Here is a 144,179-nt window from a genome sequence, read left to right on the forward strand (position 1 = left end):
GCAAATGATGCACCTGTTAGTGTGTCAAAATACACATAGGAATGTATTAAAGGGTATTTTTATGAGATGAAGTTCCGTGTGATGCATTAAAATACATTAATTTGGAAGATCAGACAAGATAATTTCGAAGATAACAAAATTACACATTTAGCTGTGTCAATTGATGCATTAAAAGTGTTGAGTTTTTCATATTTATTAAAGTATGGATCACATAAATGATACATCATAAACAATAAATTAAATAATATCTCCCATTGCCAAAATGTATTAATTATTATAATCGCGGTATAACTTACATAACGTTTCTCGTCCTTTCTGATCAACCTTTATGCTGAAGTTTAGTAATGCCAGAAGTATTTAGCAGGAAAAACTAATCCTCTTGAGAGCAGCTTTTTTCTTCATCAATCGTTCATTAATCTTTGAGTTTGTGTCAAAACGACGGAAATTTAAATTGTTGCAATTCCGTAAAGAAACTGCATGCTTATTTACTGCTCTACAAATAACGCAACACATAAAAAAACCCAACAATACATCCTTTTTAGCATGAATTGTCTCAAATTTAGACTTGGTTTTCAAGATAAATTTCCTGGACTTTTATAAAACGGGACAAATAGTGGATTTTTAATAACATGGACGCTTTCAAAAAGAGTCTGTCCCGGTCAAAACGGGACGTATGGCCACCCTATAATAATGATACCATCAAAATATTTCAAAGCAACGGATGTCTCATAGATATTTATGCGTCTAGGTGGAACCTGTGGTTGGCTATTCTGATTTTGTCATTGATTCAATACGTCAGAGGAGACATGTGGGAAAGGTTTCGAAATCAAATCGTGTACGTGGACGGCCTTATCACGATCAAATATAACTTTTTGTGGTTGTACGGAATGTGCTTGCGTTAGGTACAGTACACTACAATTAAATGCGTAGCGTGAGTGTACTGGATTTTCAAACTTTATTTTTGAACTTGACTTGTTGTTTTCCCCAAATCGGTCCACCGTTATTGACCTAGTGTTAATTGGTCAGTGTGTCCTTCATCAAGCCCCTGCCACGCCCCTTTTTGACTTTTACTAAATATAGAAGCATCAAGGTCATGAGGGTCTCTTGTGAGAGGTCGAGGATTGTCGAGACGAGACCGAGAACTATATTTTATCTCGGGAATCTCTGGAGCAAGGTCGCGCATAACGAGAGAGAAGGGGGAAAGATAGTGGGCGGAGCAAAGCACGCTGCTGCCAACAACTGATAACTGAAGTCGCCTTCTCCCCCTAAACGCAATCCCGTTCCCTCTCGGGCGTTCATTGGTCAAGCCCTCTCGAGTCACAACTTCCGCAGAGACTTGTTTTCGTTTGCCTGCTCTAGAGATTCATGGGACAGAGTATAGTGACTCCAGCGGACTCGTCTAATGAACGGGTGCTAGGGAACGGGATTGCGAGGAGGGGGAAGAGCGGCTGCAGTAACCAGTCTTTCCAGCAGCGTGTACTGCTTCGCTCCGCAAGTTCCCAGGAGAAGATATACAGGCGATTGATTGATTGATTGATTTGATATATCTATATATAAAAAATGGATGTGTGGGGGGGGGGGTTGTATATTTGTTTGTTCCGGCATAACTCTCGAACGCCTGGAGCACTTTCAACCAAACTTGGTACACGTATCACTTGCAATCTGGAAAGAAATACTGTGGGGGTAAGATACCCCTGGCACACTTAGGGGTAGTGTGGGAAGGGGTGACGTGTAAAAATAATCGAGAACCACCGATATTAAATTCCGCACAAACAGACATCCGTGACTCTACGCAATCCGCACAACGATAGCGTTTCTCAGGTTGTCTAACATTCAGGCTGTGTTGCGAATGGATAGCTTTCGTGGCACTCCCAATGCGGTTCAACTCCAAGTTCATCACCTAACGGCATGGGGGTGAGAGGGGGTGAAAAATAAAATGCCACAAATTACCTAGATTAGTGTCGAATCCATAGTTTTCGGAGTCGCTAAGCTAATTGGTGACATTCACGATCATACAAGTATTTAAAATTAGTTACATTTTACGCAATAGTTAGAATTCATTATTTTCTTGTCTAATACGTGATTGGGATAATCAGCTAGTTGTACATATATTTGGTTTGACAATTTACTTTCTTTTGATAGATAAGGCGTAGCATAGTGCGGGGGCAACTTCCCCCTCACTCTCCTCTATTCGCCGGCACTGGTATCGTATAATGAACATTCACATAAACTGTATTCCACAAGAGCGATGGTGCCTAACATGTAGACACCATTACAACACATTGCAGTGTGTAATCAACTTTGGTCTGGGGGTAAGTTTCACCGAAACCCCTCTGGCAGTGAAAGTATTAAGTTGAAAATAAGAGCATTCCAAGGGTAATTGCTGTACGAAGCACTCGTGTGTATCAGGACGTTATCTTGTGGTTAAGGAAACCAATACTTTTACTGCAATTACGTAGCGAAATTGTCTTTGTGTTTTTTTATGTGTTCTCGTAATATATCATCCCGAAAACAAATATATTAGTAAATTCTTCTGCGTGGTCTTCCGTAAGACAGTATTAGTGTGAGTGAATAAGAAACAACCTAATCCATCAAAAATGTACAGTCACCGGCAAAAACATTGGAACACCTAGATCCTGAAATACAAGCTTCCGTACAATGCATTAGGTGAGTTTAGTTGCCCAACTCTATGCCAAGACCAGAACTTGCCATTAAAAGTTCCTGTTGAAGTTTGCTCATCTTTAGACACATGTAGGTGTCCCACTTTTTCAATCATGTTTTTTAGTCATAAATTACAGAGAACCAAGCATAAAACTATTAATTATCCTATATTTTGCCTAAATTACCTTAACACTATTGTTTGAGTGTAGCAAACTATCTTCGTCAAGATTCAATACCCGCAAGGAGTTCTGATAGTCACCGCTCGGAGACGCCACTGGCACATTTTGCCCTGGATATATGAATTTGACGTCCAGTCATGCATTCAGGGATTCTTTAGCAAAAGTGCCAGTGGCGCCTCTGAGCGGTGACTATAAGAACGTCTTGCTGGCATTAAATCTTGGCGAAGATAGTTTCTTACCTGGGATAAATATCTGCTTATAATAACTTATCTGTGAATATATCTACATACACAGTGGTGTATATAATGGGGATCGATCCACGAAATGTTATGCACTACGAATATTATTGTAGTTGTCAATGGTTATCTGCAGGGCTCGAAAAATCCCGGTCGCCAGGTCGTGATGGCGACTAAAAATTTCAGCCTGGCGACTGATCTTTTGCTGTAATATTTCCATTTTTCAAGTTTGCATGTACGAAATTCTGAAAACTCCAAGTTAAAATTGCAGTACAGCGTAAGTTAGCAATTGTTTTTTTTTATCAACGTTGTGAACATTTCGTAGAATAAATAACAATTTCTTACTCTTTGTCCCCCCCCCCCATTTTCTAGCTTTCTCACATGATTTAGCGATGTTTTGAATACAGTGATGCTCAGCTTCTTATAGATTGATTGATTTGCTTTATTTTACTTTGCTTTCTTTTTGCCACTTTTGACTTATTTGTGAAGATGGGGATGAGTGATGATATGATGAATGAACACTCACAAACATCCATGCTCAGGCCGGGATTCAAACCTGGGACCTCTGGCATCGTAGCGCGATGTGCTAACCACTCTGCCACTAGGGTCGGCTCACCTTCTTATAGTATGCACAATTGCTAGTAGGCGGTTACCTGGCGCTTGATTTTCAGAGCTGGCGCCTAGCTCTGAAGAAGATTCTTCGAGCACTGGTTATCTGTATTATCTGTAAATAATTTCGTGAATACTGTCATTCAGCACTTTATTTTGTTCCTAAGGAAGTGCATTGAGTTACAGCCTTCGAAGTGAAATCTTAGAGAGTATATGAAGTTTACTTCCCACTACTGTAAACTATCAAAATATAGTGCGAATATACGGGGGATGGACAAAAATATGAAAACACCACGACATCGGAACAGTTGATATCGATGCAATTTTTCCAGTTGAAATCGGACGCGGTGCGACATTCTTTTGTTTTGCGCCGTGAGATAGGACCCTGATGGACTGGTAGGAGTCGACAGTTGCGCTGTAGGTACCGTGCAGTGCAGTTGATAATGAATCATGTCCGAGCTGACAGTGTTTCAAAGAGGGCAAATTGTTGGTGTCCGCCTTGCAAGTGCCTCTGTTACCAAAGTAGCCATGTTATTTGCAGTATCTAGAGGGACTCTATCCAAGATCATGATGACATCATGGTGTGTCCGGAAAGACATCATTGGATAAAACACTTGCGTGGACGAAAATGTACACTGAGTGACAGAGACAGGAGGATTGTGACCAAGTTTTGCATGAAGAATGGTGGATGAGCCCATTATCCACCATCCAGGACTTGTATTTGTCCATTCCTCAGAGACTGCAGGCCGTTTTGGAAGCTAAAGGCGGTCCTGCACCTTATTAACTACAGCATTCTGGCTTTTCTTCACAGGTGTTTCCATATTTTTGTCCATCCCCTGTAGTTCCTGTTCATGTTAACTACGAATTACACCGGGGCCTCCCCCATGGCGCAGTGGTAGCGTCATTGCCTTGTAATCAAGGGGTCCCGGGTTCGATACCCGGTGGAGGCACAAGTGGTTCGGATCCCACTTTAAACTGTAGGTCCAGTCCCGATTAGCCTTACTGTGCATAAAGTGGACTTAAAACACCAACTCAAACCAAACCAAACGAATTACACGGATAGAAAAAATAGTTTTTTTTGGCCCTTCCGAATTAGCAACACTTTTTTTTTTTTGGGTGGAGGGTCTTGTATAAACTGATATTGTCTTTCACACTTTCTCTCCACACTATAAAAAAAAAACAAGAAAAATTACAATCTCAACCGCTAGGTGGCACTAGTTAAGCAAACGGTAGCAGAGTGTATTGAAAAGCGAAGATGGAGTATCAGGTCTTCTCCCTGCGTTCACTCTGCACAGTGGTTTTGTTTGTTAGTGATGCCAACACTGCATGTAATGGAAACTGTTTCCTTCATAGGCACTCGTTCTGTGAATTGGCGTCCTCTCTTTTTCGCAGGTACGTTGTCCAGTAGAAAGCTGCACATATGACGAAGGTAACTGGAAACAAGACAATGGATGCGGAATCTTCCCTGGACCAGTTGCTTCCATTGTATTTCCGAACACGCATTCCTGATATAATCTTCCTTGCCCAGAACTTCAGTTTCCCCACTCTCATGTGAAACTGTAACGAAACAAAAAGTCAACTTTGTTATGCTTGACTTGCTAAGCTTATTCGAACTACTTACGTGCACCGTTCAACGATTGTAACTTTATTGTATGAGCGTGAGAAATATCAACACCATGAGTGTGTGTGTGTAACAACTTAAAATATCCTATTCATAGAGCCAATGGCGGCGATTAGAAGGGGCCGGGGGGGCGCAGTTGTCACCCCACTTCTTGCCACTTTTGCCCCAGAACTATGCTAAACCTTATATACCAATTGAAAGTAAACTGTTCTTGCCCACCCCCTAGTTTTGACATCTTGCCCCCTAGTTTTGGAACCCAATCGCCGCCACTGCATAGAGCTCTTTTATGGATATTACAAACATTTTATTCCAATATATGGAAATTAAATTCGACAAAAATGTAGGCTATTTTGAGAACAATTACGTATGTCTTGACTTTTATATACGTATATTCTTTTTAATTCTGATGTATGTATTGAATGCATATTATTGCAACCCTCTTTTATGTATTCTAACCTTATTTTGTAAAATAATTTTATGCATGTGTGTTAAATCACAAAGTTGTATAAAGGCTAAACTGTTATACCACTTAAATAAATACATTTCAATTCAATTCAATTCAATTAGATAGAACTGAATTCCTGTTATTGTAAAGTAGAAATCGTACATGGATTCCATAAAGTAATCGAAGTAGTCTAATATTGATTATTATTATTATTATTGGTAATTTGGGCAGCATATACAGGGTGTACAGAAATAATATTTACACTCTTTGAACCTTAATAGTAGAGAAACTATTGAAATTACTTGAATTGACTTTCCGTATTTAATGCTGCAATGTATACATTGAATGTGTGTGAGCGCGTGTAGGCAATATGTTATTTTTAGTTCCCTTACAGCCCACCAGGCGGTAGTCATTAGTACACAAAATGGCAGAGGTGAGCAGTTTTTCTTTCGATAAACGTAAGAAGTGTCGAACATCCACCTAGATCTGATTTAACACAGATTTCTACCTGTGGGGAAGTGTGAAGAATGATGTATACACCACAAAGGCACGGACACTACAAGACATGCGATTGAAGCTATTGTGCTTCCCTTCCCGTGGATACCATATCTGCTGTTTGTCGACCTGTTCTACAGCATTGCAGTAGCTGTATTGCTACCAATGGCGGCTATTTTGAAATTCTAAGACATGTGACACCATTGCTCTTATTAGTGTTCCTCTTATTAACGTTTAAAGAGTGTAAACATTATTTTGGGACACCCTATATATAAAGGGCCCAAATTACAAATGAAATTTAGCTGACATCGAAATTTGTTACACAAATGCTAATGCACCATGTCGGCTAAATCTTCCGTTGACTTATAGCACATGCAATAATGTACACTAATTCCATAACCTTTGTAACACCATTAAGCCTTGTTTCCATGATTATGAAAAACTAAATATGCTGACCAAGGCAGTAATTTATTTTATTAAAAACATAAACTAAACGTAACGTTTCAACCTTCTAGCAAGGTCTTCTTCAGACTCTGTATCAAGTACAAATCTAAATCGCCTGTCAGGTGAAAGTACAGTTGACTAGGGAAGGCCACTTGCGGGAATGTTCCAGAAAAAACAACTTTCTACTAATCTTGTGTCTGGAGGGGAGTGATTTTTATGTATATATATATATATTCCTGTTTTGTACCTTGTTCATTTGCACTTGATACAGAGTCTGAAGAAGACCTTGCTAGAAGGTTGAAACGTTATGTATAGTTTATGTTTTTAATAAAATAAATTACTGCCTTGGTCAGCATATTTAGTTTTTCATAACCTTTGATACTCACTGTTGGTCGGCTAGAGTCAATATCTTGTACAGTTGTGGTGCTAGATCTGGAGCTCGAACTAATGTCCCTCTTCCATTTCAAGGCGAAAAGAATAATGGCGTACTCGACTAACGAGCCAAATACAAAGAATATACAAATTATAATCCACACTACTAAAGCATGTAGATGTACCGATGGTGGTATCTCCGATCTGCGGGGAGAAAGAAAACATTTTTAAGATTCAAATTTCAGTTTCGGAACATTGCTATCTGAATAAAGTCATGGTAGATTGCTAAATGCATGTATCCGACAATCTGGGTTTTTACGATGCGTTCCTGAAATGTACGGTCACCGGCAATAGAAATGGGACACCTACATCCTGAAAGTCTCGCTTCGCTGCAAAGCGTTACGTGTGTTCCCTAACTCTATGGCGATACGCGAATAGGAACTTCGATAGGAAGTGTTTTGAACGAACGCTTTCCGGGAAGATGGATTTGACTTGGTGGTCCTATTCGTTGGCCCCGAAGGTCACCAGGCACAATCCCATTGGATTTTTTCTCTCTGGGGATATGCGGCAGACATTGTTTTTAGGCAAAAGCCGACAAAAGGAGAACATACAGAAGTGTACTGACACAGGACACAAAACTATTTGAGTTTATCTATCTATCATTGCGTGATGTAAAAGAGAAAGAAAATGAACTGAAGTTTTATGAAGAAGATCCAACGTCCATAAACAGAAGACGGTATTATATTACATCTCTAAAGGATCGTGCGAGACCCTCATGATCCTAATCTCCCTGGCTTTGGAGGACAAGTAAAACTTGTCGGAAACCTGTGATAGTGCAAAATGAGATGTAATTCTATCTGAACTTATAAGGATACATCACACAAAGGATACAGTGTTGAGTGAGTATATTTAGTGAAAGAAGAAGAAGCCATAAGAAGATATTGAGTAGGACTGAATGCCCATTGAATGTGGAGAGTGACCAAGGATCTTACCCAAGATGAGAAGAAAGCAACTGGGATCATTTCATGTCTGATACAAGACAAAGAAGAAGATGATAGGTCCCAGCTCCAGTTCCGATTCTACGGTAAGAAGAAGAAACTAAGGAACTGATGTCCTGCTCTTAAAAAGATTCCCCTTTTATTTTGGAAACAACTGGTCTAAGGACTGTCTCACTAAAATAATCTCGCTTCATCTAAAAGCGATTCTCAATACTTCTTACTCAATGTACATTTGTGAAATTCATATCTACATCAATAATTGTACTGTACATCAGTTAACCTGCTGGTTTCAGAAAATTCGTGGTCTAAGGACCTTAAAACATATAAATATATTCTCTTTTTCTTTCTTCTTTTACTCTATTATATTATATCCTATTCTTATTCTTATAATTTTTCTTTTATGTTATTCTTGTATTTTATAATTTTAAATTCTATGTCATGTATATCATTTATTATTATCAAGGATATCTCCTCAAGTTCTCATGTCTGAATAGAAACACGCCTTGGGTTTAATATTAGGAACCAAGGTTACTGAACCTTTCCTCAATCCTCAGTACATCCTTATCCTCTCGAGGGGCACGACCACTAAAATAATAATCTATCATTGCCACCACTTTATTTGTATCTTCATTAGTTTCTAATTTATTAATAATTGAAATGTGTCAGACACTTTGTGTACACCCTATATTTTAAGACGTACCGCTACGACCAATATATTCCAGTGGCTTTCTCGGAGTGTAGAAAGAATTGAAAAATGCGTTCAATTACATTCACACGTATTGCTTGTGCTATCCTTTGCATTTAGAATGTTAGGTGCAGGCCCATGCTCAAGGCACGGCAAGGGGCCCTTGCTCCGCATTGAACTATGAAATATTTAAATGTGAACCTATAAAAAAGCGATGAAAATAACATTGACGATATTTCAGATTTAGCATGAATGTCCATCCCCCCCCTTTCCTCCCCGTCGTCGTGTGGATTGACGCTAACAAGAAGTGCTGCTTAAACTTCGAGATTATGCTAAATGTTTCTAAATTGTGCTAGGATTTATTATTAATTATTTTTTTGGATAATTGTAATTCTGCATGTACTTTTTTAGAGTTTTGAACTTGCGTTACTTATTCTTAACAGTTGTGCAAATTTTCTCCCAAAATTGTTTAAAATGCTGCAACAAACGTCATGGGTTCAACATAGAACTTAAAAAGGTTTGAGAAATTTGCTGACCCCCAACCAAACTTTCTGCCGATTTCCTACCATCAAATTTCCTGACGAACTAAATCGGGCAGAATGAGGAAAATATAGAGGATGGATCGCGGCATGGTTGTAAAAGAGCTTGCCACTGAATCTGCATACTCCCATACATGTCCGCTGGTGAAGTAGAAATAAGATTTGGACATAATTTTAGTTCTATTTCCTGAAAACATATTTCTTTTAATTCGATTTCCCTCTCCCAGGGACTGGCGTTTGCAGATTATGCTAGATTTTACCATTATGGCAAAAGCAGGGTGCTAAGTGTCGACAAAGATCAAACTGAGCTTGGTTTGGTGCCATTTTTCTGGGATTGGCAACGGTGGTTGAGGAACAACTTTCTGGTTCCTCAGCCCTCGCCGACCTTCGCAACCTCCTACCCCCTTCCTTCACTAACCCTTCCACCCCTCACCCATCTGTCTGTAGGATGACGCCGATATTCCTCAGCGAGCGGCAGCAAGCCTGTAACCATACTCTTTGGGCTGCTGCTGGAGCAGGCGAGAGCAGTCAACTCTTGACAGTAGCTAACCTAGACAATCGTACATAGACAAGATACATTTCCCAATTAGTGTGGGACGAATTTACATAGTTGTTGAGAATCTGTTGCAAACTGCAATGTCCTTTCTCCTGAATACCCAAGGAATTATGACACGCCGTGGGCGCGAACTTGAGGGTTACTCCTAGCTTTTCATTCAACTCCTGAAAAAGCTTAGAGGTAAATGCGCTTCCTTTATCGGTATGGATGGTCTCTGGGATCCCAAACCGGAGTATAATCTCTTCATACAGAAAGTCGGCCGCCGTTTGAGCCGACACGTCGGGAGTCGAACGTGGGACCATATACCGGGTTGAAAAGTCGGTCGCCACGAGTATGTATTTATGTCTGAGCGGTCCTGAAGCGGGATAAGGGCCACTGAAGTCAATCGCGATGGATTGGAATGGTTTTTGCGGCGGATAAGTTAATAACTCGCCGGCCGGATAACCGGGCGGCTTCTTATTCGCTTGGCACACTGCGCATTCCCTGATTTTCCGCTGTATGAAGTTCTTCATAAAGGGAAAACAAATTTCTTTGAGGGCTCGATTGTAAGTTTTGGAAAAACCCATGTGGCCGCCTCCGGTCGGCAATGAATGGAGAGATTCAATCACCGTGTCACGGAGGGCGGTCGGTATGCACAGAAGCTTCTGTGCGCCCGAGGCCATTCGATGGAGCCGATAGAGCAACCCATTTTCGATGGAATGGTAACACGCCTGCCGTTGGAGGGAGGCGGGGGCTCGGCTGCCCTCCCCCTGTGGATCCTCCAAAATGCGAATGATACTGCCGAGGGTTTCATCCGCGCGCTGATGAGAGGCAATATCAATGGTTTTATCCTGCATGAATAAAACCTTGGTCTCTTCCAGTTGTCCGCCGGATTTTGAGTACCGCGGCAATGGGAAACCGTAAAAAAATATTCATCTATCGATAAGGACCAACGTAAGAGTTTAGGGGAGAGAGATTTAGCGGTGCGCAGATACGTTATACTTTTGTTATCGGTGAACAAAAAGAAGTGGCGTCCTAAAAGATAGAACCTGAAGCTCTTTAACGTATAAAGAATGGCCAACAGTTCAAGTTCAATGATCCCGAGCCTAGTCTCGTGATCTTTCAATTTTCGTGAGCAATACGCACAAGGGAGCCACGCCCCTTCAGAGTTTTGTTGCGTCAATATCCCGGAAATCGCGGTAGTCGATGCATCAGTATAAACCCGAACTTCTTTGTCAGGCTTATACGGCAAGAGAACGGGGGCCGTAATAAGAGCCTTTTTTAATGCTTCAAAGGCATCTTGTTGTTCCTTTTCCCATTGAAAACGCTTATTCTTTCCTACCAAACCTGAAGCGGTGCTGCAATGTCCGAGTAGTTTTTAATATACCGCCGGACGTAGGAAGCAAGACCCAAAAAGCGGCGCACCTGACGCACGGTTTTGGGCTGGATGTAGTGCGTAATAGAGTCGATAATCTTATCCGAGATAGAATAACCGAAACGGCCAACTCGGTTCCCGAGGGCGATGATCTGGCTATAACCGAAGGAACATTTAGAAGGGGTAAGTTTCAAACCGGCCGACTCTAAACACGTGAACAGTTGTTCGAGGTGGTCAATAAAACCGAGAACTCGTCGGCAAAACAGTACAGATCATCCATGTAGGAGGCGAACGTGGAAGGATCCATTTGTGCACAAGCCAAGTGAATCGATCTTGTTAATCCTGCAGGACTTGTGCTTGCGCCCATTGCCGCAAAATTAAGTTCAAAATGGCCTTTTCCTGGCACTGTGAATGCCGTATACGGCTTGCTGTCTTCCGACAGGGGTAACTGAAAATGCGACTGGTGCAAATCAAGATTACAATAGAAACGTTTGCCGCCCATTTGATATAGAGTCTCCTTGAGATCGTTCATACCAATCGCATCAAAGATGGTGTTCGAGTTCAGTGCACGAAGATCCTGCACCATGCGGTATTTCCCGTTATTTTTGCGCACGAGAAACACAGGCGAGTTGTAAGGGGACGTAGATTCCCGGATGACCCCTTGCCGTAACAGGGAGTCGATTTCCTCATTCATTTCTTTTCTCAAATGAATGGGCACCGGGTACGGCCTTGATCGGAAAACAGCATCGTCTTTTAGGCGAATGCGGTTTACGTAATTTGTAGCTCGACCCACGTCAGTTTCGGACCAAGAAAAAACGTGGGAATAGTTATTCAAGAGATGCAATAATTGTTGTTTTTGGATGGGCGTAAGGTCCGGATTAATGTCGAACTGCTTGTCAACCGGAGATGCGTGACTTGCATCTTCAGTTTCTGTCGTGACAATCACTTGAGCCGGGATGGGAAATATGCCGGCGGTGTCACTCGCACATTCCCCGGTCGGGGCGACCGGTGCCCCGGTGTGGGTAACCGGGACGGGGAGTTCCCAAGCTTGAGCAGCGCCGATACGCTGACCTTTGGGAATTGTAACTCTATGTGTCAATGGATTGCTAATCCAGAGAAGGTTGGTCTGAGTATTTAAAAATTTTATAACATGCATTAAACTCCTAAACGGTAGAGAACTCGAAATAAGTACAAATGAACTGTAGGAAGTTCCTCACTTCCTACATGAAGGAATCGCCCCATATATTCATTACTTACACCAGAACTACAGCGCCTTGAATAACGTAGTGTGGAAAACGACCCAAGAAACTGGTTCCCGAGACGATGACAACATAGATGGCAGTGCGATCCGTACAGGTGCTAATTTTGTTATGAAAGTAATGCGGCTTAGTTAGTTTTTGGAATATATTGTGTAGATTTGTTTGTCTTGAAAGGCGGTACGTGAATTGATGGAAACAGTTACATTTGTGGAGTGATTTGCAGTCACGAAATGGCATTAATTTACACAGAAAAGTAACATAAATATGTTTTATGTGCAACGCAATACGAGCAGCAACATCGCAATGTGAGGGACGTCAAACGTTGGATTGTGTACACAATTTTATTTTTGTATGCTAATAAAATCGAAATAGTGTCATTATGAAATCATTTTCCCGAAATGTAGATATTCGAAATAATTTATTCACATTCCATCTAGTTCAAGTAGCCGATTAGGATGTACCTTGTAATCTCTATCAACAAATTGCTTACATTCATGTCGATTGGTAAGTAGAACATTGCATTTTTATTCGTGATTGTCATATTACGAGTTACGAGTAACAATTCATACCTATGTTTTCTTCCGTATTGCTAATAAAAACTGAAGGACAGGTCATGATCGACGGTTCAGAATGTTCTTTAATATTTTCGCGACTACTGTACCAAATATCATAACAATTTTCTGATACAAATAAATGTTACAAAAAAAAGTATCAGACGTTGCAGGGAAAACTCCATTTACTTCCATTATAAGCAGAAGAATGCCATGCACCTGTACCGACACCAGCGGTATCATTCTGAATGAAACCTGCCAGAGAGGCCAGAACCGTCCGTTTTCCACACTACATTATTCAAGGCACTGTACCAGAACTAACATAAGAAAGGAACTATTTATCACAAGTCACGTGGTTTTGTTAACATTAACTTCGTTCTTGGAGTGGATGGGAATTAGTACAGAAATTCACCATGTGGTTATAAGCATAACTTACGTGTTCGTTTGTAGCATTGTGATCAGCGACAGAAGGCTTGTCACTATCATCACAGCCCTCCCGGGCACCATATCTGGAGACACCATGAAGCTGCACCACGACACCAGCACAAAGAGGGAACTTGGGATGTATACCGATAAGATGTATTTGTGGAGATCCCTCGTGAGAACGATGTGTGTCACAAGACGCGAAAAATTGCCTGCAATGAGAGAAAATTGTGCTGTGTGTAATGTTGCATACTTAGGCTAACTCACCCTATGCCTTGTATATAGGTATGAGCAATTCCATTATAACTGGTGTGATATTCAGACAAATTTACATGAATTTTATAATTATTTTCTTAGCACCTTCAAATATGTAACTCTATCAATTCATTTTTCTTGATGAAAGTTATTTAATTTCTGAATATTCCTTCCCAATCTCAATTTTCAGTTACAGAAAACACACTTTTTTGTAATTGTGATGGGTGTGACACTTCTGAGACTTGACTTTGGGGCCTTCCTCGGTCTTTCAGAAAACTCTGTGAAATATATGGGTTTACTGAAACAATTTTATTTTATTTTCACAAAGCGAACTTTTCTCGACATTTAGATGCTTTTTAGTTTCTAAAAATAGTACTACAGTAAAACCTGTCTATCCCGGAACATGATGGTTCCGAGCAAAATGTTCCGTCTTAACAGTTTTCCTTCTGATACAGGGTTGACTTTAAATACAGTATAGAACGCTGCAGGAAATAATGGAAAGACAGATTTACATTTCGCATTACTTATAATGTAGAGTACTAATGCATTTACGTACATGAATAAAAATGCGATACAGTCGCAATAAGCATAGCAGAGATTACAATTATGTAACTACGCAACATGTTGGTTCACTTTTTACAGTATTGTAAGAACGTGCAGTACGTACTTATGTATCTTTTCGAACCCGGGACCCCTGGCGTCGTAGCGCGATGTGCATAGAGGGAAAGAGAAAGATTCAAAGATGGAATAAGAGAGGTGAAGAAAGATTAAGATAAAAGTGAAGAAAAAGGAAACAAACAGAGAGATAACAAGAAAAATAGAAAGATGACGAAAGAACAGGAGAAATAGACAAACAAAGGTGGAGAAAGAGGGTAAGAGATGAAAGAAAGAAACGGAATCCTAACAGCTATGAGTATTGTAGCGCATTCTTTCATATCGACAATGTTACCGATAAGCGAGTGGCAACAGAGGCGTGTTCCACTTACAGTATTGCATTGTTTTCTTGCGAGCGAAAAAAATAAAGGAAGAAATTTCCGTCTTACTGAGAATAAAAACATCTCGTTGGTCTTTAAATGTGTTCCGTTTCCGCGTTAAGCAGGTCATTTTCAGGTAAAAAATCGGTCCGTTCTGGGGACTTTTTTTTTCCGTATTTACAGGTTTCCTTCTTATAGAGGTTCCGGGATATGCAGTTTTTACTGTACATACTTGTTTATAAACATTTTTTACCTGTGGCCGAGGTGGCTCAGTCGGTAACGCGTCTGACTACCATGCTCAAGGTCCCGGGTTCGATCCCCGGCCGGTTCAAATCCGGGAACTTTTCTAACATGAGTACCTGGGGGAAACCCTGGGGGGTAAAGGCGGTCAGGGGCGTGATGCTGATCACATCACCCCCACTCACGACCGGATCAAGAAAGTGTGGGGCGTTACCCCCACACCCCCTATATGCCTTCATGGCGTGGTGCTATGCACAGGGGAACACTTTACCTTTACCTGTGACGGGTGTGACGCCATCCACATCATTTACTTTGTAGGATTGTGGAATAATGCAAATGCTATAAAAATTATCATAAATAGATTCTTAAAACTAAGGTTTGTTTCGGAAATGAAGTATGATACTTCAGAGCTTAAGATACAGAAATAATCAATGAGACAATTAGAACGAGATTTGAATTAATTTAATTTTCTTATGGTAATAAAACTAAGTTATGGGGGAGACACCACACATAAAAACACGCTTCTAGTTTTAAAAAGTAATAGGTTTGGAACAATATGTTATTTAAAACACATGAAACTAATATTTGTATTAATAATTCCAAATTCTTCATAGTTTTCCCTTTAATTCCATGTATAATAAGTAGAGGCACATATTTTTGGTAAATAAGAAAGCAAAATTTCGGTACAAAAACGGAGTTAATTTCGGGTTCAAAAGCGGTAAATAATATAAAATATCGGTGTTATAGCGGTGAAAAAATGGATGAAAAGTGGTATATAAAAAGACATATTCGTTTTAAAATTGTGAATATAATCCTAAATTTGATTTAAAAACATTTATTCCACAGAATTAACATTTCACTTCTAATAACACATTTATGTAGTTATCAGACTATTAAGTTTATTTCTGTGTAAAGGAGTCCATTTTTGCTTCTCCAATATTAACAGCAAAAATAATAATTTTTCCGGGAATTGCATAACTCTCAGGATAATTCAGACCTCGGAAGGTGTCGCGTCGGTGAATAAACCCTGAATTTCGTGTTTAAGAGTAAATTTCGCTTTTTGCAGTTCATTTCGCATTATTTCGTGACAAAATATGGTCACAAAATGCATCTCACACCTTTCAAAAACATAAAAAATTAACACTACAATGTGTTTTTTCAAATTTCGTTTTTTCGTCAAAAACGAAATATGCACGCCCCTAATAATAAGTGATACTTTGAATAAAAATAAAATTAGGTAATAAAGATGTGTCACTTTCACATGGAATGACTCATATGCAAGGCAGGATTCAGCACTTGTCCTAATTGCGAACAGTCCTAGTTCCGAACAATCCTAATTGCGAACACTTGCTTCCTGAACAGGAATAACACTGAATTATCTGTGTCCTAATTGCGAACACATTTCTCTGCCTTGGGACTTACACATTTCTCTCGCACTACCTGGGCCTTTTTAGTGATTTTTTAAAACAGGGATTCAGTTCCACACTTGAGACTGGTCAGTGCCTTGTGGGTCTCAGTTGGAGCAGAAAATTCGACATGGTTAAAATCGTCGCCGAAGCATACAACTTGCATATAACTTAATAATAAAAGTGTGGCCTGCATTTGTACACGACTGCACAATTCCTAACTGATATAAGCTTCGTCAATTAACTTTTACCTAAATTTCACTGTTCTAAAAAAATTAGGAATATCACCAACCTCCTGGTACGTACCTTGTTAGTGCTCCTTGCCATCCTTTCATCCAAATATATATATATATATATATATATGTGTGTGTGTGTGTGTGTGTGTGTGTGTGTGCGTGTAAATATACTTTTCTTCCCTTTTCCAACTTCCAGGTTCATTTCTATTCTAAGAAATAGAAACATGTCGTTAGACTTTTCTGCCTTGCCCTTTAAGCTCTTTATGAGCACTTCCGCTCTTGGATGTTGTTTATCTAGCTCACGTTTATTTTGTGGTTCCAACCTTTCACAGCATTTCTTGTCCGGTATCTCCTGTTGAAGCAGTTCCACATTTCATTTGTCACTAAGGGGTTTTCGAGACATAAAAGAAGAGGTAAAGTGCTCCCCTGTGCTTTGCACCACGCCACGAAGGTGTATAGGGGGTGTGGGGTTAGGGCCCCATACTTTCTTGATCTCGGCCGCGCTGGGGATGATGTGATCAGCACCACGTCCCTGGCCGCCTTTACCCCATACAGTTTCCTCCAGGTACCCACTTTATACGACGCTGGGTGGGCGCCGGAGTCGCTTAAACAGGTTGAAAAAGTGCCGGTTCTCCCCCGCCGGGGATCGAACCGGGGTCTCTCGCATGGTAGTCAGACGCCCTAACGACTTATATATATATATATATATATATATATATATATATATATATATATATATATATATATATGGAATTCATCTACCTATACCAGCCGATACTTTCGCGCCATATTGGTCTTTCACGGGGTCTGCAAAAATGCCGCGCGATACTTTCGCTGAGTCTAATTATTCTGGAAATCATGCAAAATTCAAACTTTATTTTTATTTTACACCAATTTTGAACGAAAAACTGTATTTTGTCATTACATATATTTTTTAATATTCTGAGGTTCCGTGGAAGCCTTCAGAGAGAGCAGACGCGGAAACTAGTTGCTCCGTGAAGGTCAGTGAAAAGTTGCCTTCAGGAAACAACGAGCGGGAGTGCCGTGTGCGTGTTGCTTGTGGTGTTTGGTGCAGTTGGCTGGCGAGTAAGTAGAATTGGAAAAGTACTTTAGAATAGTAAAAAGATGAATATTATTAGACAAAATACCATCCAGATACGTTTTCCGTTCGGGGCACCGAGGCCGTCGGCGCGAGAAATTCATGACTTTATTCATGGACAATTTCAACTCCACGTAGATGAGATCTTGGGAATACAAATACCTACGCATTTTCGATGTGTTTTCGTAAAATGTATCAGAGAAGTTATAATGACGCGAATATTAGAGAAATGTGGTCCGGAAACAAACTTTTGTTATGATAATGGTGAAACTGTAAAAGTGCTTTTGAGTGATGCGGGGAGGGAAAGAAAAGCGGTAAGAGTGTTTAACTTACCACTAGAACTAGATGATGACTGTGTGAAAGAAAAAATGACGGAATTTGGGAAGGTGGAATGTATAGACAAAGAAACGTGGTCTGAAAACTTTAAATATCAAGTTTACAACGGGGTGAGAATAGTAAAAATGGAACTGAAAAAACCGATTCCGTCGTTCATTACAGTAAAATCTCATCAATGCCATGTGATATACGACGGACAGCCGAGAACGTGCAGGGTGTGTGGAAAAGAAGGACACGATAGCTGGCAATGTGATAGTCGTCAGATAACAACGCTTCGTGTGAATAAAAACCGAGAGAGAAATTATAGTGATATAGTAGTGGAAAGGGGGAGTTCCTCGAACGTGAAAAATCAGTTCCAACCAGATAATAATCAAAACAGGTCGGAAGGTCTACAAAATGTGATAAAAGAACAAATGAAAGATAAGGGGATAAAGAATGTGCCAAGTGACACCCGCCCGGTGGAAATGTTCCCACCGGTAAATACGGAGACCACAAAGGAAGAACACAACCAGAAAATATTACCGATGGACACAAAACAACCGGGAACTTCCCACCTAGACAAACAAGAGGAAAAAGGAAGTGAAGAAATGCAGGATGACCAGATGCAGGACGAAGGAAACTCAGTTGATCTTCCTCCCATCCCAGCTGCAAAGGACAACGTCCCAAAAGAGGAGGACAAGGGACCATCAAAAGACTGTGAGCTGGAAAGTGAATTGAATACAGAAGAAGAAAGTGACGAAAGTGTCACTTCAGTGTCAAAGTGGAAAAAATCTCAGCAGGTGGGTGCAAAAAAACGGACGAAAAATACTTCGAAAGGTAGCGAGAACACAGTAGCGAAGAGGAGATCAGTGAGAGAGGTAGGAGGTATGAATAGAGTAATGAACAGAAGAAGTAAACCCTAAAAAGGGAAATTTAATTTGATATTTCATTTGTTGTGTGCATTTTTTTTTCAACGTTATGAGGGACGATCGGAAAGTACTATTAACTGTGTGCTATATTATTCATTTATTAATGGTATATACCACTAGAATATGTACTATTAATATTAATGGAATCTTTTCGCCTGTGAAATGTAAAATGTTAGAAGAATTTGTACGGGTACACTCCATAGACGTATTGTTTTTGCAGGAAGTTTGTATGTGTGACTTTCCATCAATATATGGTTACGAAGCTGTAGTTAATACTGGTATCAATGGCCGTGGGACAGCAACACTTGTTAGAAACGGCCTAACCATTACTAATGTAAAAAAGTTAGTAGATGGGAGAGGCATTAGCTTTCAAAGTAAGAACTATACTTTTGTGAATATTTATGCCCCATCAGGCAATCAAAATAGACAGTTACGTGAACAATTTTATAATCAGGACATTTTATATTTGCTACCGTTAAATGAATCTAAAATAATATTTGGGGGTGATTTTAATCAGGTATTAAATCCCAGCGATTGTTTAGGAGCTTATCAAAAGAGTCCAGCCCTTGCAACATTAATTGAAGAATTGCATTTGAAAGATATTTGGTTACAGAAGAGACAGGATATAATATTTACATATTTTAATAATAAATCTGGATCGAGAATCGATAGGTTATATACAAATACAGATCAAATAAAAAATATAACATCCATAGAAGCATTGCCAGTGCCCTTTACTGATCATATGGCAGTAAAAATGGCAATTAACCTGGAAGAAACAAAACTAGTCAGGGGTCCTTCATATTGGAAGCTAAATATAGGGTAAAATCGGGTAGCCCCGGACATCGGGTACCATCGGACAGTGTGAGTTCCGAAACTGCGGTATGAGCTAGCAATACTGTATCAGCAGAAAAAGAAGGGACTTTGTTCTACCCTGCACGTGCAAGTAGTAGGAGTTGGTCGGTGAAGAATAGCGGACGTACTGCAAGCCGTTCTGTTTCTGCGTATGCGGTGTTCGTCCCGAAGTAACTTAAGGAAGGTCATTGCTATTATAAAGGTAAGTAAATGAAACACAAATAGTTGTCAGTGTACTGGTTAGGGTTTGAACAAATCGTGTGTGAAACCGCAAGTATATATTTGACTGTGTGATAGTATGAGGCATGTTATTGTCGAATGGTACGTGTCGGGTAGCGCCGGACAGGCAATTGGAGGGTAACACCGGACAAAATGTAGCAGTTCTTGATACTGTGTGATAGCGTTCCAGTTCTGCTACTTGTTGACGGACATTGCAGTCATAAGGATTTCAAAGTGATCCAATATGGGAGGGATCACAGTATTCATATGCTCAGTACTCCTCCACATACCACGCACAAGACTCAGCCCCCTGACAGGTCTTTTATGAAACCGTTTAAAGGAGCATACAATGAAGTTTGTTCGATGTGGATGCGCAAGAATGCTGGAGTAAAGATAACCGTTTATGATGTAGCACACCCTGTTGCAGAGGCATACCGTAAGGTGTGTCGCATGGACATTGCTCTCAATAGATTTGCGTGCACTGAAATATATCCATTCAACCGTAATATATTCACAGACATTGACCACCTGCCCGCAAACGTGACTCGCGTTGAAATATGTTACACTCCGCAAACCTGTGAAGACCCAGAACCTTCAACTTCAGCAGCGGTGGAGGCAACGGGGGCTGCTTCTTCTCCGTCGTCTGCAGTGGATCCACGTTCTCTACATGTCACCGAGGAACCTGAATCTCCTCGCTCGTCCATCAACTAGCAAAGGGCTCTCCATTATTGAAAAGTTATCACCATTACCAGAAAATCGTAAGGGACGTTTAGCGTCACGAACAAGAAGAACTGCAGTGAGTGAGATACTAACATCTTCACCATATAAGAAGCAACTTGAAAGAAAGGAGACCTCAACACATGTACTAGCAAAGAAAGGACACAAGAAGCTAATGGGCCACGATCAGCTTGCTTGTGACAATAACAAAGAGGACATACGACCAGACGAACAGGATAGCACAACGGAATGCATCATTTGCGGTGAAACGTTCAATGAAGGCTGGATTCAGTGTCGATCCTGCGATGGCTGGGCCCATGACAACTGCACCGATATCGAATCAACTGATATCCATTACACATGTGATCACTGTAAACTTCCTGGGTATGTGTTCATATTGTTCCTTCCAAGTGTAGAATATGATTTTTTTCAATTATCTTAAGTGTCCGGTGGTACCCGCCAATATGTGAAAATATGTAAAATGTAGCGATCTGTATTGTCATTTGTTTATGTACTTCTTTTTGCATTTCCTTCGATAACTTTGCTTTGTCAATAAAGATAACATTCCAAATAAATATTTCAGGCTTGTTTTAAAACAATTTTGCATCTTCTTACCAAGAAGCACATCACTGTGTGAACATGTCCGGGGCTACCCCATTTTCCCCTACAGTTATTAGAGCTTCCACATATCAATGAAATATTTGCACAAAAATGGGCCGACTGGTGTAAACAACAAAAGTATTACAGTAATCATAATGACTGGTGGGTTCGATATGTAAAACCAAAATTAAAAACATTTTTCTGCTGGTATGGAAAAGAAAATGCAAAAGACAGAAATGGATTGATCAACTTTTATTACCAGTGTTTACACGAGGCATGTCAAGGGAGAGATGTCACCAAAAATTACCAAGCCATACAGCAGTATAAAGCCAAAATCTTAACACTCCAGAGGCAACAAATGGAAGGCATAACAATAAGAACCAATTCCAAGAATTTAATTCAAGATGAAAGAACTTCGATGTATCACTATGTACAGATGCAAAAACAACAAAAAACACTCATGATCAACAATCTTGTGGATTCAGGTGGAGAATCGCATGTGAGTCAGCCAGGAATCATGCAAACATTTTATGACTATTATGGGGAGCTTTATCAAACCGGGGAGGGGGAAGCAGAAGCAAGAGAGACAATACTGAATTCTTTAACTAATGGTTTGCAAGAAGAGGATAGACAACTTTTAGATACTGAAGTAACAATAGAAGAAGTATATGAAGCGTTACAAACATGCAACCTTAAAGGAGCACCAGGAAAAGATGGTATTGGTTACAAGTTTTATTTGCAGTTTTTTGAGATTATAAAATATGAACTAATCAAAATCATACAAGATGCCTTTAAAAATGGAAAAGTTTTACAAAATGAAGGCATCATCATATTGATACCGAAAAAAACACATGCAAAACAAGTAGACGACTACAGACCAATAACATTACTAAATTGTGACTATAAAATAATGGCAAAGATCTTAGCAAATAGGTTAAAGTTAATTTTACCACGGATACTCAGCGAGAAACAAACATGCATTGGCAAAAAGCATAACATATTCAGTGCAGTTGGAGGGATTCGCGATCTGATATCCTATTATCTGGTGCAGAAACTTGATGCATGTGTGCTTGCTTTTGATTTCAAAAAAGCGTTTGATTTAGTGTCGCATGACTACCTGTTTGAGGTGCTAAAGGCATATAGATTCAGTGACAAATTTATTAATATTTTGAAAGGTTTCTATCAACAGGCAACATCTCGGATAATGGTCAATGGATTCCTGTCGTCCCCAATAAATATAACAAGATCAATTCGGCAAGGATGTCCACTAAGTATGCTCTTGTTTGCTTTAACCCTGGATCCTTTGCTGCAATATATCAGGAAAACTACTCCCGACGCGATACACGCCTTTAAGGAAAACCAAGTGTTTGCTTTTGCAGATGATTTATCCGCTTGTATCACCACAAACGAGCAAATGGAAAAAATGATGGCAGCGATACATATATACTGCCGTGCTAGTGGGGCCAAAATAAATATGGAAAAATCAAAGGCGCTACCCTTTGGCACATGGGATCAAAAATATCCAGATATAGGGATCCCATATGTACAGGAAATTAAAATATTAGGAATAATTTTTCACAGGGACGAGGAACAAATGTTAGAATCCAATTGGCAAAAGATAGCGAGAGACATTCGCATACAATGTTATAAAATGCGAAGCAGACAGTTGAACATGATACAACGAGTGTGGTTTTTGCAAACATATATGTTTAGTAAATTAAACTATACGGCCCAAGTGATCCCAATCAATCAAAAATACCTCAGAATAATGAATTCAGCAATTGGTTGGTTTATGTGGTATGGCCATTTTTTTCGAATACCACTATCCAATCTATGGCAAATGAAACTAAAAGGAGGATTGGAGCTCACAAATATTGAGATCAAATGCAAATCCCTATTCCTGGCAAGATCCTATACGCTCTATGGCATCGAAGATTCCATTACATCATTATGGATACAGTTATGGACGGAGGAATTTCCACCCCAAAATCCGCCAGATCTACGGAGATTGAAAAAAGGACCGTTATATCTCCGAAGTTTGATGCAAGAATTCAGTTATGTGGTGCTTCCGCCAAAAGGTGAAGATGTAAAACTCTCTCAATACTTGTATACACTGTTTCACAAACAGTTGCAGATACCAACTCACCGCATTGAAAAACATTTTCCCAATAACAGCTGGCAAAATATTTGGAAAAATTTAAATAAGAAATTTCTGGATACATCAGTGTATAGTGTTTGGTACAATGTAATACATGATATTATACCAACTAATGAACGCTTACATAATATCAATAGACTAACAACTGATAAATGCAACATATGTGGAGAGATAGACACCATTGAGCATAGAATAGTAACATGTAATGGAGTACAGGAAATTTGGAAATGCCTAACGACATATCTAGGACAAATATGTCGAACATCACCCCAATACTTTCAACCGTCGATGTGTACAAGACCAGATTTCAAATATTTTCCAGAAAAGAAAAACAATGCAGTAATTTGGTTAATAGCTAATACAATATATTATGTATTTTGTAAAAAGTATGAGAGCAATAGCATTTTGTTCACACAGTATTTAAAAAGAACTAGATGGAAAATGTTACAATATCCAAAAATGTATGAGTATTTTGGAAACTACCTCAGTGTTGTTTAGAAAACAATAATTATGTACTTGTGGTGTGAAAGTGTAAACAGGTATTAAATATATGAAGAAATGTATATTTATATTACAGGTACAAATGCATGTTTACGCCAAAAATATTGTATCAGATAGCCAAAATGGGACTCTTACTATAATACTTACTATGTTAAAAATTCTATACAATACTTTAACAGAATTTATGTAAGAAAACAGACATATTTTGTATATATGCTGATACAATAAAATTTTGTTAAAAAAAAAAAAAAAAAAAAAAAAAGTCGGTAACGCGTCTGACTACCATGCTCAAGGTCCCGGGTTCGATCCCCGGCCGGTTCAAATCCGGGAACTTTTCTAACATGAGTACCTGGGGGAAACCCTGGGAGGTAAAGGCGGTCAGGGGCGTGATGCTGATCACATCACCCCCACTCACGACCGGATCAAGAAAGTGTGGGGCGTTACCCCCACACCCCCTATATGCCTTCATGGCGTGGTGCTATGCACAGGGGAACACTTTACCTTTACCTTTTACCTGTGACGGGTGTGACGCCATCCACATCATTTACTTTGTAGGATTGTGGAATAATGCAAATGCTATAAAAATTATCATAAATAGATTCTTAAAACTAAGGTTTGTTTCGGAAATGAAGTATGATACTTCAGAGCTTAAGATACAGAAATAATCAATGAGACAATTAGAACGAGATTTGAATTAATTTAATTTTCTTATGGTAATAAAACTAAGTTATGGGGGAGACACCACACATAAAAACACGCTTCTAGTTTTAAAAAGTAATAGGTTTGGAACAATATGTTATTTAAAACACATGAAACTAATATTTGTATTAATAATTCCAAATTCTTCATAGTTTTCCCTTTAATTCCATGTATAATAAGTAGAGGCACATATTTTTGGTAAATAAAAAAGCAAAATTTCGGTACAAAAACGGAGTTAATTTCGGGTTCAAAAGCGGTAAATAATATAAAATATCGGTGTTATAGCGGTGAAAAAATGGATGAAAAGTGGTATATAAAAAGACATATTCGTTTTAAAATTGTGAATATAATCCTAAATTTGATTTAAAAACATTTATTCCACAGAATTAACATTTCACTTCTAATAACACATTTATGTAGTTATCAGACTATTAAGTTTATTTCTGTGTAAAGGAGTCCATTTTTGCTTCTCCAATATTTCATTCATTCATTGTTTTCTGCCTAATTGGCAGGTTTTTCACTGCAATCTCCAGCTTTCCCTGTTCTCTGCCTTACGCTTCGTAATAGCATACGACCCAGTTAATTTAATATCATCCATAAGCTGATATCTCTTTCTTCCACGGACTTTTCTTCCTTCAACCATTCCCTCCAAGGCATCTCTTAGCAGGCAGTTTCTTCTTAGACAGTGTCCTAACCAGTTTCTTTTCCTCTTCTTGATGGTCTCCAGTATAGATCTTTTTTCACCAACTCTTTTCAGTACGGCTTCGTTTCTTACCTTGTCTGTCCATTTTACACGCTCCATTTTTCGCCATGTCCACATTTCAAAAGCTTCGAGTCGTTTCTCTTCATTTCTTCTCAACGTCCAGGTTTCTGCACCATATAGTGCTACACTCCACACAAAACATTTCACTAATCTCTTCCTTAGACCTATGTCCATGGGTCCACAAAAAACATTTTTTCTTCTATTGAAAGCTTCTTTTGCTATTGCGATTCTCATTTTCACTTCTTGGTTGCAGCTCATGTCACTGCTTATAGTGCATCTGAGGTACTTGAAGCTATCCACTTGCTGGATTCTTTCACTGTTTGCTCTCACATTAATATTCCTTGGTTTCCGTCCTATAACCATTGCCTTTGTCTTCTTTACATTAATCTTCATTCCATACTGCTCACATCTGCTGTTTAACTCTTCTAACATACTAGTAGGGGAGCAAGGCCGGTTGGCAAACCGAAAATGAGGCTCGGTGAGGCTCGCCTTAATGGATTTCTCTCGTAAGGCATGAGCCTCATTTTCTCGCAGTGTTGCCAGCTCCTTACTTGAAAAAATCACCAAGGTTTTTTTTGGGTCTAACCTAACCTAAAGCAAGAAGCAGGCAACACTACTTGAGGCTCGCTTTAATGGTTTGCTCTTGTAAGGCATAAGCTCTATTTTCTCGCAGTGTGACCAATACCTTACTCGAAAAAATCACCAAGGTTTTTTTGGTCTAATGTAACCTAAAGCAAGGAGCTGGCACTTGTGTGCTCGCAGTGTTGCCAACACTTTACTCGAAAAAATCACCAAGGTTTTCTTTTTGGTCTAACCTAACCTAAAGCAAGGAGCTGACAACACTGCTTAAGACTTACCTTACAGTGCATAAAGCAGTGTTGCCAACCTACTGGTATTTTTGCCATAGCTTTTTACAAAAAAAAAGAGGAGAAAAAGAGAGAGGGGGAAAAGTTAAACAACCGACAATGTTGCTAATATTTACCTACAGCTTTTTTTTTACTTGGCAAGAACTTAACCAATTTATATACTGGCGTAACATACATACACTGGGCAAGGAGAACCGGCAACAAACACACACAGCCGTAAAAGAGAAAGAGATGGATGAATAGATGGCAACACAGTATGTGTGTGCGTGTGTGTGTATAATATGTAGCATTATTAACTAGAGTGTGTTGGCAACCCACCTGCAACTAAAAAAGATAGAGATACCAACATTGCTGTAAGATGAAGAGAGAGACCTAGAGCTGGCAACAGTGGTGAGCAAATATGCATTATTTCCAAGTTCTGGGCGCCAATGTATATTGTGATTTTTGTAAACCTCTCTCGCGGAAACGATGTGCTGCACATGCATACGCGCGCGCTGGTGCCTCTTATTTTTCGTATTGTGATGCAAACAAACAAATAAATAATTTTTGTTGTTTTTTAAGATTCCTGGCCCCTAACCCCGCCAGGGTGCGTGGTGCCCAACCCAAAAAGGTTCTAACGGCTGCGGCTCTAGATAACCGCACCTCTGTAGAGTTTCACGTGTTTTTTTTTCCCCCCAAACTTCCATGAAACCCTACAGAGGACCTCCGTAATGCATGCAACGTGTACTAATGACTCTAGTGTTATTTTGATGTTGTAATATTTTTGGATATAGAGTTTTATTGTGAGATATAGATAAAAATAATTATGTTTATTATAATATTTTTTTGATGAAGATGGAGAATGTATGTGTGTGTGTTACAAATAAAGTTGCATGCTTTTTTTTCTAGTGTGTGTGTATGTGTTTTTGATGTTTCGACAGCATCTGAAACGATAAAAAAAAGAATTTTATTGTTAATTTTCTCGTGTAAAAAAAACAACAACAAATTTTTTTGTGCAAATTTTCTGATTTGTCTCTTGTGCTATAGTGCAAAAAAGATATTGTAACTGATAACTGATGAAATTGACATTTGTAACTGATCTAAACTAGTGAAATTCGTATTGTGCTATTGAAACTGATTGTGCTAGTACAAAAATTTCTTATTGTGCAAGAAAAAAATGTAAAAAACTTGTTAAAATTGCTCTGTGACCCTCTCGTTCTTCACGTCGTGGACGAAGGACTTCTCGGCGACCAGGATCACACTGCATACGGTGTCCTCGGGCAACGGACTGTTGAACTCGCAGACGACCTTGATGTTGGTTCGATCGTTGACCACCACCTGCTTCCTCTTCGTGGTATTGATGACGAACATGGGTCTGCGGGTTTTGAATTCGCTGGGCGTGTAGTACATGTCCATGCTTCCCTCGGTCACGCGTTTGAAAGAGGTGTAAGCTTCGTAAAGTTTGAGGTAATCGTCTTTGGTCATGTCGAGGTTGTAATTCTCGCGCGGGAAGACTTCGTTCCTACCGTTCTTGAGATAAACGTTCTTGATCTTGCAGTCGTCGAACTTGCTGGAATCTTTTTCCTGGTTGTTATCGCGCCCGGTCTGAAAGAGCACTACGACGAAATCTGGCATGTCGAACTGTATGTTGTTGAACTGTGTCGTCACGTCAAATTCCATGTGACTTCCCGACGCCATCTTCTGCACGCACTGGTAACCGTGAAAGTGAATCGGTACCTGCGGACTCTTCAAGATCTCCGCTTTGTACTTGAGGGCGTAGTTTGTTTCGTATTCCACGATCGGCATTCTCAATTCCATGCTCCGGATGACGCACTTGGCCGCTTCAGGTAATGTGTTGGCTATCGGCGTGCCGTCGGCGTTCAAATTGGTGTATCGCATCAGTGCGTCGTTGTCGTTGGCTGCTCTTCGAAACGTGATCCTCAGTCCACCCTTCCACATGATCTCCTTGTAGTCCGAGAAGAATCCCGGCAGCAGACGCATGGGAAAAAGCACCGTGTGACTTCTAGTCGATATTTTGGTCCCCGCTTCGAATCCTCCCACCTGGTAGTATGCTGCATCCGTTTTGGATAATTTCAATGTTCCCACTGCCGTCGACGTGATGCCTGGATAATCGATTCTGTCGATGATGGTGTTGTGTTTCCTCACCTCCACCTGCGAGAACAGGTGAGGCACGAAGTTGTCCACGAGTATCAAATTTGCATTGGGCGGAAACGCGTCTCCGCTTTCCTTCTTCACCACGTCGAATTGAAGGTAGAGGTCCGCTCTGTGAGGATGAACGAACCCATCGCCTACGTCCACGTCGTATTCGATCTCCCTGTTCGCTTCGTTGAGATTGGCGAACGTGCGACGGTTGGGAGGGAAAGATTGCAATTCGTAACTTTCGATTTGCTCCATTTTCACTATGCGTGTTATTTATTATACGTTGATCTCCACAATGGCAGTGGTCGTTGCACCTGCGAAATCCACCACGTCTCCTTTCTCGTTTGTCACCACCAACTCTATGTCGTCTATGCGGTTGCGGCATACTGGAAAATAGATCGGCGAAGAGGGTGTGTAGATGATCGGTTCCATGAATTCGGAACTGGGTTTGAACGTAGCTATGATTCCTGTCTGCTTGTGACTTCCTAACAATCCATCCGAGGATTTTGTGATCATGCCTTCCGCCACGTTGCAGTGAACGTTTAGAGTCTCTATGGCTAGAAATTTAGGAATGTTGGTTGCCGTATGTTTGATGCCAGCTTCGAGTTTGGTGTCGTTCTCGAAACCTAAAAGTTCTCGCATGGTGCCCAGGTCCACGGTCTCCGTCGCCGACACGATTTCCACTCTGTGCGTGACCGAATTTTGAGAAAGGTACGTGCCTTTGGGTAACTGAGCTTGCAAAGTGGAAAGATTGTATTGGCCTGGCGTGACGACGATGTGTTCGCTTCCGACACTAATTTTATTATTGTGCTGCGTGACGTTAGGTATGAGGTACATGCTGTAGAATGCACGCAGAGCTACGGATTTAGGATAGACGATGTCGTCGTGCAGCGTGAGTTTCAAGATCGAAGATTCGCTCGTGAGATGGAACACGCCCATCATGTTTAAGATTCCACAATGCTTTCTGAAAATGTTCCACCGACGGGTTATTTATTTTAGACATGTATGCGAGAACGGAAAGGCATAGGTGGCCGCAGTTAACATCGGTGAAACCCTGGATGCGTTTGTCATTGTAGTAGAGGTTGGCAACACTGAGATACTTCACCAACCTGGCAGGTGGTGTGCCACCGAACGAATCGAAAACAAATGCATTGTTATCGTCAATTTTGAGGTAGCATATCCAATGTGTACCAGGATTTTTGTAACTGTCCAGGTTGACCACGCCATACTCCTTTTTCTTCACAGCAGAGGGTAGAGAATCGGACATGAAAACACCCCTGAAGTTCTTTATTCCCAACAGTTCGATCAGAGATTCAATATCGAAGTTGGACAGGGTTTTTTCTTTTTTTTATATTTCTTCAAAGCATCGAGGTTGCTTTTTTGTTTTTTGGTTATACCTTTCCCCTTCTTCTCCATAGCCAGGTTGTGACGTTTCTGTTCTTCCAACTCGGCCTTGTTCTTCTTCGAGTCGATGACGGTTTTCGCGATGGCGGCACTTCCGCCGGCCAAACTTCCAACGGCCCCCAAAGCTGCCAGGATGGCTGGGATGCTGAATATGAAACCTCCAATCTTTTGCTGTTTCCGCGAACGCTGCAAGCGTCTCAATTGAGGTGTGCTGAGAAGTAATTTCATTCCGTGTCCTTTCGTCAAGCAAGAACGTTTCTTCTCGCGTTGTTTCTTGGTGAGTAACCCATCGAGGGCACCTAGATTTTTCAGATTGGAGTATGGTATCTGGTACACGACACCTTTGGGCTTCATGTTGATGCTCTATATGTTATTTTCACGGTATGTTATTTATATATATGCTCTGAGATTTTTTTTGTGTTGTGTAATTTTTTTTCGGTATGTTATTTATATATAAATGTTCTGAGATTTTTTTTGTTCCGTGTAATTTTTTTTTCAAGGATATACTCCGCGTAGAGCCGTTACACAAATTCTATTACGTGCTTTGTTTTCTTACCAAGAAGTTCCTTTGTACCCTTGTACACGATTCGAGTTTTGTTCTCGATTAAAATAGCTAGCTTCTCGTCGGATAACATGTTAGTGTATCGATCTGGTAAAAATAGACTGTATTGTGCGTTGAGCAACAGACGCGCCTTGGGACCATACTGGGTAGAAACAATTGAACCGGAAGTTATCGTGTAAGGTTTGTCCATTTCCAATTCCTGAATTTTTACATATTCGACTGATGAATTTAGCATTTGTTTTAATGCTTGGGCGTCTAGTGATTGTTTACTCATTTTTTTATAAGATGGCAAACACAACTGGAGTTTTTTTTTTTTTACGTAGTGTTATTTATATACCGAAGAAATTTTTTTTCAAGGTTCGAGAATTTTTTTTATTTCTACACACCCATCCAAATTTTTGTTTTGTGTTCATGGCGATGGTGGTGCCCAGTGCTGCAACTCTTTCTCCCAGCGAAGCGTCTCTGCTAACAAATCTTTCGAAAGCTGCGTGCTCTAACTTTCTGTCTGCTTCGTGACGCGCATCCAGATCGGTGCGAGTGGTGTTGTAGGCGATGTCGTGATCTTTGCATGCGGCGTCCAACGGATTCACACCCTTGTCTCCTCTCTCCAATCTTTTCTCGAGTTTGGTACCCGGTCCGCAGTACTGGTAGCCGGGTAAATGCATCTCGAAAGGTAACTTGTTAATGATGTCGTTCACGAGTCCTTTTCCTTCGGCCACGTTCCAGAATCTCGGAGGCAGCGTGTTGATGATTTTGATGAGGTAACCTATGCCCTTGTCTTCGTTCACGATGAAGTTGGAAAGTTTGGTGCTGATCATGTCCACGATGCCAACCTTCTCGTTGTAGAAATTACGATTGCCTGCATTCTCCTCTCCTGCAATAACGAACAATCGGTCTATGAGCTTGCGCACGTCGTCCACCCACACAAACTCTTTGGGCAGGGTGTTGTAGAGTTTGACGCCGCTGCCTGTTTTCACCTGGTTCCAAATCGGTTTGATGAGATTTCTGTACTTCTCGCCGCTGCTCGATTTCACCCTATTCTGCGAGGCGTCGTTGTTCTGGTACAAGGCATCCGTCATGATCAAAATTTCCTTGTAACTCTGGTAATCTTCGTCGGTGTAATCTTTCGGCTGCTTTTTGGCAACGAGTTCCCACAGTCCCACCGTACCCGGATACCTGTTCCAACTATCCTTCTCGCCTAAATTAACTTTAATGTCGTTGCCTTCGAAGCTCACCTTCGATTTTCCAATCTTCCAAACCACACCGCCGCCTTCGTTGCTCTCCATGCTCGGATACAATCCGAACACTTCATCTTTGTCGAATTTCCCCGTGCTCAGGTAGTCTCGTGCCAAAGGTCCCAACTCGATCTTATCCAAAGACGACGACGTGCTACCTATGGCTCGACGTCGTGCCGGTACGTCCTTCAGTTCGAACGGCGTCGAAGGAATGCTCGAAATGGGCGTGGGTACGGTGTAACTTTTAGCTGCAAGTGGTACGAGTTCGTTGATCAAATTTTTATTTTGTTCCGTGACGCCTTTAATTTCTTTACCTAGATCGCTGATGGCGTCGATCACAGGTTGATCTTGACGTTTCTTCTCTTCGTAGAATCCGCGATTCTCGGATTTCCAACCTTTGAAGCGTTTCGCGAGATAATCGCGAAGCTTGAGATTTTCGTCTTCGATTTTTCGTTTCGTCATAACGTTATTTATACACGTCGTTTCTCACAACGTTGCAACGTTTAGAAAGTCGTTGATTTTGTTTCTGTATTTTCCGTCGTTGGGTTTTCTCGTCATGTCGATCGTCGCGAATCCGAAATCGTCACTGTTCCAACAGTGGGAGCAGCAGCGTTCCGAAAATTGATTGTAGTTCATGTCTCCGCCTACGTAGTCATCGTACGCGTGCTTGAGGTTGGTGTGATCTTGACGAAACAAACATATGAAATTAGCGTTGTCGCGTACTAACTGTTTTGGAATTTTGGAAAACGTTTGAGCTAGGAAGAAACAATCTATTCCTTTGTGACGACCTTGCGTGAAAAAATTACGAATTTCATTTTGATTTTCCAGGATGACATCGTCGAACACAACGACTGAATTTTCACGACAATCGTCGAGTGGTTTTATTTCCGAAGAGAACGTTGCAATATCCAAACCATCGTACAGTTTCATCAGTTGCTGGTATTTGGATTGCTCCAAACTTTTCGAGAACACGTACAGGTGCCTGTTCTTCCAATCTAACCAATTCGGTGCGAGGAGAAAATTGTCCACGAGCAGTGTTGTTTTCCCACACCCCGAAGGACCTACGATCAGACAGCGAATGCTGTCGGGAAGCAACTGGCCGTTCTTTTTTTCTGTTTGACTTTCCGAATCCGGTAGACGCTTCACCACGTTCCACGTACTCACAAGATCACTTCGTTCGCGTCGATCCAACTCTTTTCCGGAAGTCCCAGCCATTTGACAAACAGTTTGTCGCCTTTCCTACGCAATACTTTCTCGATGAGGTACGTGTCCGGATGTTTTGTTTTAGAGAGTTCCTCTTCGTAAAATCTTCCTTTCAAAATCTCGCCGCTACTATCTTTTATTATATACGTCTGTCGGTTTCCGGGTAAAACTCGAACCACCATAAAAAGTTCTGTGCTCCAATTTTTTGTGAAACCCTTCTCGAAGGTGCGTTTGAATTTGCTGATCCTCACCTGGTCTCCAATTTTGAATTTTGATTTCTTGATAGTCGTGGGAGTGTACTTTGGACAGTAAACTGTAGAAATTAAACGCTGCTCGTCAGATTTTGTAACGTCAGCTGGCTTCATGCCTATCGTTCTGTGTACCGTATCATTATAGGTGTCGACGAGTTCCGGCAGTATGTCGACCCATTTGTAATTTCCTCGAAGCGTGAATCGTTTCCACATGTGTGTTTTCAAGGTTCGATTAAATCTTTCCACGATGCAGTATGTCGACCCATTTGTAATTTCCTCGAAGCGTGAATCTTTTCCACATGTGTGTTTTCAAGGTTCGATTAAATCTTTCCACGATGCTGGCTTTGATGTGACTGAAGGTTGAATAATGTCGAATGTCATGTTTTTGAATAAACTTTTGGAATACGGCATTGTAAAATTCCTTCCCCTTGTCCGTTTGCAAAAACCGAGGTCGTCTGTCGCTTTCGCGAAAAATTGTCTTGAATGCTTCCGTGACGCATGTCCCCGTTTTGGCTTTCAAAGGTAGAGCCCATGCGAATTTCGAAAACGTGTCTATGACGGTGAGGAGATACTTGTTGCCCTTGTTCAATTTATGCACATTTTTTAGATTGCCGCTACTCATCTCTACGAGGTCACTTTGCCAGAGGTCATCGATTCCCTTGGTTACCACAGCTAAACGTTTGTAGTTGCGGCGTGCAGGTTTATGCAATTCTTCGACGATGGCTTGCCTAGACATTTTTTAGAGATTACGTTTGAAGAGAAGCACCAGCGTGATGGGATTCAAAGAGGGTGGCACCTCACCAGTGTTTTGAATGATCAGCTTATCGCCAGCACTCACGTCGAAAACGGTAAGATCTTCGTCTTCGTGTATTTCATATATGTTGCGCGTTTCGTTCCAACGTGCCAGAGGAATGTTTCCTGCTTTCTGAACACCACGATTCGATATCAAGGTCATGGTGGGAACGCTAGCTTTTCTGCCGTGAGACCAGTACGAAAATTCATTTATCTGAATCGTGCCATCGAGGAGAAACTTGTAGTACGGATGATAAGGATGTAACATGTACAGTTTGTTACCTTCGACGAACGTGGAGATTCTCTGTTGATTGGGTACGCTGTTGATTTCGATGGCTTGCAGAGAATGCAGTTTAGCGAATTTAGTATCGACGCTAACGAGGTTGCTGTGAAGCTGTCCCAGTGTATTTTGTACGGGCAACAAATGTTCGACGATGGTATTTGTTACTGTAGAAAATGACGGTTTGATTTTCACTTCCACGTTCAACTGCTTGAAGTTTTCGTTGAGTTCTTGTAATTTGGCACCGAAAGAGGCCAGCGTCGATTCCTGCGTGGATTCCAGCACTCCAACTTGATCTCTGATGTTGACGACGATACTCTGAAGGTTTTCGACTTGATTCAATTTCGAACTTTTCTCGGTAAGATCGTTCACGATGCTTCGCATCTCGGTAAACTGCGTGTGAAGGTCGGCGACGCTCTGCGAAGTGGGAAGCAAGTTCGTCTCGAATCTGTTCCACGTTCGCCGTTTCCGTTTCTAGTCGTTTCAGCATACGTGATATGCTCCTTTTCAAAGCGTGTAATTCTTTTGAGGTGGGGAGATTGGCCACCCTACTCTCGAGATCGCTCAATGAACTTTTGACGTCGCTCGAATCTGATAGTGCCGTCACAGCCGTTTTCAATTTTTCCAAATCTTCGCTCGAAGGTACGCTCGTCCGTAACGATTCCAAGTCACCCTGTATGTTGTCCAGTACGTGATGAAAATGAGCAAGATTCGTTTCGACGTTCAAATTTTCTAAATATTCGATCTTCTGCTGAACCGTGCTCAACGTGTCTTGTATGCTCGTCAACGCACTTGCTTCAGCGTGAATATTTTTAATTTCTTCGTTGATCAACTCCAGAGACGCCTGAAGCGTAGCGATGGTGGTTTGAATGTGTTCGAAATCTTGATAAGCCTCCAATTGAATTTTTATGTTCGCGACGCTTTTGCCGATGACCTGCAGTTCGTCTGACGATGGTAGGTTCGTCATGGTATCTTCCAAAGTCTGTAACTTGGATTTAATTTCTTCCAACTGGCGAATTCTTCTTGTAATTTGGAAACAACAACATGCAAGCGTTCTACATCAATATCTTTCACGACGGTTTGAAGTTCAGAGAAATTCTTTTCGATTGCCGAAGTTCGTTCTTCGATTTCGAGTTTCAATTTTTCCAAATTTTCATTTTTCGATTGAAATTGCTGCAATTTGAGCAAATCATTTTGAAGCTTATCCACGCTCAACTGTATATTTTGAACGTTGTCGTAAGAAGGTACGTCGACATAATTTTTTATGAGCGTTTTCAGTTCGGAATCGATTTTCAGAATGGGGTCGAGACATTGCGTTTGGAGCGTAGCGATCTCCGACTCTAAACTTTTGTTTAAGGTCTCCTGCAAAACGATCAAATCGCTCCTCAACTTTTTAATTCGGACATCCAACATGAGAATCTCTTCTGCGTGGTCTACACGTTTGGTGTGGCCGAAAATGTCGTTAGGCATTTTGGTTACGGGTTATTTATTAAAGAATAGACGATTCGTAATTCTACGAAGAGAGGAATAAGTTTGTCGTAATCTCCTAGGAGTTCCACGTATAAACAATCTCCTGCAGAAACATCGTACGTAATGTTTGAAAGCATCTTGTCGTGCTTGATTCGAAAAATGTTCTTGCCGGTAGATATTTTGATTTCGCCTACGTTTTCCGGATTCACGGTGTTTTGAAGTTTTCCATCGATCGGAATTTCGTAAAAATGTAAATTGTTGTTGAAGACGTAAAACATCTTGCCCACATCGTCATCCAATTTCGTCCAAATGCTGTTAAGGTGAACAATCAGTAGACCATTGAGTTTAGTTAACATGGAAGGTAGAAATTCATGATCTGTCGTCGCGCGGTGTACAGTCTCCATGTTGGTTTGTTTTCGGAAACCAAAGAGATTCATAGGTATGCTGGTTATTTAAGAATACGATCAAAGTTTTTTGTAATGACAGTCAGTGTTTTTTTTTTTGTTTTTTTTTTTATGAATCTTCTGTTGAAGATGGGCATATGTTGCAGGTTTTGCTTTCTGCTAAGCGATAGTGCCCCCACGGCAGTGTGTGGATTCCGCATTGGAGAACGCACCTCTTGTCGTCGTTGGGATCCAGGGCAATCTTCCTCACTTTGTTGGTGGTCAACACATGGTCGACGCTCTGGATGCGCTGTTCTGCTCTTAGAACCGACGACCTGGTCTTGAGGCAATCCACGAAGTCCTCGAATGTGAGATGCTCCCGAACCACCTGTCTGCCGACACCCTTGGCCTTCTTGGTAACGCTGCCCTCGGCTTTGATGGTATAGGCCTTGGCGCGAAGACCTGCAAACTCAAGAATCACGTCTCCGTCTTTCTCATCTTTGAGTTTGCCAGGCATCTTTTTGTTGCGGGCCAGGATACCATACTGGTTCGGCTGGGGATAGCCCGAGGTGTCGAAGAGGTTAACCAAAGATGGAACTGTGGCTATATCCTCGTATGCGTCGGCTGTGCGAACGTGGTACACCAAGCTGTCCGTGTCCGTGTAGAGAAGCGAGATGTTGTGGCCGTAGTGTGGACGTAATATGTCGTAGTACGTCTCGAACATGTGGAGCTTGCTCAGATCCAGAACCGTGGCTCCAACGTAGATGGGCTTGGTGAGTTTCACCACACCTTGCTTCATGTGAATCAGAGCCAGCTGCTCGTTATAGATTGTTCGAGACTTGAACAATGGACTCGCGACAAGCTGACGACATCGCTCTTTCCTCGTCACCAATTTTATGTCCACGCGATTCCGTATATTCTCCATGGTCTTGCCAAACACCGCATTATTCATGAGTTTGAAGAAATCCTTATCAAACTCGGACGTGGCTGCTGTACGATGTTCGGTGTTGAGCTCGATGTATGGGCGCAACCACGGAGAATGCTCGAACTTGAGGATGCGGTGAACTGCGTGGACCGCGACCCCTCGCTGCATCAACCACCGGAGATTCTGGTAGTGCAGGACGTAATTCTTCTTGGGTTCGAAATCCATGACGAGCTTCGTCTGGTTGGAATCGGGTGGACACTTGAACTCGGGTGCAGGGGGAAGATCGCAGAACAAATCCTGCAGCTTCTCGGAGAACTCAAGGTCCACCTCGGCGAAAAATCCGCATTCCGAATCGTCGAAGCTTTCGATGTCGAATTTGGAAGGATCGGCCCACTCGAACCCTCTAAAGGGGAGTGGCTGCATCATGGAGTGCCCGTACAAGTTATTCACGTCCGTGTGCATGATGTAACTCGTCGGTTGGGTGGAGTCGTAGCCAGTAGCCATGTGATGGTTGTTGGCGCGTGCGTGCCGTTGCGACACCTGGACCATTCCACCCCGCACGGCACGTTCCACAAACAGCACCATGTCTACGTCCGAAAGAAGCTCCAGCTTGATTTTCGTCACTAGAAACATGGCTGACCACGCCAGTCCGGGGAGACTATAGAAGTAGGCGGGATCCAGGTGGTAGATCTTCATTGCGGTCGCCCGGAACGTCTGGAACACGTCGGCGAGGAGCGTCACATCAAGTCTGAGGTAGGCGTCGTGGTAGTCTCCGAGAGTTCGACAACCCAGCTCGCGCCACATGGACTGGGCGTGATGATATTCTTCGTCGGTGATGTTCGAGCCTCGTAGCTGACTGTAGAACTTCGCCTGGGGAGGTAGCGACGTCTCCGCAAACTTGGTAGAGTCGGTGACGTATTCGTAGGGGTAGATCCCCTTACGCCTGAAGAGACCGGCGTCCAAGTTTGGAAAATTTGCAGAGGTAATAAGCATTTGTTCGTTGCTCAGCTTCCCTGCAAGAGCATCGAGGCTGGCCGGGAGGAACCTCAGGGAGTCGAGGAAGCGAAGCTCGATGCTCCTGCTTTTTGAGTTGGGGATCGGCACCCACTTGCTGACGCTAATATAACGCTCCTCGTTTTGTGCCAGGACATTGATTCTTGCATTGTCGTATCCAAGATGCTTGATCAGGTGGTGAAAGTCGTACCCCGAGCCATTGTGAAAAAACACAGGGATGAAGCGCGGGTCCCGGGCCAAGCGGTTGCAGTCGTTGCACCAAGGACCAACGTACCTACTGTTAAAGTGATCGTGGTGATGGACTTTACGGTTGTTGATGCTAAACTCACAGGTGCACACAGGACAGGTAGTAGCCTCCTCGTGTTTATGTTGATCGTCGGGGGACAGTGGGAGCATAGACTTGGGGGCCAACAATACCTTCCCTATCTCGATGGCCTCGTCAACCATCCTCTCGAGGAAGTGTTTGGCTGCGTCGGGACCGCGATACACATAGGGCTCGGGGGCGATGTGTTGATCTCGTCGCACCACAACGTATGCGAAACTGGATGCCTCGTGGAGTTGGTAAGGGGTGGTGGAAGAAACTTCGGGATCGGGATCGCAAGTGGACAGGGGTTTGAGGAAGGCCTCGAAATCCGCGATGATGATAGCTGGGTGCTCCACCATGGCACCGTGCATGTGGAAACGCTCCACGGTGCCAGGTTCGGGCAAGTCTGCCACCCCCGGTTCGTTGGCATTGCAGTAGAGCTTGTGGTTAGCGAGCTTGTCGGCAGCGATGTTGGGACCTCTGATGTGTTGATAATCCTGTTGGTCTCGATTATCAAAAATAGACAAGCACCTGCGACAAACTTCTTTGTGGTGTTCGTGTTTGCTTGTTTGGCTCGAAACAAGCCGAGAGAGCGAGCGAATGAGGGTGTAATGGTGATGGGTCTCGTCCTTGATGAGCAGAAGGTGAATTTCCTGCGCACCGTCGTCGTCTACGTCGCTCACCCGGATGGGGTACACCACATTTTCGTCAGTGAGGCCATAAACATTGATGGCCAACCGAGGGTTGTGTGTACGGGCCTCGAACTTGCGAATGTCCGAGACCTCCACCGGGTAGTCAATCCCAGCAATGGCATCTTCCAGCTCTGGCTCGTAGGGTAGGTAGTGGTTAACTCGGCGTGGTTGTTTTTTCCAGTGAACAGGGTGCAACGCTGCAAGCACCGACCAAACGAAGCACTTGGCGTCACTGTTCTGAATGTTCAGGACGGCCATCTTTGCCGCGATGGCAGATGGTAAGGGGACGTAGCTGGAGGCGGAGAGAGGCACAAACTTGGAAAGTTTGACGCGCAGTTCGTGACGCTCACCACACAGCGAACCCCCCGAGCCCTTAGCTTCATGTTCTTCTTGCTTTGCCAGCAGCTCCTCGACAAACTTGTTGTAGATGACCTCGAGGTTGTCGACATCCGCCAGATGCAGCGTTTTCGCCTTGGTGTTGTGGCAGAACCTGTAAATTTCACCAGACGGCTTCTTGTACCAGCAACGTAGCGATGCGTAGAATTTAGTGGAGGAGTGCGTAGCCAGTGCATTACTAAGAATAGAAACTATCTCTGCTCGCTTCTCCTCTAAAAAGCTACAAACATCGCAAGAGCCATCCGACAATTGGACGTAATCTCCTAATATTCCTCCGAAAGCAGACCGGTCTGCTTTCGGAGGCTTGACGCGTTTAGCGGGTGGTGCATTGATGGAGGCTGCTTCTGCCTTCCTCTTGGTGGAGGTCGAAGGCTGGGCCCCAGATGTATTTTTGCTTAGACAAATAAGCTTATGCTTCTTGACATACGCAATTGTAATGTGTTTATTGCATCCGGAACACAGTTCGGTGGCAGCCAAATGCTTGCCTGGCACGCAGGTGCGACAATGTCTTGCAAAATTTTTGCTTGATATAGTTTTTTTGCACACAGGGCAACTTTTCATGGAGCGCATTTTTTCGGGGTATGTTTATTTATATATGGGTGGTGTTGCCTTCCTCAAATATGTGCTTTAATCAACTCTATAAAAAAATAAAAAAAATATATAAGAAAAATATAATTGTAGATAGAAAAAAACACAATAAATATTGTATGCATGTGTAATTCTATTTAGTTTATTTTTGTTAGACACAAATTTTCTTCAGATTTTATTGCCCATTAGTATATTTTTCCACCAATCTAGTAGAGGTATGAAACTATGAAAATGTACTTGTTTATATATATTCTATTATTTTGGCTGATATAATAGCAAATATATATATATAGCTATTTTGAAATTCTAAAACTTTCAGGTATACTTATTTTTACATGCAAACATACATCATAAAAAAATTACACAATCGTATTTTTTTTCCATACACACATTTTTTATTTTCAGAAAACAAAATTATTTTCGATCTTTATTTTTTTAAATCAAGCAATAAACATTATTTGTGTTTATAGTATTTGTCGGGCAATAGCAGATAAAACAAAAATAGGTTTTCTACGACCCATAGTTTACGAGTTACAAAACAACTTAGAAATTACATCTTGAAATTTAAATTTAAAATAACTCGAAAACAGTAAGCACTAATCATTATGTTTCCAATAAGTTGTAGAGTACATTCAATTTTTTATCAAATATCATTAAAATTTTCGAAATAGGGTAAAAACTAAGCCAGCAAATCAAGTTTCTCAAAAAATAAAAAAATTGTCTATATTTTCGAAACTTGAGGGGGTGGAATCGATTTTATTTGCTAGTCGAATAGTTTTCGTCAAATCCTATCCAACAAACCTAAAATCATCATCCTAGGTCAATTAGGAGACAAGAAAATCAATGTCTTGGAAAACATCTTAAGACAAATGTCTTAAGAAAATTTTCTTGACAGACCGGAAGTAACATCTTGACAGACCGGAAGTCGACTTTCTTAAAGATTAAGACAAATATCTTAAGATGTTTTCCAAGACAATGATTTTCTTGGTTCCTATGGGACCTAGAACCACGCAACTTTGGATTATGTATATACCGTTGTTTTTTCCTACATATTTACTAGGGTTCGATAGTGCTGTGGTTGTGTTGTTGCCTTGTAATCAAGAGGTCCTAGGTTCGAACCCGATAAAAGTATATAGTGGTTCGGATCCTACTTTTAAAAAAACTGTAGGCCTAGTCCCGATTAGCCTTACTGTGCATAAAATAGACTTAAAACAACAAATCCAACCCAGAGTATCAACAAATTCAAAAAATAGAGTTTCCCCCTGTACACTTGTATAATTGTAAACTCCAAGTTCGATACCCGACGGAGGTGGTTCGGATCCCACTGTAGGTCCAGTTTCGATTAGCCTTACTGTGCATAAAATAGACTTAAAAACAACAAAATCCAATCCAGAGTATCAACAAATTCAAAAAAAAATAGAGTTTCCCCTGTACACTTGTATAATTTTAAACTCCAAGTTCGATACCCGGCAGAGGTGGTTCGGATCCCGCTGTAGGCCCAGTTTCAATTAGCCTTACTATGCATAAAATAGACTTAAAACAACAAAATCCAATCGAGAGTATCAACAAATTCAAAAAAAATAAAGTTTCCCCTGTACACTTGTATAATTGTAAACTCCAAGTTCGATACCCAGTGGAAGTGGTTCGGATCCCACTGTAGACCCAGTTTCAATTAGCCTTACTATGCATAAAATAGACTTAAAACAACAAATCCAACCCAGTGTACACGCGTCAATACTATCCACTATAAGTAAACTAACATGATCATAATCATTGCCCCCTCTTCCTCCAATTGTTACCTCGCTTTTATGTTATTTGCGATGAAGAATAGTTTTTTTTTCAAACACATGTTATATATGCTCATATTTTTTTGTTTAGCATAATTTCGTTGTTTAATCAAAACAAAGCTTTCTGTTCACTAACGCCGCTCGCAATTATTATTAACACACACACATGCAAAAAAATAACAAAAAACAAAACTTACCTACAAAAAATTGCTAGCAATTTAACACACACAAAACAGTAGTATAATTGCGTAAATTTTAGTTTTATAGCTGGTCAAGCAACTTGTGTGCGTATAACTTATGCTGATATGGTACTCACCTGACAGACCAAACTAATTCGGTTTCTATTACACTTGATATTACACTTGGTATAGCGTACACTTTTATGCGGCTACCCAGTAGCAATACTCGACTGCAACTGATGTGCGCGGGGTTTCTAATAGAAACTTATACCTGTCGGTAGCTAAAATTCCAAGGTTGGTTCGAGTTACGTGTGCATGGCCTTTGACGATAAATAATAACAAAAAAACAACACACCCGTCCATCATGATTTGGATCGCAGCCTTTGGAGCTTTCTGCATTGTAGTCGTCATAATATGGGTCACCTTGGCGTACTATAGAAAATCCAGCAAGAAGAATGACGAAAAAAGCAGACAAAAGCCCTGGCGTGTATCACGCCCCCGATTCGCCGGATGTCGATCAATACCCGAGCATTCCTGGTGTGCCCGGCGGCGGAACCAACACAATACCGCCGAGGCCACCCATACAAAGACCGACCGGAACTGGGCGGAGCAGACCTTCGGGTGGGAACAATAACGCGGGAGACAATCAGACGCCACCGCATCACGTTCCCACGCTAACTCCTCCAGTTACCAGCAGCACTCTGCCAAATAACCAAAATACTACAACAACAATTAACCCACCCACTATTGCCGGCACCACCACTACCATACAAAAAAAAAACACGTGAAACTCTACAGAGGTGCGGTTATCTAGAGCCGCAGCCGTTAGAACCTTTTTGGGTTGGGCACCACGCACCCTGGCGGGGTTAGGGGCCAGGAATCTTAAAAAACAACAAAAATTATTTATTTGTTTGTTTGCATCACAATACGAAAAATAATAAGAGGCACCAGCGCGCGCGTATGCATGTGCAGCACATCGTTTCCGCGAGAGAGGTTTACAAAAATCACAATATACATTGGCGCCCAGAACTTGGAAATAATACATATTTGCTCACCACTGTTGCCAGCTCTAGGTCTCTCTCTTCATCTTACAGCAATGTTGGTATCTCTATCTTTTTAGTTGCAGGTGGGTTGCCAACACACTCTAGTTAATAATGCTACATATTATACACACACACGCACACACATACTGTGTTGCCATCTATTCATCCATCTCTTTCTCTTTTACGGCTGTGTGTGTTTGTTGCCGGTTCTCCTTGCCCAGTGTATGTATGTTACGCCAGTATATAAATTGGTTAAGTTCTTGCCAAGTAAAAAAAAGCTGTAGGTAAATATTAGCAACATTGTCGGTTGTTTAACTTTTCCCCCTCTCTCTTTTTCTCCTCTTTTTTTTTGTAAAAAGCTATGGCAAAAATACCAGTAGGTTGGCAACACTGCTTTATGCACTGTAAGGTAAGTCTTAAGCAGTGTTGTCAGCTCCTTGCTTTAGGTTAGGTTAGACCAAAAAAAAACCTTGGTGATTTTTTCGAGTAAAGTGTTGGCAACACTGCGAGCACACAAGTGCCAGCTCCTTGCTTTAGGTTAGATTAGACCAAAAAAAACCTTGGTAATTTTTTCGAGTAAGGTATTGGTCACACTGCGAGAAAATAGAGCTTATGCCTTACAAGAGCAAACCATTAAAGCGAGCCTCAAGTAGTGTTGCCAGCTTCTTGCTTTAGGTTAGGTTAGACCCAAAAAAAAACCTTGGTGATTTTTTCAAGTAAGGAGCTGGCAACACTGCGAGAAAATGAGGCTCATGCCTTACGAGAGAAATCCATTAAGGCGAGCCTCACCGAGCCTCATTTTCGGTTTGCCAACCGGCCTTGCTCCCCTACTCATACTATTTATGGTTATTTCATCCTCAGCGAATAATGCCATGTCATCAGCAAATCTTATGCAGTTTATACTTCTTCCTCCCAATTTGACACCTCCTGTGCCCTGGAAACAAGTTTTCACTATATCTTCTAAATAGATATTAAACAAAGTAGGCGATAGGCAGCATCCTTGTCGTACTCCTCTTCCAATTTCACAGCCTTCTGTCATTTCGTCTCCTGTTCTCACTTTAACTCGTTGATTCATGTATAAGTTGCTTAGAAGTCTTCTCTCTTTCCAATCTACGCCAATTTTCTTCAGAATTTCTAAAAGTTTAACCCAATTCACTCTATCAAAGGCTTTCTCCAGGTCTACAAAAACTACAAACACCTCCTTTCCTTTCTCTAAATATCTTTCCCCAATGGTCCTCAGTAAACCAATTGCATCCCTTGTACCTCTTCCTTTCCTGAAACCAAACTGTTCTTCCTCTAACTCGCCACTGACCTTCGAGTATAGGCGTCTGTTCAGAATTCTTAGAAGAATTTTTGCCGAGTGAGATATCAAGCTGATTGTTCTGTACTCAGAACATTTTCTGGCATTGCTTTTCTTCTGCAGAGGTACCAAAACAGTCTCCGTGAAATCTTGTGGCCAATCCCCTTTCTCATAGATTTCATTGCATAAGTGCAGTATTTCTCTTTTTCCATCTCCCAGGCATTTGATAAGTTCAACAGGAATTTCATCAGTGCCCGTTGCTTTCCCATTCCTCATTTCTTTGAGTGCTTGCTCAAATTCTTCATTCAGGATATAGTATCCTTTCTCATCATCAGGCACGTCGTCTTCATTTTCTACATTCAGACTGTCTGGGCGATTCTCTTTCTGGTAGAGCTCTTCAACGTACTTTCCCCACACATTCGATATTCCTTTTTTGTCTGTGATTTCACATCCTTCCTCGTCTTCTATCATCCACATTGTTTTCCATTTCTTCTTTTGGAAGCCCAAGCAGTTTACTTCACGATACATCAAGTCATACCTTCCTCTTTTTTCCAGTTCTTCAATTTCTTCACATTTTTGTTTCATCCATTGTTCTTTTGCCCTGTCAGTTTCTCTTCTTAGCTGGTTATTCAGTATCTTGTAATTATGTCTTCCCTCTTCTGTATTTACATTCTTCCATTTTCTCCGTTCCTCCATTTTTTCCAGCATACTTTCAGTAATCCATGGTTTCTTTGCACTTTTCCTTTCCCTGTAGCCTATTGTTTCATCCACTGCCTTCTGTAAGCAGCTTTTTATTCCATCCCACATCTCATCCTTATTGTTACAACTAGCTTTAAACTTGTAGTTTCCTTGGAAATGTTCTGCAAATTTTTGTCTTTCGTCTTCTTCCCTTAGCTTCTCTAAGTGGGGTTTCTTGCTCACCTGGTTTTGGGTTATCTTCTTCAATGTAAGATTGATTTCTCCTATTAGCAAGATGTGGTCTGAATTAATGTCAGCTCCTGGCAATGTCTTCGCATTTTTCAAACAATTTCGAAATCTTTCTTGTACCAGTATGTAATCTATCTGGTATCTTTTACAATCTCTTGGACATATCCAGGTGTACCTCCTTCTCTTATGTTGCTGGAACAGTGTGTTTCCAACAATTAGGGAGTTTCTTTTACAGAAATTTACCAGGCTTTCCCCTCTCTCATTTCTCTCGCCTAATCCATATCTTCCTACTGTACTTCCATCATGCATTTCTCCTACTACAGCATTCCAATCACCCATTACGATAATGCACGATCCCTTTCTCTCTTTTTCAATCAATTCCTCTATCTTCTCATAGTTTTCCTCCACTTCTTCTTCTGACAACCCACTATGTGGCATATACACTTGAATTAACACTAAGTCTTTCTTCTTTCCTTGAAGTTTCACCATTATAATCCTGTCATCCACATAACGCACTGCTATAACTTTATGTTTCACACGTGGTCCTAGCACTATTCCCACACCACGATTTCCTTGTTGATCACCTCCAGAATAAAACATCTTGAACTCATCACTCACTATTTCACCATTCTGTTCCCACCTCACTTCTGATATTCCCATAACATCTACTTTGTTTCTTCTCATTTCTGCCTTTAAGTTTTCTAGCTTTCCCGACTGTAACAGGGTTCTGACATTCCACGTTCCAATCCTTAATCTTACCTTCTGTTTGCTTCTCTTTTCCCCATCAGTGTCCTTTGTCATAACGTGTCCTTCCCAGACATCCCCCTCCCGGACATCCGAATGGGGGGCTAGTTTACGTCCGGAATATTTTGCCTTGGAATGACTCATCATGATTGCAGTTTTTCTAGGGAAAAGATATATGCGGTAGCTTCCCGTTGCTTTCCGCACACCACTCTCTCTTTCGCATCTTGAAAGATCCCAGGGGGCCCCAACGAGGAGGTGAGGAGAGTGGATTTGACTAAATGAGCCCTCCGGACTTCACCGAAATTCACTGCACCAAACGTATGGTGTTTGGATATAGGTTGCATATCAGTTCCATCAGGGTTTTTAACAGCAGAAATAATCATTTTTCCGGGAATTGCATAACTCTCAGGATAATTCAGACCTCGGAAGGTGTCGCGTCGGTGAATAAACCCTGAATTTCGTGTTTAAGAGTTAATTTCGCTTTTTGCAGTTCATTTCGCATTATTTCGTGACAAAATATGGTCACAAAATGCATCTCACACCTTTCAAAAACATAAAAAATTAACACTACAATGTGTTTTTTCAAATTTCGTTTTTTCGTCAAAAACGAAATATGCACGCCCCTAATAATAAGTGATACTTTGAATAAAAATAAAATTAGGTAATAAAGATGTGTCACTTTCACATGGAATGACTCATATGCAAGGCAGGATTCAGCACTTGTCCTAATTGCGAACAGTCCTAGTTCCGAACAATCCTAATTGCGAACACTTGCTTCCTGAACAGGAATAACACTGAATTATCTGTGTCCTAATTGCGAACACATTTCTCTGCCTTGGGACTTACACATTTCTCTCGCACTACCTGGGCCTTTTTAGTGATTTTTTAAAACAGGGATTCAGTTCCACACTTGAGACTGGTCAGTGCCTTGTGGGTCTCAGTTGGAGCAGAAAATTCGACATGGTTAAAATCGTCGCCGAAGCATACAACTTGCATATAACTTAATAATAAAAGTGTGGCCTGCATTTGTACACGACTGCACAATTCCTAACTGATATAAGCTTCGTCAATTAACTTTTACCTAAATTTCAAATTCAATTTAAAAAAACAACAACATATGGCACTGTTCTAAAAAAATTAGGAATATCACCAACCTCCTGGTACGTACCTTGTTAGTGCTCCTTGCCATCCTTTCATCCAAATATATATATATATATATATGTGTGTGTGTGTGTGTGTGTGTGTGTGTGCTTTTGCAGATGCTACCTTATGGGGACACTCGTCAGTTGTGAATCCACCTTGTGGGGTCCACACCGACTTGTGGGGACCAAAATCCGGTCCCCACAAGGAAATCGTTACGAATATACATTTAGAAGCCTCGGATCACTGCCCTTGAATTTTTGAGGAACGATAATGGAATTACCTAATAGGAAATACATGCAAGAACCTGATGGATAGCATCCTTACTTGGGCAAATTTGTTTTTCACGTGTCCCCACAGGGTGGTAAATTTCAATGCAACGTGTGGGATGAGCTTACTATTTTCCACACCAGGTGGCAGAAAAATCGCGTCCGCGTTACACACCCACACGCTCTGGTTTTATCGCCCTTGTCGGTACCCGGGGGGAAGTGGAGTAAGGGGGGAAGTTTCGGGTGGTGGTGCGGTGAGAGGGGGAGCGCATACACACGATTTCTTTCCGAGTAGACCTTGTGGGTACCGGAGAATCATCTCCCGGCCAAAGGCCAAGATATTCAAGGTGTATCGGCGCTCGTCAGGAGAGGTTGAGACAGTGTCTGGCTGAAGGTCACTTTTTACCCCACAGCTTTCTGGAATTCAATTTCTGAAATACTTTTAATTCTTATTATTAGGCGCCATTGCCCTCTATCTCAATCTATGTTTCGCAACCGGTGTTCCTCCACAAGGTCACGGGTGTGCTGCGAACTTTTGTCTGTAGTAACAAATTGAATGTGAATTATTTAATCTGACTACCATGCGAGAGACCCGGGTTCGATCCCCAGCGGGGGAGAACCGGTATATTTTTCACCTGTTCAAGCGGTTCTGTCGCCCACCCAGCGTCGTATAAAGTGGGCACCTGGAGACAACTTTTGGCGAAAGAAGGTGGCCATGGATGTGGTGCTGATCACTTCACCCCCACCTTCGACCGTGATCAAGAAAGTGTACGGTCCAAACTCCACGCCCACTTTACTCCTTCATGGCATGATGCAATGCACAGGGAAGCACTTTACTTTTTATTTTACAAATTTGTTTTCTTATGTTTGTATTTTTCGCTATGTCATTGTCATGACTTAAATAAGACGCCCCTTGATGGCAAGGGTCAGTTTGTTTTTACATGTACATAATTTCTACAGGCGTTTCGGATTCATATAATCATCTGCATGAATCGTTTCAATAATAATAATAATAATAATAATAATAATAATAATAATAATAATAATAATACCAAAAGTACCTATGAGTGCAGTGAATTGGAGTATTATTATTATTATTATTATTACTATTATTATTATTATTATTATTATTATTATTATTAGTAGTAGTAGTAGTAGTAGTAGTAGTAGTAGTAGTAGTAGTAGTAGTAGTAGTAGTAGTAGTATTTTTAACTGATTATATTGTAACTCATTCCTAAACTTCTAATTTATATCAACAGTGCCGTAATGTATTTTTTTAGATAAATAAATTTTATGATGTGCCGTGTTCAGTACTGGATAATTTATGGTATTCTGCGAGGACAAGAAGGTTGCGGAACATTGCTCAACCTTTATTGTTACATTTGACCGAGTATTTTGAGGGGTTTAGAATTATTAGAAGGAAAAAGGGGGGAACACCATACTTTCGGAGGTATTTTCTTATGCCCTGGTACCTGTAAATTAACTCAGGGCGTGAGTTCCGCGATTTTTTTTTACGGATTCCCTTTTTGATTCATCCTTTATTTTCCTTATTTTTTTGTTTACAGTAATTCAATGTGACATTGGCATGAAGAACCAAATTTGTTCGGTTTACCTGAACAACGTTGGTTTTACAGCATTCTACGAGGAGATAAGTAAGATTAAAGTAAACGTTAATAATAGTATAAGGTAAATGTGTGTTAGTGTTCAACATTAATAATATTTATGAATACAGATACAAAATCACATAAGTGTGTAATTGGTTTGGTAATGTTTAGTTAGGGAAGGTTATATTGTGTGTCGTGTGTCTTAATGCTGGTATTAGTGTCAGAAGGAAGTCATGAGCTAAAAAGACGTCTGTTAAAAGTGTAAAATTAGTGAGGGCCTATCACGGGTAAATACGTATATGTTGTTTATTTATTTTCCCACTTATTTCTCCTTGATTCAACCTCGATAGCGAGAAAAGATTAAGATTCAGTTGAAGTGAAGAAACTTCTATTGGTACTTAATTACTGCGATGTGTAGGGAGTAAAACCACAGACTAAAAAACGAGGGAAGAACAACGTAAATACCTATTTTGTTCTTTGTCTCTTGACTGTAAACTTACTGTTCTCTAGGACACAGCCTATATATTATGCAAGTTCTGTCCCAAAAGTAATTATACCAATTCTGAAAAAATCGTTTTGTTGAAGGTACTGGTGTGTTTAAGGGAGCTATCGAATTTGAACCTTCTCAGAACATTCTCTGCACATAAATACTATCAATTAAATTCAGTACCAATTTATGTGATTTAAAAAAATGAATAGAATTTATATTTTTTCAGATATGCCTTTTTGAATGTAACAATGCCATGGTACGTTTAATATTGTTGCCCAGTTGCTCGATGACTTAGAGACAGTCAAAGACGACAGTTGCTACCACTAAGTTATCCAGATACCTGTACCTGCACAGTCCCGTTTCAATTTATTCATCATTGTTGCGCGCTACTAGGAAGGAATCCTTGATTCTTCAAACTGTTAAGGGTTTTCAGCGACGCATTTATGCGCAGCAACCATAGGCGTAACTTAGCAGGGGCAAAGGAGACACTTGCTCCCATTTTTTTTTAGTTTATGGAGAATTACGAGGTAATGGTACTTTTGTTAACCTCCTGAAACCCGAGAACTAAAGTAATCAGTAATTTTATAATTTTGCAAATGTAACACCTATTTATCAAAATAGTCCTGGATGATATTTCTATGAGCTGCAAAAAAGAAAATATTCAGCTCCACCCCCCCCCCCCCCCATGAGTTAAGCTCCAAGTTTTTATACTATATTCTGAGCATACGAAACAATCATTAAATATTTCATTCTGTAAAATTACGTAAAGTTTTATGGTTGACGTAAAAGTGTGGAAGAAATCGAAGGAAAATTAAATTTAGATAAATAACATCATCTTAATGTGAACGAACGTAAATAACGTCTATTTCTGCCATGAATTCAATAGCGCTTCCAGAAAATTAGTAAGAAGCCTAATGCTGCTTTTTCACTCTTGCAGATGTATTTTCCCAGTATTTCATATTAATTTTGACCGAATCGAGCGGAAATATACGTCCACTTTATGCCCGATCTGATCGAACTGGAGCTACAAATTCAAAGTGCGACAAGGACAACTTGAAACGTGACCCCATAAGAAATCAAATCCTGAACCTATAATTACAAGATCAACGTCATATCGGCGAAGCCCCTACGTAAATTCCTCAGTGTACGTGTAAATAAAATAGAGTAAGTTATTTAGCATGTATTTTAACCGTGTTTGGAATTACAGTTTAATGTGGAATCGGTCCCGGGGACCCTTGATTGCGGCTTCATCCACTCGCTATCAGTTGTATTACGTTTTTAATTTTTCTCGGTAAAGGATATGCGTATATTTATATTTGGGTGGTCACTGCTTCACATCTCACGACAGCCTAAAGAGTTCTCGTTGTCTTGTTGAGTCTATTCAGGCGACTGCCGAGATAGTGCCGTTGACGCTTTATTCCCTGCCCTTAATGTTCACTTTTTATACACCGTTATCCTCTCGTCGCTGTTCAGTTAATTGTGAACCCTCCTCGATGGCGCAGTGGCAGAGTCGTCGCGTTGTCATCAAGGAGTCCCGGGTTCGATACCCGGTGGTGGCACATAGTGGTTCGGATCCCTCTTTAAACTGTAGATCCAGTCCCGAATAGCCTAACTGTGCATAAAGTGGACTTAAAACACCAAACCAATCAATCAATCAATTGAGCTAATTGTACAAGTAAGCAATGATGAGTAAATAAACAAGCATCCAATCATTAACTTCATTCATAGTTTCCAGAAACCTTTCAGCAGACGTGAATAAAAAAAACGTAGGTCGTTCCCCGTGACGTAAGCATATCAGAATCAGCTGCCTTGTGACTTGAGACGGAAAGGAGAAACGTGACAGGTCAGAAAGTTCAGATTCGAATGCCTCGACTCGTGATACCCACACACATGCTTGGAACCGAATGTCTTGTGTTTCGTTGTTGATAGAAACACAGCAGCCCCAGAGAACATTTGTGGAAGTTGCTCACAGCATGTCCACTGCTCCATTTCGACCTTGAGTTCCTTCGCTCGAATCACTTTGATTTAGGTATATTGGAAGACAAACGTCCCATCTTGTGAACGTCGAATTATATACATCTTTTATTGCAAAGTTGATATTACAAAATATAATTACACTTTCAAAGTACCGCTAAGAATGATGTGATAAAAAATTAATGGGAGTTATTTTCCTCAGGACGTCTAACTGGCAAGCGAGAGGCCTGGGTTCGATTTCCGGGTGGGGCATGATATACTTTCGGAATTTTTCCGGCCTTATCCCCGCATAAAGCGGCTCTGGGCTCACAGTCTCAAATCTATTGCTACCTGGGGCCAACCCTGAGTGGTAAAGGCGGCGGCAGCGTGCTGCTGATCACATCACCTTCAAAAGGTCGAGATCGAGTTCGAGAATGTAAAGGGTCCTATATCTATATCCCCTGAATGTGCCTTTATGGCACGGTGCTATCTGCACGGGGAACTTTACCCTTTACCTCACATTTATCACAATAAACATGCTATGTTTAATATATATTGAAAAATATAGTTCTGACTGGGTAAAAGCTGTGTAATTTCCCACTTTATTTTTCATGATTTAGTGTAAAGTTACTAAACACGATATTTATTGCCATATTATTTTTATATTATATTTGGGTTATTTTACATTCCATTTAGGACACTGATTAGCGAATGTGTAAAGTGTTTCTCTCCAAGTCCATCAGCCCGTATGAACGATCAGTGTCTCAAAGCTATAAATTCAAAAATCTGATAGACCTAACAGATAGTAGGTAAACACTATCGGAACGTCCGTCTGTCTGGCCGTGAGGGACAAGAGTGGATGCGAGGTGAGACATCCATATCACAGAATCTGTTGACGCTACATCCGCAAAAATAAACACAATTTTACGACAAAGAAAATTCTAAACAATCCCGGTATAAATTATCTCCAATCCAATCCAAAAGTCGGAAACTACCCATATATTTTCTCCAGATATTATCTATTTATTTATTTATTTAACAAATGATGCCACAGAACATTCTTCCATTGAGACTTGCATACATTTTTTGCATTATATTTGTGCATTCCATATATCTGTGCATAAAATAAATTGTTTCACTAATTCCTATACAGACGAACCCCTCACTTCTTTCTCCACTGAGCCAGTAGGGCTCCTTCGAATGATTGAAATGACAGACTGTTTATATCAACGCTCGGATCATTTGCTACGACTTCATTATAAATTTTACCCATTTTCCACATCGGAGATATCTTTACATAATTTGTTCTAGATTTTGGTACATGAAACAACCCGGGTTTCGGTCTGGTTCTCATTTGAGGTACATGATATTGTAATGCAGATACTAATCCCATAGTGTCTATTTTGTTATTTGCAATTTTATATAACGTGCTCATCAAATTAAGATTAAACTTTTCTTCAATTTTTTCAATGTTAAACTGCGATACAAGCTCATAGCACGGATTGAATTTATTGTATACTTTGTCTTCTCTATACTTTTTAAACCTCAAGAACTTGGACTGAATCATTTCTATTTCCCTCATATCTTTTTTGTCCAAGGGCTGGCATATTACCGATGCATATTCTACGAGTGAGCGTACTACGGAGACATACAAAATTATTAATATTGATGTACTTTCTAGATCTTCCCCACATATTTTTATGAATCCTAATTTCTTATATGCTTGGTTAACGATATGATGCATATGCTCTTTAAAACATAGGTTTGCGTCATATGTGACACCAAGATCCGTGAATGTAGTGACGTTAGCTATTTGTTTTCCTCCCATTGGAAGTATCTTTTTATTTCAGCGTTTGTTATAGACATTACCTGACATGTATCAAAATTAAATGAAAGTCTATTATTTTCGCTCCATTGTAGTAATCTATTTACGTCTGCCTGCAAGTGAAGGCTGTCTTCGTCAGAGCAAATTGTTCTAAATATTTTTACATCGTCAGCAAATATAAGTCAACGTGATTTCGTAACAATTTTCGGGAGGTCATTAATAAAGAGTAAGAAAATGAGTAGGCCCAAATTGGATCCCTGCGGCACCCCAGAAGGCGTAGGGTATTCCCGACATATGTATCCTCTATAATTGACAAATTGCTTTCGGTCCATTGGGTAAGATTTTAGCAGCTTAATTACTTTTTCAGAAATATTAATAGCTTCTGAAGTAAAATGTCATGATTTACAGAATCGAACGCCTTGGCCAGGTCAGCATAGAATACATCTACCTGTCTCCTTTAGTCTAATTCATAAGATACAAAATGTGTAAATTCTGCAAGGTTTGGGATTGTCGACCTCCGCGATATTAAACCATGTTACATGGTAGATATAGCCGGTCGTACGTTGGCCATTATTCTCTCGTTCAGTATTTGTTCAAACACTTTGCAAGAAACTGAGAGAATTTACACTGGCTTAAATCAATCAACGTTCTTTGCATTTGCCTTTTTTTTGGGAAGGGATTAACTTTAGTGATTTCCATTTTGATGGGAAGTTGTGATGTTGTAAAATGTTATTGAATATTATACTCAGTGGTTTTATTAGCGGTTCAGCGCACCCCTTGACCACATAGGGAGGAATGTTATCCATTCTCGCTGCTTTTTTGGGTTTCAACATCTTAATTGCTTCCTCGATATCGTTCAATTCGATATGCGATATATCGAGTTGGGAAAGCACTCCGGTTTCGCACTTATCTGATTCAACTATAGAGTATTGTGAAGCATCTTTGTACACCGATAGAAAATAGGTAGTAAGTGCATTTACAATATCGTGCCATTGTGTAAGACTTCATTGTTGTATTTAAAAGTATTACTACCTCAACCCCTCTTTTTATTTCTAATATAAGTCCATACATTATTTTCATCTATCCTTATGTTTTCCTCCGTCTCACGGATGTACACTTTGTACGCTGCTGTTAACCCTTTCTTTATCTCTTTCCTAAGATTATTGTATTTCCCTTCATGATACTCTGCGTTGCAATTACCTTTTTCCCACTTTTCGTAATGATATAATTTTGACTTTATTTTCCTAATAATGTCACCATTGAACCACACAGGATATTTAGGTACCTTGATGCGTTTCAGTGGTACGCAGTCATTCAAAATATTATATAAAATATCATAAAACGTATTAGTTAGTGTATTGACATCCTCAATATCGAATAGATTTATCCAGTTATAGTCTGTTAATTTTCGATATAAAGACTCGAAGTTCGCTTTTTTTAAGTTTTATTGAAAATTTACATTTTCTGCTCGAGTAAAAACATGGACCATTAATGTAGCCATATGCGGTATTAGGAGATAAAGTGCTTCATCTCTGAGGCATGTTAGATACCCCGTCCGCCATATTTGATTTAAACGTTTTTCAAATGGGAATATTGGTAAGTAACACATCAAACATCTTTGACAGTTTTCGAGTTCAGGAGAACCATGATTAAGTACGTAATTTTATATTATGCAGACACTCAAAAACGAATAAAAATCCCTTAAAAAGGATTTCACAATGTGATATTTCAGAAAATTTCACGTTATTTCAGCATGACACATAATCCCCTTTCCATTTAAAAAATATAAGCGGATTTGAAGTTAGAGCGGGTATTCTTGTTGCGCTCTTTAGTCCAAGACATAATATTAATGATATTATTGGCTTAACGTTATGCGTTGTCATGAAATTGGGTGGTTCCATGTTTTTGCCTGTTTATACGTCGGTACTTTTTTGACACCCCGTAACTTCGAATGTAATACAGATATCTTAAAACCGGATTTCACCATTCAATTTTTCCGAAAATTTTACATGAATTTGATATGTCATTTGCCTATTCCCATTAGAAAAAAAAAAGAAAAAACTTCTACTTTCATCAATTCATTCTCATTGTGTTGCGATTAACCTAGAGAGGTAGAAAAATGTCGTAAAATAACAAAACAGGAGAAGAAAGTAAGGTATGGACACATAGACTCCTACATACTGCAAGTGATTGCATTCACGATTTATAATATTTGTAGAAATGGGTGTTTCTCTTTCGACTTTCGAATCACCTTGAATTTTAAAGTGGTGACGTGACCGAAACGGTTCGAGCTATAAATTGAAATTTGTCAAAGCAACCGGAAGTGTTATTAAAAATCTCTATTGGGTCTTTCATTTAATTGTTGTAGTCATTCACGAAATAGTTGGATAGATAGTCAAAAACCATAAAATAGAAGCGTAGATAGGTAGACCTATCAAATACTAGCATGGAGCGGTATAAAGTATCTGGATGTGAGTATCCGTCTGTTTATGGGAGGCAATGAATCGAAAGTCAACAATGAAAATATTCTTATACTTAAATATCTTGGACTCAATTAAAGCTATTTCCAAAGCCCTGAAAACCTGGACAATACCTACTTTATAAATTGGACATTTCACATTTCAGTTCTCTTTTCTAAATTTTGTAGTATTTTCTGTGAGAGGGAGCGATAGTTCGCTCTTTGAATTTCTGCCATTTTTTAAAGAACAAGAATCAGAGCTCAAACATGTATCCACGATGACGTCCAAAGTGTACCTGGGGAGGGGATTCTGAATTATTTATCATCATTTTTACCCCTGTATCCTCATTAAATAATAATATTTTTCAAGAAAACTGGTCATGTGCTTTGGCCAGAATTTCAGGCCTTTGAAAACTCTGTGCCATGGTGTGCAAAGTATGCAGTACGGTGTGAGGTTGTTTGCATGAATTTAGTTTCATCTAGCACAGTATAGTTAAACTATTTTTTAGCGTGTAATAAACGTCGTGTTATTTTATAATTTGTTTGCAGCAAGTTATGTCACTCATGTTGAGCAGTTAATACCTCTAGTGCATAATGGTTCTATGAGCCCAGCAACTCATCAATTCCTCCTCTGTAAACAATATCTATTCTTCAAATACAAGTGATAGAAATGCAATAGTTTTGCGCTATCTATGTTGCAAAATGATGGTACCCAGCCACGCAAGAAATGTGGGCTTGAGACGGGAATTCCTTCAGTATTTGGAATCATGTGAGACGTGGCATCCCCAAGAGTATCCGTGAGGTCATAAACATATATAGACCATAATACAATTTCGAAGGTGTTTTTATGCATAGCCTATTTCGATCTTTATATAGCATATAAATCCGATCCGCCACATACCACATATAGCACACAAGTATGACTGAAACTTCTAGTTGTAATGAAGCTTCAGGCCTCCCCGATGGCGCAGTGGTAGCGTCCTCGCTTAGTAATCAAGTGGTCCCGGGTTCGATACCCGGTGGAGGCACATAGTGGTTCGGATCCCATTTTAAACTGTAGGTCCAGTCCCGATTAGCCGTACTGTGCATAAAGTGGACTTAAAACACCAAATCAATCAATCAATCAAAAATCTAATGAAGCTTCAGTCTCCTTTCTTGACGAGTTGCGTCCGAGTAAAATTCATTTATAATTTTGGACCTATTAATATCATTCGTTTGTTAAATATACAAAACAGCAATAAGGCTAAGTATTTAATGCCCTGTAGTTTTGAGTATACAGTGTATTGGTCCTGAGCCTTCGAGGGCAAGAAAGAATGCTCACAGCATTCTGAACTCACGGAGTTTGTCAATAATGTTTTGAACAAATCATTTCAAATTTTGAAAATGTTCTCGTAAATGTTGTTCCTCACACACAAGAAAGTTCTGGGTTGAAACTCATGATCAGTGTTCTTATATTCACACATTCCTGACAACACATTGAGTTCTGAACTATTTTCTGTCTCTGACATTTTATGGATGGAATATACCTCTCTTTCACTCAACACCTGGTTTTTTTTTGAGGGGGGGGGGGCGGTTGTCCGCCCTTGCCCCTGCCAAGTTATGCCTATGGCAACTTCTCTCGGCAAAATGTTCTCAGATGGTTTGTCTGTTTGTGAGTTAGGGTAAACAATTTAACAACATATACCTGTCGGTTGCTCAGAAATAATTGCAAATTGGATTGAAAGTAGTCTTAAGTCTAGTATTATGGGATGATTGATATGTCGATAAAATTGTTTGTCTGTCAATGTGAGTTCAACTATGGATATACTACTTTCTGATTAGTACACATAGCATAGAGCATTCGCAGTTAGCTACACTGTAAACACCGCTCTAACTTCTTTTTACATCTCTACGACGTGACATAAGCATGAATCATGAACTCATGAAATAAGTGGAGGGATTTTCGCACCTGCATGCTTTACTTAGAATTTCAACCTGAGGTCCATAACGCTATGCTTTATCATTTTTACGTACACTGCTGTTATCCTCTCATCCACCAGCCCGAATAATGAATCAAATTTGTATGTGAAAATTTAAAACTGTGGGTTAACTTTATTCATGTATTATAATTATGGACGGAAAATACATAAAATGTGATCTCCATAGTTCGCTTTTATTCATCGTACCTTCACAACTATTTGTTTTGTTAACGGTAATGTCGAAGTTGCCAAATTCCGTACATAACTGTGGTACAACTTGCTGCACATGGAAGAAAATATTATTTAAATTCTATGTAAAATGAAATACACTAACCGTCGGAGTGGTCAGCGCCAGGGGCATGAGTATTCTTTCTGAGTATCACTTAATCAATTTCGTCTAATCATCACTCATCCTCATCTTCGCGACTATCCAAAAGTGGCAGAAATGCGAAGTAAAATAAACCAAATCAATCAATCAATCAATGAAATATACTAACTTGTAGTTTACAAAATATATTTACATGTAACTCGTACATAATCAATTTACAATCAATTGATGGAAATATATTTGTTAATTTGCGGTGATTAGAAGACAGTCAAAAGTTCTACCAATTCTTGACTTTGGTCGTTGAGACATTTCATTAGTATGTTCTTAAAACGTGCTCATTAAAATTTTCGAAAAGCAGATATTTTGATGCATTAAGGAAGATTCAGGCCAAAGCAGATTTCAGAGGAATAATCAAACAAGAAACAGTGTAGTTTGAAACGAACATTAAAAAGCAAGTGTGACCTTCCACACCGGGGCGACGCAATAAGCAGCTCAGTTGCCTATAGATTGGGTGACTCTCGGAAGGGATCGTTTTTTCTATAGTGTAGTTGCACCGTTCACGTGCAGTGAATGCTATTTTGAATATTGCAAAGAAGATCCAGGTGTTGTATCCCTTGCATTTTGTTGCTTTGGTACGAAACCCTCTGTTGCTTCAAGCAACTTGCTTGTCTCCTGTACGTACTTTTTTTTGTATCTTTTGTATGAAATCTTCGTAACATAAATGCCATAGCCAAGAAAAACCTCCGAGCACTTGTAATGGTCGAATTGACCATATTGACCATTACTAGGTTTGGAAATATGTTAATTAATTGCTGGCCAGCTACAAGGTGTAGGGTTAAGTAATATGTTTTTCATGTGTGTACTATTATGTTATTACTGGATGTAAGTGTATGTGCTCATTGGATTGTGCTTTACTGGATATTAGATTCCCCTGTTCTTTATCACCCCAGTGGGGGAGATGTCTTTCCAAAGACCGTTACAGTGGAATTTTCCAACGCTATGGGGTTCACGTCCACGGATGTTTACCCCACTATAAAAAGCCAGTTGAGCTTTTATAGAAAACAGTGTTTCCCCATCTTTCGACGATGAATAACGTCTCCTCGAGTTTAGTCCACTTTTGGTGGCTAGACTTTTATAAGAGTGTAGCATTTGGTTTAAGCCAACCCCTGTTTGCTGTTCCAAGTCCCCTTTAGAAAAGTCTTGAATATTTGGATATTTCCGTATTGAATAATTGATGCCCAAAAGAAAGAGTAAAGGCGTAAGGAAACGCATTTGTAATGAACGGAATATCATTTAAGCTGAGGGTAGGCCCGCAGAGATGGTTTTGCTAATTCTGCGGTAAAGGAAGTGCCGATGGTGTAAGCCATAGGTGCGCAATTATGTTGATTTAGAGTTCTGTTCATTTGGTGTATTCAAGACACACATGGAAACGATATGTAAATAAATATGTATATATATATAACAACTATAATAAACAATATAATCCTACTAGAAATGTTATGATTTGCTGAATTAACTCTAAGAACTACAGTACTGTCAATTTTAAACCAGGTGTTTAATCACTTGATGTACATGCGTAACGAACCAGGGACTAAAAATATAAATTGTTATGTGAAACCCCCCTTTCGTAATTCCGGCTCAAATATAATCTGCTCGCTTGGTACCCAGGGTGAGGTGGAAGGAGAGAGTTGAAGGATTAAAGCAGGAAGTAATCCAGAGGGCCGTATAGAAACCAGGCTGACCTTTCAAAGAGAGGGGTTGCACTTTCACACACTGATCCTAGGTTCGAATCTTGGGTAATCGATATGTGTTTGTTCCGTCATCTGTCTCATCAATTCATCCTTCATCCTCATTTTCTTCTGATTAACCTAGAGAGGTAGAAAAGGACGTAAAATAACAAAACAGAAGAAAGTAAGGTATGGACAACAACGTTCCTCCGAATAGAGGAAACATTTTATTTCGAAAATATCAAAGAGCTTCTGTCAGCATTACAGTGTCGCTGAGAAAGATAGAAGAAAAAGGGGGGCCCGAAATATTTTTTTTAGGAATAGTCAAATTTTATTCCCATTAAATATCGCATACAAAATGCATACTTGAAGTAAAACGTGATTAAATGAGAATTTTTCTTGAAGGCTAAGGTATGTTGATGTACGCATGTGTCAAGAATGTGTACGACCGTGAGATGCCGCTCCTCCACCCTTCTATTCCTCAAATCCTCAATTATTTTTATCATTGTAGTGAACACAGTTGTAAAATTGTAATCAACAGGGTCGTAACGAATAGTTTCATTGTGAAGCAATTAATCTTCGTTTTTAAAATATGTTCTAGATTTGTGTTTGAACAAGTTGGAGCTAGGGTTGCAGCTTATCATGTTCTCCATGGGTATCGAGGCATTTAATAATGCCCTGAGTTGTCCTGAAGCACAACTTCGGACGACATTATGCAGGTGTGTCTACGAAAACCAATCCAGTCAGCAAATCGACCATCAGCTTGTAGATCCACTGTTTAAAAGAGTAGCTCTGACACCACTCGCTTATAGCAAGCAACTGAATGTGTAGATATTTTTGCGACATGAAAGCACTGTTTCTGTTGTTGTGGCAATGTTTGTACAATTCAAGATATCGCCAGAGGTTAGAGTAGTTGCGCCAGAGGTTAGAGTAAGTTTAAAGCCTGTAATGTTGAAACAAGCTCGCCACTTCTACCCAGTAGAGGCACATAATGGTTTGGATCCCACTTTAAACTGTCCAGTCCCGATTAGCCTTATTGTTGATAAAGTGGACTTAAAGCACCAAATCAATCAACCAATCAAGTTCGTCACTTCGCCGAAAGAAAAACTAAACATCTCTCAATTTACAGCATTTTGTAATCGCGCAAAATAGCAAAAAATCAATTTTCCTCCCGGCTTATCGAAGGCCTTGACCCAATTTTGCTCAAATGAATTATCACTCTAGTCCTCAAAGGTATACAGCGACTGTAAAAAAATCTGCCTAAAAGCTCTTAATTGACAGTAATTACCATCTTAGCAGAGTTGTAAGTTTTCTATTTTCTTCCCGCTCCCCTGCCCCCCCCCCTCCCCCCTATGCACTCAAAAGTAAATTTCTTACTGGCAAATTGTACATCTATTGTTTCTTGAATTTCGATGATTAAGCTCTGAATATTAGTTTCTAATGTTAAAACTGGGTAAGAAGTTGATATGTATATCAATATATATATAAATATATTTACATACATATATACATATAGGTATATGCACGGTATATGACGGTTACATCCAATGGCTGGAAGCCCTCTGTTATGCTAAATGAAATGTGGTATGTATCATCAGGAAAGCAGGTCAATATTTCTGCCAAACCTATCTTTTTGTTGTTGGTGTTGTTGTTTCCTCACTATCATTTCAAGCTTATTTCTTAAAAAATAAAACAATGTGATTTCAACCTTACTTTACACATCTTTGCACACCACATTGTACATTACGTACATTGTCTTCCAAAATGAATGTAAAATTAAGTACATGTCTGTAAGTAACTCTCAAAGTATCTTGATACAAAGTTTCATTGCAGTTTGTGTCGTTCATTACAAACAGACGTTTATTATTATTATTGCTATTATTATTTGAGGCTCACCCTGACTCAAAAAAAATTGTACCTTTGGGTAATCCTCGGGAGTAAGGGCGGCCGGAGTGTGGTGCTGAACACATCACCTCCAAAATGGCCGAGATCAAGAATGTGTGCTCCCACCTCCCCTAAATTTGCCTCATGCACGGTACTATATGCGCGGGAAAGTTTACATTTTACCTATTATTATTATTATTATTATTATTATTAAATATGTGAGATATCTATATGCTCTTTGTGGTATTAGTTATTTCTTCGTTATTTGACGTCGCTTTTCGTTGGTTCGATGTGGCCTACAGACTGGGTATTGTTTGTCTCTTTCAGTACGGAATAAACATAACTTGATAAGGAAAGCATTTGGTCGCCCACGTCGTCTTCGTGACCGCTTACTTGACGTCATATGTTTAGAAAACAAATGCAGGTTGTTTCCACTTGACCTTGGAAGGGGTGGACTATAATTGTGTTTTGGTTCCATAAAGAATGCAGCGTGCAGTAGAAAATAATTGGAATGTATATTATTTCAATAGGTCGCCGCAGGGCGGGATGAAAGGCAATGCTTCCACAACCAGTGTTCAGCTTCAAGCCCTGCATTTCCCTCAGTAATAAACAGATAAGGAAAGAAAAAGGGCGAACCCCTGAAACCTCCTCCCGCATACGTTCAGGGGTAGGTGCTCATTGCCCTTGTGCCTTTAAAATAAACAAGGGCGTCAGATCAGTGGAATTTCGGTTCCCCCGTTTTTCTCTTCCTCCTTCTTTATTGACGGTTTCAATTACATGTATGTACGAGGCGCTAAAGCTAAATCTAGTTAACATCTCATGGATACAGTGGACCAAGATTGTTCCGGCGTTCTAGAAATGAACTTGGTTGTAAGAACTTACTTTCTAGTTATTGAATTAAATGAATGGCATCTGCATTGTTAGTAATAAAAACCGCGGTAGCTCAGCTAGCGTCTGACTACCATGCGAGAGACCCGGGATTTTTTCACCTGTTCCAGCGGCTCTGGCACCCGCCCAGCGTCGTAGAAAGTGGGTACGTGGAGGATACTCTGGGAGATAAAGACGACCCCACCTTCAGCCGTGATCAAGAAAGTGTGGGGTCCTAAATCCACACTCCGTATACGCCTTCATAACTTGGTGCAAAGCACAGGGGAACACTTTACTTTTTATGTTAGTAATGAAACGAAAGTTTGGGAGCGGGGAGAATGTGTTAAGACAGAGAGGAGAAAGAGTGGTATTTTAGGAAGGTTAATAATTAAATGAGTTAAGCAGTGTGCGAATTAAGCGAAGGGGGTGCCGGTGATTTCCCCGCCACAATAAATTTTATCCCTGCAAAAGAAAATTATTTTATATCCCTGTCAGAAGTGTTTTTATGCCTTTAAAGAAAAATGGAATTGAAATGATATATTATTCCATGTCTTAACTATGTAACAGACACAATTGAAAAATCATTTGTCCATTAATGGTCCATTCATAAGATTTCCCTGCCCCAAAGTATGCAGCTTTGTGGATTAAGGAAGGACACCATTCCGAAACTGACAACCTCACCGTGCCGAGACAACAGAAACTCAAATTTTCGTGGCATAGTGCTGATATTTTACACTTATTAAATTGTTCACAAGAAACTTGTAGGTATGTAAGATTGGCATTAAGTATCAACTTGGCAATATACAGTTGGTAACGTTTTCGGTGTTAGTAGTTCGATAGCTATTTTCGTGTATGAGTTTGGGTTTACTTAGAATCAGGGGGGCCGCCAGGAGGTGGGGAAGGGTGCTTCATCACCCCTTCATTTTCTTCCTCACGCCGTCCAGCATCCCTTGTTCAACTTGTTAAACCATGTCATATTAAGCATAGAAAGGTTTTGAAGTGAGATCGGTATTACTACATACAACAGGCAAGTCATCGATCTTAATCTGACATCAGGCACGTATCCAATGGGGAAAGGGGGGCTTTGCAAGCTCGAGCTCCCCCCCGCCCTAAAATTTTCTGTTTACACTAGATAAAATGAGGCTTTTAGCTTCTTGAATAATGTGATCATAATTTGAGAGTTATGATTATCGAGACAAGACAGAGAATGTTCTATAACCCTCTTATTGTTAATAGCACGTATCCAAGGTGGGGATCGGAAATTTTTCAATTTACTTTAGAAAAAAATTAGGTTTTTGTCTTCTTGAATAATGGGACGAAATAATTATCAAGGCAAGACGAAGAATGTTCTATAACCCTGTTGTTCATAATATTGCACGTAAACCTTTCTTGCGCTTTCGGTGTTGTCGCAGCGAACTTGAGCACTATGGAAAGACTTGTCAGCATTGAGCGCCACAAGTAGGACGATTCGTTGTAATTTTTAATCTCTGGAAAGCGCAAGAGGGAACGTTCTTGAATAAGAGAAGGAGTCGAACTACTACTGGCTATATTAACGAATCGTATTCCTGCGGAACGTTCTAGAATAGGAGAATATTCAATTTCCCGGTTGATCTGTACAATAGAATCGGTTAATGAGACTTCAGAGGTAGGTGTGACAACTCATACAGTCGATTAGTGATCAGTCAGTGTCCACTGGTGGCTTTATAAGATCTAGTGATTTGAAAATGATAAGTAACGAAGTCTACTTCCAGTTCCATTTCGGGGTCCAAAGATGAAGACAATGACGACAGCAAACTTCCGGAGCCTCAGTGTAGTACTATTTCGGGTCGAGGGCTGAAGAGATCGAAGGTCTCTTTCTCTAAAGTTAATATTTCAGCAATACCGGGTATTGGAGCAGTTTATTAAGAAAGAAATATACTGCACAAATCAACTGAAAAACAAAGTTCTGAGTGATGATTTAGTTGTGCCCTGACCAAATTCCGTGTATGCGGTTTATGACCTTATATAATAGAAAAATGCATATGCATGTGTGAACCTACAGCAGATACTGTAATTTCAGATATAGCCTTTTTTATACGTGTTAGCCAGCAAGCCTTCATGAGTTACTAAGAGTCTCATGTTATCGACAAAAGGAGTAGCGGACTAACTTTGTGACGACTGGTATCCAACTGGAGGATGTTGGAAAATCGAGCTACGACGCCAGGGGTTCCGGTTTCGAATCCCGGCCTGGGCATGGATGTTTTTGACTGTCCATTCATCAATTTCATCATATCGTCACTTATCCCCATATTCGCAAATTAGCCAAAAGTGGCACAAAAATCGAAGTAAAATAAAGCAATTCAATCAATCTTCTAAAGTCTTGAAGATCCAAGTCACAAGGATGGAAAATTAGGGCTTTGTTAAGGTTAGGTGCGAAGGCAGGCGACAACACCCTAAAGGATCATATACAAACCTGCAGGAAGAACGATCTTACTTAGTCTCCAATACGAAATGATAAAAACTTCTGGTGAGTTCATTATAAATAATGTGTACGAGATAAAGAGTGGTGTCCCCAAAATTTTCGGAAGGGAGAGGGGTTATTAATACCATTTTTGGTGATCAGTCCTCATTTTGCCATATTTGTCTGTCTTTGACGTTCTTTTTTTTTAATGAATACTTTGTCAAATGGGGTTATGACCCCACCAAACCTCCCTTTGGCACGTCACTGTAGACAAAAGAGTAAGCATTTGATCATACTAGGAGACTAAATATTAGATGTGTTGGGAACTGTGCATTAATTGTTTCTCGATCCGGCTATATTCGAGAAAACTTCCTTTGTTTCGTGCCGATATATGACAAGACTGAGGAAGCTGTGATAGACATCTTTGAACAAAGTAAAATAAAGCAGATCAATGAATCAATCACAATTTTGAACACTTGCGAGTGCCTGAATGTGGACAATTTTGTGGGTTTCGGCTTTTATGAGAGCTGCAAACATGGGAGGACAAGACACATTAGTGGTGTTCTGGTTCGAATCAGAGAGAAATATTCGAGAACTGCCTGCGTTCAGTTCGAAGCCCACAGTTTGAATCTCGCTTTGTCGAGTGGATTGCCCATTCCGTGCATGTGTAACACCTTCGTAAAAACACTCACAGATACCACAGATGTTTTGATGCCTGGTGAGAAGAAATGGAAAAACACACATAGTCAGATGGTTCCGGCACACAATGTTAATGCTTGGAAACAGAGGAGTCATGTGGTAAAAAATGTTTCGATTTCACGTTCTAATTAAAATGGCAACCTCAAACAGGCGACGATTTATGGGATAGTTGCTCCCCATTTTTTTGCCTCCTCACTATGGCCTCTTAATGCTAAGCCTCGTCTAACAAGAGAAAGTAAACTTTCCTCGCACCGCCCCACCCCCAGGTTTTGGAACCCAATCGCCACCACTGGCCTTAAACATGCAATTCTGAGGTTCTATCTATACCTCTTAAAAATATGTTGTTAGTGTAAGACTGTTTGCTTGTATAGATTCAATTGTTTTTATGAGCCATTATTGCTTTCCATTGTTATGCGGCAATATAGAGGGTCCAAAATACAGGTTCCGACTGTATTTTTACTTATTTCGGCCCGTAATATCTTGGTTAAACAACACTACCATTTTTTTTACTCGGCATGGAAGCTCACTATTAGCACTCACTGAAATAGCACATAACTTGGATATTGACGCTGTTAGTAGATATAACCCTTTAAATACTAAATTATTGCAAAATCCGCAACTTTAGAATTAGGTTTTTCTCAAAACAGCAAAAGGGAAGAGTAAAACTTGGTATGCCAAGTTTTTTTTCTATTCTTTTCTTTCTATTGAAGACTCGTAGTGGCGCTGTCGGCCACCAGAAGGCAGTTTAGTAGCAGTGAGGAAAATGGCTACCACTGGACAGCAGAAAGCGTTCTGTATTCTCGTTCAGCGGCATTTCCGAACAAGATTTGTGGTTGAATCGCCTTCTGGCAAGTCAATTAGAAAATGCTACAACATTGGTGGAATTGCGTGAGCGCATCACTGCAGCCATAGCCGACGTGGACCCTGACATGCTAGGAAGAGTGTGGCAGGAACTTGATTATAGACTAGATGTGTGTCGTGTAACACGTGGATCACACAGAGAACATTTATAATAGGCCAGGAAAAACATTTTGCATTTTTCAATCTGTGTGTATAATATCAGTCATTTACGTATCATTACAATAAAATAAATAGACACTGAAATCGGGAACATCATTTTGACTTACGCTGTATGTACTCACACATGGAAATAAAAAATCATTGGGGCCTCGTCCTATTTTTGAGGAGAAAACATCAAAATGTTAAGAAATGTCAATGTAAATTATCACACTTCCTTCCCTATCAGAAAGAGGAACAGACCTTTCTCCTCCCCTTCTATGTTCCAAATGGAATAGTTCCTGTCTTGAAAAGTTGTAGAAGAGTTTCTGTTTTTCTTTCTTTGATGAGTAGCGTAGTGGTAATGCCACCTCTTTGTAATCAAAGGTCTCCGGGTTTTAATGCAAGGTGGAGGTACCAGTTGTTCGGATTCCATTTTAAACTGCAAGTCCACAGTCCCGAAAAGCTTTTATGTGCATAAAGTGGGTTTTAAAGTAAAACTCTACTGAACTCTACATACAGTGACACACCATGGACTTTCATTAGCCATCATTTTGCCAACTTTTCCTGCTTTAGACATTCTTTTTACTGGGCCAAACAGGGACTATGATTCCCTCCACCAGAAGTGCCCATCCCCCCTCAAGGCCCTGAACGCAGTCCCCCAAATCAAGAATTTCAAGGCAGCAAGCATAAGGATAATAGGCCAAAATTCATAACTAGATTCGATCATCATAACCCCGCAATATTATTTTGATAAATATAGTAACTGATTTTAATTTGGATGCAATAGCCTGTCAAGTGGTCGATAGTTATATCTTAAAATGTATATTTTCGACACGCAGAAAGCTAGCACATTGATTTTTTAGATAATTTGAAATGTCAGAAAATAAATTATGTGCATGCAGTGTTTTTGGACGGGGAATAGATGTTAAAAAACCCACAACTTAATGATGAGATACAAAAATCTAACTGGGCACACCACTTGCATACCCATGATTTTTCTTTTTGGAGGCGGCCGGAATTGTAAAGGTAGATATTACATAGCTGCTTCACTTTGTTCTGGGAGTTTCATAAATATCATTTTTTTGCCTTCCTTTTTAAAATTGTACAAAGACAAATATCGGGGGGTTGTTTTAAGGGGAGTTTGCTTTTATCATTTTGCCCTTCCCAGAGTTTTTTACTGCTTTCATTTTGAAAAAAATAATTTTCTCAAAATTTCAGAATTTCAAATTTTCTCAAAAATTCATAGGTAATTGTGGAGCTGCAGCACCATCATCTCCCCCAACCCCTACCCTGCATACACCAGTAGGGCAAACCAAATATTCGTGCTGCAGTTGTCTTAACCAAAACTTGTTTGTTCGTAAATATTTTCACACGGTGCCGCGACCTTTACTCCTTCCAAATTGTTCTCTTCTTGCTTCTTCAGCACCCACTTTGTTGTACCTGATGCTGTGTCAAACCATCTCTCTCACCTTCATTATCCTAAAGTAGTAGAAAAGTAACGTAAAATAACGAATAGTTACCCGTGGATTTCTTATTTAGTAGTCGGTGCTCTATTTTACTTCGCTCCATTTTCATGCATCAGATGTTTTATTTAGGAGCGAAGGAAAAGAAACGGATGGCTATGACATCCACCGCAATGCCGCTTAGCGAATAATCCAGAGAAAAATCCACTTTATACCATACGATCATCAAATGGTGTGGTGTCTAAATAATGAATATGCCAAAGCGCTAAATATTGATTGCCCCCCTCCCCAAACTTCAAAGTTCGATCCCCCCTTACTATGGAAATTCTGTGCCAATCTAAAACTTAACATTGTTATCCAATGTATGCCCTCGAAACGTTGGAAGCCAACTCCAATTTAACCTGACTGGTAACCCGAGAACACTTGTTCGAATTGTGTATATTTGTTTAAATATTTAAAAAAAATATGTAGGGTACGTACATGTATTCCATGTTCAAGGAGTCTTAAAGAAAATTGTTAACGGGGGAGGAAGGGGGGCTGGAATTAATGGGAAACCAGAAAGCAGCAAGAGCGAAAGACACGAATCAGAAAACATAAACAGAAGCCTGTTAGAATAACGAAAGAATACGAAACAGAAAATATAGTTGGGAAAGTCTATTGTAAACGCAGAGTATGTACACTGAAACAGAAAGAGCTTTCAACAAACGCCGAAAGTGAAGTGGCTAATGTTGTCACTTTCTAATCAAGCTCCTGGATTCGATCCTCGGTGGAGAGCGCAGTTGTCCGGATCCCACTTTGACCTGTAGGTTTAGTCCCGATTAGCCTATATGAGGATAAAGTGGACTTAAAACATACAATGAACATCCATCTCAGAACTGAAAATCTGCGTTTTACACGGAGGTAATATATCAATTAGTTATGATTGTTGACTACAAAAGTTAAGTGTAAGGCTCAGTCTGTAAAATACTATATATGTAATGTAAATATATGAAACACTATTCTGAAACATATAATGCCTAAAATTATTTTCTAAAAAATATGTTTGTATGCCGGAGGAGCGACTATCACTGTGAAATGCTGTGTGATTTGTTGTTCACACAAAACGTTATTGTGCACCATTGAAATTTCTTGCTCATAGTAATGAGTTGGATTAAATCTTACAGAGGAACTGTGCCAGTGTCTCCGGTTGAAACAAATGAAAACGTTATTTGTCGTGCTTTTTGCCAAACATCTGTTCTCACCAAGGTTTTATAAATGTTCAGGTGTTGCTCAGTTGACCTCCTCTTTTTCATTCAGGGTCTTGGGCGAGTCGTATGTCGGAAATAGGAAAAATGAAGAAGGGTAAAAAATAATGAATTTGATAATCTATATTCATCACCAGATGTTATTAATTATTAAATAAAGACGATTTCGGTGGGCAGGTCATGAAGCACGAATGGGAAAAGAAAGAAAACTTACAGAATCCTGGTTGGGAAACCTAATTGTTGGAAACTTATAGAAAGGCCAAGACGAAGATGGAATGGCAATAAATAAGATGCTTATAAGGAAACTGGTAACAATGGAGAAACCTGAATTAATCTTACCCATTGTAGGAACGGATAAAAAGTTTAGGTTGCTGCGACAATAAACTTTCCACTTTAGAGTTTAAGTTCTAGTTTGTGTTTTAAGTCTACTCTATGCACAGTATGGCTAGTTGTGACTGGGCCTACAGTTTAAAGTGTGATCCGAACCAATATGTGCCTCAATCCGGTATCGAACCCGGGATCCCTCGATTACAAGGGTACGCTCGCACTTTCCCCTTTAGGAATGCCAGAGAGTTAGTTAATATTTTCTAATTACTTTCACTTTCAAAACTTAAAGTTCAACAAATCTCGACTTCTGTGGAATAAAAGTCAGTGATATTTGTGTCAAGAAGTGTAACTCAATTAGACTCACACGAGAGAGCGTAGAAATACGTCTAAAGTGCAAGCACCTAGCATAGGGTACATTCAAGAGGATTGCCATGTCAGTTTGTATCCCAAAATGGTCGACAAATTAAGTTTCACTCGGGTCTGTCGGACCACTCGTTACCTTTCAACGTCTAAGATAACGGATTCGTTTTTGTAAGTAGCCGGTTGTAATTCACGGGTTAAACTTAACGCCCACTGATACGTTGTTAAACGCGCCAACAGAACGCAACAAACGCGTTTCCGGCGTCTCAGCGGGCGATAACCTTTAAGATAACATGCAGACTTCTGGCATGGAAATTACGTGCGTTAACCTGTAGTGGGCGTTACACCATTTGATTTAAATAGAAGCAGACAACAGAAGTTCTGTTGCTTTCTGTTGCCACGTCTCAGTGGGTGTTTAACTTGAAGTTTCCACCGTCACTTGAGACAAATGCTGCGGAAATATTTCATTTCCTCTTATTTGTTTACCACATTTTCCGTCACTCTCTTACTTTGTCGCCACGGTTAACCACCTAGTACAAATTGTCAATTTAAGTTGAATTAATTGAGCTAGGAAGAAGCTAGCAAACTGCTACATGCGAAACTTGTTTGAATTGTGTTACATCTTAATTTAGCATCGACATTCAATTATTCCCAGAGTTGTTTAATGTAAAGTTGTAGTTGAGACATCTTGGAAATTGGGTCTGTAAGTTGGGTATGTTATGAATCCTCCTGATAAATTCGGCTTCCCCGATAGCGCAGTGGTAGGGTTATTCCCTTTTAATCAAGAAGTCCCTGATTCGATACCCGGTGGAGGCATACAGTGGTGCAATTAATAGTTTTAAACTGTAGGTTTAATCCCGATTAGCCTTACTGTGCATAAAGTGGACTTATAACATCAAATCAACCAAATCGACCTCTACGTAAACACACAAGAAGTGTGTTTCTGTTTGCCATTAACTTCGTTCCTAGTTGATACTTCCTAGCCTCACATCAGGTTAGCGCAAGGAAATCATTTCCCTTGAGGTAATCAATCCCAAACACTCCTATCAAAATGAGAGCGCTTACATCATAGGTGACAAGGGCAGCAGTTCACACGTTTCCCTGCACCACCCACGCGACCTATAAATCTGTCGACCTTGAGTTTATATGTCGACTTCAAGTCACCCAGCAACGAAAGATTCAGCGCGAACGCAACTCGCGTGTCGCCACTTTCATTCCAATGCAATGGCGCAACCACAGGGGGCAGGGGAGGCATTGTCCCCCCCAACCTTGGACGGAAATGAGTTCTTGGGGGTACAAGGGGGGCAAACATTGACGGCCAAGGGTACCTGCAATTACCGCCCACAACTTGAAATTTTATGCAAATAAAAATACTTTTCGCAAAAAATTTTTGATCGCTTCGCTCGAATTACCTGCTTTTCTTAGTCTTCAGTACCGTAGCTAGGGGGGGGCGGCGGGAGTCTGCCCTGGGCGCCGAACGACCTAAATGAAAATAAGTTGCAAAATTGATTGATTGGGTTGTGGTTTTAAGTCCATTTTACGCACAGAAATACAAATCGGGACTGAACCTGCAGTTTAAAGTGGGATCCGAAGCAATATGCCATGTGCCTCCAGCGGGCATCGAACCCGGGACCCCCTGATCACACTGTTATCATTATACCATCGAGGAGCAGGGGCGGCGCCAGAAATTTTCGACCGGGTGGGCAGAAGCTGTATATTCATAAATTAGGGTGGACAGTATAAATCTAAGAACTTTTCCTCATACTCATAACCTCGAAAGTGCTTAGTTTCTGATCTATGAGCGCTGAAAATCTAACCTGTATGTACAGTCACGGATACTTCTGGGTTATAACAATCCCATTAACTTTCAATGCAATCATTACAACCCAGAAGTGTCCATGACTGGACGTATACAACCCAACTCACCAAACGATCGCTCTGACGTAACTTCCAGGGACGTGTAACAAGATTCCCACTTGAATTGAAAACAACAACTTGGGAGTCTTATCTGGCAAGATACAAAAGAATAATTATACTTGCGATGTTGTAAGCATCTCAAATGAAACGAAATTCCTTATTTTTTTACCACTGATTTTATTTTCATTATTTTAATGATAGTTCAACCTATTTTCTTTAATTTTTAGAAGACATTTGGGGTAACCAGGTACCTTTGGCACCTCCGTGTGCACACCTATGCCTGTAAGAAGTATCTACAGCATTTACAAACTGGCCAAGACAAAGAATTTCCAACATATACGGACTGAAATTCAAGACACTTCATTCTAAAATGTGTCCATCGTGTTTCGAGTGTCGTGCAGTACCAATAATCGTGAATCGCGAGATTCACTTACGACATGTTGATGAAATCGACGAACTGAGAAATGCAAACATAGTGTGTTCGCCAACTTGTTTTGTTTCACACGCAGACTGCTATTTATTTATTTCTAAATGGCTAATCGAGTCCCTCACATAATACGGGGGCAAACCCCTTACTAAAAATAATGAATGGTAAAATCTCTTGCAATAAAATGAAAAAAATCGTTTAAACATTAATTAATTCGAATATTAAAACTAATACATAATAACTAAAATCAATCCGATCTGGATAAGGGTGTCACTACATGACGTGTGCATTCCGAGCGCCCAATACAGCTCAGCGTTTGACATAAGTATGAATAATGTCTTATTAGCAAAATTTAAAAAAAACCAAGAACCCGGTATAAATCAAATTCTTAGTTCATTCTGCATAATATTTACCTAAGCTAAAGAAGGACATTTTGGCAAAATATCACCGAATTGTAATAAATAAATAAATAAATAAAATTGTATGTATTATGTTATGAAGCACACAGTTCTAAAATTTTGTCCCTACTCTATGTTAGTTAACCACAAGAAAAATCACATGATTATGTAACTGATTTTTTGCCTCCCTGATGGCATAGTGGTAGAGTCGTCGCCTTGTGATCAAGGGGTCTTGGGTTCAATAACCGGTGGAGGCACATAGTGGTTCGGACCCCACTGTAAACTGTAGGTCCAGTCCCGATTAGCCTATCTGTGCATAAAGTGGACTTAAAACAACAACTCATGTAAGAAGATTTCTAAATACGGTTGCTAACTCATCAAGTCAATTATTCTGCAGCTATTTTTCAAACCTACAGAGCTGTTTTATCAAAATCTGTTTTTGTGATTTCTTCTTATTAGTAGAATGAATATAAAATTATTATTATCTATTTTGGATACGATATCGAAATTAGAAGATGACAGGTATATAAAATCGTGATGATGAAAGGGACATATCAAATTACCTTTGTCTTAGTATTTCAATGTAGACCTAACTAAACAACTTTGTGTGTGTGTCGCCGGACCCTGTGGCTGAGTGGTTAGCACATCGCGCTGCGACGCCAAGGGTCCCGGGTTCAAATCCCGCTCGGGCATGGTTGTTTGTGAATGTCCATTCATCAATTTCATCATTTCATCACTCATCCCCATCTTCGCAAATTAGCCAAGAGGCACAAAACGCGAAGTAAAATAAAATATATCAAATAAAAAAAAAAACTTTGTGTGTTGCTGGAGGAAGCAACGCGAAGAAGATGTTTTTATTTGTTTAACAGATCACCTTAATCATACCCACGCCGGAAGCCCGGTGTTGACAACATCAAGCAACTCCACTCCACCCCTTCTACACTCAGTTTCAGTTACAACTTTTTGGCCAAGTTATGGCAGACAGTTAATTATATTTCTATATTTTTGCCACATTTCAAGTATCTAATTCTTTTCATTATGTGACACATTTTCAAAGCAATTTGATGCGTCATCCCTGTGAAGGACAGAAGCTGCAGCCCTCAGGCCCATAATTCTGTTCTAATCTTGATCATATTCTGCACAATTTTGCGCGTCCCATAAAGCCTCCTAAGCCTACTGGCTGCTTAAGCATACAAGTGGGCATTAGATCACATTTTTTTGTTTCAAAAGATTTGGAAATATCTTTCGCTTTCCAATGATAAAATTAAGGATGTTGAAAGAAAAGCTTATATTAATTCCATTAAACTTTTGTAAACCTATTCACGAAATCAGTGTTTCGGCAAAGGACAACAAAGCTTTTTATTGAATGATAATATGTGAACTTGTCTGTAATATAGATAATATTCACAAGTAAAATATACATGAAGTGAACACCATAATAAACTTATTTATTGGACCATTCGCATTTTCCCAAGTGTATATATTTATTGAATTTGATTGGGTTGGCAATCGGGTGGGCACAGCAATTTTTGGGTAGGCAATTGCCCACCCGTACCCACCCGTGCCAACACCTGTCGCCGTCCCTGTTGGGGAGGCACAAAAGTTGTAAGAGAGAGAATGCATTGGCGTCCCGTGAAATTGTTTGAGCCCTATTAAATCAATATTGATTTCAGCCTGCAAAAGAATTGGATCCAAAAATGTTCTTGCTCGCTTTGCTCGCAATATTTCATTGTTCTCTGTAGCCTAATGCATTGTAAATTACCAGACAGAGAAATAAGACTTGTCTTAATTGATTTTGTTCTAAATGCATGAACAATTGTTATGAGGAAAGGGAGCGTACACATTAGAGAGACAATTTATGTATTTTTTGCTGTTGTTTTATTGTGAGATGGATGAATTGGTTGCCTAATGAATTTGAATAATATAAATTGTATATAATATGTATTAAATAAACTTTGAATATGCACGCAATTTAGTGTCCACGTCGCTCCATGTTGCATATATCGTCGGTGAAGGGGCGAAGTGGCGTAACTCGAAAAATTGCGTTTTTGAGTTATGACTACCTCCTCTGTTACCTGTCAAAATTTCGTGGCTGAATTCCCACTGGTTCCGGAGATTTAAGCACCCTGCAATTGGCGTATCTTGAAATTTTCTGCATAAAAAAAAATTGCGAAGTTTCTTCAGTGGCTGCTAAGAAATGAAGGCGCGTACTGGCGTAAGCTTATATCGGGAAACAAGATATGCGATTTACGAAAGATTATATAAATTTAAATAGGATTTATGAAACAAGGGTGAATCGTACGTTAGTCCATACACAAAAAAGTTAGTTCCAGGGAGAAATCTGAAAGAAAAATGTGATGGAAAATGCGAAAAGTTTGGTAAAGAATGCTTTAAAGTCACAGATGTGGAAAGACATGAAATTTTTAAGGACTTTATGCAAGTGACGACCTTCAGCTTCAACGAGAATTCAACACATATGTAAAGGTTTCTGACGTTAAACACAAAACTACGCAAAATAAAGAATCTCGAAGATTAAAAACAAATCATTACTTTTTACCATAGAAGGAAAGAGAAGTAGTATCAGTGTGTAGTACCATGTTTCTAAACACACTTTTAATATCAGAGAAAACAATGCGAAATTCACTAGCCAAAAGAAGATGATCAGGTGTCATTGAGAAAGATAAGAGAGGAGGAAAACTTCAGAGCCTACTGGAAAGGGACAAAATAATAGAGAAAATGATAATAGAACTCATAAAGAGATTCCCAAGAGTCGATTGATTGATTGATTGATTTAGTTTATTTTACTTCGCGTTTTGTGCCTCTTGGCTAATTTGCGAAGATGGGGATGAGTGATGAAATGATGAAATTGATGAATGGACATCACATTCACAAACAACCAAGCTCGAGCGGGATTCGAACCCGAGACCCTTGGTGTCGCAGCGCGATGTGCTAACCACTCGACCACAGCCCCCCCCATACTTTTTGAGGACATCATACACTTCCAGAACATAAGATAACAACATTGTGAGGACGCTACTCACTTGTGCACCAGAAGTGATAAGCCTTGTGAGGACATCATACACTTCTTCAACAGAAAATAGTAACCTTGTGGGGACACTACTCACTTGTGCACCAGAAGTAATAAGCCTTGCGAGGACATCATACACTTCTTTAACAGAATATAGTAACCTTGTGGGGACACTACTCACTTTGCATCGGAAGTAATAAGCCTTGTGAGGACATCATACACTTCTTTAACATAATATAGTAACCTTGTGGGGACACTACTCACTTTGCATCGGAAGTAATAAACCTTGTGAGGACATCATACACTTCTTCAACAGAATATAGTAACCTTGTGGGGACACTACTCACTTGTGCACCAGAAATAATAAACCTTGTGAGGACATCATACACTTCTTCAACAGAATATAGTAACCTTGTGGGGACACTACTCACTTGTGCACCAGAAGTAATAAGCCTTGTGAGGACATCATACACTTCTTCAACAGAATATAGTAACCTTGTGGGGACACTACTCACTTGTGCACCAGAAGTAATAAGCCTTGTGAGGACATCATACACTTCTTCAACAGAATATAGTAACCTTGTGGGGACACTACTCACTTGTGCACCAGAAGTAATAAGCCTTGTGAGGACATCATACACTTCTTTAACAGAATATAGTAACCTTGTGGGGACACTACTCACTTTGCATCAGAAGTAATAAACCTTGTGAGGACATCATACACATCTTCAACAGAGGATAACAACCTTGTGGGGACACTACCCACTTTGTATCGGCAGTAATATACGTTGTGGGGACATCAAACACTTCTTCAACAGAAAATATCATCCTTGTGGCGACACCACTCACTTTGTATCGGCAGTAATATACCTTGTGAGCACATAATACACTTCAACAACAAAAAGTAAGCTTGTGGAGCGAAAAGTTTCTTAAACGTATATCGAATTTCTATCGCGAATTGAAGCCATGACTTCCTTATTTGAAAGCATCCGAACACATAAAGTAAATTGATTGAATTTGTGAGATGTAAATAATGCATAAAAGAATAATATATTATCATAAATTAGAAATGTACATAAATCAATAATAATAATAACAGTTCCTGTTAGTATTTTCATGGCGTGTAAAGTTACATTTGAGCTTCCTTGAAAAATATATTGACTTTTCCCATGATACACCCCTCCCGCTTCCGCTTGGAAAATTTCTAAGCGCTTGTATACCCTTGAGCGCACTATATATTTCTTCAATGGAAGATAACAACGTTGTAGGGACACTACTCGATTTTCCATCAGAAGTTATATCCCTTGTAAAAGCACTTTTTAAATTATTGACTAATTTAATTTAGTAACACTGTTGAGCCTTGTTTCATGCCTTGGTCAGCTTTGTAATGTTTAATTGAATTTAGATACAAATTAACATTTAACTTAAAGCAAAGCATGATTCGAAATGTATATAAATTAAACACAAATAGTTTGTGAGAACAATGAAAGATACTTTGCATATATCACATTTTGCATCGTTTCTTTCTGGCTTTTTTTGGCTAATCGTGACGATTAGATGAAATTGATGAAGGGACACTGGAAGGAAATAATCGAACTCAGAACTTTATTGAATCAATTTCAAGTCCTATATCCTCTGCAACATTTCCACATCATATCACATGGTATTATTATTATTATTATTATTATTATCATCATCATTATTATTATTATTATTATCATAATTATTTGTAATCCGCGTGCTATGTAGCTTTTTACTTTTTGTCTTCATTTTAAAACACATAAGTTTGAATTTCTACCCAAAATAGCACAACACTCGTTATTATAATTATTTTGCTAACTTTATTTGTCAGTCATTTAATTACATCCAAAATAATTTTACCAGTGCTCTTGTGTCCGTCAGATCTCTCAAATTTCATGTAACATCTGTTTCTCTTATCCAGTGATTTATTCTCTGCAAGACAAGTATTTACGATTTTGTTTATGAAAAATATCATAAACTACAAAAACTGCAAAAATCGACAATGACTAAAAGTATTTCCTCTCTTTTATTGTCAAGTACCAACAGGGTAGCATTTTCAAACTTATTTACACATCGGTCCCCACAGCGTCTGTACAGAATCAATCGTGTGTATGGAGTGTATGTACAAATTTTCATGAATCTAATGGACCTTGTGGGGACCCGAGGCCACCTGATTTAACAGGCCTTGTGGGTACTGGTGTCCCCACAAGGATAGGAAACGTTTTTCTTGTATAATTTGCTCACAATGTAGGTTACTTTTAATTTTCGGGAGTTTATAGTTTTACTGTGTTATTTGTCACATCATTTCAACAAACACATCAGACTACGACTGTGATTTCCCCCGGTCCCCACAGTGTATGTGCACTAACAGAGTCCCCACAAGGTAGCATATGCACGTATGTGTGTGTGTGTGTGTGTGTGCGTGTAAATATACTTTTCTTCCCTTTTCCAACTTCCAGGTTCATTTCTATTCTAAGAAATAGAAACATGTCGTTAGACTTTTCTGCCTTGCCCTTTAAGCTCTTTATGAGCACTTCCGCTCTTGGATGTTGTTTATCTAGCTCACGTTTATTTTGTGGTTCCAACCTTTCACAGCATTTCTTGTCCGGTATCTCCTGTTGAAGCAGTTCCACATTTCATTTGTCACTAAGGGGTTTTCGAGACATAAAAGAAGAGGTAAAGTGCTCCCCTGTGCTTTGCACCACGCCACGAAGGTGTATAGGGGTGTGGGGTTAGGGCCCCATACTTTCTTGATCTCGGCCGCGCTGGGGATGATGTGATCAGCACCACGTCCCTGGCCGCCTTTACCCCATACAGTTTCCTCCAGGTACCCACTTTATACGACGCTGGGTGGGCGCCGGAGTCGCTTAAACAGGTTGAAAAAGTGCCGGTTCTCCCCCGCCGGGGATCGAACCGGGGTCTCTCGCATGGTAGTCAGACGCCCTAACGACTTATATATATATATATATATATATATATATATATATATATATATATATATATATATATATATATATGGAATTCATCTACCTATACCAGCCGATACTTTCGCGCCATATTGGTCTTTCACGGGGTCTGCAAAAATGCCGCGCGATACTTTCGCTGAGTCTAATTATTCTGGAAATCATGCAAAATTCAAACTTTATTTTTATTTTACACCAATTTTGAACGAAAAACTGTATTTTGTCATTACATATATTTTTTAATATTCTGGTGTAATTCTAGAATATTCTAAAGAAATGTTTTTGGTAAATTGAAGCATATAACACTGTTCTACGAAGGTTTTATTTCTTAGAAAATAAGTTTTTATGAAGGAATTTGGTATGGGAAATTCAAATCCGTAATTAGAATTTCGCTAACAGGGACAGTTTTTTAGTTATAAGTAAATAAAGAGCCTCATTTTACTGAGATTCACAGTTCGTGATAAATGCAGGGAATTGTCAGATGAGCAGTTGGCAATATCTGCTTCTGCTTCAGATGTTGGCAGTCCTGTTACTAAGCTACATGATGTACCTGCAAGTTATTGTCAAAATACTAAGCATTGTGTTTGCAGCTTTTGTGTTAAGCTACATCTGCATCAACACAACCCTTCCATCTGTTCCTATCCTAGGCAAGATCTATCCAATATTTTTCATCCTTACCGATTTCCTTTAGGTCCAGGGATATTAGAAGAAATCCACGGAATATAATGAGCATAAGTGAAAGATAATCGGCGACTTCAAGATAGTTGCAGTGATATTGGGAATGCAACATGCCTACACTAAATATACATGCTTCCTCTGCAAGTGGTATACCCGTGACAGAAGAACCACTACCCAAGAAAGAATTGGTCTCAACGAAATTGACAAGTGGGAGAAAAATTATACAGCGTGTGATGTTCCTCTTCACCTCTTCACACCAAGCTAGGCCTTACGAAACAATATGTAAAGGCTATGGACACAACTGAAAGAAGATTTAAGTGTAATTCAAACAAATTGCCTCGTCTTTCACCAGCAAAGCGAAAGAAAGGTACTTTATGGGACCTCAAATTAGAGAACCTCAGCAAATCCAGAGTTTGAAGCATGTCTAATAGACAAAGGAAAAAGAGCATGGACATAATGTTATATGCAATATAAATTGCAAAAAAGAAAAAATATTATATTTTTTAAAAAATAAGTATTATATAACAATTCTGTGTACGACTATTGTGTCACATATCACATTTACAACTTTTAAACATACGTAATATACTAGGTTTCGAGAAAGGATGATTAAATTATTCCATGAGTTCACTCAGTATTCGCCTTAAAATTGCAATCACGATTACTCGTAAACTATCCCTGACAGAGAAAATCTAAATACAGATTTGAAATCAGCGCAAAATTTGCAATAGGAATCAAACTTTTCCTCCAGAAAAATGAAAAAAGTTTTTTTTTTTTTTGTAGAACAGTGGTAATTGGTGAAGAATATTTACACACCAATACTGATTAATATTTTGAACAAATTTTAATTATTGTAATTCTTGAAGTATCGGTATCGGTGGGAATCGGTAAGAGTATCGGTATCGGTTCAAAGTGGTATCTGTTCAGCCGTAGTTTTAAATCAAATTTCGGATTGCATTCAGCATTTTAACACCGAAATGCAATTTTATATACCGGTTTCGATCCCAAAATGTGCCAGTTTTGAACCAAAATCTTGATCTTTCATTCACTTCACATAGGAGGAAGTTTTCTTTCATTGGTTGTGAATAAATATAGAAATACAAAGTCTGCTTCACGATTAGCCAAAAGTGGGACAAAAGCAATAAAATGCAGAGGGGAGAGGATATTCTACGGCTCCCATCCTTCAGTTCGAGTACTACTTGTAAATGTACTCTACTCACCACTTGCTCCGTAACGTATGGCAGGTTGCTGAATGGAACAAAGTTTCACCAAGTAGTTTGGCAGTTGCTGGAAAGGTTCACCGTTGAAGTTGTCAAAAGTGACCGCAGGCTTCTTAGCCCACGTCATTCGAACAGAATTCAAGTCGTGAACTCCTAGAACGAGAGGAAAGCAGTGATGAATGAATTCATGGGGTGGACCTGGGGAGGGGCTAAATCCCCCTCTCCGGAAATTAAAAGTCCCTCCCGAAAATTTAAGAAACTTGGCAGAGCATTCGGTCAATAATTAAGAAATTTTGAAACCACGTCCACTTTGGCTTTTATTCACTTTAATTTAACGTGCGATATTTAAACACACCTGGGCTGGGTTATCTTCCCAGAGGCAGAGCTGCATGCCACCAGGCGCGTCCCCAGGTTGCGGATAGGGGAACGGGCAGCAGATATGTTGGCTAGCTGGAAACAGTCGCGGACAAGCAGCAGCAGGATTGGAGGAGGCGGCGAGATGCGGAGTGGCAACTGCATCTCAGTAAATATTGCAAAGACTCCGATGAAAATCCTGCGATGTGGCGAGGAGAGCCGCCACTAAATAAGCTCAGCTACTGCTGCCTTGCAGTAAGGGGAGGGATTCCCAAAGGCTAAGGGAAGGAAAACCCTAACAGAAAACCAAGGGCGGAGGAGCTCAATAGGCATAGAGAAGCCAATCTTCCTAAGGGAAACAACCCTAAAAAAATCCTGGTCCTCCAAGGTATGGGGGTTGGGCGCGAGGCCAGCACCCTAGCACCATAAAAATACCACCCGCTAAAAATTCTCAACAAGGAAAAGCCGGACAGATTCATGGATGCCGAAAAAAGCATGTGAAAAGGACTAGGAATACGTTAAACATAGGAACTTGGAATGTAATGACACTTCTGAAACCAGGAAAGATGCAAGAATTGTCTGAACAAATAAAGAAAACACAAATTGAAGTAGTAACTCTGCAAGAAACCAGATGGAGTGGATATGGTGTAATAAACAAAAAGGACTATACAGTATTCTATAGTGGTGCAAGAGATAAAAGAGGACTAGCTGGTACAGGTTTTATTGTACAAAAAATAATACAAAATCACATAATAGGATTTGTGCCTTACAACGAAAGATTATGTAAACTGAGAATTAAGGGCAAGTATAACAATATAACCCTAATCAACACATATGCACCAACTGAAGATAAAGAAGAAGAAATAAAAGAAAACTTTTATGAAAATATTCAAAATATGATAGACAGTGTTCCAAAAAGTGATATAATGATTATATTAGGAGATTTTTATGCAAAGCTGGGAAAAGAACAAATATATAGTAAAATATCAGGTAGGCACACATTACATGATGTAACAAGTAAGAATGGTGAAATATTATGTGAATTTGCAGCTGCAAATAACCTGATGGTTATGAGCATCCAATTCCAGCATAAACGAATACATAAAGGAACGTGGATACCACCTGACCAAAGTACTATTAATCAGATAGACCATGTCTTGATTAACAGCAGCAAAAAGGATTTGATAGCAGCAAAAAGGATTTGATAAATGATGTAAGATCTTTAAGAGGCCAAAATATTGACTCTGACTACATATTGGTGCGAGTAATCCTAAAACAAACTATGTAGGCCTATAAGATAAAATATTCGCCAAAAAGCAAATGGGATAAATCAAACCTACAAAACCCGAAAAAAATGAAGGAATATCGAGCAGTATTACATGAAAAATTGAAAAATCTCCAAGGAAGCAAAGGTGTTAACGAAGATTGGGGTAACATACAAACTGCGATAAATGAGGCAGCTAAAGAAGTTATACAAAAAGAAAGAAATGCTCCCAAAAATGAATGGTGGGATGAAGATTGCATAAGGATTATTCAAGAAAAGAACAAAGCAAGAAGGAGAGCAATGCAAATAAAGACCAGGGCCAGCCAAGAAATATATAATATAAAAAGGAAAGAAGCTAATAAAATGTGTAGAGAGAAGAAGAAGAAATAGTTGAATGATAAAATAAGGCAAATTGAAATTAATTATAAGAGAAATGAGACAAGAACATTTTTTAAAGAGATACAATCCTTTAAACAACAGCAAACAGTATCGCCAATGATGTGTAAAGATACAGAAGGTAATATCATCTTAGAAAGAGCACTAGTCCTAAATAGATGGAAGGAATACTTTAAAAAGATTCTTAATAATAATGTAACAACAAGTATGCAGGCACCAATAGAACAGAATGACAATAATCAACAGGAATTACATCCTCCATCGTGGAACGAAATAACCCACATAATACAAAATCTAAAAACAAATAAAGCTGCAGGATCAGACAACATCCCTCCAGAATTAATTACAAATGGAGGGAGAACATTGAAACAGAAGTTGCACAAGCTGATATTAAGTGTATTCAATGATGAAAAGTTACCAACTCAATGGAATGAAGGTATAGTGTGCCCAATTTTCAAAAAGGGAGATAGATTAAATTGTGATAATTACAGGCCAATTACACTCCTAAACATTGCATATAAAATACTTGCTATAATACTAAATAAAAGGCTATTGGAATGCACTGAATACAAACTTGACGAATATCAAATGGGATTCCGAGCCAACAGATCAACTATAGATAATATATTCATAGTAAGACAGATTTTTGAAAAAAGCTATGAATTTAATATTGGACTCTACAACTTGTTTATAGATTTTACCCATGCATTTGACTCAGTGCACAGGAACAAAGTAATAGATGTTTTAAAATCATATGAAGTACCATCTAAACTAATCAGACTAATTATGTTAACCTTAACCAACAATAAAGGAAGAGTCAAAATTAACAGGGAACTGAGTGAAGAATTCGAAGTAGAAGGTGGAGTCAAGCAAGGTGATCCCTTGTCTACAACTCTGTTTAGTATAGTGATAGACTCTGTATTGAAACAGATGAAATTGAGAGGAAACATATCAACAAGATTAAAATAATGTATTGCATATGCCGATGACATCCTTATAACAGCAAGGACGAAAAATACATTAATATAAACAATAGAAGAAATGAGATCTTTCAAATATCTTGGATCAGTTGTAAATGGCGACAACACAATTGAAGAAGAAATTAGAGAGAGAATTATTCAAGGTAATAAAGCATATTTCGCCAACTTAGCCCTATTTAAGAGCAAACTAATATCTAAATCTGCGAAACTGAGACTTTATTATAGCATAATAAGACCCGTAACCACATATGCATGCAAAACGTGGACCCTCAAAGACTCCTGTAAACAGAAACTCTCAATATTTGAAAGGAAAATCTTAGGAAGAATTTATGGCCCTCTGAAAGAACCTGATTAAAATTGGAGAATACAAACCAACGAAGAACTCAACAAGTTAATCAGGAATGAAAATATCATAAATTTCATAAAATCACAAAGACTAAGATAGTTTGGGCACGTAAATAGAATGTCTGATGAAAGATTAGTAAGAGAAATATATAAATGGAAACCACTTGGGACACGAGCCATAGGCAGGAGAAAGAAACGGTGGGAAGATGAAATAATTCAAGATCTGAAAGACATGAAAGTAAAGAATTGGACGAAGAGGATCCAGGATAGGAAAAAATGGAGAGATGTTGTTGAGAAGGCCAAAACTTTCAATACATGAAGTTGTAGCGCCTCAAGAAGTAGAAGATTTAAACACACGACAGAAACAGGACATGACATAGAGTGGGATGAGGCTAAGTAGATAGGAAGGGAGAAGAGAATGCTAGTGAGAAAATGGAACGAGGCCAAGGAAATAGAGAAGAAAGGTGAAGAAGACACAATGAACTGGAATGGGGGACTGAAGATAAACGAAGAATGGAAGAAGGTGTTAGAAAGAGTGGAAAGGACAAGAGAGAAAGAGGAGAGAAGAAGGAAGAAGAATTAAAGAAAATGAGCGTGAGATAAAGAGTCCAACCACATTCACTTTCAGGTGAAAGTACAGTTGACAAGGGTAAGCCACCTGCTAGAATGTTCCAGAACAACTTTCTAATAGTCTGGAGGGGAGTAATGTTTGTGTATATATATCGTCCTGTTTTGTACCTTGTTACATTTGTACTTGGTGCAGAGTTTGAAGAAGACCTTGCTAGAAGGTTGAAACGTTACGTTTAGTTTATGTTTTTTAATAAAATAAATTACTGCCTTGGTCAGCATATTGAGTTTTTCATATCATGGAAACCAGGCTTAATGGTGTTATGTTTTAATTTAACGTACTTTTTCTGTTTTCTTTTTCGATGTAATGAGTAGCGCCCGGACTTTTAGGCTTTTATAGACATCATTTTAGGCTTTATAAAGAGATGATTTAGCCCTTTCAAGGATTTTTTCCCTACCCGTATTTTTATTGAAATCAATCACAAATCTTTGCATTTACATGAGCATCAATACTGCAAACACATTTACCTTCACATATTACATGTTTACTAAACTTAAAGCATACAAAAAACACAGTTTTTATAAAATACAGAAAATAATAAAAATTTAAAACGTGTCATTGTTAAGCTATTTCTTTTGTAATGCCAACTTTGCTTCCCTTTCTTTCTCATGCCCTTTCCCTTCTCTCATTTGCATTTTCCCTTCTCTGTGTGTGTGCGAGAGAGAGAGAGGGGGGGGGGAGAGAATACGTTTTCATATTGCCTTACAGTTAACAATGTGTTCACTCTGATGAAACAAAACAAGGTTTCAGCATTTTTTATATTTTATTTTACATTTATTTAGCTGAAAAGTTCAATTTAACCTTTTTTTAGGATCTGAACTACTTTTAACCGTTTTTTAGGACCTATAGGATTCATGTATTTCATTAAGAAATGGCTAAAACGAAAATATATGTTGGAATAGTGACGTTACCAAGGAAGGAATAAAATAGTTTAAAACCTGAGAATCCGGGCCATAGTAATAAGCACTGATTCAATCTATAATTAAAAGTCAAAAGAATGGATGCATTTACATTATCGTCTGTTTTGTTAACTAGTAAATTAAGAAATAGGATGGATCAGAATAGGAGGGGGACGAGGAATCCACAGAAAATTTCATTGATAATGTCATCCACAGATATCCTATAGAAAGTCTAGACACCTTGGTTTGCTGTAAATGTAAATTATTGCATGCTATAATATTGATTCTTCTAATTTCATTCTTAAAATGATAGTTACTTAAGCATAATTACACTTACAAGGGAGGTTATCTAAGTGTCCCCCTCCGATTTCCATGAAACTTGGCAGGTGTATAGAGGGGCCCAAAGGAAGAAATACGTGTTTTTTTTTGTTTTTTTTTGTTTCAGCTAGAAAAGTGTTCTGGGGGGCAACCGCTCCCCCTCAAATGTCAAGATGAGGATAAATTGAAGTGAGGATCTGACCCCTGTATTCCCCTCCGATTTCCATGAAACGTGGCAGGTGTAGAAAGTTTTTTTTTGTTTCGGCTAAAAAACTGTTTTAATGGGCAAACATCCCCTCAAATGTCAAAATGAGGACACATTGAAGTGGGCATTTGACCCCTGTGTCCCCCTCCGATTTCCATGAAACTTGGCAGGTGTATAGAGCGACCCAAAGGAAGAAATACGTGTATTTTTGTTTTGGCTAAAAAACGGTTTTAGGGGGCAAAACCCGCTTCAAATGTCAAGATGAGGACAAATTGACGTGGGGATCTGACCCCTGTGTCCTCCTCCGATTTCCATGAAATTTGGCAGGTGTATAGAGGGCCCCTATGTCCCCTGTTTCTTCCTATGCCATATTTACATGGTTTGGGGTCAGATCCCCACTTCAATTTCTCCTCATTTTGACATTTGAGGGGGGATTGCCCTCTAAAACAGTTTTTTAGCTGAAACACAAAAACACGTATTTCTTCCTTTGGGCCTCTCTATACACCTGCCAAGTTTCATGGATATTGGAGGGGGAGACAGGGGTCATATCCCCACTTCAATTTGTCCTCATCTTGACATTTGAGGGGGGTGCTCCCTAAAACAGTTTTTTAGCCGAAACAAAAAAAAACACGTATTTCTTCCTTTGGGCCCCTCTATACACCTGCCAAGTTTCATGGAAATCGGAGGGGGGCACAGGGGTCAAATGCCCACTTCAATTTGTCCTCATTTTGACATTTGAGGTTTTTTTTAGCCGAAACAAAAAAAAACACGCATTTCTGCCTTTGGGCCCCTCTATACACCTGCCAAGTTTCATGTAAATAGGGGGGGGCAGTTAGATAATCTCCCTTGTTAGTTTAATTTAATTACATATCAGATATAAGAAACAGTTTAGAAATACTAGTATTGTTTTATTGGTATTAGGTATAATTTGATGGCTATGACACCCTCCGTGAAGTTTGATGTCCACCCGGAAGAAAGTGACTGGATTCAAAGCATTTTGACTTGGCACTCTCGAACCCAAATACATTCTGGAGATCTCCTCTGAATCTTGATGGCCTTGAGCACTGATTGGCCTTTTCAAGGGTCCTGGTTCGGGCCTAGGTGTGAGTGTCCTCTTGTGTCAATTTGTTCTAATTCTCGTTAATCTTCATCGTCATGATTAGCTCAAAAGGAACAGAAAAGCGACGTAAAATGAAACAGATTGACTCTTTGCAGGCGTGTTTCACTTTCACCTACGTCACAAACTGTTGAATTGTGGCTTGGAGCAGCCATGATTGAGGGCAGTTCTTGTAAACATACGGAATGCAAGCTGGCGGGCGGGAAATACTAACACAGACATTCGTGATGTAAATCAAACGTGAAGTTGGTGCAGATGTAACGAACGCTACGTGGTGGATATTTCCTTGCAAACGGCAAATAAAACTGGCCGCAAACATGGCGGCTGTGTCTCAAGATACCCACCTATACCATTGTTACCCATGATAAGCCTCATAACAATATAATTAAATTTTAAATTTTCGTTTTTCTATTCATCACATGTTATTCAGAACAAGAATCAGATCCCAGTGACATCATGAACTCCTAGCCAATGCTGAAATCTAGTGAGTATAAAAATACTATTTTTTTTAAAGAAAATATTCAATTGAGATTAGATTGTGTATAGGCTATCTAGGCTATCTGCGAAGCCTGAAACCTATAAAGTAAAATACTGAAGAACAATCGATTAGGAACTGTGAATTAACCTGATTTCAGAATGAAGATAATGGCGATTCTGAAGTTGGCAACCTGTATTCTTAGGAGTTGGCAACCTGAATTCATAGAAGTTGGCAACCTGTATTCTTAGGAGTTGGCAACCTGAATTCATAGAAGTTGGCAACCTGTATTCTTAGGAGTTGGCAACCTGAATTCATAGAAGTTGGCAACCTGAATTCTTAGAAGTTGGCAACCTGAATTCTTAGAAGATGGAAACCTGAATTCTTAGAAGTTGGCAACCTGAATTCATAGAAGTTGGCAACCTGAATTCATAGAAGTTAGCAACCTGAATTCTTAGAAGTTGGCAACCTGAATTCATAGAAGTTGGCAACCTGAATTCTTAGAAGTTGTCAACCTGAATTCTTAGAAGTTGGAAACCTGAATTCTTAGAAGTTGGCAACCTGAATTCATAGAAGTTGGCAACCTGAATTCTTAGAAGTTGGCAACCTGAATTCATAGAAGTTAGCAACCTGAATTCTTAGAAGTTGGCAACCTGAATTCATAGAAGTTGGAAACCTGAATTCATAGAAGTTGGCAACCTGAATTCTTAGAAGATGGAAACCTGAATTCTTAGAAGTTGGAAACCTGAATTCATAGAAGTTGGCAACCTGAATTCTTAGAAGTTGGCAACCTGATTTTTTATAAGTTTGCAACCTGACTAACGTTGGCATGGCAACGTGGCTTCCTTGAAGACGTCAAGAATGAGTCCAGTCTTCTCTTTTCCTCCATAGCCTAGAACCAGGTGTCATCGTGAGCTAGTCCAGTTCTTAGACTCAGCATACGCCACTGATTGTGTATAATATTCTTTGTTTTCGACATGATTGCTCACACCAAGTGATTATATTCTATTCTAATGGAGACAGCCTAAGATAACTTCGAAAGGGTGGAGGGGGAATTAACATTATATACGTATGTTGTCAACAGCAACAAGGAATGAAAATGTCGTCGTATGAGAACCAGAAGAACGTAACTCTAAAAATGCCGTTTTCAGTATTTTTAAAAAAATCTCTTTTCAAGAGCTGTATGTGAAGTCAGATCAACATATCTCCCACTTCTCATCGTTAGCAGTAAGGTGGAGTCACGTATCTACAATTTAAGTGCAGTCACTTTAGACGATTTTCTTCGAAATAAAGGAACTGATTCATATCAAGGTGAAATTTGGTATATAATATCTCTTATAATACCATTAAGCCTTGTCTCCATGTTATAAAAAAATTTCAATATGCTGATCAAGGCAGAAATATATATTATTTTAAAACATAAACTAAACGTAACGTATCAACCTTCTAGCAAGGTCTTCTTCAGACTCTGTATACATGTGAAACAAGGTACAAAACAGGAAGATATATATATATACACCCGGTGGAGGCACAAGTGGTTCGGATCCCACTTTAAACTGTAGGTCCAGTCCCGATTAGCCATACTGTGCATAAAGTGGACTTAAAACGCCAACTCAACTCAACATATATATATATATATATATATATATATATATATACATACACACACACACACACAAATCACTCCCCTCCAGGCACAAGATTATTAGAAACTTGATTTTTCTGGAACATTCCCGCAGGTGGCCTTCCCTAGTCAACTGTACTTTCACCTGACAGGCGATTTAGCTAAACATTTCATATCATCTGGAAAGTGGTTGGACTCTTTATCTCACGCTCCTTTTCCTTTCTTTCTTCATTCCTCTTCCATCTTCTTTCTATTCTTAAGATGCTTTGCCATCCCTTCCTGTAAGAAAGAAAAAGAGGAAAAGAAAGAAAACGAGAGGTGGTTTAGAATAAGGAGTATGGGAAAGACCACAGAAAAAAATATGCAAAGTGCTTAGGAAAGCGGGCATCAAAACTTACAGGAAGGGAGGCCGAAGCATCTTAAGAATAGCGAAGAATGCAAACAAGATAAAGGAAAACAGAGAAGAGGAAGGGATTATCTACGAAGTGAAGTATAAAGAATGTCTGAGTGTGTACATAGGAGAAACGAAAAAGAGGCTGATAGACAGGTTGAAGCAACATAGGGATGATGTACGACTTAAGAGAGAGAGAAATGCGATATTTAAACACACGAGAAAAACAGGACATGACATAGAGTGGGATGAGGCTAGGCAGATAGGAAGGGAGAAGAGAATACTAGTGAGAAAATGGAAAGAGGCCAAGGAAATAGAGAAGAAAGGGGAGGAAGACACAATGAACTGGAATGGGGGACTGAAGATAAACAAAGAATGAGAGAAGGTGTTAGAAAGAGTGGAAAGAACAAGAGCAAAAGAAGAGAGAAGAAGGAAGGAAAAGGAGTGTGAGATAAAGAGTCTAACCACTTTCCAGATGATAGGAAATGTTTAGCTAAATCGCCTGGCAGGTGAAAGTACAGTTGACTAGGGAAGGCCACCTGCTGGAATGTTCCTGAAAAAAAAAAAGTTTCTAATAATCTTGTGACTGGAGGGGAGTGATTTTTGTGTATATATATCGTCCTGTTTTTGTACCTTGTTCATTTGTTCTTAGTGCAGAGTCTGAAGAAGACCTTGCTAGAAGGTTGAAACGTTACGTTTAATTTATGTTTTAAAATAATATAAATTTCTGCCTTGGACAGCACATTGAATTTTTTCATAATATCTTTGTAACATTCATAAAAACATACCAAATGTCCTCGGCGATCACCTGAGCGCTAAGTCCGCCATATTGAAAAATGGCGGTGAAATTTTTCACGAAATTAGGGAACTATAATTCATAACAAGTTGAAATTTGGTGCATTATAGCATCACCAAATTCATATCAATAGTCCCTGGCGATCACCCGTACGTTAAGACCGCCATATTGAAAAATGGCGGACAATTTCTTGTTTTTTTACTGCCACTCGTAAGTCAGACATATTGCTAAGAATGCATTATTTCCTCTCTCCTGTAAATTTGACGTCACTCTGGTTCTTACACGATGATGCACATGCAATAATAAATCCCCGCCTTGTTTACTTATTTCTCGATATGAAACCGTGTAGCACCTGCCTTATTCTATTATAATTTATTTATTTTATTTATTAAGAACACAACAGGCAGAAGCCTAATTATAGCGTTCTGTAAACCTAAACTAAAGTTTGACAATGCAATTAACAAAATCTGAGTAAAGTTGTTCTGGGTTATTCATCGTGATACGGTATCAAACTCTCAAGTTTTGTGTCAAAAATATTGATTGGACGAAAAATAAGAGCACGCGGAATATACGAGCATCTTTTATGTGTAGTGGTTACCTTTATTATGTCTCTATATTCTATCCCGGGAATCTCTGGAGCAAAGGCCATGCATGACGGTAGAGAAGGGGAGCGAAGTAGTACACACCGCTTCAAATGGCTGGTAGCTGCAGTCGCTTTTACACCTTCACGCAATCCCGTTCCCTTTCGAGTCACTACTTACGCAGAGACTTGCATTCGTTCTCTCTCTCCAGAGATTCCAGATATAAAAACGCATATTTGGGATACAATTCCGACAAATGAACGAAGGGTATGTCCTCTGCAGTGTTAATTGAAGTATGACACAAAGCATTCACGTGATGCCTCTCAGGGTATGGGGTAATATCTCTCTGTTAGTTCGTCAAATAAAAATCAAAGTTAAGTTTGCACTAAGAAAAAGGAAGTCTATTTTACTTCTTTGCAAACTAAATACTTATATGCCTAACATATAATCCATGTCACTCAAACTTCTTATAATTCAACTTGATCACTCTATTCAAAAACCAAGCCCGAACTTCCAAGTCAAAACAAAAGACTCTCGTAATTGCAATGTTAACAGCCCTTATAAGATAAGTATATACAGGTTAGTCACTATCCTGACATTATCAGTGATAGGTACATTACAGAAATTAAGTTTGAAGAACAATAAACATTTGTTCAAGAGAAAAGGTAATTAATAACAATAAACGTTCGTTAAATGGGAAAGTACATGTCAAGTATTACCGTAATGACTGTAGTGTGTGTATTTTTCCGATCGCAATTCGATGCATCGACAACGTACACAAAATAATGAAGTGACTCAGAAGTTCCAACTTACTCATTGTCAAGTTCATCTCACACATTTGGACGTCAAACGGGTAGTCTTTGAATTCAAACGGACATGGTAGCACCAGGATTACTCTGCAATATATAAGATGTATATTTTTAGAAAATATGTACATGATATATCGGGAAGGTTCCTTATAAAACCTACACACTCCCATACATTACAGTTTTGGGAGGAAATTTTCCAAGAATGTCCTTTGTAAAACAACAATATGTTTTCTAGAGAAATGTATCCACTCTTGACCATCCTTAGCAAGTTATTTAAGGTCTTTAACCGTGAAGGTGGTTGAACAAAGATGACCACCTTCATTAGCCTATCTGGGCGTAAAATGGAGTTTTAGGCCAGTCAACAAGAGGATCCAATATGGAAAAGAATACGGGAAAGCTGGAACAAATTTTATTATCTTAGTAAAAGTGTTCTTAACAACATATTAATTTTGCATCCCTCTACCACCCCTGCTTTGGCCGCCATTTTTGAAAAATGGCGCCCAAAATCAGTTTTTTCAAATATCTCGCTTGAAAAGCATTTTACAGAAAAATAGCTTATGACCAAAATTAGTCTACATAAAATTCTCTACAAAAAAATGTTCTGTGAAGCTTTCTTCTAGGATGTGCCGTTTAGGTGCTAGAGGAGGAAGAAATTTCACCTTCCCCCCCTCCGCCCCATTTAGCAAGAGCGAAACTCAGGGAAACCTCTTTTGCATGATGCTTTGCAGCATTCCCCTTTTCTAAAAATGGAATTATTACATTATGTTCTTTCTTACAGAATGCCATTTATGGGTTCAAGTGGTTTTATCATTGCACACATGTAGTTTATAGGAAATATTTAGCGTCACCTACGTGTAGGATATGCTTGGTCTCAAAGAGAAGGCAACTCCAATTAAGTACGTTGACTTTGCCCAAAAAGGTTATTTCACAATAAAACGATGAAAACGTTATGGTCCGGGATCTGGTCAGATATGACGACTGAATAAATGGCCATGCGCTCCATGAAGAGTTGTGGAAAATGATTTTTTTCTTCTTGCGGTAGGTGATTCTCATGCGCAGCATGTTGCAACACTGTGTACATTCTCCCCTTGATTTTATCAACAACGAAGCGTTGTCAGCGTCATCGCACAAACGTGCAACGAAGAAACAAGAGAACGCGACTGGCCGGGCTTGTTACTACGCGGCGTGCGAGTGCCAAGTACTGGACTACTATTATTGTGGTTTGCGAACTATTTCTCTTGTGTACAAGTGTTTTTTTTCTCGTCGAGGATGTCTCTAAGGCCGGTATCAGATTCGAGTCCATCGCCCAAGAAAAAGAAATAGAGGAATGGGGTAAATGAATTCGGAAAGTGAACGATTACACTGCATCCAAAGCTTCAGTATGAAGTATGAAGGAAAACGTGCTATACAGGTATATTGTGCTTCAAAAAAACACAAAGACAATTTAACTAGTACTAAACAGAGTAATATTTTATCCAGATTTTTTTGTTAAAAAAGAAACCAAAGACGAGAATGTTCTAACAGTGACCGAAATAGTAGCAGCATATGATGGTGTTTTAACGGCATAAGCTATAATGCACAAGATTGCGGAAATAAACTGCTGCCAAAACTCACACCAGAGTCAGAAATTGCAAGCAAAATATCTTGTGGTCGAACTAAAAGTGCAAGCATTATTGACAATGTTTTGGGGCCCCATTCTCAAGAATGTCTCATTCAAAATTTAAAAACCGAGAACGGTTATTTTAGCATTAGTTCGGATGCCTCAAATGTAGGAAATAAAAAAATTATTTCCTCTAACTGTTCAATATTTCAATCCAAAAACTGGGATGAATCATGGGGTTCTAGATTTTTACGAAGATTCAAATGAAAGTAGTGAAGCTATTTGTAATCGCATCACAACCATTTTAAACAACAATGACTTGGATATAACCCATATTTCTGCATATTCGGCTGACAATGCCTCTGTAAATTATGGGAAACACGTTTCAGTTTATCAGAAGTTACTGTTACATAACAAAAACATTATACAAGCAAACTGCAAGTGCCACATTTTAAATAATTGCGTAAAGTCTGCCGTAAAGCATTTAGATATATTGATATCGAAGCACTTGTCATTAAAGTGTATAATGAATTTTCCTCATCTGCCAAATGAAACGAGGAGCTGAAACAATTATTTGACTTTGTTGATGTAGAATATAAAACAGTTCTAAGACACGTGCCTACCCGTTGGCTTTCATTGTATCCTGCTATTGAACGCCTTCTGTTAAACTGGAAAGATCTTAAGTCTTACTGTTTATCCCAAGGGGAAAGAGAGTGCAGTAACATGCTGTGGACAGTATTCGGTGGAAGTGAGGATGATGATTCCATTCATTTGTGTACATTATGGTTTATCCATAATGTGCTTAAATTATTCTATACCAGCATTCAGCATTTAGAAAACAAGTCTTTTACGTCTACTGAACTGCATACCTTAATGAGTAAAGTGAAATCTGAGCTTCAATGCAAACAAAGTGATAAATTTTATGGCAGTGAAGCAAAAAGAATGCTAAATAATATGAAAAATGAAGACAAAAGGAAGTTCAAAACAAGTGCAAATGCTTTTTTTGAAAAAGCGCTAATGTACATTTCAAAGTGGTATAATTTTGAAGATTCAATTTTTCAGAAAATGGCTGTTTTGTCTTTACGTAACCCACCCACATGGGAAGAAATTGAGGAGTTGATTAACTGCCTGCAGATCATCATAAATTTAGATCAGTTGTACGAAGATTTTTGTGTTCTGAGAAGTACAATAGACTCCCTCAATAAAGAAACCATGGAAGTAAAGTGGATATATTTATTTGAAAAAGCTCCAGAATGCAAAGAACTTCTAAAATTAGTATCATTTGTGTTGTCAGTGCCTGTTGGAAATTCATTTTGTGAGCGAGTGTTTAGTGTAATGGGCTATATGTATACGGACACGAGAAACAGATTAAGTGAGAATCAACTAAAAGCTGAAATGCAGGTAAAAATAAACTCCAACATGACCTGCATGGAGTTCTACGATTATGTGAAGGGTAGGCCTGACTTAGTGAAAAGAGCCAAATCTCAAGATAAATACAGGTGTAAAGTATCAGCTGTGATGGCTGCCTCTGCCACATCCAGTACGAGTGATGATGCAACATGCAACTGAAGCATCGCTGTCCCTGCATTTTTTGTAAGTATCAGTATCAGATTATTAAAATAGCTTAAAAATGCATTCGGACTTTTTTTTAATACTCTTAAGATGGGGGGGAAGGGTTGTCCTTGTCCTGGAATTGTTCAGCTCAGAGTTGGGAACCCTAGTTGAGATGCGGTGAACCAAGAAGTCCTCTGTTTATGATCCTTTGTTATCACTCTCAGAAAATAAAGAAGTTGGAGATGCTATTTACATCATTGATGAAGAATTCTTGATTCACAGCGAGAAATTTGTTCGTTTGTCAACAGCGATAAATATTTGATACCATTCTAGGTGCATTAAGTACGAAATGAAACACTGCAAGAAAAATACCATCATCGTCTTTGATAGATACCATAAGAATGCGACAGAAAATTTCGTGAAGGTATAATCCGAATACACAGAAATATGGTCTCTAAGTTTGGATAACCAGTCTATTGAATAATAAACCTTTAGCGTTTCCTCTGTATGCTAATACTAATTAGATTACCTATGACAAACTCCCACGAGCCTTCGCACTTCACTAATCATATTATACACTTATCTTATCTTTCTTTATTGTCTTTATTCCTTTCATTTCTCTTCATTATTATTCCATTTCTTATTTAAAATGTCTTCTCATTCGATAGAACTAATGAACATAGCAATTATTTTATACTTTATTTCCGAGTGCTGCCATCTATATTTCGTTTTCAAAGCTATTTGTTCTGTGTATTCTTCCATCTTCGTCTTTGCCTTTCTTTGAGTTTCTTACCACCAGGATTAAGAAAGAGGTCTTCGTGAATTCTTTCCTCGCCAATACGTGCCACTTCCAAGTCTCCTTCGTGTAATTGGTGTAATATTTTGGACATAAATACGGATCATGAAATTTATAATTCCCTTACGTGCACTGTTAGGGGTTACCTTACATTTCTCAATATTCAGTCTGGCTTTTAATTTACAAATTTAAATTCTTTTTTTAGATTTGAACATTTTATCATGCATAAAGATAAATAAATATTATTCTCTATTGAGTGCTAAAAAAATATATTTCTTAAAGACGAAACATTCATTACGGTTAACTATGTATGGTGGTTAATATGGACCACTGTCTTATACCGTCATTTCTCCAGTCAACATTTTACAGCGTAACAAAAACACGAATTATCAATCATCGGACATGGATTACATACCCGTACAAGTAGCGAATCCAGTGATTTTCAGTTACGAAGAAGTAGATCATTTCATCTATGGCTACCTTAGGAGCCATGGACTCCATGTTCATGACAACAATCTTGGGTCTCCAGAACAGCTTCATATCTTCCTTCTGGAGGCCAACGGACTTCTGCGTTGTGCTTGCCTGAAAGTCCTTCCAACGGAGGAAGAAGTACAAATTCAGCTTCACATTCTGAAATAAATGCTTATTATTTTTCAGCTGATTAAGATGGCAGCAGTGTCGTTCATTTTGGTGTTGTTAATTTTTCCCCTACATTTTGCTTACTTGGAATATTTAGAGTTGACGAGCTGTATCTTTGCGGGTGAACCCTGCCCAAGCCCGGCTGCGCAGTAGCAAGGGGGAGGAGCTACCGACTGCGCGTCATTACCTTGCGTTCTGTCCTTGCTGTCGACCACCCAAAGGGCGAGTAGGTGGCAACTACATAAACGTATCTCTTCACACTCTGCGCGGAGTAGCCAAGGCCACCCGCAAAGATACAGCTCGTCAACTCTAGTCATTGTAACGCGATAGAAGATAAGAAATATCCTCATACCCATAATTTTTACAATTTTCAGAACCTAACACGGCCATATTTTGGTAAAGGGAGAGTAAAGTGGTCAGGTCGGCAGGGGTGCCCACAGGGGGGTTTCATGACGCACCTGCGTCATGGAAATTTTTTTGGGGGACAAAATTTTATACCAATTTTATATATCTTCACACAAAAATGGGGGGGGGGGTCGTATTGTTTGATTGACTTATTATTGATGTTTAGTTTTGGTTATTATGTATAGTTTTTCTACCTACCTGTGGGTGATCACGGCGATAGAGTTGAAATGAAACACCAACTCTTATGCCTTTAGAATCGGTTTGGATGGAGGGGGGCGTGGTATTCGCATTAATACAAGGTTAGTCGAGCAGACACACTGTGCAGAATAAGGTTCACTAACAATGGCAGTGAGCCTAAAGTATCTAAAGTAAACATATATTGTTTATATATGTCTGTATTATACAGTGACGCAACCACAGGGGAGGGCAGGGGGTCATTCCCCCCAACCTTCGACGGAAGTCAATTCTTGGGGGCAAGGGGGGACAAACAGGGCAGCTGCAGGGGGCACAGAGGAGCAATTACTCCTTCGATTTCAAATTTTATGCAAATAAAAATTCATTTTGTAAAATTTTGCTTCGCTCGCATTATCTGCTTTTCTCGTTTTCGTCAAGTTCAGAGCTGTAGTGAAAGTCGGCGGGAGTCACCTTGGGCGCCGAATGATATAAAAAGAAGTTGTAAAAGAGAGAATGCCATGGCGTCCAGTGAAATTATTTGCGCCCTATTTAATCAATATTGTTTTCAGTTGCAAGAATTGGATCTAAAAAATTTCTTGCTCGCTTCGCTTGCATTCTACTTATTTTCTGTAATGTAGTGTATTTAAAAAATATGTGTTGTATATTTGTATTGAATAAGCTTTGAATGCGTACACAATTTAGTGTTAGCTTGTTGCATATGTATTTTCTTATTTTATGTCGCTCCATGTTGCATACGTGTAAAACACATGTTGTACATGAAAGTTACACATGTATCTACGGAATGCATTTATCATTCATTTTCTTCCATTCAAAAATACAGTTTGTGTGCTTGATTTCCATTAGCTATTACCTAATGTGAAATTGACGGTGTTGAAAAAATATTTCAAATAGTTTGTTCCAAACAAATGCTTTAGCACAGACTTCTGCCCTCTTTTTTGTCTAATTTATGAGGATTTGGGTTGGGTTGGTGTTTTAAGTCCACTTTATACACAGTAAGGCTAATCGGGACTGGACCTACAGTTTAAAGTGGGATCCGAACCACTATGAGCCTCCACCAGGTATCGAACCCGGGACCCCTTGATTACATGGCGACGACGCTACCACTACGCCATCGGGGAGGCCATAATTTATGAGGATAATTACGTCTTTGATACTTAGTAATAATAGTAATAAAGCCATTATTCATGTTATTATTATTATTATTGGTACGTTTATCCTGGTTCTTGCCCCCCCCCCCCAGACAAAAATTCGTGGTTGCACCTCTGGTATTATATTTTACCGCAAATTTTGTCCGACAAAAATAATTTGAGTAATTAATTCGGCATAAACAAGGGGCGGGGGCAAATGTTCTACCTTTTGGGGTAGGGGTGCGTCATGGGCCTTGGGGGATGGGTACCCCTGAGGTCGGGTAAAGTGGTGCTCAGTGTTACTTTTACGTACAAAAATACAGTTTGCATGCTTGATTTCTATTAGCTATTAGCTAATGTGAAATTGACGGTGTTGAAAAAATATTTCAAATCATTTGTTCCCTACAAATGCTTTAGCACAGACTCCTACCCCCTTTTTGCGTAATTTATGAGGATAATTACTTTTTGGTACTATTACTACTACTACTGGTAGTAGTAGTAATAATAATAATAATAATAATAAAGCCATTATTAATAATATTATTATTATTGGTACGTTTATCCTGGTACTTGCCCCCGCCCCCAGACAATAAATCGTGGTTGTACCTCTGGTATTATATTGTATTTTTTCCGCATATTTTGTCTGACAAAAATAATTTGAGTAATTAATTCTGCATAAACGGGGGGAATGTTCTACCTTTTTTTTGGGGGGGGGGAATGCGTCATGGGCCTTGGGGTGATGGGCACCCCTGCCGCAACGTTACGTGATATTCGTCTGCTTATAATGGAAGTAAATGGAGTTTTCGCTGCAACGTCTGATTCTTTTACGGGTCATTCCATGTCAAGTGAACCAATGAAAATTGTCTCGTCTCGTGGAAATGCTGTGAAATGCTGTCTCATCTCGAAAATATTCGTTTGTCTCGGGACACATGATCAATCTCATCTCGTCTCGAATTTTTAAAAGCCTGTCCCGTCTCGTCCCGTGGGCAACACTAGTCATATCAATCCAGCACCTATCGATAAGCTTCCCGCTCAAGCTCTGCACTCGCCGAGTCACGCGCTCAGCTGGAGATGTTCAGAAAATAATCACACTATACATACTGTATAAAAATGACTAATGTTTGTTTTAGATGATCTTATAGATATGAAGTAACAAAACAACTTACTCTGTTCCTCTCGTTGATTTCTGAAATCTGGTAAACGCTGATTTGGACATACACTGTGGCTGGTTCACCTAATAAAGAAAACAAATTAGTGTCTTTCTTCACATTTCTCAACTTCTCTTGAGGTAAATTGTAAACGTTATGAGTCACAGGTAAATTCTCCTTTAATCAAAAATTGCATGGTTTACAGAAAGTAGATATACATTTACGTTTATTTTGCATACCATTCAATAAAAGCATACCAAGATATTTTATGTGTTCTCCGTTAAGGTGTATTTCTATCTCTCTCTCTGTCTCTCTCTCTCACACGCACACACACACACACACACACACACAAACACTATAGACCTCTCTCTGTGCATATACTGCGTGTCAGGCCCGTAGCTAGAATTGATCTCCAGGGGGGCTCACGGGTTATCATGGGGGGGGGCTTTGTAAACCAAGTCCATTTTTAAAAAAAAAATATTAAATGAAGGCAAATTATGTGTGTGGGGGGGGACGCTCATTCATTTATAAATATCATATACTACACAAATACTACATTTTTCTACATCTTTTAAAACATCTCTTGAAGTGTTAATTGACTGATACTGAAATTATCCCTTACACACCCCATACTGTTTTAGATGATACAGATATGTATATCACACACAAAAAACGTACAATATTTAATCACAGTGCCTACAGTATATTCCACCCCCGGCCGAGCAATTAAACTCCCCTTCCTTCACAAAACTTGGGAGTGTTGTTGACCTTTGACGCAGATGCGGAGGGAACTTGCATGATGACATCAAAGTCACAGATTTCTGTCTAAACGGGAGGTTGCAACAGGGACAGTGAAAGTATAAAGAAGCTGCCTATGAAAGAACTTTCTGAAGTCTAGAGAATATTCTAAATACTTGCAGCTACTTCTGCTCATAAACAAAATGAGCGAATGTAATAGATGCTGTTCATATTCTGTGGATTTATCCTTAAAGTTGTGAGCTGTCTACATTTTCACTCTTCACTGCAAACAAATTATGCAAAATAGTTTATCTAATGTAAAGGGGGGCTGATGGCAGTGCCAGGGAGGCTGACGGCAGTTCCAGGGGGGCTGAGCTCCCCCCTGGCCCCTGCCTGGCTACGGGCCTGCTGCGTGTCCCAAAAGTCACTGTGCACGCACGTTTCACTGTCCAGAGATTATCATGGAACATGGATCCAGGAAATGTCAACATGCCGTGATGGGTAAGGGTGTGGTGACAAGAGGAGATGGAAATGATGACCAGCGACCTGCAAGCGGGTCTGGATACGATGCTGATGTTCGTAAAAGCGGAGTTGAGGATTTCCTGGGTGATGCTCTGTATTGCGGTGGAGATTGCATGTTGCAGATCGTCAAGTGTTTTTGGATTGTACGCATAAACATATCCCTTGAGATAACCCCACAGACAAAAGTCTGGTGGAGAGAGATCAGGTGAGCGTAGAGGCCAGATACCACGAGAGGTGATGCTATTCCCAAAAACGTGTGTGAATGTGTGCGCTGTGTCATGTTTTCTATCACTGCTGTGATAGAAAACTGTACTAGATGCGCTGCCAATGTGTATGACCGTACAACTGCACAGCGACTTTTGGGACACCCGGCATATAGTTGTCGCCGACCTGCTTGGGGAAGTGGTTAGCACAGCGAACTACGATCTTGGTCTGGGCTTGGCTTGAGTACTCTTTCTGAGTGTCTCTTCAATTCGATCATATCATCACCCATTCTCAACGTCACGATTAGCCAAAAGTTGCAGGAAAGCGATGCTAAATAACAAAAATCAATAAATAATCAATATATATATATTTGCCATTCATCTATTCATTCAAGCTCGACCTGAACGTGAGGCTATATTCTGTAAAGTGGGATAATACCAATAAGAAATTTTAAGTCTGCAGGATTCGCTTTCATGCAAATAACGCACCGCTTAGATAGCACATACACTTGCAATATGTTTATTTTATTAATGATTATCTTGGCATTCTGTAATATTTCGAGAGTTAAGCATAATTGTGCATTATTATGCTTTCCGTATGTATTAAGACATGTGTCGAAAATATGCCCAGAGAGAGCATTTTGGTAAATTAATTTTAGTGTATATTTTTGCATTTTCAATCTCTTAATCATAAACATGTTGTTTAGGTCCATATTTCTAAGGAAACTCAAACCCGACAGCCCCCTTGAAATAATCCAGTGTGTTCATGTTACTTATCTTCCTACCTCAGCAACATATTAAAAGTTTTTATTCATGTAGTATATTTTTTAGACGATAGAAGATTGATTGAGTTTATTTTACTTCGCGTTTTGTGCCTCTTGGCTAATTTGCGAAGATGGGGATGAGTGATGAAATTGATGAATGGACATTCACAAATAACCAAGCCCGAGAGGGAGTTGAACCCGGGACCCTTGGCGTCGCAGTGCGATGTGCTAACCACTCGGCCACAGGGTCCGGCTAGACAGTAGAAGAAACACAATGAAAAATCCACGTCCTATACGGGATTCCAACTAGGAAGTGTGCTTCAGCCCCGTAGCTACATATCTTGGCGCCCTAAGCAGGATTATGGTTTGTAACAATTTTTTCAGCAGCATACGAAAAAAAAAATTATTCCTTAAAAACACATAGGATGCAAGAGAAAAACTAATGGAAATAGTCATGGACAATTTGCAATACTTGTGCATCACACTGTACATGCTACTCAATACCGCACTGGAACACAAAGAATTACAATCTTTTTACAGCATATTTCATAGGCATGCGCACACCATCTGATTAGGAGGTCAAAAGCCATGATGAAAGTTCAATCAGAGAAAGAAAAACCTCATTTTATCTCACTATTTTAATGGGTATGGAACAGGGGTGTCTGCACCCACCGATAATCACTGTGTTAGAAGAATTCAAACTTACGTTACACCAGTGTCCTATGCACCCTCCCCTTTATTTCCACTCTATGGATCAAAGAATATTCTTACATACGAGGGAAAGTAAGAAAATAAGTTTCCCCCCCAGTTTTGCCAGGGAAATCGTACAGCAATGGGGGGAACCAGACCGTATTGGAACACAACAGACAGCCATACACCAGTGGGTGAAGTACGACCGCGATCCAACAGATGGCGTGAGCGTTGTGCATGCAAACGAGGGGAGGTGCCTCTCAGTTGTGGCCCGGCAGATATGGAGAGAAGATTTTTTGGGACGCCCATGGTGTTTTCTTGCTGGACTTTTTGGAACAAGGAACCATCAACGCTGCACGTTACTGTCACACCCTGTCCAAATTGAAGCAGGCTATTCGGCGTAGGCGGCCTGGCCTTCTCACATCTGGCGTGCTGGTGTTGGATGACAATGCGAAACCGCACTCTGTGAGGGCTACGCAACACCATCTTGCAACCCTTGGTTGGGAGCGCCTTACCCATCCGCCGTACAGTCCCGATCTCGCGCCGAGTGACTTCCATCTGTTTCCGGCTTTGAAGAAGGCTCTCGGAGGAAGGCGCTTTGGAAGCAATGCTGAGGTGACACATTTCGTGCAACACTTCTTCCGTATACAGGACACTCATTTTTTCCAAGAGGGTTTTTTTGAAGCTTATCAAGCCGTATGACAAATGTCTAAATGTCCGGAGTTCCTATGTGGAAAAATAAAGTAAGTATGCCATTCCTTTTTTCATTTACGATTTTTGCTTTTCCTTCCCATCTCTGTCCACAGTCGCCAGGGGAAACTCTCCCTCGTATAAACATGGTTTCGAAGTGCATATTCAAAACAACTACACATAATTTATTCATTTCCAACAGTGACGTCGATTAGGGGAACTTCTAGGGGGGGGGGGAGCAGTCGTCTTCCACGCTCTTTGCAGCTTTTTGCCCCCGCACTATGGCCTCCTAATGCTAAGTGTTGTCTACAAAGAAAACGTATCCTTGCCCCCGTCCTCATTTCTGTCACACAATCGCCGTTACTTTCCAATATATGGGCAATTTATTCTGCAAACACATAGAGGTAACACAACTAACGAATAAAGTGTGTGCGAGTGTTAATAACAACAAATTTCCTAGAGAACGAAGTTGGATAGTTCAATTGTCATATGACATAATGAACCTTCCTCCCCTTCTTAGTAACTTGGAACTTTCGTCGGCTAAAATACTTATTTTTTTAAACTACAGTATATTGTTTAATAACGGCGATAAGACCCTTCTACATTAAATTTCTAAGTGAGAGTATTAGTGGGGGGGCAACTCAATCCTCTTGCCCCTCCCTCCCGCCTCTTTCGTGTGTACGCCTGTGGCATATTTTCAAATATCTTAATTGAACTTAAAGTTGTCGTTTGCTTTTGGGACAAAATTGGCTCCTCTATTCTTTCTTGTGAAGATTTTCGATCTTTACGTTTCTACACAATGTTACAACGCTTGAAAGTTAGTGGATCGAAATGACAAAGAATTGAGCGAGGAACTGGAACTCGAATGCCAACCATTAATGTACTGTTATTGTTCATCAATAATCTTAGAACCTAATTTTGAGAAGAGGTAATTTCACTACTGTAATATCAAAACCTTTTATGCAGACACATTATTAGTATTCGAACTATACATTCTTCAAGAACATTTTTTTTACATAGATATATTTTGTATATAGTTATGTTGTAATAAAACAATATGGTTTACCGCAGCGCTTGGATTAATCTTGAAATTTGTTCTCGGAGGTGCTGCCATCTATACTTTCCTTCAGGCGGTACAGTTTGGATTCCGAAGGACGTGACAAAGGAGGGAAGGAGGATTGGGGGCTCAGCCCAACGAAATACCTTTGAAATAATAATAGTAATACTAAAGCATGGAAAATTAATATTCTTGGTGTACATCTTTTGTGACTACACACACACGCATTGTATTTGACAAATATATCTCGGCAAAATTGTAGGATTTTTTGCCAAGGGGGTTGGAATTATAAAGGTTTATATTACATAGCTGCTAGGGGAAGTTGGGAAAAACAATAAAATATTTCGCAAATATAACTTTTAACCTTCGTATTGTAACCAGGGGCCATTTTAAGGATTTACTCCCGTTCCATCGCTTCTCGAAAAGTGGGCGTGGTTTGTCCCGATCCATCGCTCCAGAAAACGAAAGTGTTTTTTTCCGGTCAGGTGTTCCTGATGCATTGCTTCCGAAAATAAGGAAATGAACACTCACAGAATGTATATAAAAATCTGTGCCTCACGCACAAACAAAACTAACAAGCATTGTTACACACATAAATATGTAAAAAGAAGTAAATAAACAACCTAACCTAACCTCAAATATCTTCGTAACTGATGAAAGTTCTTCCCTCGCTATTTTCCTGCAGTTGTTTTTATATATGTCAACTTCTGTGGCTGCATCAGCGGGAACGCAAGAATGTGTTTTCATACTATTATTCTTATTATTCAAATTGCTAGTGACGCTGCCCTTGCAGAGGTTTGACTTTCGATATTTATGTACACATTGCCAATAGCAAGAATCATTTTTCCTGGTTTTGTTAAGATTGAACCTGCATCCTTGTTGAAGCAATAAACTTTTCCCGCTCTTGCTTCCACATACACACGCGCGCGCGCAAAATATATATGTACATAGGCCATGGCCTATTACGATTACTTACTTAATTGCTTTCAACGAGAACAGAATCTTGCAACGCACGACACCACACAGCGATACAAAAATTTTCGTCTCAAGAAAGTCTGCATACACAACTGACGCTTCTGGGGGCGATGGGTCGGGAACCCGGAAAAACCACTTTCGTTATCAGGAGCGATGGATCAGGACAAACCACGCCCACTTTTCGAGAAGCGATGGATCGGGAAGCGATGGAACGGGAAGACATCATTTTAAGAGAGGTTTACCACTTTGATTTGTCCTAAGTTGAGGACTAAAAGTGGTAAACGTTGTAAGTGCCAAAAGCGAAAGTGTTGGGAAATCGCATCGTTCCGCACATCGGCCCGTAAGAATGTGCACACTAGTGACCTCTTTACACGCTCTTTGAACTACTTAGAGGGCTACCAGCCACATTTCGCGTTTACCACATTATAAAGCATGGCACATTTCACAGTTTAACGTGGAAAACGGTGTTTGAATTATTGTGGCACTTACAGCGTTTTCCACTTTTAGTCTTCAGTTTTTCATTGCTTTTATTCGCAAAATGTTGATTTGCTCAAAATTTCAGGTTGGGATGCAGCACCATCAGCTCCCGTCTGCGTACGCCAGTGGTCAAGAGGGTGAGTGGGTGGTACTGCACCGCCTCATGGGTTTCATGCTTCACATGTCGTGGATTGTAACGATTTAATTTGTGGACATACAACCTTAGTGACAATGAAGTTCGACCAGTCACAAATATAGGAGTGCGTTGTGAAAGAAGGAGAACACATGCATATGCTGAACATATTTTATTCAGCAGGCTACATGGAACAAAGGAAAACATAAATTTCCGCTGCAACGCAGCAATGTATGTTGTCCACACAAAATATAACATTTTCGTCCATCTACACGTGACATTGAAGTTCGACCACTGTTAGAGGGGATCCTGTTTACCATGGTGTGACGCCGCCCCGTCGGCGAATAACTGTGGCAATGCGTCGGGGCATGCTGCGGACGAGTCGTTCAAGGTATTCCACATCGATGCGGTGCCATTCCTCCTGTAGGCAGGCGATAAGAGCAGCCACTGTCGTGGGTCCCCTCTGTTGCACACGTCGCTTAAGAACACGCCACACATTCTCAATGGGCGAGAGGTCGGGACTCGATGGTGGCCATGGCAGAGTTCGCACGTGATGGCGAGTCAACCATTCTCTTGTCAGCCGCGCTGTATGAGGCCTGGCATTGCCGTGTTGAAAGATGAGACGCCGCCTGTGGAACAGGTGCCTTCGCACTGTGGGAAGATGCCGCTCCAGTATGCGTGTATAGGCGTGTGCATTCACAATGCCCTCACAGACGTGTAGTGGGCCAACCCCAGATGCCGTCATGCATCCCCATATCATCACTGACGCAGGTTTCTGTACCCGACGTGCATAACATTTTGCTTCATTCTGTTCCTCCTTCCGACAAATGACTGTTTTCCGTATTTTCCCGTACACAACATTGAAAATGGATTCGTCCGTCCACAAAACCCTGTTCCACTGCCGAAATGTCCATCCCCGGTACATTCGTGCCCACCGTAGTCGATTGCCTTTGTTCAACATGGAAAGGAAGGGTTTACGTTTCGCCTTTTACACTCGGTAACCGCATCGCTGTAGGTAACGGTGAATGGTTCTGGTTGACACTTCAATGTGAAAGCGTTCTCGAGTCCACAGTCGTAATTCGGCCACAGAAACATGATTGTTGGTCTGGATATAGCGCCTAAATATCCGTAGGTCACGCACGCTCAGCAGGCGTTTTCGACCGGGGGCCTTACCTGACTCTGTAGTACCCGTATTTTGGTGGTGTTTGATGATGCAGTGGACGGTTGACTTGGGTAAGTTCAGTTGGCGCCCTATTTCCCGTTCACTGAGTCCATCCCGTTGCAACTCCACCACTCTTCTCCTCACGGTGTTGTCAATAGGTTTGCCCCTCGCCATCGTGATGATGCACTGCGGTTCCTCGGTGCACAGCACGCGCTTATATACGGCGGACTCCCTTATCGTGTCCGTGACGTCATGCATCCGTCGAATGTGCCACTATCTGGAATTTCCCGTATGGGTCTGGTGCCTGGTCGAAGTTCAATGTCACGTGTATAGTTCCCCGTTTTCGATCTTTACGTGACCTTGGGTGCAACATGCTGGGATCACGATTCTTGCCTGCTCACACGCCTCCTCTTACACACATGCGTCACTTCTGCGGGTCACCCATTCCACCGCCTATGTCTCTGTGCATTTAATCACGTATTCATTTCTGGTCGAACTTCATTGTCACCAAGGTTGTACACAAACACACACAACCCCACACACTTCGATGTGTCTTGTAACCGGGAGGCAACAAGGGGGGGATATTGAAGTAAGAAGATAGGCCAAAACAATCTAAGAGTTTGAATTTCAGTTTTTTTCTGTTTATGCACAAATAGGTTAATCGGGACTGGACCTACAGTTTCAAGTGGGCTCTGAAGCACTACGTGCCTCCACCGAGTATCGAACCCGGGACCCCTTGATTACAACCAAAGAGTACACATAGCAAATTAAATGAGGGCCTTGCCAATGGCGTAGTGGCAACGTCGTTGCCTTGTATTCAAGGAGGCCCGGGTTCGATACCTGGTGGAGGCACGGTGGTTCGGATCCCACATTAAAATGTAGGTCCAATCCTTATTAGCCTATATTCTATCTCTGGAATATGTAAAGCAAGGCCGTGCGTAACGGAAGAGAAAAGGGGAAAGCGAGTTGGCGGAGGAAAGCAGTGCGCGCTGCTGCAAACGGCTGGTTGCTGCACTCACTATCCCTCTCACGAGCTGGTCGAGCCCTCTCGAGTTACCACTTGCGCAGAGATTTGTTTACGTTCGCTCGATCAAGAGATTCCCGGGACAGATAAAGTTGCCATGGCAACACTTTTCCTCATAGTACTTCAGAAATTAGTGAAGAATGTGAATAATACGATACACACACAATATTAATATACGAAGCGCATGTTCTATTTGTGAATGAACAATAGCACCTGATGTAGAGTTTGATCTTCCCATTTTATTTACTATATAAAATAAAACTGTATGTTTCACAACCGTCGCAAAATGAATGAAAAAAAATCACAGTATAGCACTTGAACATGGTACTCCAGAGCTAAGAAATAAAACAGTGAACATATTGAATTCAATATGTGGACGGATAGCTTCTAGAATAGAACTGTACGAAGAAATTTCACAAGTCCTCTAGTATCTCTTCGGACATAAAGAAACGTTTCCTCTCATGCATTGGCTGCGATTAGGATGATCCGAGTGGCACAGTTGCCCCCCTTTTTTGCAACTTTTGCTCCGGTACTATGCAAAAACCTTATCTACCAAGCGAAAGTAAACTGTTCTGGTCCCCCTAGCTTTGACACCTTGCCCCCCAGTTTTGGAACCGAATCGCCGCCACTGCTCTCATGACATGTTAATCAACGGCTGTGCAATGATAGTTACTAGCAAAAGTGTTGCAACCTTTGAATTGGGAAGCTATTGCTGCACAACACGCTAATACCTTACATTTACATTACACATTTGTCTTGATTATCGAGGGGTACCCCTCTGTCCCTCCGATAACGACGCCCGTGCTTACTAGAGAGGAGTTCTGGCAACATTTGCATTTGCTAAGTTTCTAACGTTAATATAACTGCATAACATAATTGAATTTCCCACAGCCAAACTAGAATATTGTTCCTCTTGCTCTACTGGCGATTCTCATGTAGATTTTGTAAAATACACTACTCGCACTATGGCAGGAATACTAGTACATCTACAGGGTGTCTCAAAAGTCGCCTACCGATAACTTTGACCAATCGTAACTCCGGACATTTTCACAAATTGGCGTATCATTCTCTGGAACGTTTTTCTATGGGACTCATATAAATTGTTTGCTCACGGCGTGACGTCACAAACGGATTATTGGACATGCGATCTCCGAAAATACTTGAAAAGTGCATTTCATCTGTGTGCTGAGAAGACGAGTCAACTTTATCCCCATCATATAAACGCCATAACGACATGGGGGGAAATTGGATTCTGCAATTGCTATTATATTGCAGTGCTGCAACCCAGCTTATTTCTAAATGGGAAATGTTTCTTGCATTGAGATTTATAAGATTGAATTTATCATACGCCAGCGTACAGTGAAAGCGTTCACTTCATTTACTTCAAGCTCCAACTTCCCTCGTTTTTTTTTCACAATGATCTTATTTAATGCCATTTAATTTATTTATTTTTACATATTCGTTTGTATTTTTAATAAGAATATTTGTAATTTGTGCTTCGCATTTCCACTACAATTTTAAGCTCTCGATTATGGGCGCACAGAAGGGTTTATGAGGGTTAACCCCCCCCCTCCCGGGCCATCATGTCATATCGTGTCATTCTAAAGAATGAGGGGATCTGAACCAGTCCTTGTGTAATTAATTGTGGGTGATGTAAGTTACTCATCATTCATCCTCTGATGAGAGCACTCGTCATTGGCATGACGAGTTAACGCTTGGCAATGCGAAAGGTACAAAATCACACTAAGGAACTAAACTGCAGAAAAGACAATGGTCACTCGTTGGGTTTTGTGAACCGTTGAACCTGAATCATGGCTGGGTGTTAGGATAATTACCTGTCTATCTGAAGAATTAGGCTGAATAGAATGTGCGAAGTCCTCTGTTGGCTTCTCCAATTTGTCGACCAGAGCGTCGTTCCACTTCCGACCTACTGCTCTGCTAACCACCTCTTCTCTCTCAACTCAATCCCAAAAGTCAGTCCCCTCTTACCTTGTCTCACCTCTATATTACTAGGCCATCGAGCTCTTCCTCTATGCCGAATCGTGTTATTTAATTGCCACTATGCAAACCGCTGACTCAATAAACAGAAGGAACTACCTGTTTTCCTGAATGCTCAGGAGGTTTGCATAGCGCAACACTGTGCATTGATAACATGCCTCAGAGGCTTGAGACAACTGAGAAAAACAAGTGAATACCCTGGTCAACGTGAAGCATTCAGAGAGACTTAATAAAATAAACATATAATCTTAGGGATTGATCCGATATACAGGAATCACTGTTTGGAACAGCACTGCAGCATTTATCAATTGTTACACCCTTTTGTATGACTCCCAATACATCCCGTACCAAAGTTGTTGCATGACAATAAGGACCACATGAGATTTTTTAAAAAATATACTTTTCACATTTTTCATTTGGTTGAACCCCAACCCCCACCCCACCCCTAGAAAATTACTGGGTTATGTTCCCGATTATTGTGCTTCTGATGCGTCTCTAATTGTTTACGTTCGCAATCCAAGTCATTAAACTTTCTATTGTCACTCAAACAACGTAGGAAGTTAAGTAAAAAAGAACTCCCTGGCTTCGTAATTTTATTGTGAGGAACTCGAACTTATAGATCATATCGTCAGCATATAGTTATATTTATGTGCCTGTTGTCCACAGTTTTTATGCGAGTAGTTCGGCACACGAGCGGCTAGGGACAGCATTAGCACCTTGGGAAATACATGCTAACAGCACCAAACCTGACCTGCCTAACATATCCACGTATGCATATAAAAGCTTAAATAAACAACATATAACTTGCCAAACCTATTAACATGCTTTTTAAGCTATTATATGCCTACGTGGAAAGGTTAGGCAGGCCAGGTTTGGTGCTGTTAGCATGTATTTCCCAAGGTGCTAATGCTGTTCCTAGCCGGTCGTTTTCGGCATACCGCTGTATACCACACTTGGCCGCTAGAGTGCGCGTCAAATCTCCTGCATATGGCCTTGAACGGTTGAATAGCACCAGCGAATCACAAACGTGCGGTGTTGACGTGCTCTCCGTGACAAGGCGTTTCGCTTAACCACGCTGTCTCTTTTCCGTGAGATATTTCGACATGGCACCGCTGCAGTGCACTGCTATTGGCTATCGCCATATGCGGGAGATTTGACGCACTCTAGGAGCGTGCAAAGTAACATGACGGCATCAAATAAGAGCTTGTGGACATTATGCACAGATATACACCCATGAGCTGAGGATATAGGGCATCCCCGATAGCGTAGTGGTAACGTTGTTGCTTTGTAATCAAGAAACCCGGGTTCGATACCCGATGAAGGCGCATAGTGGTTCGGAACCCACTTTCAACTGTAAGTCCAATCCCGATTAGTATATCTTTGCATAAAATGGACTTTAAAAAATTCAAAATAATGACGATATGTTCCGTAATTTCTCCACAATAAATTCACGAAACCATGAATTGCCCTGTATAAAGAGCAATAGTATAGCTTGACCAAGATAAGATGGCTTGTAAGTCTCGGAGGCACGAGAGAAGGTGAGAGGAGAAAACAATTGACTGTGAATTTTAGTTCGCCGGGGGCAGTCATCTCTTGGTTAGGCTGCATTTTATGAACGCAGTAATCAGTAATCACTACTCATATACTAGGGACGGATACATTGCAGGTCGTTTTTCGGTGAGACCCTTTTATTTAAATCGAAGACTGGATACCGCCCGAAAAAAATCGTGGCTACGCCGCTGTTGCTGACATTCACGTGATTCTGACCGTGACTGTACGCGATTTCGTAAGGGAGGAATACTTCGTCATTTTTCTTCCCCATCAACCCCTTTCTTGCGCTCGCCACTGGTTTCTCATTCGGTTAATCTGTAAGTTTCAGGTTCGATCCCCAATGGAGCCATATTGCAGTGATTCGGATTGAACTCAAAAGCAGTGGCGTGCTCAGGAATTTTGAAAGGGGGTGGGGCGGCTACGCATAATTTTTTATTGAGTGCAAACAACAAGTGATGCCATCTATTAGCAAGTTTCATAACTAATGCATTGAAAAGTGAATGCCTACGTCATCTATTAGCAAATGTATGAACTAACATTAAAAGAAATTGCAAAATCATCCTTGGTACCTTAAGTCAGTAAGTTTGTCACTCCCAGGCCAATGACTTAAAGGAATCGTAGGTTTTAAGCATTTTTCCTGCCTTTGATATATATATATATATATATATATATATATATATATATATATATATATATATATATATATATATATATTACGAATACTGAGGCAAAATGAAGGATTATGACCCTACCATCCCTCCCTTTGGGCATGCCACTGATTAAACCGTAGGTCCAGTCCCGACTGAGCATAAAGTGTACTTGAAATGAAGAAACGAACCACTGATCAACCTTTTGGGGAGACGTCTTTTTGGGACACCCTGTAGCGAGTAAGACACTGCTATTTCAACAAACACAACCACCACATTCGCAACCGCCGCAATCTACACCCCCGCAGTCACAGGCACCGCAATCTACACCTCCGCAGTCACAATAACAACAGTCGCAGTCACAGCTTGGGTCGCACTCGCCACAATTTCCCCCTGAATTTCCATAACACCCTGTACACGCTTCACACGGATGAATGGAGTTTCCCTTCGTCTTATCGTACACATCAACATCGCCATGCTCTGCCTGGACAACCCTGTCCGTTTCGAAACAAGGGCACCAATTCCAAGTCTTCGAATATGGATCAACGACAGACGAAGGAATGGTGGAATCCTGCTGCAGCGGAACTTCCGTAATCTGATCGATTCTTGCGAACTCGTCACCATTTAGCAGCCGGCTTGTTGGCTGTGATGTCACCACGTTGTTAAAAGGCACCGTGGGTGTAACAGTTACATGGTTTGCTGTACTGTGGACACTTGGTAGCTCGTTGCTTACAGCGCTGTCCATTTTCCTCTGTTACGCGACGTTGTGGAGACGATGACGTCACAGGGCAAAAAAATATCGTACTCGTCTGTCGCGTGGAACAGTGTTTCCATCCAAGTGTATCAACTTATCACTAGACAGTCATCACATAATCGCAACAAATAAGCAAGCTATTGGCAAACAGAGTTCATGAATTTGGAGATGTTGACGCTATCCCCTGTGTATTGTAGCATGCCATGAAGGGTGTGGTGGGAGGTGCCCACACATCGTCATAAAATTTCTCGCCCAAACAGACCTTCTTTCATTTGCGACCCTCTTCTCAAAATCCACAGCATTGCTGGTTGCAAACTCCAATTCGCAAAAACAACCTAGGTAGAGGTAAAGTTCCAAGTGCCATGAAGGCACATTTACGTGATGTGGGGGAAAGGTTATTTTGGAGGCGAAGTGATCAGCATCACACTCCGGCCGCTTTTACTCTCCAGGATTGCCCCCATGCATCCATTGATATGAGACTGTTGAGCCCCGGAGCTGTTTTATGCGGGGACAATGCGGAATAATTCCGACCTTTATTCACCCACTCCGGGAATCGAACCCGGGTCCCCCGCCTGGCAGTCAGACGCCCTAACGACTACACCACCCAGGCTCTAAAAACCTAAGAAAAAGGTAGTGCAATTAGATATTCTACCATGACGTAACGAACATAAAATTGCCTGAAGTCATAGGAGTAATAAGCGACATGCGACAGCAACAAGTGTCGCTTAGAAATGAACGGAAGCGACTAGACCGGCAAGCGCCACGTGTTGCTTTGTCGCTTGTGTGTCGTTCGAAATGGGCCGTTTTTTAATAGCGTGCATTTTGTCGCCTCTGCCTGTTGGTAGTGAATTCACAGTGAAAGCTTGCTTATAGACTAAGGGAGATTTCACATCGAAGTGACACGCGACCCGTAACGTGTCGCTTCAGGACTTCACCAATCGAACGCAGATTTGTGCGGCCTGCAATGCTCCTACGCTGTGAAACGTTGCTGTTGATTCGCTCGTTCCAAAGCGACGTGTGTCGATTGTCGCTTGTTGCTCCGGTCTGAAATCTCCCTAAAGGAGCGGGTTGCTTGTTGCTTTGGTACGAAAACTCTGTGTCGCTTGTCGCCTGTCGCTTCAACCTGAAAGGTATCTTGTGGAAATTTCACACCGAAGCGACAAGCGACACGTATAATTCACACCCAAGCTACAAGCAACACAATCCCCTTCAGTCTGAAGGAAAACATTCACTCGTGAACAACTGACCGAGGCGACAAGAGACACGTGCAGCTTTTCGTGTGTCTTCTGTTCGAAAAGTTGCATTGACTACTGAAAGTTCGCTTCCAAGCGACTCGTGTCGCTTGTCGCCTGTAACTTTGGTGTGAAGAAATCTTCCTCACAGGAAACTCTTCGAACCGAAGCTCCACGTCTCGCTTGCTTGTTTTTCTGCTTAGGCCGTTTTCTGGATACCGCGTAGCTATAGTCGCGAGGGTTGTTATCCGCGCATGCGCGATGAATGCTTGCTTATAAACTGAAGTGTCCCTGTCGTTCGTTGCTTCAGTGTGATACTTCCGTGTCGCTTGTCACATTGAACAAGTCACAGGAGAGAAGCGACAAGCAACATGTTTCGCTTGGATACGAACCCTCAGTAAACGTAACTTTCCGAACCGAAGCACCATGTGTCTCTTGTCGCTTGCGTGTCGCTCAAATTGGGTCGTTTTCTTAATATCGAACGTAGAATCGCCTCGATCTGTTGGTACTGCCCGTGCGGTGAATACTTTTATCATAGACGGAACGGAAGGGGTTCCTGTCGCTTGTCCCTTCAGTGTAAACCCCCGTGTGGCTTGTCGCCTGTTCCTTCTGTCTGAAAGCTCTCTGCGTGTACGATGGATAAAGAGTGGATGGGAGCTAGACAAGCAAGGCAGATTCTATACATTATCTAGCTATTGATAATCAACAAACTTTATTTGATATAGTCATGCTCTTATGATTAAGGAATCATATTTATTCTCACTATAGCTACAGTGAGCAAAGTGATTACAGATTTAACCCATTTTCGAGAATAATATTTTATGATGTCTCCCAGTTATAACATTTGTTGGCATAATATCCTGCATTACTTTTACGAGACGAGACGACACAAAACGAGACGGGACAAACGAATATTTTCGAGACGAGACACGAGACGAGACGAGACAGACCAAAGTCTCGTCTCGTCTCGTCTCGTGGGCAACACTAGTTTTTATCCCCATCCATCGAGGTTGTCCCTTCAATGTCGAAAATTTTCTCACATGGAATCCCGCGTTGCAGTCAAATGTAGAAACTTGACCACAGAGGACATACGTATCTTGTATTTGCATTTTTGTTGTTAGGTGTCACTTTTCTGCCACTTTGGGCTAATTGCGACGACGAGGATGAGTGATGTTTAAATGAAATTGATGAAGGGACACTCACAAATGCCGGGACTCGAACCCGGATGCTGAGATCAAAGTCGATCATTTAACGAGCCAACACCTTAGCCCTATATAATGTAACAGCGATTGGGTTCCAAAACTAGGGGGGATGCAAAGAGAATTTACATTCCCTTGGTACATAAGGTTTAGCATAGTGCTGGGGCAAAAGTGGCAATTACAGGAGCTATATTACTGGACCAAGTTTCAAATAAATACCTATGTAAGACAGAGCTCCAAATGGTTAATTTTTTTTACATATTTTACTACATTTTTCTTTTCAGTGTGAACTAAATTCTTCTGACAGTGGTATCCTCCTGCACAAGATCTTTACACAAATTCAGTTGTTGTTTTTTTCTTCAATACTTTCGTATTTTATTTTCCCTAATTAACCTAACGGTATAATGTGAGCATACTAAATCAAACTCACATCAAACAAATCGTTCTTGTGACTCCTGATACTAAGCTGAGCAGATATATTGTTGACGTTCTGAAGAACAATCCATGTTAAGAACTAAAAAGGATCGACAAGAACATTACTCAATTCCACTTTCATATGAACTGACGAATAGGTGTCACGTGTCATGTTACAAATCTCTCTCTGATTAGCTGCCCCGAGTTTCTTAACTGCTTAATCTGCGGTTTGAATATCCGTTGCCAAGATTTCCACCTGTCTAAATTTTAAAAAGGAGAGTAAATTCGAGAAGACACGTGTCCAATGTATTTTATAGTATTTGTTGTTTATGTAAATGCTTCAATATTAGCTATTATTAATTGTAATACAGCGCGTCATTTCACTAGTTGTTAATCTCGCCACTGTAGTAGTTAGGGGCAAAATGAAAAAGAAAGATGACACCGTTTCGTGAAAATTTCACATTTCGAGCCCTGATATGAAGCATCATACGTATATATAATATGCTCTATTCCAAGGAGAAGGTGGATCTAACAAAGAATAATATAATTAAATATAAGCATTTTTACTGCAGCTTAACGGTAAACAGAGCAAAATATTGCAGGTGAATAATCTGGTTATGAATCCAATCGCTTCGTTTATCTCTATCGTTTACAGGGGATCTGTGTTAGGAAGAAGTGACCCTTGAATGCATTTCTAAAGCACCAACGCTTGGTAACTACCATATATATGCATACACATTGCATAACCTGATGAAGTAACCAATTTTCCATTTTCAAGTTGGAGGGCAGATGACTCGCCTTGATGTTCCTTGTGGGATTCCATGAATACAAAAGGGGGAACAATACTTACTACCGAAATCGTAGATACGCCACTACATATACTGCTTTTTTTTACTTGCTTTTTGTTTTTGATTCAAAAAAGTACGGTTGTATTGGCGTTTCATGTGGCCCTGCTATTTCACGCACCTGGAACCAAGGCCTCCCGGATGGCGTAGTGGTAACGTCGTCGCCTTGTAATCAAGGGGTCCCGTGTTTGATACCCGGTGGAGGCACATGACACAGTGATTCAGATTCCACTTTAAACTGTAGGCCTAGTCCCGATTAGTCTTTCTATGCATAAAGTGGACTTTAAAAACAACAACAGCATCTGGCACCAACATGGACTGCAAAGTCACTAGGTATGGTAACGACCATACTCAGTTGGCAACTATGACCGTTTCCACAGCGCACGCTTCCCTAGCAACCGCACGTAACGGTTCCGCCTTTGGGGGATAAAAAAGGAAAAAGCGTTCCAAGCAGAGGCGTCTCGTGAAAGCATGCGGTGCATGCTGCGCATGCGTCAATTGCGGGAAAAAGGACAGCTTGCTCTGGGACGATATTCATGAGCATTTCTACATTCTAATTTCTTCATATAGGAGAAGTATTTATTTTACACGAGAGCACTAAACTTAGCTTATATTACATTTCTTGGATGTGAAGTGACGCATGCATCAATTGTGGGAAAATAATTATTACTTTCTTTCACTTCAGATCCAAGAAATATAATATAAGCTTAGTTGAGCGCTCTCGTGTAAAATAAATACTTCTCCTATATGAAGAAATTAGAATGTAGAAATGCTCATGAATGTCGTCGCAGAGCAAGCTGTCCTTTTTCCCACAATTGACGCATGCGCAGCATGCACCGCATGCATTCCGATTGTATATTTTTCTCTTCCATTATAGTGGCTTTCTCAAAGCTACAAAGCGCTGTGACCGTGCGTGAGGTTGGGGATGCGGGGTCATGCCTCTCCCCTATATCCCTCCTATGAAAATCCTGGGCACGCCACAAAGGGTAGAAGAAATAACGTCATCATCAAAAGTCAGTGGAGAGGAGAGAGGGATTTTGTTTGTAGTGTATGTTGTGTTGTGTTGTTTTAAGTCCACTTGATGCCCAGATAGGCTAACCGGAACTTGATCAACAGTTTACAGTGGGTTCCAAACCACTGTGCCATGTGCCTCCACCGGGTGTCGCAGGGTGGGAAATCATTGAAACCTGGTGGGCGGGGGGAGAAAGTTCATTACCAAACCCCCTCCCCCAAACATATGTGTATATTATACGATATACATATTTGTAATGTTATTAAAAGTAAAATTAAATTACTCAATTAAAATATATTATTATTATTATTATTATTAATAATAATAATAATTCTATTATCATTAATTACATAAAGGAAATTAATTTGTTACTGTTACACATAGCTATCAGATATTGCAAAGAAGCTAATTTCTTTACTAACTGGTCAAAGATATTAAATACACGGATAATGGCAGGAAACATACCATCACCCGCAGGCGAGATCTGGAACAGCTGTCGTCGTAGTCTCCCCTCCACCCCGAATTGACCAATGATCAAATACACAATGACTGCATTCACCTGAACTAAATATTGTGCTTATCTAATCCGTTGCCGCATAATAACACGTACTTTAATCTTCACTATATCATATATATATATATATATATATATATATATATATATTTCCTTGTCCTATTAAGAGTGACGTAATGAAGAAAATGTGTGTAATCGTGTTACCTCAGTGTCCAAATATCAACCTGCCCGACCTGTCATTTGTTCCACGAGACAAGGTAAGCCTTTACTCTTTAATAGCAAGTATTCAATAGTTGGTAAGCCTGAAAACATCCAAAGTTTTTCACTGCATTCCTTGCAAGGGCTCAAATGTGAGGACGGTTCCTGTTAACCCCCCGGGTAATGACCAGCTGCTGGGAAGGGGAGGACCAAGCAATGACTCATTTTTCCAACGAACTGCGATTTGTTGTAAAAGAGGGAGACTTCGATTTGATTGTCATTACAGAAAGCTGGATAAAGGACGGAACATCACTATCTCTAATTAGTATACAGGGTTATGAAACGCTAACAAAAAAAAGAACCAAGAGAAACTGCGGCGGAATTGTAGTTTTTCATAAATCTAACTTATCTGTTCGAACAATAGAGACGAAAGTAAATACTGAAGGCATCGAAACATTAACTTTGATTCTGAAGCACATGAATAAACAGTTTGGTGTATGTTCCATATACAGACCGCCCAATGTCCCATACACAAAACGTACATTGTTCGAAGAATTAATATCCGAAATATATCCACTAGTTGATAATCTCTTCCTGTTAGGAGATATAAACTGCGATTATCTCACCCCGAATAAACCAGAAACACGGTTTTTAAGATCGATTTTTGATTCATTTGGTCTAACGCAAATAGTTAATAAACCAACCCGTATCACCGATAAAAGTAAAACGCTGCTTGACATCATAGCCGCTGCGATGCGTACGCTGATTTCTTGTTGCAGAAACCGGAACCTCAAGCGAGTTACGTTTATTGTAGAAGACAATAAACGAAGACATTTTTGCAAAAGATATAACTGATGTAGATTGGTCAAAGCTTTACTCGCTTGATGATGTTAACAATAAAGTGGAGTTTTTGACCTCAAATATAAACACAATAAGAAAAATGCACAGTGGATCACCAGTAATGTTAAATTGTTGATGCGAATCAGAGATAACGCGCTACGAAAGTTCAAACGTTCGAACAATCCAAGCGACTGGCAACAATATAAAGAACTCCGGAACTTTACAACAACTGTCATAAGACAAGAAAAGAAATGTTATCTTACCTTCAAATTTGGCGGGAAAAATTTAAACCGGAGAGAAACATGGAATGAGTTGAAACAATTGGGTATTGTTAACAATAAAAAGTCTCACGATAATACATTCTCGCTCATAAGAACCACTGAAGATTTAGATGCTGTTAATGACCATTTTGGTAAAATTTGCAATGAATCTGAAATTCCTCTTCCACTTAAGGCTCAGCAAATAAAGCATTTTGAGAACAAAACCTGTTCCATCGCTGAACAATATTTTAACTTCACTGAGGTAACTGAAAAAGATGTACATAAAACTATTTATAGCATACGCTCAAATAGTTTTGGAGTAGATGGTATCAGCACTAAAATGCTCGAACTTTCTTTGCCTTATGTTTTATCTCCGCTAACGCACGTAATTAACTCCTCTCTTTCCAGTGGTGTCTTTCCTGAAATGTGGAAAGAAGCACGAATCCTGCCACTTCAGAAAAAGCAATTCGCCACTTCTTACAATGACTTTAGGCCTATCAGTCTTTTGCCTGTGCTATCTAAAGTGCTCGAGAAAATAGTGCATTCGCAGACGTTAAACTACGTCAACACGAATAATTTACTGCCCCCGCTGCAATCCGGATTTCGTGAGAAACACAGCACAGCCACTGCTCTTGCTAAAGTTGTGGATGATATTCTCTATGCCATTGATAAACTGCAAGTCACTATTTTAGTACTTCTGGATCTTAGTAAGGCTTTTGACACGGTCCAGCATGATTTATTATTAGCCAAACTTAAATGTTACAAGTTTTCTCCTTCAACATTAAACTGGTTTCAAACATATCTATTTAACAGACGTCAAAGGGTCGTATTACATAATTCACCATCTCACGTGTGTCAACCTATAACGCTGAAAGCAGGTGTGCCGCAAGGATCGATATTAGGCCCCCTCCTCTTCACCCTTTACACTGCAGATTTGCAGCAAGTCATAAGATTCTTCACTCCACATTTCTACGCAGACGATACCCAGTTATATTTCTCAGATCATTACGCTTCGTTGGAACATAAGCTTCAGTCACTAAATTCTGACTTGAACATCGTCAGTAACTGGTGTGTATCTAACGGTCTTAAAATAAATCCAGAAAAATCCACTTTCATGATCATTGGTTCTAATTATTCAAGGTCGTTAATTAAAAATATTAAGATCGAGCTCAAAATAAACAATTTGCCCATTGTCAGGAATAACACTGCTAAAAATCTTGGTCAGATTTTTGACGAAATTTTTGATTGGACAGAATATGTAAAGACGCAATGTAAGAAAGCTTATGGAACACTTAGGAATCTGAATCGTTTCCGTGACTTCCTCCCTGCGGAATGCAAGCTAAGACTTATCCAAGCATTAATCTACCCATTCTTCGACTATTGTGATAATGTTTACGGCCTTCAACTCTCGCAAAAGCTCAATAAAAAAATACAAATAGTGCAAAATGCGTGCTTCCGATACATTTTTCAAGCAAAAAGATCCGATCATATTCTTCCATTCTTAAATAATAATCAGGTTCTTACCATGCCAAACAGAAGGAAATTGCACTATCTCTGTTTTATACGCCGCTTACTAACAGAAGGTAAACCGCAGTACCTGTTTGAGAGGATGCATTCCCGTAGGGAAATCCATCAGTATGTTACCCGTAAGCGGAACAACTTCGATTTACCCAATCACTCTACCACGGCCTACAAATAATCTTTCTTCTTTTCGGCCCCCAAAGCATGGAATGCATTGCCTGCAAATATCGCTAGTGTAAACAACCCATTATATTTCAAAGGTAAAATAAAAGATCTGCTGTTAATGGAACAATGGCAGAGTCGGGGCACATACTTAAGGTATCAAGTCACTCACTATAAGGAATTGTATTATTATTATTGTCTTTTGTATTTCTAGTTACACCTTTTTTGTATGCAACTAATTCCTATGTATTTTTTCTTTCTTCATTTTTTATTATTATTATTATTATTATTATTATCTTTTTACGTTTAGCTTACTGCTCCATACCCAGTTTATATCATCTTATATGTATTGTCATATTGACAAGGGTTAGGTAGCAGAGCAGCCCTTGGCTGAACCTCGCCCGCTGAATAAAGAAAATTTATAATTTATTATTACAAGGTGTACAACTTTGCTTCCGCCGTTTTCCGACAGGTGGCAACAACAGGAAGCGATCCACGAATCGAATTATGTAAATTTGCATATAAGTAGTGTTTGTGAGTGGGTTTATAAAACTCACAATTTGAGTATTTAACACAAATTGTTACACAACTTAATATAAAGATAGAAAATTCAACCTTGGCAAACCAAATAACATGCTCCATCCGTATGACCGATTCAATTATTGTATCACGAGACATTACAGAACTCTAGCTAGAAATTCTTAAGCGCAGGGCTATAATAAGATTCCTCTTTTAAAGAACTCAGCCCCTCCCCCGTTTTCTTGGGGTAAATATAATTATTTTAGTAACCCATAACAATTATTACGTGGATTTTATATTCAGTGCAAATTTAACTTATTAATGTAAAATTTTCCTGACAAGAAGTTAGAAATGCGGATTCGATATATTTTTGTTCCAAATGATGCACCTGCTTTAAATTAAGCAGTATACCAACACTAAGCATTACATTCTAAGAAGTGTTGTTATTTATCAATGTCGAGAATATCGCTCTATGTCTTGTAATGCAGCTATAGTATAAAATTTGACATTCACCTCAGTATGGCGCCAAATACGCATCCCCCAAACACATTACTGCTAGCGAAGAGAGCAAGAAAAAATTTACATCCATTTCTTTGCAGGCTTTCAAGAATATTAATTTAATGGGGTGTCATTACTTTCTTAGGATCCCGAGATATTTAGTCTTTTCCAGCTTCTCTATGATTGTCATTACATAAATGTAAAAAATGTGCAGTTTCCATTTTAAGTCAAAACCTATTACAATCAAGTGATTACTGAACTTTTCGCTTCGTTCTTTTGACATTTCTAGGCTGATCGAAAAAAGCACTTAAGTCAAAATAACGCAATTTTACAGTAGGTAGTTATTTTTGTATATTCTGTTAATATCAAACATTGCAGACATGATATACATACATGTTGGATTGGTGGATCATCATATATACACATGCCCAATGTAAAATTATACTTATATTTATACTTAAATGAAACAACAGGGAATCGTAGTTTGTTTCTAAGTACTTTCTCCCGAACATCTTAGATTTGAAATTTTATGACTATATCGAATCGATAGAATATTAGTTATCGGTGAAGTTTACATTAACCTTCATTATATTTATAATTATCAGTCTCCTTTAGACACTATTCTATCAGACAATATCACAAGAAATATGAAATAATCAAATTCACATTAAGCAATCTTACAGTAGATGGCATCCTTACCACCTTGACCTGGAGGTATGTCCTTACTGTAGTTGTGGGATAAAGTATACAGCTTACTTGCATCACACACGATACCTTTAAACCTCAAGCTGAAAACACAAAGCAAATATAATTTGTAATGGCAACATGTCGGAGTAAATCTGCAATTTTACCACACATAGAATCATTTTATTAATAATAATAATAAAAGGATGCCAGAAAATAATCATCTTCAGAATATGGATTGTGTCAATATTGGACCTAGGATAAATTTTATATTATGAAAATTCGAAACCTTGGATATTTTCCTTTTATATTTTAATATGTAAACTTAATTTTGTGCTAATAATAACAACTACAACTGAAAATAAATAAACGTGAATAAATGTAGAATTTTATTAAAAGAATTTACCTAGCATGCAAATAAACAACACTCACTATTATATATACACATAAATTGTATTACAATTAACGATTAATATACGTGAATATTTCAATGAAACACTGTCCCCATTCACAAATAAATTTGTTTTCTAGTTATTATAAACTATTGTGAAGTATCTTGCTAATTTCTTGCAGTTGTCATCTTTCTATTCTAAACGGTGAGAACACATACTAGAAATTTATTTAAGTACATTAACTTCAATCTGAACTAAATTGCATGTAAACTTACGGTAAAGATTTTTAGGTATTCAAAAAAAGATAGATATTGGCTCCATTTTAGCTTCTTTACGTCTACTTGCCTTTTTTTCAGTCCTGGTAAAGAAAACGTTTTAAACTTGGCTTTGTAATTTTTCATTTTCTGTGGAAACCGATATACTTATAGGCAAATAATACGAACCCCAATAAGACTTGTTCACGAAATTTCTCATTTTAATTGTCGTGGGTTTGATACTCGACTAGCTGATAGTGAACTTTAAGAACTTTTTCAAAAAACTTTTATGAATTTTGGTATATTTTCTCCCTTGCATGTAGTTCACCAACTTTCTGGTTTTATTCCAGTTATTTAATGTTAAGATGTAAAAGAAATTGTTTTACTGGTGGAATGCGAATAATCATGTTGGAGGACAATAAATAAATTATCAAAACGAAACAAAGAGATTTGTTACAAATAACTGACATGAACTTTCAAATGTATCAGTTCATGTGGAAAAGGAGCTTATAGGAATAAAATAAGAACAGAATATAATTGAATAGAAATACTACGTTCTTACAAAAAATATTACATATTAAAGGGAAACAGATATTTGTAATAATAATATTACAATAAAATCTACAATGGAGAAACAATAAAATGAAATGTTAAATAATATAATGAAATCATATAAAAGATTGTGCATGTGTTGAAAACAGAAAATTATGCTGCCCGATAGGACGACTGACAGCTTCGCGGAAACCTGTGTTAGATTCCAGGGATGGGTGATTTCAGGAATGGCTCTGGGGTTCACCGAGCCTCTAATTAATAGGCACCTAGGGAGAATCAAATTAATGGGCACCTAGGGAGGATCATCACCTACACAAATATTAAAAAAGTATTTGCAACATGTTGTGAAGCCATACAGTATTGGGGGATCCCATATATTTACAATCTCTACCATAAAAGAAAAAAAAACTAGAAATACCATACAGTTTACAATTATTGTTAATAATAAAAAAAATGATGGCAGACGAACAAGTTGTTTAAAATATTTCTTGAAAGACGTGTTAGTGCCCCATTATACAGTCATTGAATCAGTTGTATTTTTTTGTTCCGTCATCTTAGTAGAAGAAATCAATTGAAGGAGACAACATCTAATTAAGAGAAAGATGCTCAAAATGTTTACTTACCATAGAAGAATCACACTAGCGTGCACACGAAGTGTACCCATTGTCTTTATAATAAATACTCTCGGTGTTTACGTGACATTAAAGATGAATATTGTTTAGGTTTGAAATGTACGAGTATTTTATACGGGAAGAATTGTAGCTACGGTATCATTTTGAACAATTCTCAGGAACTATGGACAAACATTACATTTCCTCAGCAATAGGGTTCAGACTGGGTAATGGAAATCCCATAATTCTCTTGGGAATATAAATCAAAATGTTCTATATTGCTGTAGTTGCGAAAAGTGCTCACTAATGCACAAGATATTGATTTGAGAAGATCCGATAACACGTTCTTAATGGAATTTACATGCTTTTCCTTCCTGCTTTCCATTGATATTGAAATGCTGAAACGCATTGATCAGACTTGCTGATGTAAAAATAATATTCGTTTTGGGTAATGGGTTGTGATGGATGGATATTTGTTAACGGTATTAACTACGAGGCCTTTGGTTGCGTATTTTTCCAAGAAACAATATACACAATATTTGATGATATCCAAGTCATACGGAATTGGTTTTTATCGAATTCATATAGCTTTAGTTCTGAATGAACTGATAACGGTATTGGTGTATTGACTAGCACAGATAAAAAATGTCTAGAGATTCGATTCCCAGTTAAGACGTAGCCATGCAGGAACCAGTGGCGTATTCTAAAAATATGACCTGGTTTAGCGCAACAATTCTTATTTATGGTGTATATTTATTATACACCCCATCTACATTAATTAAATATAATACATATTATTTATATAAATGAAACGCCAATGCAGGCATGCAAGTAAAACAAAAATAGCAGAAGTCCGACAAGTTCAAATTTTCCGCCAATTTCTATATTTTCATAAAATATCCCTGTTTACCTAACTTTCAGCAAGTTAAATTTTCCCTTCATCTAGCAACACTGCCTCTGCCAAGTGCGGCGCCGAAAGCAGATATTGTCACATATTTCTCCTATTGTATCCCTTTCTTGCTCTTTCTATTGTCACTACAGTATATTTATTACAATACAAATACACTTATATTTCTGTGAAAACTATTTATTATTTAAGTTTTGAATATCTGACAAAGCAAATGATCACAAATATATCATATAAAAAAGAATACATTAACAAAATCTCTACACAGTGCTAATCCTTACACATGGAAGACATCGATTTGTTGTACAGCACATATCTTTAAAAACTCAATAAATAATATATTGAGTATTTTTGTGTATAAAATTACTATCAGCTGAATAACAACTTTATGCCACACAGCAAACTACATATTTTCTAATATTAATTATTTCAGTATTTCAGGAAAAAACTATAAATACTGTTAAAGTACCTGATATACATTGCTCTTTCTATTGCAAACAATAATTTATAATGTTTTAAATTAATTTTACATATTTATTATTTTTAATATCCTGCTAAACGCATATTAAAAGTAAAGTAAGTAAACAGGCAAATTTACAGCGCAGATCAGAAGTAAGCAATCGAATGGAATTGTCTACTTTCATTCCATCAAACTTTTAAACTAAAGGAAAGTTATCTAATATTGCAAACTTATTTTGAGAAATTATACTCTATAGTATTTTTGTCATTGAGCTGCATTGCTATGGCACATGAATTCACAGCGCCCCTTTTTAGTTTATAATAATCACTGTTATAATTTTTCCTAAAACTAAATACTACAAAATATTTAAATATGGTACACAAAATTTAACTGCGAATGCTACGTATATGCAATTGCCGAGTTATGTTCACTGTGCTAGATGTAACTAAATAATTAATAATAATGAAACCTTTTTACATCCTTTGCAAGTTGTTTTGAAAGAAAAAGATAATGCTCTTGACTAAAACATAGCTAGATAGAGTTACGAAAAATTCTTGATTTTATTCTAATTTTTTTAAAAAAATTTCACAAACTGTTGACTGTATATATAGTCGCTTGGAAGCTATATACGTATTTCAGAACCTATTATGCATTATGTTTATGTACGTTGATGATGAACAACTAACATTGTCAGGTAAATTTGAAATTAGTAAATAGCTCCGTATCGAAAAAATGTCATTGCTCTTGAATTTCTGTAACTTGTAATCACATTAATTACGAAATTATTTTTTTCTGAAAATGTAATAAATTTTAAAACTGAAACACGATAATTTTCTCCCACCAATATTATCAGCAATTAACGAATCCATAGAACGAAAACTAAATCGTTAATTTTAATGTAGTTAACCCGTTAAAAATTCTTATTTCTGTTTACAAAATGTATTAAAATAATTGATGCACGTAAATCACTTTTGAATATATGAAAGTTTGATTTATTACTTGTCAATTAAAATAACAGCATTTGACTTCATACCTCACATTATACCGTATGTAGCCTGTATTATATGTGAACACAAAGTAAACGAATGGTATACAATCAAAAAATCTTCGTAAAATGCATTCAAAACAAGCTACACGGTAACTAACTATGGAATGTGAATTTTACAACTAAATAACATAATATTATCTTCGGGACAATTTTACAAATAAGAGAATCAATGCATAAATCTTGAATACACAGAACAGTAACATTGTAACTGAGACCAGAGTATGTTTATGTAATGGTTATCTTGTCTTTATACTACAGTCTTGGAATGTACCATAAACCAATTGGAAGTAAAGAAACCTATGACTCAAATCACTTGCTATTCATAAGGCACATATTGAATTCACACATTAAACACAACACCTTGCATTTAATATGAATGTGGGGCATTAAGTTTGCCAATTAATCAAACAAGGCACACAATTGTTAAACAAATGCATTTTCCCACAAACACACACACACAACATGCATCAACTTCATTCTTACTAAGATTTATACATAAAAGCTGCAAACAAGGACTCATATCGTAAAGGCACTTTTAAATACTACTTCTAATATATTCTTTAAATGCTGTTTTACCCTCTTATACCAGTACACAACACAGTAATTGAATTACAAGTGTATATATGGAAGGGCAACATTCGAAACGAGATTTTACTCATTACTAATTGTCTTTTGATTAAACTTGTTCATTTCTCTTGCAACTTTAGAAAAGATTTAAGACATTATTTTTGTTCGAAGTTAAATGGAAAATCAGCAGTATAAGGGGGTGTAACATTTCAAGTAAATTTATAACACACTAATAAATAGATACAAATATTCCACGAAAACAGTTTAATCTACTACATAGATGATCTATGTCAAAAAAGCTATTTTTTTTAATTTTAGTTAGTAGTGAATTTTCATAAAACGTACGCAAAATCAAGATATTATAAAGTAAAAAATCATTATGTTAGCATATCATTTCTTGGTTAAAACAAACATTAATTTAGGTAAAATAAGCCACATGAAACTTTCTTTTCTTTACTTTTCATGGTTCCACAGGTACTTATTATTTATGTTTGCGTCTACTTCAATGATACAAAGCAATTATAAGAAGTATATTAATGTTAACCCATGAATCGAAGAGATGTTAATTAAAATGATTCTCATCATTATTGCATGAAATTATATTTCTTACCATTCTTTTTCGATTTTTATGAACAAACTTGAATGAAAACTGAAAGATTAAAAACCTACTCACAATCAAAATCAAATTAAAAGTTTAATAAGACTGAAAACTACACACAATCAAAATCAAATTGAAGCGATGACAACATGTCTTTCAAATTCTTTGCTTCGTTATGTTCAATACAAAATACAGCAAAAATACATAAAAATAAAGATCAGCAAATAAATATCAAGTGTACAAGTGTAAACACCTGAAATTGTATAGCCATTTTATAAAACAAGAATTTCTGAACAACATATTTCCAATTAGTTATTCGATTGGCAGAATATTTTTGTGGCAAAAAATGACAGTTTGCGAGTAGGAGTAAAAACTAAATAATAAAATGAGGAAATCATATTATTTGGAAACTATTATTCGTTTACTGAAAACTTATTTACTCTAATTTTATTAATAACTTTAATACTTTTTTGATTTTACGAAACTTTCTATACACAAAAATCTGCAAAACAGAAACGAAAACAGACAAGGAAACACTACAAAATTAAGAATTCTAAAGCATTAGAAACATCGTAATAGCCTAGCCAATACTTTATCTTGAATATTTTTTTTTAGTTTTTATTATTTCTTTTTCTATTTTTTTAAGATTTTTTTTCAAATTGTTATGGACAAAAACTACAAAACATCAAACTGAAATAAACTCAAATGAAAGCACCAAAATGCAAAATAATCAAACTGAAATAAAAAAAAACATAAAATAAGATAGACGAACACGAACATAAACATTAAAAACATCAAAATAAATTAACAAAATCATACAAAAATAAAAATAAGAAATAAATCTTATGAAATGTAAATCATAGCAAGATGCACCATCATCAAATTTTATGAAATTCAAGTGTTTTTCATGACAAATGTTTTGAATCAGATTTTTTAACATATTGATGCAGCTTTCCTTAGGTATTATTTGTGATTTATATTGCTATTAACGAGATCAACTTTAGAGAAGTGTAAGATAAATAGTATTATTCCTGCAATTGGTGTATTAAATTATTAATATAAGAGGATCTTATATTGCGAATGAAGTGAATCGAATCCTGTGTAAGGCGTTTCACGATACTTTTGTAGCAAATTGTTATGAAGAGTTTCTTGCAAACAATGCTAAATTAGCATTTACATGCCTGTTCCTTCTCAAATATCCTGATGATATTTTGCTCCAAAGTTTATGTTTGCTATTGTTACGTCAGTTTCGAATTAACCTTTTGTCTGGGAGACAATGATGATCTTGACGATGATGCATCTTCTTCTTTGGATGATCAGAAAATTATCCTTTATGCTTCCACATATTTATGAGGTTCCTTTGTCCACGTTCCTGCGAATAAAAATAATGATTGTTTATATTTTATCCTATGCTACGTCTCTACGTACTAATGCTTATTATTATTATTATATAGTTACAGCGCCATCATCTACTTTAATTTTGGCCTGTTGACATGACATTTAAAAAAAAAAACCTTACAGATAGAATTTATCTCACAATAGAGTGACGTAACCAAAGGAGGGGGATATCAAGAGGAAAATACGGAAAAAAAGTACTTCACTGTATTCAACAGGGTTATTCAAAAGTCCGGTCCTATAAGCAGCTCATTTATTAGTGTACATAGCGATAAATGGAAAGAGAGAAAAGTTGTTGCAAATAGGTGAATATCAATGTAAAGTGGATGAATTTTGATTGATTGATTTGATGTTTTTTTAAGTCCACTTTATGCACAGTAAGGCTAATCGGGATTGGACCTACAGTTTAAAGTGGGATTCGAACCACTATGTGCCTCCACCGGGTATCGAACCCGGGACCCCTTGATTACAAGGCGATGACGCTACCACTGCGCCATCGGGGAGGCATGGGATGGATGAATTTTCAAAGTATTATGCACCGTTGAGACTATACACTGGTACGAGCCTCATTGACAACAAGAAATGTTGTAAATGTAAATGTATTGTTAAAATATGTAAAAATATGTAACATAAAACTTATGCAAGATGATGTCAGTTACATAATTCGTTGACATTTTCGTGTTCAATGTATGTATTGTAGTGATATGGAGATTATTAAACCGAGAAAACCTCGTCATGATAATATTTACGCTTCTTTATTTCCTGGAATTGTCCGACCAGCGAGCGATCCCAAGAATGCGCAAACTTTTTAACTTCCGTGAAGCAATGACTGAAAGGCAAACGCGTGGCTCTAAACAAGATCCAGCATGTTCGAAAGGTGTAATAACCTTTCGAAGCCAAAGATTATAAAAGGAAGCTCGCTCTCAATTGATTTATTTGTCTCTTCGAACTCTCATTAGTCTCTGATTACACTTGGATTACTCTACGACAGATTACAACTCTATAAACTACAACGACGGTACACGAAGTTACGGCTGCATAAGCATGCAGCGAGTCGCGCGGGATGAATCGGGATCGTTCGGATCAGTGAGCCAAGGGTCACGGAATCGAACCTTGGCATCAGTTAGAGTTCGGTCTGCAAGAAGCATCTGGACAAGAACATCACTCGCCTACCAGGTATGAACTGACAAGTACAATACCTAAATGTATTATTGAAGCATCCCTGTGACCTGAGATCCCAGGTAAGACGGGATTACAACAGTATATAGAAAGGAATAGAATATCTAATTACATACAAATCCGAGCTCTACTAATGACCCAGCTGGCCAAAGTGATCGTGTTCAGCTCCAAGGTCCTAGGTTAGCATTTCTCGAATACTTAACGATGATCGTCATGTATGGAAGCATTCAGTATGCAGCACATTTGCTATGGTCGATGCTATACTCTTTCCAAAAAAGGAGGAGATTTACAGAATTCTAAAAAATCCGCCCGGACGCCGGACAGACACCTAAAAAGGAGGACATGTCCGGACAAAGGACGTCTGGTCACCTATCCTTCGCTATTGTGTTGGCAAAGTGAATGAGGCTTCCTGACCTACGTCGTCTCTTGCTTCAGCTTGGAATGTTGGTTTATGTCAAGAAACTGAACACGATTAAGAAAAATCAGGTTGGGATATTTACTTTCTCATTGCTATATATTTCAAAATAGACTAAACCCCTTCCCTAGTTGAGGAGGTCGTGAGCGTCTCCAGCCGAGAGCCTAATTTTTCTTCCTCATATTTTGAAAAATAATTTGCACAGCTGGAATGAAATGCCAACTTCCCGGAGCCGCGGTGGTCTAGTCTGACTGCCACGCAGGAGACCAGAGTTCGATTCCTAGGGTGGGAATTGTTCCGGCCTTGTTTCCGCATAAATTGGCTCCGGGGTTCGCCCAACGTCAAATCAACAGGTACCTAGGGGGAGGGGGGCGGAACTTGGTGCTGATCACAGCACGTCCAAAATGTCAGAGATCCCCTAAATGTGCCTACATGACACATGCTATACGCACGGTGAATGAATTGCAACGTTGTAACTTTTTAAGACACATTCAAGGACGCATTAAAAATATCCTCAATGCATCGATCACAATTTCCAGATAACTTTTCAAAAAAGTTTCGAAAAACCTTTGGTCTAGGGAACCCTGGCTTGACTAGACTGTGGCCCCGTTCGCTGAAAGATAAGTAATTTCGAGAGAAGTACATTGCCAAAATTGCTGCAAGAGTGCAGATTGGGGCAGGCTGTGGGGTGTCAACTTTCACCTGAGGATCTTGCGTGTGTGCTTGCGTGGATCTCATTCACAGGGAGCGGCTAATTCAAATTTCTCTGATACTGAAAATTTGCACAGCTAGATTGAATAGTAGCAAATACTGTGACATTTTACGACACGCATGGTAGGTCTGTAGCTAAGGGGTAGGTGCTGACTTTTGTGAGGAGGGGCGAAAGATCGAAACACTTGAAGTAACTTTAGGCAAATGGTAGAGATAATTGAGGACAGGAGAAATATATTTTTTCTGTTATCTTGGGTAGGGGGCGCAGTAAAGTTGTTATTCCGCCACTGAGGGAACAGCACCGATGTGATCGAGACGGTACTTGTCAGTCTCTCGTCTCGTCTTGAAGGAGAAGTTTAATTCGTTGTTGTCTCCAGTTGTAAATGCTTCTCTTGTATTTGGTCTCGTCTTGAAGTGTAAATAACAGTTTTGTTCGCTTCTCCTTCTAGATTTTACAGAGGTCTGTCTCGTTTCGACAAGTCTTGGAGGATCTAGTCTCGTCTTATCGTAGATGGGAAAGAAGAGATTTATAATTAAGCTGTCCTCTGGCCCCTCGTCTCCCACTCCTTACCCACAGGGGTACACTGGGTTTATTGTCTCACACCGATCTCGCCTGTCCGTAAAAAAACTGGTAGATTCAATGGAAACCTGGAAACGGAAGCAGCTATTTCCTAAGGGAATAATGCCACGTTACACTTGATTTGTGGAGACCTTGCTGCAATTCTAATCTGCAAGCCAATCTTTGTGTCAAATACTTCTTGCTGGTAACGAGAACTTGAGACTACGTTGATCCAACTGGCGCAAAAATATATTTTTCCATTTTTCTCAAACCCAGAGATAAGTTGGAAAAAATATAGTCTCATTTTTAGCATGCGACCGGGGGGGGGGGGGCAAAAATACTATATTGCCCCCCTCGATGATGAGTGGGGGGCAAATCCCACGGACGCTATCGCAGTTTCTATCGGAATGCCATCTTTCTCCTTCCAGTAAAATTAGCACTTCAAATCACTACTACTTTCGAGAAGAAAATCACCCAAAAATCATTTTTAAACCTCACCAGTATATTGTTTGTATATTTAGCTGCAATCCATCGACAGACATAATTGCAAAAAAGCTATTGTATTTTTATGTCTAATTTAAGAATAAAATATGCTCATACTGCATATCTTCATCATCTGACCATTATTTCCTTAGTTTCTACTTTCATCTTATTGTGTACTCAAATAACAGAATGATCCTTCACTAGGTTATAGAGCTATCAAAGTATCAAAAAGTAAGGTGAATTTGTCTGTAAAACCCAGAGCTTTTTGTGTAGCTAATTAAATTTTTTGTATGTGTCAGATACCAAGGTGATGCAAGTCTGACGGCAATTACAGCCTTCTACGTCAACCCGTCTGGTACCTAGAGCAATTCAAAGATGGTTCAACGACTTGAACATTGCTCCAAGGAGGAGGTGCGCAGTGTTATTCGTTTTTTATGGGTCAAGGCAAAGAAACCATCTGAAATTCATCGAGAATTGTTTGGAGGTCTATGGAGAGAGTGTTATGTCGCAGAAACAAGTGTATCTGTGGTGTAACTCATTTGCAAGTGGTAGGAGCAGTGTGACAGATGATGACAGAAGTGGCAGACCAGCAACGTCCATCACCGACAGGAATGTGTGTGACGTGGATGCGATGATTCGTGAAGACAGAAGAGTCAGGTTGCATGACATTGCTGATGCATTGAACATCTCATATGGTTCAGTGAGGAGTATCGTCCATGACCAACTTGGCTTCAGGAAAGTGCGCGCGCGCTGAGTGCCCAAAAATCTGAGTGAGGACCAAAAACACCACCGAATGGGCATTTCCCTGACCCACCTCACACGATATGCCCACGAAGGCAGTGATTCCTATGTCGAATTTTAGTGTGTTAACATGTGTCAAACATACCACAGTTTCATATTTTTATCTATGCACGTTTTTCAATAAATCAAAAATTCACCTTAGTTTTTGACACACCCTAGTACATTGTTCGCAAGAGTTAACATAAGTTTATAAAAATGCTGACAGTGGTAATCGCATCGTTACCTTCTACCCACTGTCGGAGAAATATGCTGTTACTTCTCTCCTTCGGCATTTATTGTCACTTCTGCAGCTCACACACACTCACAGATTTATCAAGGTGTCATATTAACAGATAATCCTCAAATAACGCGATCCAAGTGTTGTCACTGGAATTTGGAAATGTGACTCCCATATGTGAAAGGTCATTGGTTGAAGAGAGGGTGGGTCTTCGCATCCACACCATCTGCAACGCTATGAGATGAGTTTAGAAATGTCCTTGACCCAACTAGTGCCTAAGACAGATAAAATAGGCTATTTTTTTAATGCTGACACAAAGAACGGGGAAAATGGAGCAGACAAACTTGAAACGAACAATTACATGAAAATTACTCCCAATATATGCAAATTATATGCACGTTAAGTTAAAATATGCACTAACGTCCCAAATATGCATTTATATGCACTATAAAACTTTACCAGAATAATCCACATCAAGTGAATTGGATAAATCCATTGAGAGCATATGGATTTTCCTTAAGGAAATAAACATGCAAATATGCAAAAATTCGCCCCCTAGTTATCGCAATACCATAAGGTACTAGATAAGGGCCTCATCGATGGTGTAGTGATAACGTCGTCGCCTTGTAATCAAGTGGTCCCAGGTTTCGATTACGGGTGGAGGCACATGGTGGTTCGGATTCCACTACAGATTGTAGGTTCAGTCCCGATTAGCCTTTCTGTGCAAAAAGTGGACTAAAACCAACAAAACAATTCAATCAAACAATTCAAGTACTAGATAAATTAGGAATAGATGACTATAACTACGAAAGGCTAAACCCGCACAAATAAGAATCAGGCTACATTATGTGCTCCACACTGTGCTACGCGTCACACATTCACGTTTTTTTTTACTTTTTCGTTTCTACAAGTGGCTTGATTGTCAAAGTATTGCAAATTAAAGTTAACAAAGTGTCGAAAAAAATGGTCAAAATCGAATATTTAGCACCTCTATATTTTCGGAAATACAAAAGATATGGATCTGCAACTTTGAATATTTCTCTACCTCAGGTGGCTCTTTCGATGTGCCAAATTTGAAATGAATCAAAATGTGTGAGGTTGAAAAGTGCCCTTTCATTGGTTGATTTCACATGGAATAACCAATACTATACTTGAAGATAAAGGAAGAACAAACACAGGTTGTATAAGATTATTGAAGTTAGTATAGAATATTTCAGTTTGTCTCGTGTTTGATTCTTGGATCATTCACAACTTTTGCGTAGAAAATTCACCCAAACAAAACGAGACAGAACTTGAAATACTCTCGCCTTATATCGTAAATGGAGAAGCTCGTCTCGTTCTCGATTTCGTCGCGGCATCAAACTACAGTCTCGAAAAGAAGGCAAGGGATACTTTAATACGAATACGTCTACGAAAGACAGGGTGTATATTATATAGTCTAATTGCCCCAGTTTCCTTGAGTCAAAAATAGCATTGGGTGCATCAGAAGATAAGACATAACAACAGCAACAGCAATAATAATAATAATAATAATAACTATTATTAATAAGGCATGTCATCCACTCTACCGCCATCCGCTTGCCTTGCCTTCTAATCAAGCAGGGTTTCGAGAGGGCCACAAATATCCGGAATCAGGTTTCAGAAGAAATTAAAATTAGGATTCGGAAATTTGACTGTCTAGATTTTGGAAGAATAAGAATTTCCAAGGCAATTTGAATTTCGGAGAGAATCCGGATTTCGGAGGAAAGAGTCGCGAATCTTTGCGACTAATTTTGGCATAATCGCGAAGATGGCCGATGATGAAATTGATGAAGAGGCATACAGAAAGAACACCCAGGCCGCGATTCGAACCCAAGATCCCTGGCGTGGTAGGAGGTCGGCTTTAAGTTATATTAGGGGTGAACACGGAAAGATCTTTCAACTTAAGCAATCAACTGCTACTGCAAATTTACAAGTTAAATTCGAATCCATGCTAACCACTTTCGCCACAGACGTCAGCTTATTGAATGTAGCTATGAACGTAGTGTATAACTTTCTCCATATTAAAGTACATAATCTCTCATAGGTGTAACTTGGCCGGAGCAATGGGACTCTCGACAACCTCCCCCCCTAAAATTTCCAAGTTCATTAAAATTTAGATGTTAAGGGTATTTTTTAACCTTTATGTAATCTGAGGTTCATGTTCTGCCCCCCCCCCCCCCAAAGTTAGATCCCAAGTTATACTGCTGTAATATTTCTATCTAAATTGTAAGTAGAGATATTACCTAGATAATTCGCGATTTCTAGACGAGATCTTTCCTAGATTTATCGAGGCGAGAAAGAGACTTTTCTATAATTTCGAGACTTTCTAAATATAAGTAAATTAGAATTACTAAATTAAATTTCTTTAGTATGTGACTTGCTACCTCAGTAACTCGGCGCTTTTAGCTACCGACTCATGCAACTCTCTTGCTGCAGTCTTGGTTGGTGTATGGATGTTCCTTTCTGAGTCCTCCTTCTGCAATTTTTATTACCATTTCATCATCATCGTCGCGATCATTACGTAGCAAGGCACGTGCCTACTGGATCCGGGTTCTTCACGAGATTTTGCCCAATTACAGTATAAAAAATGAACATTTTTAATATTCCCAATTTGTGTGTATGGTAGTGAATTTGTTAACGGCATTGTTGTTGATAGACTTCTTGTATTTTACTTCACTTTTCAGTCACTTTTTCCTACTCGTGAAGATGAACGATAATATGATGAAACTGACACAAGGAACACCGCCGTCACCCGCACAGGGGTGACGGGTTCGAATCCTGGCCAAGGTATGGCTGTTCTTTGTAAGTGTTCTTTCATCACTTGCATCACATCATCTTCGCGATTAGCCAAAATTGGAGTAAAAGCGAAGTAAAGTAAACAAAATCAATCAATCAATCAATCATCCAAATCAAAGCATTGCAAATTGTTATCTCAGTGCAGTGCTAATTATTTTTTAACAATTTTTTCAACACACAAGAGGAGAAAATTTCTTGGCCTAGATTAGTTAAAAATTGCAGAAAAGCAACGCAGAAATATAAACATATACACACTATATATATATACCATATGACTTTTTCAATATACAAGGAGATCGTTATCTTATGTAATATGCATAATACATGTTTTAACCCTAGCTTACCCGAGGCGGTGGTGGGGGTAGGGGGGGGCTGTCATGACCACCACCTCTTGTTTTCGATTTATCAACTTTGAACATTTTTATATAAAATTGAGAATAAATAACATTATTCTCTGAGGTGTTCCCAATGTTTCTGTATTTCTTTTGTTCATAAAAACATGAAGGTCACCGGCAAAATAAAAATGGGATATGTGTACATCCTAAAATACTAGCTTCCCTGCAATGCGTTATGTGTGTTGCATAACTATCTGGCGCTGGTAGACGTTGCCATTGAATATTTGCTATTAATATTCACTTATCGCCGTTGAGTTCACTTGGTGGGCGCAACCATGCACCCCCTTTGCATGCGTGTTCTTCGAGCCACTAATGCCATTGACAGTGTATAATTGATTGGTGATGATGGTAATTATTGTAATTATTATAATGAATATATAACTGCACCTAAGAGGCATTGATTTAAAATGAACATGTTTTTTTTCTAGGTTTAGTGAATGATAGAATATGTCTGACATCCATGCAATAATTGGTTATTGTTTTTATTAATAACGGTAATTTTTCTAATTATTATCAGTGCCTTTCACGGTCTAGTCGTTTGAGCGCGTTTGCCTACATTTAGATCCAAAGCTGTACGCTGACCTTCGCACTAGACGCGTCAGTGCTTCAGTATCCAGATAGCTCGTGTACAGTTTGCACGAGTTTGTGAACTGTTAAGGTGTTAACAAGTGTTTTTAGAGTGTTTTGTCTTAGTTTACGTATTACTGGTGCTTTTCTGCAGTCTAATAATACCACGCTATCCGTACAATTTAAAATAATGATTTTTTATGTACAACTCTTAAATCATTACGAATCCATGTAGGGAAGGAAGTTATAAGGCGTTACAGAGCAGAATTCCAAGATGTTCCTTGTTCCACAGGGAGACAGTGTTCGAAAACTTGTGAACAAATTTAGGGAAACAGGGTTTGTTCTTGATAAGAAGCGAAAGGTGATACGACGTGTGCTTACTGAGAGAAAGTAGACGACGTTAGAACACGATTGGAACATAATCCTAAAGAAATTCCCCGGCGCCTTGCACAAGAAATAGAGATTTTTAAGTCGTCTGCGTGGCGAGCTACCAAGTTTTTAAACCTGAAGCCATACATAGAAGAATTGAAAGAAAATATCAGGAGAGAGTCAAATTTTGGTGCATAATTATGATTTTGATCTTTCATGCAAATGCGTCTGTTGACAAATTTCGATCTCCTAGTGTTGCCACCTACGGAGATATGTCCCAAAAATGGCACTCTTTCACTCTACCCATAAAATTGCCAGTCATAAATCCATCAAATGCTGCACACGATCAATATTGGTCGTAAATGACAGATTGGCATGGCATCAGTCATCAGACGTCTAATTATGGCCCTTTGATAATTTGTTATATCTTTTTCTCACGCAAAAGTGGATTTCTGGAAGAAAACAAATAACGCTGCCTCCCGCCAGTTATTAATTTATCTCATTTTCTGTATGGAGTAAAGTGATAATGTTAAGTATTGAAAAATATCTTAATGGATGAGGCTCTATAATGCAGAAAACCCGGTGTACATATCTCTTACGGTTTTTATGATATAAATTTTCAAAGTTTGGGTTGCGCGACTTTTGAAACACTCTGTAGCAGAGCTCTGATCATTCTGTAAATGGTTTGCTATGGAGAAATTTAGCATTCTTAGAAGCTTAATATTGAATTGGTGAGACGAAACGAGACGAGACAGTAGTAAGGACGCTTCTACTGAAGTCAGTCAGTTCGCCAAGGAATTACTGCCAAGCCAAATACTCTTTATGAGGAGTTGCTTTTTTGAATCATTTAATATTCAGCATCAATCTCTCACACACAAACAGAGAATGAAAGTAAGGATGGGAGAGTGATAGGGAGGATAAGCAACAGAGGGAGAAAGGTGGATAAAAAAATATCGACAAAGAAATCGAGAGGAAATGGATAGAGAAATTGAAAAGAAGGAAAGGAAAATATAGACAACAGAGTGGGAAAGAAAGAAAGAGCTAGATAAATTGAAAAGAACGAAAGGAAAATATAGAAAACCGAGTGGGTAAGAAAGAAGGAGATAGATAAATTGAAAAGATGGAAAGGAAAATATAGAAAACAGAGTGGGTAAGAAAGAAAGAGATAGAAAATTTGAAAAGAAGGAAAGGAAAATATAGAAAACAGAGTGGGAAAGAAAGAAAGAGCTAGATAAATTGAAAAGAAGGAAAGGAAAATATAGAAAACAGAGTGGGTAAGAAAGAAAGAGATAGAGAATTGAGAAGAAGGAAAGGAAAATATAGAAAACAGTGGGGAAAAAAGAAAGAGATAGAGAAATTGAAAAGAAGGAAAGGAAAATGTAGAAAACAGAGTGGGAAAGAAAGAAAGAGATAGAGAAATTGAAAAATAGGAAAGGAAAATATAGAAAACAGAGTTAGAAAGAAAGAAAGAGATAGATAAATTGAAAAGAAGGAATGGAAAATATAGAAAACAGAGTGGGAAGAAAGGAAAATATAGAGAAACTGAGAGAGGAAGAAACTAAAGCTAGAAAAACAGAGTGAGAAAGAAAGGAAAAGAAGAGGAAGTGAGAGAGAAATATAGAAAAGCGTGCAAAAGCATAGTGGGAAAGAGAGAGAGGAATAGAGAAAAAGATAGTGAAACAGAGTGAGAAAGAAAGATAGAAGAGGAGAAACAGGGAAAAAGACAGGAATTTACAAAGAGACGGAGGGTAGAGAAAATGAAACAGAGAAGAAAGAAAATGGAATGCTAAGATACAGAGAGAGAGAGAGAGAGAGAGAGAGAAAACGATAAATAAATAGTAAAAGGTAAACTAAACGATTAGCAATCATTACCACCATAGCAGAACCCACATAAAATCTCTGAGTTTTTTTTATTTTAAACAGGAAAGCACAATAACATTAACACAGGTGGTGAAAATAAGAAGCTGCACTGGCTTTATTTTCTCCCTGAAGTACCCTGTTAAACACATTGGGGTTTAGGGAGGTAGTCTTGAAGATGGGATGCCTTTCTGCACCGTAAGAATTAACATAGTACTTCGAATTCATTCTTTTACTGTACAAATAATGTGAAATACTATTACATTAAAAATTGCCTTTATTGATCTAGCATATTTTCATTAAAAAATTCAAATAAAGAAAAATATTTTAATTTTTCCTTTTCTAATGGTGATTTTCTGAAAGTGTGAAATAACTTTGATGAAAATATTTGTGGGTTCGTTTTTCTGACCAACACTGGTCAATTTACGTCTGTGTAATAGGAGTCTCCTCCCCCCCAAATGCAAAGATCAAATTTCAGAAGCAAACAACATTATTAGAAAAATGTTAGACTCCCAAAATTTGTTTTTTAGAAATTATCTTTGATTAACTTTCAAAGGGAAATTAATGCGTTTTCTTGTGTATAATCAATTAATGCCCCTAAGAAACACTAATAACACTGTTGAAAGTAGTACTTTTAATGTGTTTTTACATTCTAAATTACTATTTTTCTTTACTTTGACAATGCACCCAGTGTGTCAGGTATTTTCACAGGTTTGAACTGACTGACAGTAAATTATTATTATTATTATTATTATTATTATTATTATTATTATTGTCGTCTCAAGGCTGTAATTTACGTAATTCGCCACATATTTTTTTCGGAACTTCTGTTTGCAATACTGTTACCTTCCTAATATTTAACCCACATACGTTACACCCTGCGATTATAAAGGGGGCCTGCCCCCGTGGCGGAGTGGTTAGCACATCGCGCTACGACACCAGGAGTCCCGGGTTCGAATCCCGACCTGGACATGGATGTTTGTGAGTGTTCATTCATCAATTTCATCATATCATCACTCATCCCCTTCTTCGCAAATTAGCCAAAAGTGGCACAAAAAGCCAAGTCAAATAAAGCAAATCAATCAATCAATTATAAAGGGGTGTATTGTCTTGAGGTAGTGGAAATGAACTTTTCAGTTAAGTTCCAAATAGCGCCAAATAGAAAAACATTATCAAGAAAAGTTTTTGCCTATATACACTGTGGAAGTTTGTCCTGTGGCACGCTGTATATGTTTCGTGTGCTATATATTTTGAGACGAGACCGAGCCGAGAACGAAAATTGAGACGAGAACGAGACAGAGGTAAGCCTCGTCTCGTCTGGAAATTACCTGGCGACGCACTGCAGACACCTTTTTTGAATCGTTGATTTAAGTTCATTTCATGCAAGAAAGGCTCATCGGTACTGGACCTACAGTTTAAAGTGGGATCCGAACCACTGTGTCATGTGCCTCCACAAGGTTTCGAATCCGGGACACCTTGATTACAAGGTGTCCCGGATTCGAAACCTTGTGGAGGCACATGACACAGTGGTTCGGATTACAAGGCGACGACTTTACCATTAAGCCATCAGGGAGGCCCTGCAGACATATCTCCCAATAAGTATAGACCTTCGACGCTTATGCAAAGTAACTTACCTCTTCGTATCCTCCACCAACACCTCTCACATGGCCCACTGACGACATCTAGTCGTGGCATGATGGTAAGATGATCTGACCCTTGAAGATACCGACGTGCAAATTTGTCCAACCACAAGATGCAGGACCGTAGCACTATTCGTTGATGTTGAAGGTGTAGCTGCCAGCGCCGAAAGAACTCATTCCCCGGCAGACCTCGTGTATATATGCGGGTCGTGCCGGGGGAGCGCCCATTAACCGGGAATATGGTGGATGAGACACTGGCGACGTTTTTAATTGGCTCAATTGGCGCTCTCATTGTTGTCAATGGAGGAGTCAGACGGCTGGGTCCGGCAGCTGGGAGGAGAAGCGCCTCGCACGTTCTTCTATTGTTGCTTGGCACACAGGTCGCCATGGACGCAATGAAGGCTTCATTTTAGCTTAACAAAAGATTGGTTTAGTGAGCTTTGCTCTGTACTCAATTCAGATCCTCGTTTCATCAGTCATGTCATGACTAAGACCTGGATTTTCACATAGCCAAAACATGCGCAACATGTAGAAAAATACTGAAAGGAAAATATGTAACTAACTAACTCACTAGCCTTCTTAAACCCGAAGGTTTATGGCTGCAGCAACAAAAACCCTCCATCTGTTCCTATCCAGGGCAAGATCAATCCAATCTTTCAATTCTTACCGATTTCCTTTACGTAGGGTTACCAGACGTCCGGTTTTTTCCGGACATGTCCTACATTTTAGCCTTATGTCCGGCGTCCGGGAGGAATTTGAAAAATATCTTAACTGTCCTACATGTTTAGCGTCACATAATATGAATTTGGAATATACGTGTTTCAGTTGAACAAAAATAAATCATGCAAACTACAAGTCTATGGACTCCACATTCAAACTCAATAGTGAAATTAATTTTGATTCAGTCATTGCCCAAAAATAAAATAAAAGTTTGTCCTGCTAGAGAAAAAAAGCGGGAGCAATTAATGAACAAAAAGTTTTGGGGCCACATTCTGATGATGTCACTGTTCGGTGCATAAACGAAATTTCTTGCCTTGGGGTTTATACTGGATGGAACAAGGTGTTTCCCATTCTTATTCAATATTTTGATTGTGAAGCAGGGGGTATAGAGAACAAAGTTATTGAACCAAAACCTGCCCCAAATGAAACTCCTGAAACAATTTCAAGTTACGATAATTGCCGAGTCATAATGCAAATGTTGAGAGAGTACTTTCATTACCATAGCTACAACGGACTCATGAGAGAAATATTTATTTTCTTAAAGTCTGTAAAACGTTTGGTACTGGTTCAATATATTTTCAAAGAGTCTCTAAGAAATATATTTTAACTAAACCTGAAATTTTGAGAAAAATTATCTCTGAGAAGTACCAGTTAAAACATGTATTAGAAGTGTATTGTTTAGTATTAATTACAAGTTTGGGAATTTTGCATTAACCCAATCATTAAGAAGTGTTTTGCGTCCTACATTTTGGGACAGCATGTTCTACTTTTCCATTATAGTGATCTACTAACCCTCCCTTTACGTCCAAAGGTAAAAAAAAAGGTAAAGTGCTCCCCTGTGCATAGCACCACGCCATGAAGGCATATAGGGGGTGTGGGGGTAACGCCCCACACTTTCTTGATCCGGTCGTGAGTGGGGGTGATGTGATCAGCATCATGCCCCTGACCGCCTTTACCCCCCAGGGTTTCCCCCAGGTACCCATGTTATTCGACGCTGGGTGGGCGCCGGGGCCGCTTTCACCGTTAGAAAAGTTCCCGGATTTGAACCGGCCGGGGATCGAACCCGGACCATTACGTCCATCTAACGTTATCTCTCCATCTTCATCTTGGCCTTCCTACTGCTCTCTTACCATCAGGTTTCCCAACAAGAATCCTGTAAACTCTTCTTTCCTCTCCCATTCGTGCCACATGGCCTGCCCACCTAAGTCTTCTTCATTTAATTATTCTCATAATATCTGTACATGAATAGAAATTATGCAGTTCTAAATTATGTAACAATCTCCACTCACCTGTCTCCTCATCCCCTTTAGGTCCAAATATTTTTCTAAGGATTTTATTTTCAAACACTCTTTAATGTATGTTAAGTGTATTAAAATGTATAATAGTTTCAAAGGCGTGCGCACACCCTCTGCTTATGGTGGGTGGCAAAAGCCTTGATGAAATTTCAGTCGGGGAAAGAGAAATTACATTCCACCTCACAGTTTTATAAACTCTGTATTGATGCGTACAAAACATAGGCGTATGTACGAGGGTGGGTCCGGACTAGAGGTGTTCACTAACCGAAGGATGACCCTCATGAGGGCAGGCCTCACACTCATGCCCAGAAGACTTGTGAGGGTGAGGGTGAAGGCGAGGGTGAAGGTGAGGGTGAGGGTGAGGGTGAGGGTGAAGGTGAAGGTGAGGAGAGGGCGAGGGCAAGTAGTGAGGTCAGGCCCGTGCCCAGGATTTTTTGAGGGAGGGGCCAGATCCTTGTTTATGAAATATCCAGTGGCGGCTATTTGGGGCGATCTGGGAGGAAATGTCCCCGACTTTTTTGCCAATTTTTCCCTTCGTACTATGGACTCTTAATGCTTGTCCACCAAGAAAAAAATTACTCTCCTTGCCCCCCTCTCCGTCCACAGTTTTGACACCAAATCGCCAATACTGGTCAGAATTATTCGGATAGTTCTGAGTTTCGTAAATTAAAAATACTTTTAAATTTCCTTTATTTTCTTATACCAAACCAGTGAACAGCCACGATAATTATACGTATGTTCAGAAAATATTTATAAATTATATTATACGCATTAGCAAATAATATTACAATAAAGAATTATTACTGTGGAAGGATCAAATCGGGGTATGGTTAACCAAAAAGAGAGAGATTTTCTCCTGGTAGCCATTAGCGGCGAT

General features: G+C 39.3%; 1 protein-coding gene across 1 annotated transcript; it reads right to left on the reverse strand.

The window, feature by feature from the left end:
* Positions 1-4,890: 4,890 nt before the first annotated feature.
* On the reverse strand, positions 4,891-96,218 carry LOC145999418 (glycine receptor subunit alphaZ1-like). The gene is made up of 6 exons (XM_083136374.1): positions 96,112-96,218; positions 91,751-91,833; positions 80,565-80,717; positions 13,441-13,639; positions 7,077-7,266; positions 4,891-5,242 (listed from the first exon to the last, which is right to left on the reverse strand). The coding sequence occupies exons 1-6, from the start codon at positions 96,201-96,203 to the stop codon at positions 5,033-5,035; spliced, it is 927 nt and encodes a 308-aa protein (XP_082992500.1). The 5' UTR covers positions 96,204-96,218; the 3' UTR covers positions 4,891-5,032.
* Between the last annotated feature and the right edge of the window lie 47,961 nt (positions 96,219-144,179).

Source organism: Lepisma saccharinum, chromosome 15, assembly GCF_977018435.1.
Source record: "Lepisma saccharinum chromosome 15, izLepSacc3.1, whole genome shotgun sequence".
In the NCBI taxonomy this organism is placed as follows: domain Eukaryota; kingdom Metazoa; phylum Arthropoda; class Insecta; order Zygentoma; family Lepismatidae; genus Lepisma; species Lepisma saccharinum.

What these genes read in the sequence shown, in the direction of transcription:
- LOC145999418 (XM_083136374.1), bottom strand. Translation starts at nt 96,203, where the DNA reads ATGAACATGGAGTCCATGGCTCCTAAGGTAGCCATAGATGAAATGATC. An exon ending in TGGATTCGCTACTTGTACGG is followed by an intron (nt 91,834 to 96,111) that starts GTATGTAATCCA and finishes TATATATTGCAG; the next exon opens with AGTAATCCTGGTGCTACCAT. An exon ending in ACAATGCTACAAACGAACAC is followed by an intron (nt 7,267 to 13,440) that starts GTAAGTTATGCT and finishes TTCTCCCCGCAG; the next exon opens with ATCGGAGATACCACCATCGG.